General features: G+C 41.6%; 3 protein-coding genes and 1 long non-coding RNA gene across 4 annotated transcripts; 1 reads left to right on the top strand and 3 right to left on the bottom strand.

Annotated features, from left to right (window-relative positions):
- Nucleotides 1-11,743: 11,743 nt before the first annotated feature.
- LOC119161131 (uncharacterized) lies at nt 11,744-57,538 on the bottom strand. The gene is made up of 32 exons (XM_037413482.2): nt 57,316-57,538; nt 56,276-56,565; nt 51,424-51,501; nt 49,813-49,933; nt 47,102-47,178; nt 45,206-45,283; nt 42,816-42,939; nt 41,443-41,507; nt 40,590-40,667; nt 40,138-40,261; nt 39,417-39,475; nt 36,665-36,742; nt 36,106-36,223; nt 33,695-33,759; nt 32,723-32,800; nt 32,305-32,428; nt 31,736-31,800; nt 30,772-30,849; nt 29,660-29,786; nt 28,829-28,893; nt 27,337-27,414; nt 26,251-26,371; nt 25,423-25,487; nt 23,792-23,869; nt 23,381-23,501; nt 22,290-22,351; nt 20,274-20,351; nt 19,237-19,357; nt 17,149-17,210; nt 15,068-15,145; nt 13,875-13,989; nt 11,744-11,933 (listed from the first exon to the last, which is right to left on the bottom strand). The coding sequence occupies exons 1-32, from the start codon at nt 57,362-57,364 to the stop codon at nt 11,926-11,928; spliced, it is 2,928 nt and encodes a 975-aa protein (XP_037269379.2). The 5' UTR covers nt 57,365-57,538; the 3' UTR covers nt 11,744-11,925.
- LOC142803773 (uncharacterized) lies at nt 43,739-64,564 on the top strand. The gene is made up of 3 exons (XR_012894277.1): nt 43,739-43,849; nt 59,963-60,018; nt 63,869-64,564. It is a non-coding gene; the product is annotated as an uncharacterized LOC142803773 (long non-coding RNA).
- LOC142803771 (uncharacterized) lies at nt 59,934-67,259 on the bottom strand. Its single transcript, XM_075889732.1, has 3 exons — nt 65,834-67,259; nt 61,025-61,126; nt 59,934-60,008 (listed from the first exon to the last, which is right to left on the bottom strand). Exons 1-3 carry the CDS (start codon nt 66,863-66,865, stop codon nt 59,958-59,960), a joined length of 1,185 nt encoding a protein of 394 aa, XP_075745847.1. The 5' UTR covers nt 66,866-67,259; the 3' UTR covers nt 59,934-59,957.
- Nucleotides 67,260-88,262: 21,003 nt separating this feature from the next.
- On the bottom strand, nt 88,263-98,730 carry LOC142803772 (uncharacterized). The gene is made up of 5 exons (XM_075889733.1): nt 98,580-98,730; nt 94,731-94,911; nt 93,583-93,812; nt 92,470-92,571; nt 88,263-88,401 (listed from the first exon to the last, which is right to left on the bottom strand). Exons 2-5 carry the CDS (start codon nt 94,783-94,785, stop codon nt 88,282-88,284), a joined length of 507 nt encoding a protein of 168 aa, XP_075745848.1. The 5' UTR covers nt 94,786-94,911; nt 98,580-98,730; the 3' UTR covers nt 88,263-88,281.
- Between the last annotated feature and the right edge of the window lie 24,456 nt (nt 98,731-123,186).

Genomic DNA, 123,186 nt, shown 5'->3' with positions numbered 1-123,186 from the left:
TAAGCCCCACATATAAATCAATCAATCAATCAATCAATCAATCAATCAATCAATCAATCAATCAATGGAAACATACGGAATCAACAGAGCAGCATACGAAACGTTTCAAGAGGGTAGTCTGGAGATGATCCGTAGCGTTCGCCTAATACGTGTGGCTAACGCTCGTAAGGAGCTATATGTTGCGCTTCGCATGAATTAACCTCAAAGTTAATGAGATCGGCGGTTTAAATTGTGCGCCTTATCGTACGTCTGTGGCTATTAAATATGATTTTTTTTTGGTTTCGCTACATATTCTAATTTACTGAACCCCTATATAATGCTCAAGCAGGCTATTACACTTACAACTACGTTAATTACAAGGCTACAGCAGAAATAAGCTACAAACTCTTCATTATATCCTACTCATAATTGTAAGCGTGCGCAGGGTTCCCCTCTCCATTAAGGTAATATATGGAGCACAATTTGTGCCACCCTACCCCTTTTAGGTAAAAGAGGGGGGGTGGGGTTGCTCGACCTGCCTTCCATACCTTAGCGCACTGTAACGCTCATGGTGATCGCCAATATGCAGATTGTAGTCCTTTTTCTGTGCATGAATAACAGACATAAAGGTAGAGAAAACGTTCGTCCAAGGATATATACGCCTATTTTTGGCAACAATGAAAAGTCAGTTGATTTATTTTATTCCTTTACAAATCGGCAAAAGCCACCACTCGCACTGAAAGCTAGAACTTGTGGAAGGCCAAGAACCATTTAGAGCTACAAAAGTTAAGCCATCGTCTCCTCGGCGTAAGAGGTGTCCTAAAAAATCATGGATAAGGTCAATGCGCTCTATGCTGTGCATATAGCTAAAGGAAATGCAGTTACAACAAAAACAAGTATCAGCCCACACAGTTATATTGCTCTCAAAATGAGCCTGAGATGGACGATATCGGTGGTCCAAGATCGATTGCGCGTTGTGCGTCACAGCTTGCCAGGATTGATATGTTAATAACGGTTAACAATTACGCCTAAAATTGGGTTACGATGTTAGTTCTACCACTTCGGGCAACGGCAGGCGAACTTTAAAAAGCTGCAGGAGATGCGTCTGATGCAACCATGCATTCAACAGTAATATGTGAATGTGCTTACATAACATTTCTCGCCCTTTTGTAATACTATTATTTCGTCACCTTCACAGATAAATGTACAGGCCGAGTAAACGTAGTTCTGAAAAAAGAAACAAAACGCAATCTGTAGTGCAAATATAATCTCTATGTACTAAGCAATGTGCTACACGTACTTTCTATTGGTGATATTGGCAGCAAGCATAGACTGAACGATGTAAAACAATTCTGAAAATTGATATCTTTGACGTGCTGGGTCATAAAAGTTATATCATATTTTATCGTTTGTCACCACAGGATTTCCCGTCGGCGCGTTACTATGCCTAATATTTGTCGCTGTATACTGCCATCTTCGTTCACATTGCGCCGTTCCGTGTCCTCTGAAGAAGGCACCGTAATAGAATGAGCTTATTTCCAGTGCGAAGTCTTCTACTCATGCGTGCACAGCACACTGCAGCCGTTGGAAAGTAACAATCACCTCCGACGGACAGCGAACAATAAAAAACAACTGAACCGATAATCTTCAACAAAGCACGGTTGTCACAGAGGCTGTTCACCGGACACGTCTTACGAAGAGCCAAAGAAGACGTAGGTTGTTTGACAGTTAGATTAGGGTGCTTCATACTGGTTTTCGCTGAAAAAATGTCATGTGTCTTTTATTGGTTTAGTGTGGCACTACAGGCGAAACGAGTGCAAATGATTACAGTGAAACACTCCCTTTGGAATGTACAGTAGAAACCAACGCAGTTTTTCTTCTGTCACTCGCATAATATATACGTAGAACTTTGTTGGAGATACTACTAAAATACTTAAAATATTTAGAGTACAGCAAAATTGCTTTGTGCAGCGTTTCATAACCCGTTGCATGACAGACACTCGTAACAAAATAATTACTAGCCGTAGGATTGTTACATGTGAAAATAAAAAAAAAGAATACACTTATACATCACAAATGTATTGTAACCGTGTTCAGTAAATACAAATCCGCCCCTATTCAAATATTCCAAATAATATGATTTGCGTAATAGGACACAGACACCACTGGTTAGTTGTTCGGTGGCTCCGCACGAATTACCATGTTTTGTTTTCTGTCAGATAGTCTAAACAGGGTAAACCTTAGAGAGGCCCGGACTCCTTTTTCTAATTTGATGGTCGAATGACATCTACAATTGAAGTTGATTGCACCACGAGTCTATTATCCCGAAAATTTCTCGAATCTGTTGAGTAAGAGCGCGGTCACAGGGCTTTGTCGCGTGTTTTGAGAGGGGCCTCGACAACCAATTAGGATCGATCATTATCTCCGTTGTAAGGGGAACGTGCTCTATTATTTCATCACTGCCGCAATGATCGCAAGCAGCACTGTCTTCCGTGTTCTCTGTCACTGCCCACGCTACATCGTACATAAACAGCCTCTAACTGCTGCGTTAGCCCGCCTTGACGACAGAGTGTTGTCAGAACAATCAGTGCTTGGAAGCCGACATGATCTGTCTCCGCAGAAAAAATCAGTGAAGGCCTCATGGAACTTTTTTACACGGTAGTGGTCTATTGAATAGGCTATATCAACCACGCTCTTTTTTTTAATTTTTCGCGCGTCTATTTTGCTCTTCGCCTTCTTTGTCCTCTTTCTTCCCCATTCCCCTTTTCTTAGTGCAGGGTAGCGAACCGGATGTCTCAATTTCTGGTTAACCTCCGTTCCTTTCCTTCATTTTATTCTTACTCTCTCTCCAATGCAAGAGTTAATTGTTGCGTTGACAAACAAGCTGGAGAGAAAGAACACTCTGGTGACCATTTTTTGTGTGCTTAGTCGTGCGTGAATTCGAAGTATTTAAGCTTTCTTCATCTCGCCATTAAACGATATGCAGCGGCTGAACTAATGTCATCGAGGCGCAGCAGCCCCATACTGAGATAGTGTGGTAAGGTGGCTGGTTTGGTAGCAGACGACGACTCTACTCAATACGGCAAAGGACGTCACAAGTCGAATGGTAAAATGGTTCTCGCTGGCGCTAGGCGGGCTAAATCTAGACTAACACGTTCTTTCACAGTAACTTTTTCCCATATGCACAGGCATATACCCAGTGTTTTCACATCTTTCGCGAAAACCACGAAATATTGGGGGACCTTGTCGAATATTAAGGGTTGTCTTTCTGCAGTTGTCCCGATGAATGCGCTGGAAGCCAAATATGGAGAGACGACACGGGGGAAAGAAACAACGTCACTGAAGGACATGACCCTGAATGCGTTTGATGAAAGGTGATTGCTCCTTCCCGTAGTAATTTTTCACGGCGCCAGTGTGGCTATACAATAAGAGACTATAGAGCACGCCATCAACCTATGCATGATGCATGGCCCCCCTTGGCAAGAAGTGCTTTTTTTTTCCTGTGCGAAAAAATTGTGTGTATAGAAAAAGTGTTGAAAGCTTTAGTGTAGGTCGTATTCTACTATGAAAAAGCAGAAATCCGTCCCAGTTACCAGGGCATTGCCATGTGGCTGACGATTCAAAGCACTATGTCTTTTCTGTGCTTAGAAAAATTTATTCTCTACTGCATTTAGAGAAAGTGGCAAATCGCACGTACCGTGAGAATCGATGATATGCGAAGCACGAATGAGGAAGGCTGATATGCCACTTTCAAATCACCACAACGTTACGTGGTGGAGGTATATTATACCGTACACGACTTCCGTGTCATGATTATCATGTTTAGATGTGTCCTTTGCCTTCGTCATATATTCACGTCACGTTATGCCAAATTTAGTATATGTGAAGCTAGTGAAGTGGCCGCGAGGACGCTATGAGCCCGGTATGTTGTCATGTTCTTACATGACGCGCGTCTCAAGATTATCATTTTTGCACCAGTCATATACCTGATTGATATGTGAGATTTCACGTCCCAAAACCACTAATAATTATGAGACATGCCGTAGTGAAGGGCTCCAGAAATTTCGACAACCTGGGCTACTTTAACGTGCACCCCACCAGTCATATAACTTCGTCATCCATTGTCGTCACGTAACACCAAATTTGGTATGTGTAGAGCTATAGCGAAACGGCTTCGAGTGCACCATAAAGGGTCCAATATACTCCAACGTAACATTGACGCACGCGCACGCTGGAGACATTAACACTACGTTGGAAAAACGCTAGAACTCTATAGTCTGACGTCAAGCGCGACTGGCGCGACCAGCATCTGTCGGTGCGGCCCGACGGCAACCGGCGCAAAATGCAACATGCTGCATTTCACGCCGATGCGTTACCCACACAACACTGCGTCTCCCTCTTTTCATGGCGGAGGGACGCCGGACGCGCTGAAACGCGCATGCATCAAAGCAACGCTGCGTGGCGTGTGCCTGCGACTATATGGCTGGACCGGCACCTGGTGTGACAACGCCGGCGTGACGCGACGAAATAAACGCTGGTGAGCACGCGCACCACTTCACGTCGAAATGTATTGGCGCCTTGACTGTGGCATGTAGTCATGTTTTCACATGACACGCATCGCATGATCATCATGTTTGCACCAGTCACAAACCTTCGTCATCTATTGACGTCACGTAATACCATATTTGGCATACGTGAAGCTAGCGGAACGGCCGTGCGCACATCATGAGCGTAGCATGTAATCATGTTACATGACACGCATTTTATGTTTGTCATGTTTGCACCAGTTTCATACCTTCATCATCCATTCACGTACCGTTATACCAAGTTTTATATATGCGAAGCTAGCGAAATGGCCACGAATGCATCATGAGCGTGGTATGTAGTCATGTTACATGACACGCATGTCATGATTTTCATGATACGGTCTGCCGCTTGTGTTCGCCATGCAATCATGTCATACCATACCAGGTTTGCAACCGTTATGTGAACGACACCATTGCGAGAGCAGCAAGCTCATGCAATGTAATTCATGACATTGGTGTCATGATTTTCATAATATGACTATTCAAATACGTTCTTCATACAGTCATATTATTGCATACTAAGTTTGGTATCAATACCATTATTGAAACGGCCAGGAAGGAAGGAAGGAAGGAAAATAGGGAGAAAAGAACGGCAGGGAGGTTAACCAGCCTATAGACAGCCGGTTTGCTACCCTGCGCATGGGAGAGGGATAGGAGAGATGAAAGATAGAGAGCAGGGAGACCAGGAGAGCTAAAAGTCGTAGGTGGCTAGATATACTGATACGCTCAAAGTCACTGAAATTCGCTAAGAAATGCTCGCATTTAAAAGTGGGCAACGATTCCGAGTACTACGTACTCTACTGTGGAAGAGCACTAAGTGCCGTCCCTCGAGGTTTACTACTGCCACCTGATCTGTACATTTTTACGCTATATCATGCCCCTTTTTTCTAGAAAGTTTCGTAGTGACCTAGATGAGTGCGTTCGTGAAGCATCTGTTTTTCTTCAAGAAAAAAGCTTGACTTTCTTTGTTAGATAGAGGTTTTGCTGAAGCAATGTACTTTCATCTCGTGGTAATTATGACCACGTGGTAATTATTTTAGTGAGCACGCTCATTTTTCTGAGGAGGCGAAATTGAGGCATTCAAATAAACCATCCGTTTTCCCACACTCCTCCTGTCTGCTTCTGCTCTGGTATCTCGTTTCAAGCGCAAGGTATTTCTAGTAGACTTTTCAACCTACAAACTTACATTGTAAACTCTACGTTTCTTGCCATGTTTTGCGTTTAGCGTTCAGCTCATGTTTTCACGGAAGCTCATGTTCACATGTTCACCGAAAAGTCTACCAAGCGGTACCCTTTTCTGACCACGTTCATAAAGTGTTTCAGGCCCCTTTGAGGCAATATGGATTTGGTTGCTTTTGTGCAGTAGACTACAAACGTTCAAGGAGAGTATATAATTCGAGCGAATTTAGACTTCCCTGCCATATTAAGGCAGCGTATACAAAATCTTCATGCTTGAGACACCGACAAATGGCAACTGCACATGCAAACACAATACTAAAAATATAGTGGAATATCAGGCTGCTGATGCGTTTGACATTTTTTTTTGCCACGTTTTGCACTTCGTAAACATGTGCAGTTATCTGTGGTGTAACTGTGCGTCATATCGGTGAAAAATAAAACAGTCCCCTTGGCATTGTATTAGCATATATATGCTGTATAAGATGGAGGGCAGCCACTTTAGAAATTTTTAATTGACTCACTGGCGTAGCCATAGCCCCGCTACGTCTTTGATCGCAGCCTATAAAATCCACCTCTTATACTTTAGTTGTCTCGACGAATGGACTTTCGGTGCTTCCGAAAGCTGTATATCTGAACGATCCAGTCCTTGGACCGATCCAGTTCTTGGTGGGAGGCACGAGCGGAAGCTCGTGCCCCCCGCCAGACACGACCGAATGTGCGGGATGTTGCCACCATGACCGACGCGCGAACGTACGACGTGCCCACTCCGCTTATGGCAGAGCGCATCACTCACTTCACGCCTGCCACAGAGGCAGCCATCTGCCACGTCGGCCTGTACATGAGCCCTCGTGCACCGACTACCGAAGGGGCTTTTACGACTCCTGGGACACCGACAGACCCTCCTCCAGAATGCGCGTTTGCTCGGTCACGTGATATGCCTCCGGGCATGATCTCGACGAGGGACGCGAACCAGCAAGCGTGTAACTGGAATGCACGCATTCCCTTTGACACGTATCAAGCGTCGTCCACCTCGGCCTGACGCGCTGACCGATCACGTGCCCTCCTTTAGATGGCCCTTCGACCACGGCGTTTCCACGCCCGTCGACTCGGTCATTCGCGCCGGCATGTCAGCCACACTGCAACGCTCAGGTCGGTGTTCCAGCGACCTGAGTGTTGGCTACGTTCTGGCGACGGCTACGTCCGTGCCAAAACTAAAAGCCCACTGCTCCTTGCCAACAGCCATGTCGGCGCCACCGCGCCCTTTAAATTTTAGTACTTGGTCGTCCTGGTTCCGCGTCAATGCATAGCACCACCTGGCCAAGTCTATAGCGTGGCGCTACAGATAACATTGAGAATTTATGATTTATGGGAAATTTAGTTCATTAGGACCTCATATCAGTGCATCCGGACATTGTAGATCAACAAGAAATTTGGTCAATCAATACAGATTTGCCGTAAAGAAGGGGAGCCAACGTAGACACAACGCAGGGGAAACTTACCAACCAGCTCAATTTTGTAGACGTCCTATGCTTATCGATAGTGTATTATGTACCTATATTTCACTCCAACGACACATGTAAACATTCCTTCAAATTGAAGTTTTGTAAATGCGTTACGGATGGGTAGAATACTGGCCATGGCCCCACCACGACGGTCTGGTGGCTAAGGTACTCGGCTGCTTAACCACAAGTCGTGCGATCAAATCCCGGCTGCAGCGGCTGAATTTTCGATGGGGGTGAAAATGCTATAGGCCCGTGTGCTCAGATTTGAATGCATGTTAAAGAACCCCATATTGTCGAAATTTCTGGAGCCCTCTTTACGGTGTCTCTCATAATCATATGGTGGTTTTGAGACGTTAAACCCGACATATCAATTAATTGGAATTTTGACCATCCCGTCGGAAGCTTGGTATGATGTCCTTCTAATAGAAGTTGACATATTGGGTTGCTTTTTATATCATTGACATGTCATGATCTAATAATTTCTGCTAAACTAGACGTTGATTGTTGGCGACAACTTGAGATTTATACAGAATACCCAGGAGCAAGAGAAAAAAAAGCAAAAGAAAGGCATAGTGGTTAACCAAGTGGAACTCGGTTTGCTACGCTGCGTGGCGGAAGGGGGGAAAGGAAGGAAAAGAATAGAGAACAGAAAAGAGGTAAAGTAATACGCTTGCACTCACAGCACTGGGTACCGCGCATGCTCAGAAAGTCATAAAGCTGTGAACAGTCACAAAGTAAATGGGTCGACTTGGGTGGTCTTAGATTAAGTATCACAGAATTTTGTCACGGGAATTTGTCCCATCGCTTCTTTCGTGTGAGTTTCTGCACATCTTACTTTCTTTTCAATTACACGTCGTGAACTTACTACCGTAAGTGTTCAATATGCTTCACAGCTTCCAATGCCCCAAAGTACCGCCGCGTTGTGAAAGCTAGACCACTGTGCGCAGAACCACAACTAGTAGCAGTATATTTCAGCCACCGTAAATGCCCGACGACTGCGTCAGCTGCTTGCTATTGCTCTTATTAAACGAAACTCAACAACAAAGGGTATACTTACGGCATCTTCTAGTTTTTTGCAGTTTGGATCGCTACTTTCCGGAACCCCTTGCAGGTTAACAGTGCCTGCCAATGCCAGAGACAAGTGCTTCGTCATAGCAAGAAGCGTGTCAGCGGTTCGGCCCTTCAAATGTAACCACGAATTGTGCCTTTCTACCAATACTTTTTCTAGATGTAATTTTAGTGTTCGTGAGACACTTCAGTTATAGCTCTCACAATCATTTTATTTCAACACGTCAGCCCTTGATCCAGCGCTGCGACTACTGTATGAACTAAATAAAACAAAATATTCGCTGTTTTGTGCCTAGGTACGAGCGGTACTAATGTGTAGAATATATTATTTCATCATTTGCTGGGCTGAGCGAGCTGATGTGAAAAAACATTTTTAACCGTCCGTGCCCGCAACATAGATTTTTATGGGCAACATGGTTTCAGGATAATGCTTTCTGCAAAGTTTACATAATTCTTGCGGCATTTCGCTTAACTAGACAGATATGACGGCATGGTGAATGTAAAGTAAATGAAGAATTCAGGAAATTGAGACGTGGCGACGGATTCTTGTCTGGACATAAAAACTTATTGACACTTCGAAAATGTTTGCAACAACTGGCATTTCTTCAGCTGAGACACGTATTGATAAGTTTCTGACGACGTTCGCCTCCATAATTTTGATCTCGCGGAATGTGCCGGCGATAAGTTTTGTTGAGACATCTCGCACAACAATTTTTAAGGTAACAAAACTTTGCAGAGAGATCCCTCATACTTACATATAGCAAAGGTGGCGAATACAAACGTGAGTATCACAACCGAGCGCATTTTGCAATGCTTCCAGAAACTCGTTTGTGGGCCCTGTGCCGTACGAGCATCTTGTGAAGCAGAATTACGGCAGCGGAATAAATAACCTCCGGAATAAGAGCACAAATCACGTGATTGTCAGAAAAAAAGAATTGTTGAAGAAGCACAAAGAAAGTGTGTTTACGCATGATTAACACCTTGTCGGGGCTCGGCATCACTACTATTCAAAACATTTCAGACCTCTAAGCAACGAGGCCGAACCATTTGCAGCGCGTGTAAACGCAACAGCATGGCATTTAAAGCTAAAGGGTGGACACTTTACTCTACGTAAGACGCTATTCTTTGGAGATTTTTTCAGCGCAAAAAATAAAAGTGAGCCTGAGCCAGAACAAACAAAACCGTATTGCACAAATGAATTTAGAAAGAAGTGGTCGAAGGGTCCCCCTCTCCCATTCACTCTATTTCTTTGCAAACAACAGCTATAATGTGGCATATTTGTAGAACTTGAACCTATCAGTCCAACAACGTGCACTTTTGAGCCTGTACAAATGGCACTTATCCGAGGAATCTATGATAATGTATTCCTTCGGCTTGTTTTTGTTGTTGTTGCTGTCATGGCTATTTTGTACGCATCATGATGAATAGAAGAATTTTGTAATATGTGCATGACAATAAATACAAGGTATCTATCTACGTCCATGAAATATTATTTTTCTCATTACCCATCCCCCCCCCCCCCTCCTGTATCCCGCTGCCAGTACACACGCTGCGTGTTTTTGCTCTTGGCGGTCTCTGTCTAGTTTAATCGTGTATATTTTTGACTACTACATACTAAGTAATACCTTATGAGTGTAGAAGTATTACACGTTATTTTACGTCCTTATCGCACCACCGCGATAAACTCGACATTCCATCTTTATTGTGAATAATGCTACAAGAAGGGACAAGGGCCGGCACGATATCGCATCTTGAAAGGCCTGTCTTGCCTCTATGATGGTTCGGCCTGCCATTTCACCGTGGAATTGCCTCGTACATCATCTAGTGTTGATGTTTTCCTTAACTGGCAGCTGACCAATAGTCCCTCGTATACAGTAGCCATGGCGGTGAGTGTGGCAGACTTTTTATGAGCCTGTGTGGCATCACGTAACACGTGAACGTATTACGAGAGACCATCTCGTAATACGTTCACGTGCTACGTGATGCCACACAGGCTCATGAAGAGTGTGCCACACTCGCCGCCATGGCTACTGAGGGCGCTGACTGACACTCCCACGTTTAAATTCACATATATATCCTTGAAAGTGACTGAGAGTATAGCCGCCGTGGTAGCTCAGTGGTAGAGCATCGAACGCATTATTCAAAGGTTGCAGATTCGGTTCCTGCCTTTGGCAAGTTATCTTTTCACCCACTTTCTTTTCTTTCTTCAGAAGATTTACATCACAATCCAGCTTAATAACTTCCCATATATATATATATATATATATATATATATATATATATATATATATATATATATATATATATATATATATATATATATATATATATATATATATATATATATATATATATATATATATATATATATAAGGAAAAAAGTGTATACTTAAGGGCTCCTTTTTACGTGTTTTTACACAATGTGAATGAGATCTAACAGACAATAAAGCCAAGGAAAGTATAGGGGGAGATATTAGACCAAATTGTAATGTAAATATGAAGAAAAGTGGGTGAACAGATAACTTTCCGAGGGCAGGTTATCTATTATATATATATATATGTGTGTGTGTGTGTGTGTGTGTGTGTGTGTGTGTGTGTGTGTGTGTGTGTGTGCGTTTTCGTGTTTCGTGGGATGCAAACATAGATAAGGCAACATCGTTTATTCTCCAAAGTGTCAGATTCATTGAACGATTAGAAACTTTTTTTTTTTAGCGGGAAATCTTTATTAGCCAGCCACACCATCTTCTGGTTACCTATAGGCTCTGCCAAGAAGCACATGAGGAGACATTGCTGCTGCTAAGGTAAAAAAAACGATCAGCTGGCTATACTGAAGTGTGACTCGGGTTTGGTAAAATCTATGCACTATCTTGTCTACATGGTTTTCGCTCTGAATGCGTGTGACGAGGGGGATAGTCGTCGTTAACCTAGTTTCAGTTTGCCTGCAGCAAGCGACATTTTTGTTCGATATCACTGCGTGTGGCATCCTATGCCTGCTCGTAATATATATTTATTAAGGCCTTTTCGTCATTTTTTCAATTAAACTGATTGCACGAAGTATTTTGTGAAATAGGTTCAGAAAATTTACAGCACCACTGCTACTGTCGATGTTTGCCATGTGTCGTAGATACGAAATGATCATCACCGGGGAACGTCAGCTCTCATTCAATACCCAAGAACTCGGTACAGGTGGTTAATAAGAGAAGCTGCAAGATGGGGCCCCTATAAGTGTTGAAGATTGGGAGAGTTGGTTTGTCGTATGTAGTTGAATTGGTATAGTACTAACGGTAAAGAAGAAATGGCCGAGCAAACTGACACAAGAGGACAAAAAAAATTTACTTGCAAACGACGCTTGATATTTTTGTTGAATATCTAGTAGTAAATATCTAAGAAGTAAATGTCAAGTGTCTGGCTGTAAGGTAAAGAATTACATTATTGTAGACAGGCTACAAATTATTTATTACATGAAAGGTACAAAGACAGATATTTTCTTCTATGTATCCTATTGAATCGTTTTCGTTGTATGGTTGTTAGCAAAACAGTTTCCCGGTACGGAGACTCTTGTAGGCAGCTCTTGCTGAGAGGGAGCGAGAACAGATGCTTTAACTTGGGCATTAGGAAGCTGCAAGGAAAAAAGAGATATTTGAACTGTTATGTCTTCAAGCTCATTCATAGTTATAATTAATGTTTGGTCAAAACATTAGCCTAATCATGCAACTCAAACTTATAACGCGCACTACAAAAATGTTAAGGACATTAGCACAAGTGGCGTCATTTATTTTGTTACGTTAGTTTGTACGCAGATTGTTATGATGCAGGTACAATTGACATGTTGGCTGCGCGCTTTCTAATACTTAGGTTGGATTCAGAAAACTCTTGCTACTAGGCTAACGAAGATAAAGGCTACAATTAGTGAATACTTAAAAGAAGACAATGAGCAGGTCACTATTTTTAATTCACTTTGCTTTCTAATCGATGCAACAGCTGTGCTCCTGTTGTTGGATTTTCTGCGTGCGAGAATTCATAATACCGACTATTCATAATTTCTAACTATTCATAATGGCGAGTGCTTATCGTGAGATAAGACATGCCTCTTATCAGATGTAAAATACGAAACTAATGGAAGAACATGTATGATATATGCATAATAACAATCGGACTGTAAGCAAAAAATCGTGTTTTCGTTTTTGTAACTTTGGGTTTTCACAGATTTTTTTGAATTGAATTGAATTGAAGTTTACTTCTTTCTGATACAGAAAGAGGAGTAAGAGCTAAAGGCCGTATTGCCTGACAGAGGCTCCTACTCCCATGCGCATTCGGCATGCGTGTACATGTTTGCATGCGATGCAAGTATACAAACAATAGAGCAACCAGAAAAATCAAAACATGCATGTACATAATTGTCACTGCAAATAAAGCATTACAGATAGACATCATACATGAAAACTCTTTATGAAAACAAACATATCATACAGGCACTCCAAGATTATATACCTATACGCATTAGATTGTGAACTTTCAAATTGTAGCACAAACTGTATATGCGGTACACGTAGAAAATTAGACAGATATATTTTATTGATAAGTTATCGTGGAATGTAACAGAAAGTTCTTTTCTGTATTTGCCCATAAGCGTGCGAAAAGGACCTTTCGCAAATGATTCGCTCAGTGTCAACGTGTGTCAACGTGATATAGGGGGAAAGCTTATTGAGTAGCACTAATTACTTTAGTGGGTTTTGGGCAAGGCTGTCTCTGGCTTCTCGGCTAGGTATAATTGGATGCTTTCGTATCAGCAAGCTTTCGAACCAAGCTGACTAAAATACTTGGAAGGAACAGATGGTTGCGCACAAACTACGCAAGGACTCAGAAGACACGGATCAATGTATACGCATTTACCCACGTAGTAGCCACAATAATCGCATTGTCAAGGTCGGCAAATTACAACATTTCACGCAGGTACCTCATTTTACAGTCCAATGAAGAAGTGGATGTTTGGCTAACACAGGTGTCTCCTATTGGCAAAATATAAAATGCCTCCTTCAGTTTCCGAGCCTGTGATACTAACTCCACCACTTTACAAAATGCCCACACCCCAATGTCGTTAACTATTGCAAGATGGTGTGTGTAAAACCAGGAGGGAACAGCTGGACATATTTTAGAAAAAATACATATTATAATCTTTTAGAGAATTCAAGCCTCTATTAGTGTGATGCAATTTCTATTACTGCGATGGGAACATTGCCACGAACAAAATAACAGAGACAGCCACGAATCGAGGTCTTGCCCGCACCCAGACCAGGAAGCAATGTCCTCTTCTTTCTCCACTTCCAAGCAATTTCACGCTACAGTTGATGGGTCATACCCATTTACCTGTGACAATATATTTAGTAGTTAGGGGCTGTAGTACTTATTATACATGCTAGGGATTGTCTAGCCTTCTTTGAAGATAATGCATTGCTTTCACGTGCTTTCGGCGATTCCCTGTACTATTTGGTAATGTTTAGCCTTAACAAAACACAGACACAACAATACGTAAAAAGTAGGTACTTGTAGTCATTCACACCTTTATACGGTGACACTTTCTTGTTTCTAACAACACATACTCCATTTTCGCAGATTCCTTTTTTGCGAGTGCGTCTATTCTTCTTTGCGGAATTCGTTGTCTGCCCCTTAGGAAGCTGTAATTCATTAATAAAAAATAATAAATGTAATGCCGCGGTTGCAACAAAGTGTACAATGGTATGAACGCGATAACTGCACTTCTGTAAAATGGTGTTCGAGGGTTAAACATTTATCACTTATTTACGAGGTTGCCAATGTTCGCATTGCACCATCTTTCTATAAGCGCAACCCGCGTCAACAAAGCAGAAATTACAAAAAACGTACTTTAGAACAAAGCACCTCATCGAATTCGACACTAACATTGCATAAAACTCATAACCAAGAAAATAAGGAGGTAAATTTCTCATATCAAGCCCCAATGTGCGTTCTAAGACGTTTGGTTATTTCGAGACATTACGCAACGCTATTATGACTTGATCTGTTTACACATGCCTGGGAAACCTACGCAACGTGTGACAGGTTTCAAAATTTCTTTCAGAATAATAAAGTAAGGTTCTAGTACATGTACAGATAAGTCACTTTCGATCGCTAAGTTTGTTCATCAGGTAATATTTCATTGCTTATTGTCAAATGATTTGCGCGTTCATGAACGGCCACTGCCAAGAGAGGTTGTTCTGAACAGCAGTGCCAAAATGCTGCTTTTTAGACAAGCTGACGCTTGTTATAGCCCGACAATAATTTCTGAACTGCGCTATAACAAGGTATGAGAAAGTTTTGGGTCAATCGATTCGTGAGAAAAAAGAACTCCGATACTGAAGTCGTTTGGTGCTTACTTGGGAATTTAGTTCATTATCCTTCAACTAACACTTGCGACATAGCTCGGCCTGCTTTGCGATAACACACTTGTACTAGATGAGCTAAAGCAATGGATATTATGTTTGTTTATTTGACCCCACAGACAACAACGGCAACATCTTCATAACCCACCGTGACCTACTACACTAATCTTGGCTGTATACAGCATTTTTATGAGCAGAGCCCCAGTCACATAAGAGAACCCAGTTAAAAGTATTTTGACATTTCGCCAAAAAAAGGCTTCTGAAGTACGAAAAAGCTTGACTCTTTATGGCACATTAAGCAATATATCATAATCGTACAGAAGTAAAAAAGAAACATGCCGCCTCATTTACTCACCATGCACTTTTCACCTCCCTTTAAGTACACCATTTCATCACCTTCGCAAGAAAACGTACATTTCCGATACCAGTAATTCTGAAATAAAAATTTGACCGCTTAACGAATTTTTACCGAAGTTACAAATCAGAGAAGTCAGAGAAGTCAGAGAAGAGGTAAAGTCAGAGAAGACTTTACCTTTGCGTATTTTTTCACTTGTCTGAAACGCTAGGGTAGTAATGAATATTTGGTTTCAAACGAAATCACGTGCATTTCATTTACGTGCGGAATGTCTTACAGTCAAGATGTATTTTCAGCGGGAATATATGGTGTTTATTTTCGGTAGGCTTTTACTTCTGCAATAAGCTCTCATACTAAAAAAATGTGGTCAAACGAGGTCTTGTGAAGTAACCTGAATCCAACGGACAACCCTTAGCTCACTGACCCATTTACTGCTAACCCTGCAATAAATATTGCTACAATTCATAATGTAGAACAAGTTCCAGTCCTACTTTCCTCGGTGACTCAAGGATATAGGGCTTCTGCTGCCTAGCCCAGATGAAGTCACCGATATAATTGCTATTTGCAGTGCATCCTTTCAGACAAAATAGTTAACTTTATCAAACGAAGGTAGTGGGCTTTCATGCAATCAAATGCATGCATGCATGCATTCAGAAGTTTCAATTCTTTCTATTCATATTAAGGAAATTATATTGAATTGCATGGTCACCTTCTGCAATCATCATTACACACAGGTAACTTTTTTGCGAGTCATTATTATTAGGTGTATCATGCGCGTACACTGGACGAATTATTTGAAAGTTATACGACATGAAGTATCGATTTTTGCCTTCTGATAGATATATAATTATCTTTGTTGGTTACTTTATTTACTACTGAAGCCTAGCAAGTGAAATTATGTGCATTCTGCTCTTTTGCGCGCACCTAAGACATTCCCACTTGTTCCTAATTTGAGTTAAATCATTAGAAAATTCCAACAAAAGTCAAATATTCACTAATGTATTCGCAACATACATGCGCGCCCAACTTGAGTTGAAGATCTGTCGCAAGCAAACCAAATACTTTACTACAAGCTACGTTTGTACATACAAAAATAACAAACTATACCCTATGTTTGATTCTTCTCGGTGTGTTCAGTATTCTCTCCGTAGACCTGGCTCAAGAACACCGAGAACTAGGATCACCTATGGTCAGCAACATACTATCAAATACCCAGTCTCCTCGACAAACTTGAAAATGTTGTTGACCTAAATGAAAAAAAAATTCCAAAAATACCTTCAAGGAAATTCTCTATCATAACTGCTTTGAATATGTTCAATATACTATTTCAATTAGATATTATTTTTTGTGTACTAAATGTTACCTGTATAGTTTCTATGCCATTGTTTGCTTTTGGAATGTATATGCCTGCAAATGTGTTTATGATCTCACCTATTTTACATATTGCGATAATGATGTTCTTCTTTATTGGTATTTTGTCATTTGTTATGCATGTTGTTCTCTTCTTTTTCACATTGTAGCGTTTATTTGTCTGAATATAATTTGCTGATTGTTAGTCTTTGTGTAAAAAGTTGTTTTTTATTTGCATCTAAGTTGTGTACCACACTGTATTTCGGAGCGAAAGCCTCCATCAGGCTTTACAGCCTTTTGCTTTTGCTTCGTTTTTTCCTACGTACAGGAAAAAGAAATAAACCTGAAACGTCACTCTCAATATTTGCTGTATCCCCCGTCAGGCAGCAATGCACATTCACAGCTAGTTTAGTATATATTTTTTTCTTTTGAGTTAATAATGACATCGGTATGAAAATGGTAAAATTGGACTGGATTGTTGTAACTAGAAAAGTGAAGAATTTGCGAAATCGCATGTGGCTTATAGCTAAGGCAAAATAGCTTATCGATTGGCAGAGAGCCTAATAAATGCTGAAGCACCTTTAATTATTCACACGAGAGGTACAGGCTATGCAATTCATACTTTGTATTATTCCTACTCTGATGCGAAAACCCCTCGTTGGAACTTTTGAAATATTATAAACAGGTATATAAATAAATAAGAAGCTGTTGACGTGCCCATAAACACATACCACACGCCGATTCCTCCAAGCTTGACAGTCACGAGTTCTTCGGGGTGGTTTTGGCCCTCCCTCTAGTTGTTTTAAAAAATGAAACATAAAAAGTGCATTTTATTTATTTATTTATTTATTTATTTATTTATTTATTTATTTATTTATTTATTCAAAATACCTTGCAGACCTAACAGGGCATTGGGCAAAAGGAGCATAAAAAATAGATACACGGATTTACATAACGTTCATACAAACAATAACTTCAAAAAACTGTCGACGATTATACAACTCCTAACATCGACATTGATGAAAAAAATAAGTTGAATAAGAATAAAAAGGCAATGAAAAGCAGATAATTATACATGTGAGATAATGACGTAAAACAAGTTATAAAAAAGTAAAACAAAATTTGTGAGATACTTTCCATTTTGCAAAATAAAATATTGTTCAAGATTACACAACTGAATTGAATGGCATGTTAGCTTTCAATCAATCTAAAAAAATTAAATAAGGAAATAAATGATAGAAGAAACGAAAATAACATGAGAAACTTGCAGTCAATAAACGCATAGGTTCCAAACGAAATATGAATAAACCAAGCACTTATTTTAGAAATGGGTCATTAGAAGGTGCCGGAATTTTTCTAGATTGCGTTCATGTACCATTTCATCTGCAAGGCCACTCCACATGCGGATGACGTGGGAGAGTACAGATAAGCTAAAAATTTTGTTTTACCGTAGACGCGTGTAAATTAAAGTTGATTATTCTGTCTCTTTCATGTGAATGTAGATGTTTGCAATGTCATAGGTAATGACCTTTATTCGTGTAAGTATTGATGAAATAATGAAAGGAGGTTCACATCACGATGGCTGCTCAAAAAAAAAGTGATAAGTTCTTTTTAATTTTTGTTATGCTTGCGCTATGATCGTAGTTTTCGGAAGTGAATCTTGCGGCTCTATTCTCGATTGACTCTAGCCTGTTAGTTACATAAGTTAAAATAAAAGTTCGCTTGTCTAATTTATTATAAAATAGCTCTTAGATATTTTTACGGGGAGTATTTATTTACGGGTCGTGCGTCTGTAGGAGAGCGGGATCACAGTGCATAGGGTGCACAGAATCTCAAACAACAGGGTAACTCAGGACTAGCCCCACAACACCAATGCCGTCGTCTTCTTACACTAGAGGTCATTTCAGCTGCTCCACAATATATTTCCACACCCGTGGCAATATATTGGAAGGCTCTACTGGAAGATAAGCACGTTAAAAAGCACGACGTAAATACACGTAACTGTAATTCAGCGGATATAATACCATTTAAGAATAATATTAATAATTATATGTGGCGTTTTACATTCCAAAACCTAAGGGGAATGTTAACAAAAATAGAGATACTCTAGACGCCATCTCATAAAAGCCCCAGTGCCATTATTATCTGCTGCTTGAGCAGGTGGTGACAGTAGACGTACAGCACCTCTCTTTGTCATAAACTTCCTATAAAGGGGTAAATACAAAATTTATACATCGGAAATACGTTGCTTATTCAAGTTACTTTCAAATTGTGATGTTTGCGTGTGAATTATTATGCTATGGAGGTCCTAATATATGCCGAAGAGCCACGCGAACGTGGTGTGAAGGAAACTGTAAGAAAATACCGACAGAGGTATCCCTAATCTTCAATAGAAACGTGAGAGAACCCAATAAATTTGATAAGTGGTCAGTATTGAAGAGCGAAAGTACATCCAGCAATATTTGTTAGAATGGTTATTGATTTCAGGAAGCAAACTACAGTGTGTGCAATGGCCTACAAAAGATCGTTTCATGTCGCAAAGAGCAACCAGATTATCACTCCACATGCGACATGTTGCAATAGGTATTCATAAAGGCAAAGAGAATCAACTGTATCGTCTATGCGGGCGACATAAGAAGGCATGGTTCGGTTCATTTTGAGAACTCCACGCATTGATATTGTTAGGTAAATATCGAGAAACTTTCATTTCCTTTAGCATACTCAATAGCTAACTTGTTTTATTTCAATGGTTTAGCCGGCAAAAACTGGTATATGTTTCATCTGCTTTCAGAAGCAAGACAAATTGTAGTTCAACTTACGGTTTGGAGGTAGAACCGCATCTTTGGAAACGCACTGTCCCTCTTTGCAGACTCCCGTAGCAAAGGCAGCCGACATTGTTTGTGACGAAGTTGGAATGGTGACTTGAGATTGTCCTTGAAGCTTTGAGCACGAAAACAGAAAAATGTGCCGCAGGTTTAAATTTTTATTGTGAACACAAATGTGTGCGAGAAAAATGAAAAGAATCTTAACGGAGGAGGAGGAAGGAGAGGCAGGAAGGTTAACCAAACGAGCGTCTGGTTCGTTATCCTACACTGGGGGAGGAGATAGAGGGATGAAAAGAGAGAGATAGAAAGAAGAGAACAAGAAAAACAACAACAGGTTAGTCTAAACTAGACTGCTTCGTTTGATAGTAGTGGACGCGGGACTTCAGGCATATCACGTTACTTTGTAGGTACTGGATCTTATACGTCAAGTGCTTGCAAGCATTCAGTAGGCACGATGAACTAAAGAATGCCACATTTTACAGCCTTCTTATGGGATAAGGTATAGTGAAAGAACAAAGGCAGTCAATAAATAGTCGGGTTTCGGCACCGAATTTGTAAAATATGTGGCCAACTGAACAGCTGACATGGACTTAAGAACTCCGACAGACGTTTATTAGCGTCCGCATGCGCCCAGAAAGTAAAACATTACTTCTCGTCGTCGTCTGCCAAAGCTCACGAGCTCTCCGGCATGTTGGCGCCAAGCTCGTCGTTTTCTTCTTTCGTGCTGAACGCGGGAAATTTAACAACGGCACTTGGTGTAGAGATCGCACAAACGGCACAAATAGAAAAACTATAAGAAAGTTCGTCTGCTACAATAAAGTACGTGACGTCGCTTTTTTTTTGTCGCTAGCTTAGTTTCTTGTTTAGCTGATCCAGTTGATGCAGCCTGCCATCAAACGAAATTTATTCAATGCTTGTTAAAATGATAGCAGTCGGCGTGGTTGCATTCCAGAAATTATCAGGAAATAAGGACCTTCACAATAACATGGTCGCAAATATACCTGAGTTCACCGGAACTTCAGCATACTTACAACGCATTTCTCCATGTTGTTCAGGTAGGATTCTTGATCTTCTTCACACACAAACGTGCAGTTCTGGTAAACATATTCCTGCAAACAATATACAGGCATCACCTTAATATTGAGCTTGGTAGGTCTTGAAGGAAAATGTGGAAAAACAAAGGAGGAGCTGCTGTGGATTACTGTTTCTCTAAGTAATCTCAACAAACCAATAACTTTTGATTTCTTTTGAAAAGAAACTTAGTTTAGCTGTTTGTCTAGGCAATAAACCAGGAAGACGTGGGCTCGAATTATGTTAGGAAGGCGGAATGACATACATTGAGGTCGAGGGTCCTTCGGGAATCGACTTCAAAAAAGTTGTTTCTATCACGGTAGAGAAATAAACATATCAGCTTTTGAATCCTTGTGTGTCGTTAGAAACAGACCTTAGGGTTTCTCATCTTCTAAGTGATTTCCATCATATGAAGCAACTGTCGGATGACTAAGGATTTATGCATTACTCCTTTGAAGGTGTCATTAATGTTATCGCCAATATTAGTGACTGTTTCTAGCATGCTGTACAATCAACAAGATTTACAATGCTAAAAATCAAATTCTAAATATTTAAACGAGAATTGAAAAAAATGGATATGTAAAACCGTGAAACTATTCTTCCATTCACAGTGTGCGCGGTTAGGGAAGTAAAAACCAGCCGTGCTTTACAAGTGTTCGCGAAATTTTTCAGTGTGTAACCGCAGTACCCGTGTAAAACACTACCGGATTTGAGAAGTGCTTTACATGCAGAAGCCGATTAGGGTTGCGTCATTCAAGTTAAGTAACGTCTAGATTTATTTAGATAATGGGGGGTTGCTATTACCCCATGTAAAGCCATGTGCACCTGCTGGTGCACGCGCGTCTCACTGATAAATCACCGTTGGATTTAACAGCCGTCGAGCGTAAGGCGGTGTGGTAGTCGCGTGGTGGAGGGTTAGGTCGGAGGCGCCAGAAGCACCACCTGGCGACGATGTTAGCTAGCCGCACAGAAAACGGCAGCGAGCTTTATAAGCTTATTTGGCGTTTGCAGCTTGCGTGGATGAACCTCTCCTAAGGTGAGTCCATGAGAAGGAAGAGGAAAGGTTGAGGAAAGGAAGAGACCCTAGCTCTAAGCATGGCTCAGTGCCTGTAGGGAAATTATGAGAGAACATTAAAGGTGTGGATAAGAGAGGAGAAGAGAAAGGGCGTCCATGACCGAGAACGTGGCCGGCGGCTTTTACTGCTTGTTGCCCAGTTCAGGGTCCTCAAGGAAGCGAAGAACCGCCTTGAAGACCTGGGTGCGCTGTCGTATAGAGAAAAGGAGGTAACTCTGTGTAGCCGCGTGTACACTCTCGCAACGGAGTGTGGAGGGCATGGGCACAACACCGTGGGCCATTCCCCATGGACTACTCGTGGTGAATGGAACGTAGGCGACGCCGTATTCGCGGTGCCTTGCATATGCGTTATGCTGTTCTTGTAGGGTACGTTGTTGTTGTATAGTATTGACACGTTATACAATATTACTCAGCGTCTCACCAGCGGCGTATTAGATTCGGCTGGCGAGCTGGCCGGGATGTGAGAGCAGATTTATAAATGTACACGTCTTCAATGTTTGATGGCGAGATTGTCTACTTTCGTTTCGCGGGCATGGCGTTCTTCTGAGTCCCCAAAATATTTTACATGCAAGTGTTCAAAACAGTCCCGGCAGGGAAGCTGTAAGCAATCAACTTTTCGAGGCCAGGGGGCCATCACAAGACAACATTAATGCACACAGCTGCAGTGCAAGCACCAGTACTTTCGTAATGACAGCTTCGCTAATACAACGCGTGATATAATTGTTAACTTTATGTGTTGAGGCACTCGATGATGACCGCTACATTTGCTCCCTGAAGATCTGTGCCATAAGCTTGTGGAGAAAACCTATTGTGAATGCCTTTTAAGTGTGAGCTAGCAATGTCTGAAAATACGTGAAATATTCGATGAGTTGAAAAAGAATAAGTGTAAATTGTAACTTACACCAATGTCATCATCCATGTGATTACAGTCAGGGTTATTCTCAATTGGTGGACCAGGTAATGCTAAAAAACAAAACAGTGAAAAAATAAAAAAGGACATTAGGCTTGGGAAAGGATTGTATGAGGGAATTAGCTGCATTTACAAGGCATATATAGACTTCCCTTGACAAGGGTTTTGTTTATAGACATCGGCACCTGGAGCGATAACATTTGAGTTCTCTCCAGTGAGGACGAATTATTGCGTCTTCCCCCTACGGTCTTTTTTTTTTTGTAGACCAACAGAATTCGTAATGTAAGAAATTACAACATACAGCTTCATGCAAACACTGACTACAAATTACAAAGTACCGAAATTATGAGCTATAATTTTCCTAATATCCCGCAATGTTTTGTTTGGCATTTTGAACAGTCTATTGCCTGTGTTGCGTGTCTGTGTGCTCGTGAATGAATCGCAATATTTGAACGTTCATATTCAAATCGTGTAACAGAAATTACCGCCCAAAACATGAAACTATATGCCGAATGAAGGTCGCCTATATCGTCTTTAAGGCACCATCAATAATTCTGCCTTTATTAAAATCTTAGTTGAACTAAAATGAAGAATGATTACTTGATGATTAGTTTAAGGTTCTTAGCGACATAAGTATCAGTTTAATTCTTGAATATTGTTTTCTGGGAAAGGCGCACGACAGTATACTTACAATATTGTGGGTATGTTTGCGCTATTTACCTAATGACATTGGTGTATGTGATGCATATTAGCTTTTACGACTATTATGAAGTGTTAACGTTTGCGATTTCAATATTTCTGTTTATATGGAATTGATCTTTCGCACAGGTTTCTAGATTTGTAGCAGTGCTATCTACCACTTCTATCGTAACAAAGGAAAGAAGCTTGAAAAACATAAAAGTGGGAATGACACAAAATATGTCACTCTGTGGTAAATGATGTTTCGAACCTTTCTAACAACTGAGTTGCACTTGACCTATGCGTCCAATTAAGAGACAAACGAGGTTACAAAGTGCAGTTTACGCTGTTTATTGATTGTGTAAAGTGTTATGGGGTACAATAACTAGATGAATGAAGCTTACGTTTTTGCGGTGGTATCTTGCTGTCCCGTGGAACACATTTTCCATTATCACAGACTCCTATCTTCACAGAAGGTGAAATTCCTTCGACTTGGTTTTTAGTAGAACCAAAGGCCGGCGGAAGCTGAAAGTTACAATTAAGATGTGGAAAATTTTGAAAGGATGTAAGTGTGACATATTCGCGGTTCAAACAGTAAAAGTTATATTTTCGATGTAAAAAATGTTTGTCTCATATTTAAGGTGGTCATTCAATGTCATGCAAGTGTACTTAAGTCTGCAACACAAATGAAAGTTCATGTAATGGGATAGTCTTTGCTTCGATACACGATGATTTCCTCAAGTGGTCGAGACAGCTACTCATACAATAGATGTGACATAACATTCAACAAGGAACAACGCTTAAGCCATACTTACCACGCAAGACTCATTATTGCGCAAAGCAACTCTTTCGTCTGCTTCGCATGTGAATATGCAATTGTGAAAAATATTGTCCTGGAAATGACAAAGAAAAAATATGCGGATGAAACACCTCAAATAACGAGAAAAATTGCTCTTTGTGAATGCATAACATATATAAACGAAAAATTAAAATTGCAGAAACCATCGTGCTATCGCTTCAGGCGAGTCGAAGGATCACATAATTTTCTTTTTCTTCTTTGTCCTTCCGCGCCCTCTTCAGAAATATTCGTGCACCAAACGTGCTTTTTCCCTGCTACCGAAATTGGGACAGACCCACGGCGTGTCTCCGCGTCAACGTGCCACACCACATCCCACCACCCGCCGCAGTTCTTGGAACGATGCCAAGTAGGTCAAGCCGCAGCTGCGCGTTGACATCACTCGCTCATCCGCAGCAGCTGCCAGCTCTTTCCAACACACCTGAGGTGTGTCTCCTCCGCCCGCTCTTAACGCAGTTTTTTCGCTCTCGCTTTACCCTCTCCAACTGCCACAATGCTAAATAGAAACACTATTTCGGCTTGTTTATATGCGATGAAACCTACACAAATCCCAACCCGCGTCTTGTTGCTTTGCGCTTCAAAGAGTCGTTTACTCAGTAAAGCAAACACCGACTTTCACTTCTAACCGTTCTTCGAGCACCCATGTCGACGCCCGTTTCAGCCGGGTCAACGACGTGCGCACGACGGCTGCTTCGCATCCCATCGTGGTTCCCTTCGGGGAGACGGTCCACAATTTTCACGCAATCAATTCTTCGTGTTGACCTTTAGGGCAATGGTAATGTATGCTTCCTTGAGTTATGGCACTTGAGTTGTGATACAAGAAAGAATACAATGGCGGAATACAGTTACATTTGTTACTGGTTCGTGTCTGCTGTTCGGAGTTATTGAATGAACCTGGTGAGGTAACTTGAATGAATGAATGAATTAATTTTATTGTCCTGAGAAACGCAACTACTGTAAGTTTGCACATTTGTGTAGCAATCGTAGAAATGTGCGACTGACAAGAAATGTGCGAGGTGATTCATGATAATGACCACCTTATGAAGTGTATTGCACACTACAATGCTATACGTTCCACATGTTTCGCTGGTAACTCTTTGTCACCGGGAAACTCTGTCGGAAATCATTCTTGCCAATTCGGCTCAAGTTTTGTTTGCGACAACTAGTAAAACCAAAACCTAGGCCGATGCGGAAAATGTATATATGCCAATGACAGTTACCCAGAGATGCTGCCGCTCGAACTGGCTAAAGAATTGGACCATGTGACTAATGTTGATATGAATGGCGACTTCATGGCGAAGTGTAACAAACGCAGGCCACCAGCACCAAAGAGAACTGATGAGGCTTTTATGATTGCTTCTGGCTCCAAACCTCTTTTGTTTAGTAATATTTAGAGCCTTCAATAAGTTAAACACTACCATTCTACTGGCGTGACTGTACATGCGATTCTACTAGGTGAAGTACTTGGTAGCTAGCCCACCTTACGACAACAGGCAGCATCGTAAAACCCCGAGCAAATAGACCAAGGAGATCAGTATTCTTAAGGACAGAGAGAACAGTGCAAAAGAGAGGAATGCAGAAAATACTCACTGTGCGATTCGTCATCCAAGCAGTACAATCGGGATTAGTTTCCTTTGGAGGTCGTGGCTGTTTAGCTGCACGGGGAATGCATGGAAAGTCAGCGTCAGACAGTTTCAACGTTTCAGGTGCTGAGAGAAGCCGCTACCGAAGTGAGGGTTCTTGTCTTTTGTCATATCGTAACAAAGAAAGGCTCACAGATATTCCGTCACATACATTAGCCAGTCAATTATTAAACATTTCCAGGTAACAATTTTTCTATCTCTCTATTCGACGAGTTTGCTTTGTGCAGGCAGAAACATCGCATTAATGGTGGGAATCACGAAGACATTTTCTTTTGCCTTGTATCTTTCGCTTTGTTTTTCTTTCTTCCAGCGCTAAAATTTTGCTTTGAGGGAAATGTGCTTAAGAAATCAGTTCGGCTGTTGCTTCAGTTACAATTGAACTAGAAAATAAAATTAGCTACGTTAAAGTTGTGCAAGAAAACTACCAGATTTAAAACAAATGCTGTATAGCATAATAATACAGATAGTCATGCTTGTATCGGCCTATTCGACGTGATAGTGAGTCCCTGTTTATTTTTCAATCTTCAGTTATTTATTTATTTATCCTCCAAGTTGAGAGGGCACTGAAAGCACTAGTGGTAAACACAAACTGAAGTACGTCCACACGATGGTAGTAAGCTAAATTAGGAGACTAGTACAACACACGAGCAGTTTAGTACATCTTTGTGCCATGCTACCTGACACTTCACTCAATTGTCTGATAGTGATAAAGTATAGAGAAAATCTAATTTGTGAGAGAGGACCTTAATCTAAAACTTATGTGAAGTGATCCTACACGTTGGGGTGTTGCTGTTCAGCGGAACACATTTGCCATCCACGCATTGTCCCATGTCTACAGTTCCCAGGTCTTTTTCTCTGCCTGGATGTTTTGAAGGTGACCCAGGCGAAGGTTGACGCTGAAATGTCCCATTAGATTGTTAAAGAAATGCGCAACTAATGTAGTAAAGCAATGGGCATTCAAAGTATGAAACGCAATAAAAATTGTATCACCAGTTCTTTCAACCAGAATTAAATCCCGTAATTTCTGTTTGTCTCACGTAGAATCCTATCTATCTATCTATCTATCTATCTATCTATCTATCTATCTATCTATCTATCTATCTATCTATCTATCTATCTATCTATCTATCTATCTATCTATCTATCTATCTATCTATCTATCTATCTATCTATCTATCTATCTATCTATCTATCTATCTATCTATCTATCTATCTATCTATCTATCTATCTATCTATCTATCTATCTATCTATCTATCTATCTATCTATCTATCTATCTATCTATCTATTTATCTATCAATCTATCTATCTATCTATCTATCTATCTATCTATCTATCTATCTATCTATCTATCTATCTATCTATCTATCTATATGGGAAAGAAATGTATACTTAAAAGCTCGGATTCTCGTGTTTGGACACAATAATAATAAAATCACAGACAATAATGCCAAGGAAAGTATAGGGGAAGTTATTAGACCGAATTGTAATGTAAATGTGAAGAAAAAAAGGTAGGTGAAAATAGATTGATAGATAGATAGATAGATAGATAGATAGATAGATAGATAGATAGATAGATAGATAGATAGATAGATAGATCCTCAGTAATGTCATAAGTGGCGTGGCAAAGTGCATTGACATTGATACAGTACCATCAAATATTGGAGATTTATTGTTGGTGACTGCCTTACTTGCAGATCAAATTATCTACGTGGGGCGCTCAAGCTCATCAAAACCATATAAAATAATTGAGGCTGTTCGACTTTCCAGTGCTGCATTTACAAGGGAGTGAGGGGTCTAAAATGTTAGGGTATGGCTACATGGAAATTAAAAAAAAAAACACATAAGTGCGCATACTTACAACACAAGATTCCTTATTTTGCAAAGCCACTCTTTCATCTCCTTCGCAAGTGAATGTGCAGGTGTGATAGAGATTATCCTGGAAGAGGAAAAATGAGAAAAACGTTTTGATGAAACACTTCGAGTAACAATGATATGTGGGGTTTAACGTCCGAACACCACCATATGATTATGAAAGACGCCGTATAGTGGAGGGCTCCGGAAATTTCGACCACCCGGGGTTCTTTAACGTCACCCAAATCTGAGCACACGGGCCTACAACATTTCCGCTTCCATCGGAAATGCAGCCGCCGCAGCCGGGGTTCGATCCCGCAACCTGCGGGTCAGCAGCTGAGTACCTTAACCACTAGCCTATCGCGGCGGGGCGAGAGGCTACATGATGTGAACTGGATAACGTATGGGTCTGTGCAGGCTTCCGACCCATGACAAAAGGCTCAGCCATAATTATTCATTGCCATGAGCCACTTCATCAGCAAAGTGATCATACAATTTTACAGGTATGTAGTGGTTACTTCACTCTAGCCAAAAAGGATGAACACTGACACGGGATTTCCCTACATCGCAAAAAGTAGAACTCGTGGCTTAGTGGGCACCCTGCTAGTGTACCTGAGTAGTTACCCAGAGGTGTTGACGACCGGCTCTAGAATTGCCGCTATTCCAGCATTTCCAGTGACTGTGCTGCGTGTATCCTATAGCTTTGGTATTTTTAAGTTAAGCTAACGTTAAAAAAGTGTTACATAAAACGGCACTCGCCTCTTCTCAGGAAGCTTATTTTCAAGAGAGGACTATATAGTTACAATTCCTGAAGGTTCGTGCTTGCTGTTTCGAGTTAGTCAATTAGACAAGTAATTTATTCACTAATGTAGGTCTACAGATTCATTTACACAATTAAAGAAACGTGTGAGGTGATTGATAACTTGTAACCACAATACGAAGCATGTAACATATATTCCAGAGTACACGGCATAGTATTTTTTTCCCGAACTTTATGTTCGGGAAAAACATATATGGGCAAATATACGTTCTTGTACGTTCTTGCTTCCCTCAAGTCGACAAGCGGTAGAGGGAAGCCCGGAGTGCTGTGTAAAATATGTTTATGAAACAACTGCAATTTCACACGGACGCTATCGCGCAAATTGCCCCTAGAATCGGACAGTGCTTCAAACGATCATATCTGCGGTGGCCGCACAGACAACTTTAGTCAATATAGATGTTCAGCTCCAAAGAAATGTTATGATGAAGCTTGTTACTAGTGTTTTATTTCGCTAAAAGGGTCTACTTGAGTTAAATTTATTGCCTTGGAAGGGTAAGTCAAGTATTTTCATTCAAATTATATGATAATAATACATGCTTTTCTACTATGCAAAGTACCATGTAGGTAGAGCGCACAGTACAAACGCCGGTATCATCATAAAATCTTAAGCCTACAGTTTCCAGAATTGATTTACGTAAAGACAAACAGGACACTTGAAAAGAGAATGCACAATGCTCACAGTTCGATTTGTCCTCCAAGCAGTACAATCTGGATTAGTGTCACGTGGGGGTCGTGGCTGTTTCGCTACACGGGAAATGAAGGCAAGGTAGCGTCACACAGTTTTGAATATTTCAGACGCTTGAAGGCGCTACTATACGAAAATGATACATCTTGTCTTTTGGAATGTGATAAAAAAGGCTCATATCAAACAAAGGCGCAGAAATCTTTGACATGCCGTTTCAGTGTACCAGATATCTGTAACTCTTCGTTCAGCGAGTTTTTATTTATGTGAGCATGTCACAATGAGGGAATGTAACACGCCGTATAAGGGCCAGCATACAATCACTTTTTCCACCATACTTTTTTTTCTTCCAGTGCTTGTTTTTAACGTGTTAACATGCCGTAAGTGATTGATTTATGCGTAACTTAAAACTGAATAATGAAGTGAATGTGTCAAGTTTGTGCACGCCATCAGGTGCTGATGCAATTAAGATCTTTTGTACACATTGACAACACCTGCATATGCCCGGTGAAAGTGATTAGCATTTGAATACTTATTTTATTTCATTTTTTAAGCTTCTTTAAAAGCCCGAGGGCATCACGCAGGGCGAAGGGGGCAAGAAGGTTAGTAATAAACGGTATAACAGTTTTGGTATACCCAACCCTACTGTATCTCGAAAGACAGGAAGTGCGAAACATGATAAAGAAGATAATATGATATATCGTAAGGACAGTACATCAGACGTAAGCTAATTCAGGTGGCAAAAAAAAAATGAAAAAGTAGATCATTCCTATTTTATGCATTTTCTGATTTCGTTACTGTATTCTAGTGAGTGTGAAGGTGTCTTACTTGTTATTATAGGTGCCTTGCTGTTCGGGCGAACACATTTGCCATCCACGCAGTGTCCAATGTCAGCTGTTCCCAGCTCTCCACCTCCGCTTGCGTAATTTGAAGAAGATGCAGATGCAGGCTTAAGCTGAAATGTTTGATTAGATATCAATAGCAAGTTGGAGTATTCAAGCAGCTCAGGCTTTAACTATCGGAGCATAAAATCTTATATATGCTGCCAATGCACTCAGTATAAGATCTCTAAGTTGCTGTCCGCCATGTAAACTTCCCTACTCTCTGGGTTTCACAGGTTACAAAACCATAGTAAAATGTAATAATATGATGGTCTATATAGTCAAGAGTCCGATGGAATCCCGTCTGGTCGGGGACAAACATAGTGCAAAATAACAAAAAACAAAAACGCCGACCAAGGTGAAATACACAAAACTTAAAAGGACATTTCTGCTCCCCACACGGGAGCCTTGTTCACAGTCAACAAGGTCCCGTGTAGGGAGCCGAAACGTCTTTTTAAGTTTTGTGTATTTCACCTTGGTCGGCGTTTTTGTTTTTGTTATTTTGCACAATATGATGGCCGCCAAACAAATACAAATGTATAAACGTCATAACATTTCAGGCAAGCTATAGGCAAGTGCAGTTGTTTAAGCGTTAGAAATAAAGGAAAAATGTAGGCTACTGCGTACTATCGGCGGCATATGAAACCCAAGCAGCGACAAGCTTCCGTGATGGTTATCGGCCGCACCATCCAGCGATCATCATGGAAAAGCGCGCATACATGTGCAGTGCTACAAAACCGGATGCGCGTGCCTGTGAATGTTGATGACTGTAGGGTGCGCTCCACACTGCACCGAACACTTGCCGATGTTCGGGTTTCATTTGACGCCGATAATACACAACTACGAGATGCCACTGAAGCAAACATATCACACTCAACATTCCTGAAAGCACACTTAAACGCTAGGCAATGGCATTTTATGTTTGTTTTGCAGAAAACAAAGCTAACTTTTTAGGGAACTAGGCACACTACTATGGGACAGCTGGATGCAGTGTTTCCTGAACTAAGTTTCCCCATGGACGAGGTGTGTTACAAAACATATGCTTAAAACTGTACTTACGACACAAGATTGCCCATTGTTTAATGGCACCTCTTCATCCAGTTGGCAAACAAATGTACAACTGTGGTATAGGTAATTCTGAAACAAAACAAATTGGGAGAAAAATAGTATTATTCGGTAAACACACAGAATGATATACTTCATTGCAATGATAGGTGTTCTACATGTGAACTAAAATTGTACATAGCAGGAACGAAACTGGGTGCATAATTCATTGTCTTTTTTTTTCTCTCGTAAGAGACTTCTTTATACATCGTCACGACTCCACTAATAGTATGCTGGGAAAGAAGATCAGCTAAAATTTTCGTACGTACGACAGTGGTATCTTAAGAGGATTTTGTACAAACAAGTGCGGATGTAATTTCTATACCGCACGTTCGGCGAAATAACCTAATATCTGGTGTTTCACGCGACAAAGCCACGCCATTATTACAATACAAAAGGGGTGCACTCCTGCCCAATGTGCGCAATTTTTTTCAACGCCTGGTCGGTCTTCATAGTGCGCACATGAGTATAAGTAAACAAGTGTTTTTGCATTTCGCTCTATCGAGGTGCCGCCACCACGGCCGGTATTCGAAGTGCGCACTTAAGCTTTACATGTCAAGCTGATACGGCCTGTAGTTTAATTGCTATCTTTATAGCGCTGTTAATTTCCGCCTGTACTGGTGGAAATTAGCAGCGCTATAAAGATAGCAATTACACGTTTTTTTCCATTTCTGAAAACAGTCACGCGAATATAGAAGGACAGTACTCAGCAGCTATCTAGGAACTAAAGCTCATGGAGCGCACTTATGTGATTATCGCTGGAACACATATACACTCGGGTTATACTGCATCAACAATCTAATCCTCTACATTCCGAACGTCGACAAGCAAAGGAAGCCCAGCAAGCAAATGAACTAGGTCTGCATAAGCAAAGATGTTTACGACCAACACGATAGAGAACGTGATGTGTGATACTCACAGTTTGATTCTTCTCCCAAGCGTAACAATCTGGGTTCTTGTCCTTGGGAGGTTGTGGCTTTATAGCTACATATAAAAAAGAAAAAGAGGAGTGACGTCGAAGTGTCCTTACGCTTCAGGAGCTTAAAAATTACGGTGTTCTTTGTGAATGCAAATGTCTTGTTATGAATAAAAAAACGTGAAATCGTGATTGAAACAGGTAACGTCACATTTTTCGGATGTTTCATTAGGTAATGAATACTGGTTAACAAGTATCACAGCTTTTTTCAACAAGATCTTTTTTTTAGTTCTCGAGAAATACGGGAAAAGCCACACGGCGGAATTTATTTAGAAATTTCTATTGTCCCTATAAGGAGTCCTAAGCGGAGTGTAAAAATGTATATATTAGTATTTTGTTCATCGGTTGCTCATCACTGTATCATCAATGGTTTTGTGGCCTCATGGCACCCTTGCCTGTCTTCTGCGAGGCACACGTTGCGATTATTTCGATTGTGCCTTTGTGCGCCTTAGTTGATTTTAAATTTTTAGACAATTTTTATTAATAGAGGAAGTACAAGTTGGAAATCTTACTAGTAATAGGTGCCTTGTTGTCCAAGGGAACACATTTGCCGTCTTTGCAGTATCCCATCTCTACGGTGCCTAACTCTCCCCCGTTTACTTGATTTTTTGTATCCTGTTCAGATGTCGAGTTGAGCTGAAAATTTCAGTTAGAAAGTTAAAAAAATGTATCGGTTTGTCGTATTGCAGTATCCCTGTTTCTCACTGCAAAATTGAAACTTAAAGGGCTCACACAGCTTTTGCTTGTTTAATATTCAATGCGCTAACACTCTTGCTCGATCAGGATACTGTATTCCTGGATAAATTTTATGCCCTATAAAAGTTTACTCATAGGTATTTATTACCTTGTTATACTCATGTGCGTTAAGCCATCGTAAATGGGAAGCTATCTATTATTTGATAATCAATACTTTCAATAAACCGTACTTACGACGCAAGATTGTTTATTGCTCAAAGGCACTTCTTCATCTCCTTCGCATACAAACATGCACTTGCGATAAAGGTAATTCTGAAATGAAAAAATAAAGCGAGGAAGCTCTAACTAAACATGCGACTCAATTCATACTAATTGTTTGCAATAGCTCCGCGTCCAACGTGCTCAAAAAGGCATGTATGCATCTTGTACAAAAATAAATGCCGATGCAATCACTTTTATGCACAATGCGTATCTCTAACTACGTTAAAATTATTGACAATCAATTATTTGTTTCTAATTGCTCGTACCTAAAAGACACACGGGAAAAATGGCGGGAGGGTGTAGGGGATGTCTGAATAACCATCTCAACCCACTGTACCAGTAAATTACTGCAGACGAAGAGCTAAAACGTGTGCGACGTTGAGTTAGCACACGAGTGAAAGTAGGTTGAGGGAAGCCGGTGTTTGAAGCCCTTGGATGATACGAGAAAATGACGAGTGGTCGTATGTCGCTATCGCTCAAGACTGAAGAGAGTCCGATACTAAAAAGGCTTGCTCCCTATTTTATCGACTTATATAACCTAGAGGCGTATATCTCGGCTCACTTTACTATCTCCGCTCTGGGTTATAACACCTATTATTTGATCATAGAATCATCTAGTACAAATCAGCTCTTTAAAACGACCAAACGTACTACTAAAGCTATACAATAAGGTTCTAAATGATGTTCTTAACGTGCGAAAGAAACAGAATTGGCCGCCGATAGACAATAATGTATCTACACTGCAAGTAGAACATGAGATGCAGGATAAGTCTTTATACCGGTGGTTTAAAAACAGCTGAGTTGTACAAAAAGATAACAAGACGCAATGAGATTTCGCGTGGCAGTACTGTGGCGGGAGTCAACGTGGTCTATAGCATCTCGTGCGTGGGAGGTGTGTATATAAAGACAATGAGCTCTAGTGACACAGGTACGTCCGGTGCTTACCGTTAGATTTTTCCTCCAAGCATTACAATCTGGATTCGTGTCACGTGGGGGTCCTGGCTTTCTAGCTACATCAAAAAATAAGGAAGAATCACATTCTGCACAATTTATGAAAGGAGCAGATATTTAAGCGCATGGTCTTTTGTTACACACAATTTGAATGAGCTCTAACAGACATCAATTCACAAAGAATCAGACGCGTTATCCAAAAGTAGCAGGTTCGGTCCTTGCCAGCGGCAAGCCATCTTTCCGTCCTCCTTTGTTTCTTAACAACCACATTAAAATGAAGAAACTCTATAAATTTTCTTGCCATCAATCTGTGTTAGTTCTTAATATTTTAGCACGATTTAGCTTTAGAATATGCGATGGCATGGGCGTTGACAGAGTGGTGTGCAAATGAATTACTTGTCCCCCCCCACCTCAGGCCATACCAACACATACTCCCTCCCCCACACACAAACCATCGCCACCTTCTGCTCCCACCGTTATGCAATACGGGTTAGCCCCTCCCCCTGAAAAAAAAAAAACAGTCCTGCCGACGCCTTTGGGAGACAAATATTTCTTTGTTCGTTCTTTCATAATTGACCCACAGTGTGATTACGCTGATAACGCGGAGAGTAAACTAACGTAAAAGTAATTATGTGTTTGCTGTTTGTATATCGAAGTTCTTGTATTGTTTTACGCGTATAACAGTGGTTAGTATCCCCATGGCATACATTTCTATGAAATTCACCATTTAAAATGCGAAGGATTTCTTAGTGAACTTTGAGCGTATCTATCTATCTATCTATCTATCTATCTATCTATCTATCTATCTATCTATCTATCTATCTATCTATCTATCTATCTATCTATCTATCTATCTATCTATCTATCTATCTATCTATCTATCTATCTATCTATCTATCAAGCCACTTACGTGCGCATGCTCTCGCGGTCACCCCCTTAACTTGGCGTGAAGCAAATTTAGCATGGGAAGGTAAGATTGTTTGACAAAAATGACGCGGTAGTCAAGACGTGAATAATGTCACAATCCCATCGCGTACGTCGTCATACACTTCCCGCCAGACTGTAGCACAAACCCACGGGCGGGTATGAGCCACTGTTATGCAGGTATGTGCCACAGGTGATTGGTACTGTATTCACCCAGTAACGGCGAGAACACACATGGGCAATTTTAACACGTTAAAGCGATACTCGACATGGTAGCGTCGACCCAACGAAGGCATGGAATAAAGTCGGTGTTAAGAAAAACCTCACATAAGCAGCGCTGACCTCCGAAAAATGCAAATAATAAATAGCAGGGTCGCAGCAGGAATTGAACCCAAAGCATTCTGCGTAGCAGTCAAGCATTGTACTACAGGGCTACGCCACGTCTCGGAACTACTTTTCTAATAGACGCTAATCTTCGTGAAACGCCAGTAGTGGTTGCAGTGCTGCCTACCCAATTTTATAAACATTGTATATGTACTGCTTTGATAAAGCTGTCTTCCCCGCCATGGTGGTCTAGTGGCTAAGGTACTCGGCTGCTGACCCGCAGGTCGCGAGTTTGAATCCCGGCTGTGGCGGCTGCATTTCCGATGAAGGCGGAAATGTTGTAGGCCCCTGTGCTCAGATTTGGGTGCACGTTAAAAACCCCTGGTAGTCAAAATTTCCGGAGCCCTCCACTACGGCGTCTCTCATAATCATATGGTGGTTTTGGGACGTTAAACTGCACATATCAATCAATATATAAAGCCATCATGTCGGGCTCATGTCAATCATGGATAATTGCCATGCGCTAAAGTTCTAATATGTATCAGTGCCTAGGGTCAGCACCTTCGCGAGCATCAGCGCTTTATATCAGCTTCTGGTGTTTCTGATACGCATGTTTCAGTGGACATTGTTGTGCTAGGGCAAACAACTGGTTATATGAACATCTGCAAATCTGCGTGTGCAACACTTGTACATATATTTAGCGTCATTTCATACCGCGTCACTCAATAAAGAACTTGCAACAAGGTCACTTTCCCTCCGCATGCTTCGCATAACCTTGATGCACAGGTACCGGGGATCTGCCGAATTTTTTTCAGTGTGTGCTGACTCCATATTTACTTAAAATTTTGACATTGCATGCCTTGAAAAGCCAACGGGCATGAAGAAAAGAGTTTTCTCGACAGTGTTTAAAGAGAGAGAGAAGGAATAAAAGTAATGGAGAGAGGTAAACTAGACAACGGCCATTTTGCTACCCCACACGTGGGAAGAGGAGAATGAAGGAGGAAAAGAGAAAAAGAGAAAGAGAGAAGGAAATGCACATCGCAGACCATCACACAGTGCCGGGTTTCACAGGCAGTCGCTCAGTGATGTTCTCTTCATTAACTGTACCTTTCTGCTATTATGGGCACGTCAGCGAAAAACACGTGAATTTATCTTACTTGTTTCCGGCGTCTGGATATTGTTTGGAATACATCTGCCACCTACGCAGACTCCTAAGTCGGCAGTGTCCTGGTCGCCACCATTAACATGAGTTTTCGTAGGGGCTTGAGGTTTCAGCTGCAAATTTGCATTCTTATCTTACAAAAAGCTTCAAATGAAGGATTCAAGCGATGTGTTCTTGCTATATATTCAAGAAAAAACCCTAAAACATTATGCATGTACCTGCTTGTTGCATGTGACGGAAGCGCAAACGATATCGCTCATAGAAAACACTGTATTTTTAGCCTTGGAGATAAACATTGTGTTACGGACAGGACCATCATATAGGATGGCCTCATGATTGTCTGGACAAAAAACAACCCCAACGTCCAGCCATTATTGTGTAGACTGAATATTATGACTAATCACTTCTCCTGCCTGAAAACAAGATGGTCGCTAACATTATATGCAAGGTCATGCAAATGTTATCATTATTTGAAATGGTGAATCCTTAGACATAATATTTTATTAAGAAAATGGGTGCTCGAATAACATAATGCTATCCACCCACATACTTACAACACAAAATTGCCTACTGTTGAGCAACACATCTTCATCCCCTTCGCATATAAATGTACAGTTGTTGTAAGGATAATCCTGAAATATAATACAAATATGGACAGCAAGTCTTATTACTACAAACAGAAAAGATGCAACAAAATTACATACATAAAAAAGGAACTCAATACTAGTACAACATCGTATACTATGCGTATTTAGAAAGATACATGTGAAAGCTTGCTGAGAAATCACTGAACAGGTAGTGTCTGAAGTCAACGTTTCGCCAAAAAAAATTGTTATTGTGAAAGCAGCAACAGTTGTTGCGTTGGCAAAGACAATTATGCTAGTCGGAACATTGACGCCAGCAACATTGGCTTTTGAGTGATTTTTCGTTGCAACAGTTTTATTCTTTGAATTCAATTTAAAAATTGTAAATATATAGATTATTTAAGCAATAACGATACAATATTTCTGTATTAACCTTACCACTGGAGAATGCATGAAAGGATTGCTTGTTTTACTAATTATATTTTCATCCCGCGCAAGCACCCCCCCCCCCCCAAATTGGTGAAAAATTATGGAACAAAATTTGAAGGAGGGAGCTTTGCATGGTTCTGGTGCAAACCAAAGCTGGCGCGCGGAACTAAAAAATGCATACCTGTTTCGTCTGAAAAACGTACGCATGCACTTGGAGATTTTTCTTAACCGAAAAGAATCCTGAAGTGAAATGTACTCTGTTATGGCCAGATAGGAAAGACGTTTTTGTTTTCAACTACTTTAACTATTTGCGAGAACTCAGAATACGTCAGGAAGGCGCCAAATATTAAACTACTAAGAAGTCATGCAAATATCTAGGGCCTCTCAGAACTTGAATTCACATGCCGTTTGATTTATTTATTTATTTATTTATTTATTTATTTACTTATTTATTTATTTATTTATTACTGCTAGCCTGTTTACCAGGTCTTAAGCAGAAATGGGCATACAAAACTATTTACAGCAAACGCATAATTAACGATTAAATGTCTGCCGAAAGCGGGCAGAGTGTGCTTTCTTCAGACGAAACGCTTGCTGGGGCTTTAAGTTGTGCAAAAAAATTGAAAATGGAACAACGAACTAATGGCCTAATGAGTGATATGGTTGGCGGCATATAAAGATTCTGGATGTTTGGGCCAGGATTCAGAAGTCCTTTCGCCAATAAAAAGTGACGCTTTAAAGTTCTATAGTGTTGTGCAATATTGTTAAGTTTGAAAAAAGAGATCTTACTTGACAATCCCTAGAAAAGATATAAATATGTACTAACACCAAACAAGGTTAAGATAAACCCGAATGATAGCACAAGCAATTATGTCATTACTATGTGCCATGTTAGAATTTTACTGTCGTACTTCACGATCAAATAAATTTCTCTATTTTGCATGAAATAAAGATAATTTCACTGCACTATCAAGAATGAGTAGCGTCATAGTTTCATCTATCCGGGAAAGTTAGAAGCCCTCCAGATGACCAGAATAATATACTTCAGCAGCGTGAACTGCGCTGCTCTCTTGGTTTAATAATGCAGTTGCATAATTTACGAAGAAGCTTGAAAATTATTGTACCTCAAGTAACCCTGTTGAAGTAACTGAAGTATGCCACGTTCTGTACTTGTAGGAAAATTTTCAAACTCCCTCATCCTCTGTCCCCAGGGTAGCGTATATACGTAGCATGCTGGTCATGCTACACTGGTTAACACTCCTGTTTTTCCTTTCCCTCATGTGCCTACCTTCAACTGCCGCTTTTACCAGCTGCGATATTATTTCATGAGGGGAAAGTTATCTTAAATAACACAAAACACACTATTACATTTCGGCTGTCTTGTGAAGCTAGTCTTTGTTAATGTTAACAATTGAAGTAATCAGAATGTCCTTAAACTAGTATACATAAAGCACAGAGAGCGTGCAAGAGGATATATAATACCAATGCGGAATAACCAAGTTACTTCGAAAACATGGGCAACAAAACGCGTGTTTTCATTCGTTTTTGTCACGTGATTAGTGCTGCGAAGAGGCACGGGCACGCAAGAACCGACACGCACAAGCTGGCTCCCCGGACAAAACTGGGTTCCCCGCCTTTGTTAGGACCGACACATATAGACATACACAGAAGGTACAAGGGGCGCCATGCTCCGGTGCCAGCCCAATGAAAGCACTGAAAGGTGGCGATCTCTAGAGGTTATTTCGGAACTCCACCCAGTATCTAACCGCCCAACCCCTACATGACATCTCTATATGACTGTTGGCGCAGAGCGTTAAGGGAAGACAGGAGCACGGGTAGAAACCGCAAAAGTGTGTGCTTTGTATATCTGCTACCCTGCCGAAATCACGCTGCCAATACACATTTACACTGCTAGCCAGTAACCCTAGGCATACATGGGGCTATCCCGATGTGATTCTTTGAAAAATAGTGATCAGCCCCGTCGCGGTAGTCTAGTGGCTAAGGTACTCGGCTGCTGACCCGTTGGTGGCGGGATCGAATCCCGGCTGCGGCGGCTGCATTTTCGATGGACGCGAAAATGCTGTAAGCCCGTGTGATCATATTTGAGCGCAGGTTAAAGAACCCCACGTGGTCAAAATTTCCGGAGTCCTCCACTTCGGCGTCTCTCATAATCATATGGGGGTGTTGGGGCGTTAAAGCCCACATATCAATCAAAAATAGTGATCAAGCTTAAGTAGCATGGGTGAACATACAATGACAAAATGTAGCAGAGAATAAAGTGAGTGGTGCTTACAGCTTTCTTCTTTTTCCAAGCTGCACAATCCGGGTTTGTGTCACGGGGGGGCTTTCCATCTACAATATATGTAACGCCAAAGTTGACACCAACGCACCATTCAAGTTCTTTAAAATTGGCGATGGAGGCTCTAGCGATTCATGGGCCTTTCTATACTTTAATATATTCGGATGTGTAAATAAATCATCTAACGTTCATATTCTTTCCAAGCCACTGAACCTAATGTTTTACGATAGCATATGTGAATACTATACTTAACAAACTTGTTTTATTCAAATGAGGCAGTCAAACTGAAAGCATCCTGTTAGTTCGTTATCTAATTGTCTACTGCACACAATTAGCTGGACACGATTTTTAAATATTTTTCTTGAGGTAATAATAATCAAACCTGGCTCTCACCTAACCATATGTAACTTCCTCATCATCCTTTAGGTGATAAATAGAATAAACACATCCGCTTAGCAGCAACACCAGAAAATTAGATCCTGTATTGTCCTTGCTACCAAACAAGTACACCAGCTCTCATTTTAGTAACTCCGTATACTTTACCTGTAGTTTAAAATTTGTCATTGTGAACGTCCTTCAGTGATTCTCTACTCTATATTTGATGATCTATGTCTTGTGACGTGCACGAACTTACGCAGGATAGATGGTGCTTCAGGGCGTATGTCATAAACTGCTATTGGTTTTCTCTAGAAAAAAAATACGTAATTTATCTTACTTGATGGGGGCCCCTGGCTGCCCGGTGGAACACATTGGCCTTCCACGCAGAATCCCATTTCCACAGCAATCTCACCTCCTATTTTAACTTGATTTTTCGCACCACCAGGGGATAGCTGCTTGAGCTGAAATTTCGTGCGTTAAAATACTAAAGAACAGTTTGAATAAAGAATGCAACTTCCGTTGCGATTATTGACTGCTAAAATATTTGGTATATCTAGCTTCGCAATTTCTATTTTTTTAACACTTCACACAAAAATGTCAGCGAGCTCAGCATTACTCTAGCTAGCACAACTATTTTCATTGGAAATCGCACAAGAAATACCGTACCTCCACTTGAAACTTAACATATACTGGAGGAATGTGCTGTGTGATTTAGAAACATTGGTCTAAGAAACAGTGGTGCGTGCCGTGCTCTTGGAAAACGAAAATTGTTCATTCGGAAATACTTACTACACAGGATTCTTTATTGACCAATGCTACTTCTTCATCGCCTTCGCAGGCAAATGTACAGTTCTGGTAAAGATAAGTCTGAAAAAAAAATGTTATAGTAATAAGGATCACTAATTTGATCAATAATATTAACTGTTCATTTATTATCATTTTTTTTTAAAAAAGAAACTCATTCCTAGGCTACCGTGAAATAAATCCTTGCATATGGGGCAAAAGAGCATGCTTTCATTTCAATCTGTGTACTTGAAGCTTTACTATATCTCCAATCATAGGGCATGAGGCTGATTGCCAATGTCATGTTTCACAATATGTCAATAGTTTCCTGAGAAGTTTACATGAATTGATCTAATCAGTCACGAGATAGTGACCTCACAGAAGGCGAGCAACTTATTTTTCGTGTCCGTGCTGCATCATGTTTGATACCACAAATAACCCAAAATAGCTTCTGTAATCCTCATAATGCCCCTTTGTGCATGTGCTCGAGTTCGGGAGAGTTAGCCTCTAGAAGAACGTCACCGAAAGGTCTATACCGGCAAACTATGAATGGGCAGCTGAAAGTCACTCATATGAATTGGTGGATGGGCAAAAGTAGGAAGACAGTTAAGCGGAATCATTCTCGATGCGTACTCCTCGTTTGGTAAATTACTGAAAGTAAAGCACAGCGAAAGTCGGCAAAACGACATAGTTAGTCACAAACCTGTGGAAAGACAGCGATGAAGACTGAAGTTTTCACTCAGTCTTGGGCCACTCGCACAAAAGACTAAGCGATAAACTGCTATTAGTTTTAGAACCCCTGAAGATGTAATCATAATATTGAACCAGCAATCTCGAAAAAGGAATCTGTGGTACTCACAGAATTCTTCTTCTTGCTGGCAGCACAATCCGGATTAGTTTCTGTTGGAGGCGTTGGAATTGTTGCTACATGAAAGGTAAAAAAAAACTTATTGGTTACCGTCGAAATCCATAATGTTGTATCTGCCAATGAATTGCTGATGACACATGCGTGGATTTGAACTTCCAGCAACAATTTTGCTAAGGCAGATCGAAATAAAGGAACATAAAAGGTGAATTCCCTGTAATTGCTGGAATGAGCTATATTCAGAGGAAGAAAATGTGTAAATCTTGCATTATTGCTAGCTTCTCCATCCAGTCGAAGCAAAATGGGAGAGGTGCAGCGCAGATGCTTCTAATTACAGTGCCATAGCAACACTTTAAACATTCGTACTTCTACTTAGTACCCATAATCAGAACTGCGCAAAAATGTGCTTTCTTACTTAAAAGCGCCAATCAGGTACACAAAAAGAGAACACCAGAAAGGCTGCCACATGGTAAGGTATAAGTTAGTAGCCATAACATGGAAACCGAGCCTTCAACTCACTTAAATACTGTTTCTAAGATGATCGGCGTATTTAGAACTGCGTCTCGCTCATGAAAATGCATCCTTATTTTGTTTCTCTCCTGTTGCTAATTAGTGAAAGTGGAGGTATTCTCGTCTGCAATAACAAACTTTTACCACTCCGACTGCTTGCTCGGGCCGGCATGTGTGCCTCCGCACTAAACTAGCTTGCCTTTTTTTTTTCAATTTATGCTAGCCAAATATAAATGATAGAGGAAATCCTTCCCAACAGCTAGTGCAGATTTCATATTTTTGTTTGCGGGAGGCATTTTCCTTGGTTTTCTTTTTTCGAAGTTGTCAATTCCCAATTCATCATACTTTACCAAGAAAGTGTACTTATCATCTTGAAAAAACGCTTCAATTCGTAAAAATCGCAAATTCACTCTTTTTCAGAGTGAAGTATGCACTAAAGGAAACGCATTTGCGCATTTTTCCCGCATTTTTGTTGATTTTTTCTTGACAGAACGTTATGTTTTTATGGAGAAACTACATAGAAAATAATGTTTGAACACCACTAAGCATACATTCTAACTGGTAGGTTCAGAAAAGAACGTTGTTGACGTAAAAGTACTTAAAAAGTATTGCTCATAATGCAACCCTTTATGACTGTTCGTATAAAAGAATGTGGTATGAGTCAGCTATTTAGCGCACGTTTTGATTGTGTTTATCATTTTTTTCTCATTATAGATCGTTATCTATAATCACACTATCGAAGCGGTGGCTGAGCGGGCTGCATTGCGAGACGTACTTCGAGAAAGCATTACCTCATTTTGTCCAATACCAGTGTCTTTAATGTCAATACGCGAAAATTGTGAGTGAACACGACTTACGTTTTTGCGGTGGAACCAAGGTGTCGTTAAGTACACATTTTCCGCCAACGCAGATTCCCGTAACGAATGCAGTCGCACTTGCCGTTACTAGAGATGTCCCGCGGGTTGGAGTTTGCCCTGGCAGCTGAAACGTTTCACGTTGAAAATAAAGCCACTATTGCTGTCATTGTGGTACTCTCAATATATACATTCTAAAAAGATAACCCTTTGTCTTTTTTTCCCCGGAGAGTTCTGGCTTATGACGTATAAGGATATCTTTAAACAGGCATGTCAACTTTCTTGCTTGGTCACTAAACCAGTATACTCTCTTTGGAAAGTCATGCCACCGACGAGAGAGTCTACGTGTCTTTTAAAAAAATATGCGTAGCATGTCAGGATAATCCGAAAGGAGTGACACGTGAGCAGCGTGTGTTGGGTGGCTAGTTGTTAAGATACACTGCGTAAACTGAAGGAACAAGTCGCCAGAGTAGACGCATACAGAACATCCTGCCTGCGTCTGCCGTGGTATCACGTGCCATTTATAACTTTACAGAATAAACAAAAGATAGTTAGTTTGGTGGCTCCCTTTGTTTTTAGACACAATAATGATGGAACTAACAGACCACTATGCTAAGGAAAGTATAGGGGACGTTATTGTAAGTACTTGTACTATAGACAACTTGCTTTTACACATTTCTTTGCATCGTTCTGTGTTAGTTCTCATCATTAATGTGTCTAAAAAAACAACCTGCAAGTTTTACACTCCTTTCCGTCATTTATTGCGAGGGTGGCAATATGGCAGGCTTGATGCCCTCAGGTTGTATACAAGGGATTAGTAGTCTGCTGCCAGCTTGTAGTAATATCACGTACGAGGCAGCGTATAGAGCCAAAAAAAAGTTCTACGCTCGTTGTAACGGCTACTGACGGCGCTGACTGGTTCTCCTAGGTATAAATGCACATATATACCAAGTAAAGTGGACGGAGCGATGACCCGCACCGTAGCTCATAATATCGGAGGAGTTATTCGAAAGTCGCCTGTTTGGTTCCTTCCGCAGGTAAGTTGTCTTTCCGTCCACTTTTCATTCTTCACATTTACATTGCCGTTACTCTAATAGCATCGTTTACACTTTCCTTTGCATTATTGTCTGTTTTTCATTTGAAAAACAGGTTACACGTACTCTTTCCTTTTTCATAGTGTAAGGCTTCGCTCGACCAAAAGTGATAGCTTGTCGTTTCAAATATAAGGACCAACTTTGAACATCGACTAAGAGGAGCTAGCCGGTGCGTAATTGACGATTTTCCAGGGTTACCCAGCAGCATTTTAGAAACCTCTTTACGACGTAAGTAGCTGACAGCGGCTTCATTAAGTTGAATATCTGACCTTCGCGATAACGTTGAAGATCACTGCCTCGTTGTACAACCCGCTCTTGCATGTGCACATCAATATTTCATGTGGTGTTTTGTTCGTTTTTATCACAGTCTTCTATGTCCAAACTATATTAGGAGTTGCACTGATGATAAGCCCGCAAAATTACACAGGGAACAATACAAAAAGCTTCAAAATAAATAAAAAAGCTGTAGTGAAATTAAAAAAAAAACTGTCATTGCCATTAACTTTTTTGCAATTGCTTTATCTTTTTTTTTGGAAGGAAAAGACAACATAATTGCTACGCCTACATCAAGGCTAAGCTGCCATGGTCGTTCTGAGTGTTTAAGATAATATTCTTGTGTCTGCATAAATTTAAAATAAGACATAACTTTCGTCCTCTACGCCCAACCTGAACTTTCTCACGTAACATTCGCAATTTATTGCACTCTAGTCACTCGTTATGATGGCTGATTACGGGATCATATGAAAAGAGGTGCTCTAAGAGAAGAGTTTACACCTCACACAAAGAGCGTTGTAATGGCACACTTTGGCAAATTTAATGTCGGTACGCTACCCTTCAAACACGCTTACCCAAAATCAACTAGTCATAACTCCTACTGATCACTAGAAATTAAACATTTTGTTAACTTGCTTGCGCCTATTTTTTAGAAGTCTTGATTTAAATACTCAATAAGATGAGGTAATCACCGAGTGTACAATACCACAGAAGCAAAAAAGTTCTACGTGTGTTATAAATTGATTTTCACATATAGAATAAAATTCAGACAATGCTTAGAACGTAAATATGTGTGACAAAAAGTTATGTCTTTGTGTATAGTGCAGGTGGTGAATTCCTTGTATTTTTTTATTATTTACGCCTCCTAAGTGTTCATTTTCCTGAAGTATTAGTGTGTTAGCACTTTCAAGACTTCGTGCAGTAAAGCACCATAGTCAACAAGAGCAGTATGTTTAAGAATTAACCACAAAACGTCACCGTGCATCAGACAGTGAAAATTAAAAGTCGTGTTTCATGGACACTCACTATGCACCGTTGGCGACTTCGCAAGGTGAAGAGTTCGTCTACTTGACAAATAAAGCTGCACTTCCGATAAACGTAATCCTGAAATAAAAAAAAAATTAGTCAGTCAGCCACATGGGACAGTTCTCACTACATAAATTGAACCTACTCGTGTTGTTTCTTTTTGCATGTCAACAGTGCATAATAATGAAGTTCATGCTTTAGTTCAGCATTCCGCCCGTGAAAGCGGATTACCTGACGAGGCGGACATTACTGTCATAACTTCAATTGAGGAGTATCCAAACCGATGAATTCCCCGTCTTCGACGTGCTGATTGATGATCTTAGAACATACGTTAAAAGTGATCAACAAGCACCTAAATAGAAGCGTAACAGTCGTTTTTCTCTGTTATAAGTTGTGAGAGTGACACACCCGTTCGATACATCTGTGCGTGACATTATATTTATGCAAACAGGCGTCCCCACGCATAAAAAGATGCTCAGTAGCATCGATGACGTTTCAGTTGGCAGCTTCAGAATGGTATTATTTCAGCATTAGGTAACTATTTTCCTGAAATGCCGATACATTATTGCCGAAGCTACATAGTCCAAGCAAGACCTGTTCATAGGATTCTTCTTAGAGCCAAAAAGATACAAAGGGGATCAAGGCAGCGTCAGATGACACGTGGCCGTTCTTACCATCAGTGCGCGTCTACTGGGAGATGACAAAAGATTACACTAACAATCTCCGCAACGATGACCTTCGTGTCATCGCTGTTTTGAGGTCACTGATAAGCCCAATGTGCTAACTCCTCACCGGATTGAAAACAGCATCAGCTTGAAGCGCACTGCGAGTTCTGGGTATCTTGGAGCCAGTGCTCGCAAGCCTTCTTCAAAATCATGTATTGTAGTGCACTTGATCTAAGGCAGTCGAAGTTTATCCGTTCTCTGTGACTGTTCTCAGATATACGACCTTCTGGACACGCGTGGTACACGTGCTGCTGTGCGTGCTGTAGTATACATTCACCTCTTCTCCCTTCTTATTTATGTTCCTGCCATTTCTCTATCCCCATGTAGGGTAGCAAACCGGATTTAACCTGGTCAACCTCCCTGCCATTACGTCGTTTTTCTCTCTCTGTCTCTCTCTTTTTTTTAGAAAATTTGGCATTCAAATCTTCAAAATCGTAAAGAAGTTACACTGAATGTGACTCCACAGTGTTCCTGATCGAAATCAATTTTGCTAGCATAGAAACTGTTATGTAATCAATTATGAACGTACACATTACATTAAAAAAATTCTTATTGCAACATATCAACTGCCCATACATGTCAGTAAGGTATCTCGGGAAAAAACTGATCCAAAACTCTGGTTTCAAATGTAGCCTTTGTATGCGCGGCATGATAAGCAAATTTAATTTTCCTGGTCCACCACTATATGATATGAACATTACTATGGTTTCAACAGCGCTCTGGCTTGGGTTTTTTTTCCTTCTTTAAAATCATGTTACTAACAACGTGGAAAGAATATCTGATGCATGTGAAAGCTCTAAATCAGCGTGAAATTTCACTTTTTTCGTAAGGTGTGATGACATATACTGGAAGAGAATAGCTGCCAAAAACGCGAACTCTTATATCCCTCTAGCTGACCACTTACAAGTCTAAAACAGTAAACATGCATTTGTAAATACACCTCCATTAGCCTGTTTTGTATGATAATGACTGCATGCACTATCGCATCTTTTAGGGATGCACATTTTCAGCAAACACAAAAGGGCGTAGTAGATACATCAAAGCAGAGAACTCGCAATACCTTATAAGGCCAGCTTATGTTTTTCTTCAGAAACCTCAACACATCAAAAGCTCAGCCCGCATTCTTCACGATGTAAAAAATAAACACAATCAAATGTGTTCTTAAACTTACCGTTGTGTTGAGGTTGTAACAATCAGGGTTGGTGTCGGAAGGTGGCCTCGGCTTTCGAGATCCCTTTGGAGGTTTAGCTAACAAAAATAATAATAAAATGAAAAAAATATCTTCTCCTATTGTTGCAAAAAGTCATGAAAGGCTATGCGCTGAGTTTTAGAAGTCAATATGACAATACGTTCAATTACATTGTCGAGGAATCGTGCTGTACACTCTACTTTGTGGTCATGGTTCAAAGCTCCGTATCAATTTCACTCACATAAAAACTATCAGCTCATGATGTTTCTTATGGTTGGAACCGGAAAGCAAGCGTTGAATGAAAGGTATTGAAATGCAAGACTGAATTGAAAAACCTACTGACGTAAAGCGTTTTGCATTTTCCAATGTAGAGTACGCACTCTGTACGGCTTTCTTGCGCTAATGCATGCTGTGTTTATTATGTGAAGGCGTTTTATCCTTCTTTTTTGCGTGTGTAAATATTACGGGTCCTTAGCCATAAGTCAGCGTGGCTACAGATATATAATAAATCATACAGGAAGAAATAAACCAAGACACGGTACACATCCCATGCATTGCCATCGGGAAACACTGATCCGCGTTCACGACTACCGCACGAAGCCTGCAATGATTAGATCACGCCTCCCCTGTCGACTCTTCCCACATGAAAATTCTCTGCAACACTATGCTTCTTGTCTTCATTCCAATGGCAGGCAAAACTTACAAGAAAAACATATGTACTTTTTGTTTGAGGCACCTGGTGCGTTGGTGCTTGACTCTGGTTGCGCCACAATCCTCCAACACCAGCTCATGTTGGTTCATTGCTACTCGCTAATGCTTCCTTATAACTTTCTGTCAAATGAACTTTATTCCTTGAAATTCCTGCTGAACACCTGATTAAAAGCGTGTCTTTTTTATACGAGATAATATTCGGGGAGGGAATGTGAGCGTACACAGTTTCTTTATATTACATTGTATTGACCCTTCTATAGTTCATCTTGCAATGGCCAATAGAAAACCACTGATACTCTCGGCTTAACGCCTAAGAACACTAATGCGAAATTTTGAGAACTTGACTCAAAACCAGTTGTGACGCTTCCTCTGTATTTTACTGCCTTTCCGGCATCAATGCAACTAAACCAGCTCTTAAATCAATCGTGCTTATGGTAATGTTTAGCTCTAATATATTTTCTTTTTAAGCATGTCCATATGCTGAAAAATAAAGCTTAATGACTTGTTTCAGTTGTTTCAGCTGCAGAAATGTGTGCGGCCTTTACAGGGTCGAACGGTTTCGTGAGCCAGCTCTTACCCCGTTGAGCACTTCGCTACTGCTACCACAACATACGTCATCCATGGTTATGTTTTCACTCGCGTAATAGAGTTTACTCTGCGGTGCAAAATCTTCCATTTGTAGCTCATCTTATGGCACATGCGACACTACCGATAAGAGCTCAACATCGCTGGAATTGTCAAATTAAATTTTTCTTCAAGATAATTTCGCTTTGTTGTGGATATGTAAAGTAAACTTGTCTCTGCCGTCGATGCATTAACAGTAACAATAAGGGACATGTGACCTCCGGCTGAAAATGAAAACATGATACCAGCGAACACCAACCGCAGATAGACGCCATCTAACTGTCTAAAGCTACGTTTGTTCAGTGAGCGGTGTCTGCGTTAATTACTTGTTTTCTGTGAACTACTTTTTATTAACAGAAATATTTGCAAGTAACCTCTATGTGTGATTATGTGAGTCATCGATACGCAATTGTTTGCATTTGGCATTCTTCCTCTTGTTTATAAACTAAAAGGTTGTCCGTCTTGCGTTGGTGATAAATTTCTTACACTGAGGGTATTTCCTTATGCTAGCCTAACGATAAAATTACTCACTCACTTCTATATGGATCCTTTAATCATATGTAGAAAACAACCACGATATTGTCTTTTATGTAATTTTGTCACGATATTTTTGTTAACAAACATTTTCCAGCTAATAAATGTGTTTCAATGTTATGTCCATGTGGATGGTTGGAATGTCCTTTATTTTGTATTCGTTTTTGTTGCGTTTAGCATGATGGATGCCTCAACTCGATGCAGTGGCTTCATGCATGGTATAGCTGATCCATTGTATAACGTTAAATAATATTGTATCATTCACTGCGTAACATTTATGTGAAACTCATGCCGAAACATCTACTAGAACTACCAAAGTGAAGTACGGCTATCGTTTGTTGCATCGACTGTTCAAACACCTTCAGCCCACTATCTTCAGTATACAGTATTTGCTGTACACCAGAATAAAAACTTTTGAATTTAGGACTCGAATTTGAATTTGAACATGTGCACATGCTGTTGTGTCTTGCTCAACTTCTCCGATAGAGATTACCATCTTTTGTGTTTATAATTTATGGCGCTCTCCAGGACAACTGCTCCCACGTATCAATATCCCCAGTACTATCTTATACCGCAAAAGCTGATAGATTATGCTTTATCTTTGCTACGTACTATTTCTAAAATCAATAACACTGAGACATGTTCGTGGAATTTAATTGAGCTGAGATTTTTTCAGTAAATTGCTTCATAAGTTAAAATAGCAACTGTATTGCCAACCCAATAACAGCCTCAAAGGACTAGTGGTACTTTAAATAAAATACATAAATTATTACACAAACTTCACGTAATCCTGGTTATCCGTATTTCTTAAGAAATGTCCTTACGGTTTTTCGGTGGTGTTCCACTCCCTGGGATGACGCACTGTCCATCTATACAGACACCCTCGTCTCCAGTGACAGTTCTTACACCATTTTTGACAGGCATCTCTTCTATTGGGTCTTGAGCCTCACACATTCGAAAAACAAGAAAAAAATAAATTAAAAATGACCAGTTATGAAAACTAATTGACCTATGTGGCAAATATGTCACATTCAAAGAATTTCTGACACATTCAAAGAATTTCTGAGGCAACACAGGATGCTTATCTAGGATTACCAAATGCATGCCCACAAGAAAACTTTCCATGTGCATATGCCTAGATATCTCATACACCACTAACGAACATGGCCAACAATTAGGCGACGGAGAACATAAGGGACATTATTGGTGGTTTCTTAACTGTAGTGTAAAAACTGGTGCTTCAACTGAAGGAAATTGTAAGTGCACAAAAAATCGCCCTTTCTTTCAGTGACTTCTGAACCCGTAGCTTTCTAATTACGCTTCCGATGCTTTACCAGTTCAGCTACATCAGAGGCCGCTCCTTTAGCCACTTTCTTGAAGGTTACGCATTTGTGCGAAATCTATGGGTTTACATCTCGCTGAACAAAAGTGAATTTTTGTTAATTTTTATGCTTTCCGAATAAAGCGAGAACCTAAATACTACTGTCAAGAACGCACAAACAATGATCCACCTAAGCTTTCCTCGGTTTGATGGTTTCTCCGTTTCATTAGTTGCGCATAATACCAAAATATGAGCCTCTCGGACAATTTATTTTCTGTACTTTTATAACGCGGGCTTCATCCCGGCAAACTTGATGCCTTTTTTTCTAGCAGAAACGTGTTCCGTACATGTCACCTCTACTGCAAGTGGAGCTGGCCAACACTCCAGGGTATTTAAAACACTTAGATACCCTACAAAAAAAAAACGGTCGAGGAAGTACCCTCCGTTGTGGCTAAATTCGTAGAACACCAGACGAGTGCTTCGAAGAATGCTGGTTCATATCCCGCTGGCGGAAAGAGTGAATATTTCTTCAGTTTCAGTTTGTAGCAATATAAGCGGGAATTTTCACGGTATACAGCTGAACAACCACAAATAATTCACTGATGCTTTCGTTACTTTAATTGTCTGTCGGTTTCAATAGCATAAGGTAAATAAGCCCCTCAAACAATTCCCATTCTTGACTACATGTCCACTTACATTTGCTAGCAGCTCACAGGTAGGCAAGTATACTGCTGTCTGATTCACCTCCCTGCCTTATCCCTATTATAATTCTTCGTAAGTTACTGGACGTATCCTTCCCTACAGTACTTTCAGGGGTCCCCATGAGTTGTCAATGCTGCCTTACGTCTGTGACACACCAGCCTAATTATTAATAACGAGAGGGTAACAAGTCTTTCTTTTTTTGTTTGCTGCTCAGCTGCGGCATCTAACATGTGCTCTGTTTTCCAACTTTAATGATGCTACAATTCATCGTTAGTTGTTAAGTAATGATTATTTTCTGGAAGATTGATGCTATAATATTAAGGCACTTAGATTAATTTACTTCATTGTAAAATAAATTACATTGCAAAATGCAATAAAAGTGAAACCTGAATTTCAGCCGATCTATACTTACAAAGCATGTTTCGCGGTTGCCCAAAGTAAATTCTTCATCTTGTTCACAAATAAACGTACAGTTGTTGAACAGATGTCTCTGTGGAAAAGGGAGAAAAATTCACTGATTATTACTAAGCAACGCCAACGGTGTTTATGACTTTTCAGCATCGTAGTATTGCAACATTCGTTAGAAAGTACCACAAAAATTTCCAGTACTCAACTGCTGCTCATTCACTCTCTTTTGTCAGCATTCGCTCAATCCGTTACGCCAACAGCAACGCTGCTGAACGCCGGAACGGGTGATTAAGCGCTGCGCTTTAAAACGTGGCTAATCCCTCTTTCATGCGAATTGATATAACGCGAAAGTGAAACTTGCTTTTGCTGAACTAAACTGTTTTTTTGTGCATTGATAGATGAGAGCTTAAAAATGTCAATTGTTGTTTGGTAGATATGGCAGCGTTGACGTCGATGCACTCAAGCTGGCTCCTAGTGGCGCATCTTCATCGCCACGGCTGACGCCTATGATCATAATTAAGCCTTTGTGCTAGCTGGAGTTAACACATAGCTGGACAGAGAGTATAGTGATGCCCGTGCAAAGATAGCATCAACAAGAACACAACGGATACTGGTACTCGGTATATGGCTCAAAGTGTCGTGTATGATAAAGAGAGAAACAGAATAGTGTGGGCTGACGACTTATAAGGTAAGCTAGGCCTGTGCGCATCCATACGGCGCTTCCAGAAGCGCAGTTCTTAGCTTGAGCCGTGAACGCGTGAATACGTACAGTTTCATGCTGGTTTTTGTCTCCCTTCCCCAGCACACGACATTCCCCAGCCGACATTACTGCCCTTCAATGGCGCTTAATGCAGCAGTTTTGTTATCGTCGCGATCACACTCGATGCAGCATAGGTGACGAAAAAATGGCAGCATATCCACGGAGTGAATGCTGTAGAGTGGGGCGAAGCATTCGTTCGTCCATGCGTTCGTTCATCCATCCGCCCTGCGTCCGTTCATGCGTCCATCCATGCATCTATCTGTGTGTCTGTTCGTCCATCTGTTCAACACTCCAAGTCCCACCATCTAGCATCTTTTTATCATATATTCCCCATATAGAAGCACCGCCATTCAGTGGACATTCCTAGGACCTAACGTGAGGTGGCACACGCACTTTTCTTACGGCTTGCGCTTTGGGTCTACTTCCCACCTTCAACCACCTTGAGTTCATGGTATATACTAGTTCACTGTATTGATGGCACTGCGGCCCAATGCTCGCTAAACCTTTCTAAAACCAAGGAGGTTACGCCCAGCGAGTATAACGTAGCAACCTTTTCCTGTCAGATAGTGCTCAATGTACATGCCAGTGGCTGCTAATGTGAAATGAGAGACAGGAGGATTCAGCTTTTAATTTCTTACGGCTTGCGCTTTGTATCTGCTTCCCCCTTTAACCATCTCGAATTCATTCATGGTATATACTAGCTCATTGTATTCATGGCCCTGCGGCTCAACGCTCGCTAAACCTTTCTAAAACTGAGGAGGTTACACCCAGCGAGTATGATGTAGCAACCCTTTCTTGTTTGATAGTGCTCAATGTGCATGCCAATGGCTGCTATCGGGGATCGCAGCGTGCGCGTTTACTAAAAGCCGAATGCTCCTGTCTCTCATTCCCCATTAGCAGCCATTGGCATGTACATTGAGCACTATTTTTTATTGTTTAACAACGCACAGAAGAAATCTCTCTTCGGCACCGCCTTGGAGGTCAAATGTTACACCTATTTCGGGTATGTGCCACTGGTGGTTACGTACTACGAGGGACGCTCAAGCCACGTCATAGGGAGCTTCGCCCCTAAAAACAGAATTGGTGCATCTTTAGCCTACACAACTCAGACAACGGGCTGTCACGCGCTAACACGAAGCGATAGGCAAACAGCACAGCTGCGTCTACGGCTATTTCTCGCTGTTGGTAAGTAATGCTGGTGCGGCAAGCGTTCTCGCTCGGCAGTCAAGACGCTCTAACTTGCGTTGTCGCCAAATCGCTCCCTATCAGCGGTTGTTGGTGCCATGACGCGGTACTTCAAAGCTCACAGACGGTTGTACTATTCCGCCTTGCCCACAAGTCGAGAGCACCACGCGAGAGAGAATGTGTGAGATATAAGGTATACGTTTGTCGAGTCTCGTGCATCAGCACCAGTAGCGTGTTTGATAGAACACCGTGTGCCTATCGTCTTGGACCGAGAAACCAAAGGTTCACTTCCCAGCAATGAAATGATTTCTTCTAGTTCTGTTTTTAGGGGCAAAGCTCCTTATAGCAGCACCCGTTCGTCCCCCGTAGTATGTAACAAGTATAACATTTTGACCTCCAAGGTGGTGCCGGTGAGAGACTTCATCTGTGCGTTGTTGAACAATAAAAAAATAGTGCTCAATGTACATGTCAATGGCTGCTAATGAGGAATGAGAGACAGGAGCATGTGGCTTTTAGTTAACGCGCAGGCGGCGATCACCATTAGCAGCCATTGGCATGTACACTGAGCACTATCTGACAAGAAAGGGTTGCTACGTTATACTCACTGGGTGTAACCTCCTTAGCTTTAGAAAGGTTTAGCGAGCGTTGCACCGCAATGCCATGAATACAATGAACTTGTATATACCATGAATGAACTCGAGGTGGTTAAAAATGGGAAGTAGATACGAAGCGCAAGCCGTAGGAAAGTAAAAGCCGAATTCTCTGCCTCTCATTTCCCATTAGCAGTCATTGGCATGTACATTGAGCACTATCTGACTGAAAAAGTTTGCTACGTCATACTCGCTGGGCGTAACCTCCTTGGCTTTCGAAAGGTTTAGCGAGAGTTCGGCAGCAGTGCCACGAATACAGTGAACTAGTATATACCATGAACTCGAGGTGATTAAATTGTGGGAAGTAGGCCCGAAGCGCAAGCCGTAAGAAAGTGTGCGTGTGCTACCTCTCGTTTAGTCCTTTGAATGTCCACTGGATGGCGGTGCTTCTATATGGCTAATATATGATGAAAAGATGCGAGATGGTGGTACTTTGAGTGTTGAATAGATAGACGAATGGACATACGGACAGATGCATGGATGGACGCATGAACGGATGCAGGGGCGGCTGCATGGACGAACGCAGAGACGGACGCACGAACAGATGCATGTATGGACGGGCTGATGGACGCATGGACGGTCACACTGACGGACGCATGGATGGACGGAAGCAAGAACGAATGGACGGACGAATTCTTCGCCCCACTCTCCATCATTCACTCCGTGGATATGCTGCCATGTTTTCTCTCATCTATTCGCATGCATTTGACCAACGTCATATCCGTGGAGCGAATACGTCAGTAAACACTCCGTGTACCCCGGCATAAAGCACTTTCTTATTAGGAAAAACTTATGACAAACCTCACTAAAACAAGAACGAAAAATATTATGTCATGAAGAAGTGCACTTCGAAGTTTGGAAGGGAACTTAAGAGTGGTACGGCCGTAATTAGGGCGTCGTGCGAGATAACTAGCTTCTATTTTACGTTCTCGTGTTTTCCTATTAATATGACGACAAAAGTAAAAACGCAAAGAACGAAGAAAGATCAACCCATACTTTATATGAAACCTCAAGAAAAACCTTTCTTTTGAGGCACTATAGATGTAAGTGTGCCATATTTTAGTCATTTATAAGTTTTTTTTCTTTCCAGCTAAGGCTAAGATTTAGGTTCTTATATACCACTACCAATGGATTACCGTGTGTTTAGAAAAAAAAGTGTTTAACGTCTTGGAGTAGTTGATGTAGTCTACTATAGAGGAGCGGCAAAATATACCAGTATTTATTAAAAACGCCGTGTTTTGCATATGATGTGTGTTTTGAGCAAATCTTCGAGGGTTTAAAATACAAAGTACTCGGCTCTGGGTAACCTGTACTGACGCAATTACTGCCATTTGTTTAGAAAAAGTGTTTAACGATTTTGACTAATCGAACTCAACCATGGGAGATCAGTGAGATCTGGTACAGACACCTTCGCATTTATTAACTGTGAAGGAAGCATTTCATGTTGGTAAATACAACGGTTGTTTCGTATAATAGGCAAAAGAAGACATTACAAGTATCGCACGTTTGTAGATAAAGTCGTAGGGCTTTACCCGAGGTCAAGTTTCTCATATATACATAGCAAAGCATCGCATCTTCAAGGCAAAATACTGCTGCGACGCCCCTATTTTCAAATTTAGTCACTTCACTGTCACGGGACTTTCCAGTCTTGAGCAATAGAGCAGCCACGTTTCCAGGGTACTGGACGAGCTTAGTGCCCATATCGACGTTTAAATGAGATAAAATATATCTCAAGTGTGTACTTGAGTAATTTCTAAAAAAGTACCATGTCATAAAGTGTGAAGGCTTAAAATTTTCGCATCTAAACAGGGACCCTCATGTTAACAATAAAAATGACAATGAAGTGCCCTTCTCTTGATACGTTCACTCACTGTCACTTTAGCTACAGCAAGCTTTTTGCGCCTCGATGTACAGTTCATGTGCGAAGGCGACAGGAGCCTTGCCGTTCTGGTACTTTCATTTAAAAACTTGTAATATATAAAAATACACTGTATGTGCACACCTGGTGTTGTGTTCTATCTAAAAACCGTAACATTCCTAAACAATATGGTAGAGTGTTTCAAAATAAGAGAGAGGGGCCGTTACCTGACATGCACGTTTTGCGTTATGAACGAATTAAGAAGGCATTTTTTAAAGACATATTTCACAATTGAAATCTCACCCGAAGTCGCACAAATTTTCGAAGAAGTCACCATAGCCTCGGACAATACAGGAGTACGAGCCAAATCAACTTGAAGCTGGTAATTCTTCGTTATACTTACTGGCATATTATTCTTCACTGCATAGCAATCCGGGTTGCTGTCCATAGGAGGCTTCGGTGCTTTAGATGGCGTTTGTGGTAGTTTCGGCGGCACTGATGTTGCAGGTGGTGACGAGGGCATTGGAGGTTTCGGAGTTGAAGCTGGGGGAGCAGGAGGTTTCGAGGGTACGGGGGGCGTTTTGTTTGGAGGTGGTACTTTTTGTTGTGGTATGGGCGGTACGTGAGTGACCTGTTGGCCAGGTGGTGGCGTGGGTACTGGGTGTGGAGCGAGTCCTGGTACCTCAAGTTGAGCTAGCCGAAAAAAAAAGTACGAAATTATTTCCCAAACCTAAACGGTGGTTCCATATTTCATATTATTTTTTACAAATCTCTTTATTGGTTATTTTGCAAGACTCTTGCTGACTTCGCGCTGATGTCTTCGCACTTCATGTACTATGGACAATATAAATATACAGGTAATATCTGCAATATCAACCTGCATGTTAAAAAACGGGTTTGATTTATTTTTGTGTTAGCATATAATAGAGGCTACGCACGTTAGTGCAAAACAAAGCGAAAACCGCTTCACAATACGAAACACAAGCTTAGTTGGGAACACTGCGTACCTCAAGGTCATTTGCGTTGCCCGAATACGCTAAGTCTCAAAAGAGAGAGAAATGGAGAGGAAAGGTAGGGAGGTTAACCAAGCTTGGCTTGGTTCGCAACCCTAAACTTGGGTGGGGGGGGGGGGAGCGAAGAATAATATAAAGTAAACAGATAGAGAAAAAAGCACTGTAGTAAATGCAATGTGGTAGCTATGATGGAAGAATTAAATCTTCTTACAGGCGAAATTTCGGGTAAATGGCCCACATTACGGAATATATTTCAGCATTTCTCACTCATTGAAATATGTAATCTGGATGAATCCAGCCTTTCCGAAAAGTAAGGGTCTTTTATGATGCCTTGCTTATGGTTATTTAATAATTATATTTCGTTATACAAAATAATTTATCCTCGATTCACAATCATTCCTATACCAACACATGTACCTTTACAACGTACCTGATGCCAAAATGGCCAAGCTTTCATATATAATCATGTACACAAACATTGCGTCGATGTTTCCAAGGCAAAGACGTTGGCTAAATACTCTTCGCCAAGTATCCACTGGCTCGCGCGTTTTGTTACACGCTCTAGCGTATGGACGAATAAATACGGTTACCACAAGAAGCAAAGGTTTTCTGCTTCTAATGCGACTGCGCGTGCATTATTGGCTGGTTCCTCCATCACGTGTACCTGACGTGTTTCTCTGGTAACGGCTGTCAGCATATAAAAGGATCAGGGAACACAAAGGCTAAACCACCATGTTTTCAAATGTATGGGCGTCAAAGAATCGTACTATTGTTGAGGGAATAAATGGGTCAAGTTGATATTGTGTGCCAGGTTTTCTTACGCAGTGATTTTTTGGCACACATCCATCAAAAGAAAGATTTTAATCGTGAAGAATGGAAGTCTGACCTTGGTCCAGGTCTGTCTAAGCACAAGCGGGTGGCCCGCGGCCTTTATTACAATTCATTTCATAGAACAGGTGCAACAATACAAAAGCTTGCAAGATTTCTTGCCATATAGGAGCGTTCGTGCTGAGATACAGTTTCACGGAATTATTTCACTTATTGAGATTGTTGTCTTTCTAAAATTAAGTGATTATTGAAAATGCCTGAAAACAACACCGTCATTCATACGATGATCAATGGGTAGTTCTGGACATGGTGTAAAATGAGGTAGGTGCTTACACTGGCCGCCTGGCTTAAGGAGAAGGATTGGGAAGATGGTGTTCACCGATGGCCTTGAGCCACGAGTAGTTTTCACCCTGCGAATCGAGATGGCGCTGCAGTATGAGGAAACAGGGGTTCGCGCGGCACTCATTGTGTTATTCGCTCTCGAAGGAAGGCCTTCCTGAAAGATCTGTGTGCATGTCATCCTGTGGTTTAGAAACACTTTGCCTTGCGTCTGTGAGCCCTGTCAGTGCATTTGTTTGTGCTGATTCGGATTTGTGGTTCAGTTCACGTATAGCTTGACGCTGCATGCATATGACTTCAAATACGCGTTAGTGACCTCGGCTGCACTTCTAAATGGCCAAACGGTGTTTCGTCCCGAATCACAGGTCAGGTTATAGATCTTGTACGGAGCATGAGTCGCTTTCTAAGGCTCCGCGTGAACCAGAGCGCTTATATAAGTAGCGATGGGTGATCGTGAGAGCGGAGTTTTGGAGCTTACTGACCATGTGTGCATGAAACATTTCCTAGAAGAAGCGATTTCTGCGATATATCATGCTGAATACAAGAGAAACGTCCTGTTGCACACATGAAAGAAACCTAGAATCTCTTTGTGCTCTATGCCTAGGATTTTCCCAGGCTGCCGAAAATATACGACTGAGCCGCAAAAACGCAAATAAACGTTTTTTTTTTTGCTGCAAAATGACAGGGTGTTATGTATTGTGCGGTAAAGTATATAGTATACCACGTGTTATCTTTGTATCTTGTCACATATCTTCACGATAGAATAAAGCACACGTTCAGCCATTGTTTCAGCACATCATACTTCATACCCATTAGGCAAGTGTAAAATGACAGCATAGCCCACCACACTTGTTTATTAGAGAAAACTCTTTTCTATAATAGTTCATTTTTGTTATCTTGAAATGACAGGATAGGGTATAATATTCACGAATTAGATTTCAGCCTGCGATATATAAACAAACATCAGCGGCGTGCATATCTCGGTTCAATGAATGGTTCAGGATTTTTTTTTTACTGAACATAGGATGCCACTATTATTTGGCTAGTCAAATTACCCCAAATAAAGGTGACTTTGAATTGTTCATGAAGGCTGTGGTGTTGCATTTTCAATAGTGGGGAAAATATTTGAGGCCCGTGTACTTTGAATTCGGTTTATGTAAAAGAGCCCCCGGTGGTCGAAATTTTCGGAGCCTTCCACTACAGCGTCTCTCAATATCATATTGTAGTTTTGGAACGTTAAACCTATGATCGTGTTATGGTTGCCTCGAGAAAGTGCACAAGTAGGAGTGAAAAAAAGAGGAAGGAAAGGCAGAAAGGTCAACAGAACACGCGTCGGGTGGGCTATCCCACGGTAGGGGAAGGGGATTAAGGGATGAAAACGTAGAGAGAATAAAGCGAACATAAAATAGGCATATCACGTTCTACTGTAGATTCTCTAATCATTGTGCCTACTAAAGGCTTGTAAGCACTTGACGTAGAACATTTAGTACACCTATTGTACGGCATCTGCGTGTGATGAATTTAGCCTGCCGATGAACACTCGCAGTGTGTAACAGTGATTGAAGAACGATTAGGATTGATTTGTCTTGTGCTGGAAACTTATCAGCCGGAAACTCGAGGTTCACTTTTGCCAATCGTGCCAAAGTGCACAATGAGCATGAGTGACATAGTAGTGGTGAACTCGGGTTTATTGGCCAGTTAGTTAGGTCATTTATTGTTCACCACATTTTATTGCGTGATCAAATTGAAACCACGGCTTCATACAGCTGCTGCCACCGAGGCATGCCATCAAACTTCGGCCTATTCATGGTTAGTAGTACGCCATACATAAGCCACAAAACCACCAAAGAGCAAATATGTTACGATAAAGAGTTTTCAATATAAAAATGTATGTGCTCATTTATTTCAAGCTTGCTGGCACCGTCCATTCAGGCAGACGCCGATTAAGGTCTTCACCTGCAAAGAAGTGAGTAAAGCTTTTTCAATCCATCTTTCTACACGATCCTTTTGTATGAGTCATAGCAAAAACATTCATACATAGGAAGGTTACTCATACGAAACTTTTTGCTTGTTATTAAGGTCAACTAAAAGCGAGGCAGCTTAATCTTACTAATATTGGCAACTAAAAGGCAACTGTCGAATGGAAAAAAAAGCAGAAATGACTGCGTCGTTATGCTGCATACATATACAATATTTACGAACTGTCGGACTGGAAAACATGAGATCTGTCCCCGATGTTATGCTGCACACAACACTTTATGTTTTGAAGAAACGAAAGACTTGCATGCCTTATCAAACGTGAAAATTGAAAGTTGGCGCTGCGTGGCACCGCATCAACACGAGTGCTGCGACCAATGACCACCACGTCATTACGTCCCCATGTGACACCAACGTGACATCACAATAACCCAACTTGTGAGGTCGTTAAGAGGTCACATGGGGGCGTTGTTGTACAAAAACATCTCTTGGGCAAACGTAGGCTCATGACGGAGGTATAGTGTAAAAACCGACTGAGAAGCAGAAAGCTCGTGATGTTATCGATTTTGAATGTACTGCAAAACTAAGTGCAGAAAACTCTTCGAAGAGGGAGGGGATGATCCATGCATCGAATGAGAACGACAAGAAGGCAGCTTTCACCTTGGAGTCGTCTTAGGCGAAAGTATAAAAGACGCTGGCAGTTTTTTTTTTTTTTTAGGATGAAAGCTGTTGGTTTTTCTGTTTAGAAGTCGCTCTGGGAGGTTATTTACGGGCTTGCACTTTCGAACGCAACCAATTCCCTCAGTTGTGAAAGACAATTGTGCTGTGCAGTCACAGTAGCAGCTGTGAATGAAGAAAATCCATGAATAAGAGGTTGTAAGAAGTTGGAGACGACAATTTTCAGGGGGGGGGGGGCGGGCGAGGGTACCTTATGGTGTATACAAGCTACCTTAACAAATATGTCTTTCAGTACTGAATGAGCACTTATAGCTTACCCTCATGTGCAAATGGCACGGTGTTCCGTCTTTCTCCTTTTCATACCGTTGATCGTGTTCTTGGTTGTCACATTTGTACCTGCAATTTAGGACGGGTGGCAACTACAAAAAAAAAGGAGGGAAACTAAGTTGTAGTATACACGAACGTTAAATAGGCGCACATAAATTGTATGGTCACGCGTGACATAGCAAGCAATGGCGTCCTGTGAACACCGCAGTGGAACTGGTATTTTGCATAAGCAGACATTAAAATGGGTGCGTTTGGGTTACGGTAATTGCAAAACAAACAGAAAACATGTAGTTGAATACCTCTGCAAACCATATTTTCCGAATTTCAACACATGCCGGTTCTAATAAGCATCCCATATGCATGACCCAGAAAGAAAAATGCTGCAAGCCCCAATTCTCTCGCACACCTGATTACCTGCTTTGAAAAAAAAAACAGAAAAAAAGAAGACTAACCAAACTTTCATCCCGCTTCTTACCTGCAGTCTATTTATACTAACGAACAAAGCGTGCAAACATTTTTTTCCTTCGCATAGATCAACTGCAATACCTGTGAATATCACCCCCTGCAGACCACGGTGATCATTACATCAAGGCTTGCACTCGAAGATCTACTGTATCAGTTTTCGCCAGTGGCGAACTCAGGTTTCTGGCACGACAACCGGCAGCAATGCTGTAGCCGGTCTGTTCCGCATACAATGACTTTGCGTTTTAAGTATTCCAGTGGAATGACGCAACTCCTCTTGGTGGCTGGTGCATCAATTATTGTACAACATTGTAGCTTACATATCGCACTTCGCACAATCACAGCTCTGGGCCGATAGCGAATGCTCCTGTGATAGAGACAGCTACAAGAAAACGTATACCATGGTTAGCGACAACTCAACAGCGATAACAGCATATAATGGTGATGACGTAGGGCAACCATGGGGAAGTTCAGTTTTTTTCCCCACATCTGACGCGCATGTGACTTTAAGGCCTTTTTTTTCCCGAAAAGATGGTGCGTTGCACGCAAGCAGTCGGACTCACTAACCAACCCATAAAAAAACTTGCTTGTAGACGTTTTCAAATGCTTCCGCGGAGGTGCTTGTAACTTGCTCTTGGGGTGTAACGGGCTGTAGCCAGTGTTTAACGATTCGTGGTGCTTGGTACTCTACTTTGGGAGCAGAAAGCTGTCCAAGTAGTCACAATTAGGCTACCATTGCTTACACCATATTTCCTAATGTTCGTCGCACGTCGTTCAGATAACTGATGTATACATACAAACGCATGTGTGTGTCACTGGCCTTAAGTGGGAAAACTTGAGCGTAACGTCCTCACGAATTTCATCCAAATTTATGATATCGACGTTTAGCAAAAAGTAATACTTTGAGTAGGAATGAGGAACCTTTAGTATTCCGTCAGCCTCGTATTCCGATTAGCGCAGAAATATACTTGGGAGTGCGAAAGGAATTCAGATGGCACAACCGAAACAAGTGAATTACACTGGTGCTGCGGTTTAGCAAATGGAGTTTCCAATTATTTATGGGTATTAACCAGCTGCATGTAACGCTTAGTAGCATGTTATTGCACACAATCTCCCTAATCACTCTAACGGATATTACGAAAGGATCGAAAGATTGCGAATATTTCTATGCATACATAGGACGAGCCTCTCAATTAGGTATATGGTACTAAACGCGCATTAAGTTTACGACATGTAAGCTAAAGCACTTGCTCGTCATCACCATCATTATCATCATCATCCTGACTACGCCCACTGCAGGGCAAAAGGCTCTCCTGTGATCTGCTAATCATCCCGGTATTGTGCTTTTTGCTGGCACGTAATAGCTGTGAACTTATTATTCTCATCAGCGCATCTAAATTTCTCTCTCCCTTTCGCGCGTTTGCCTTCTCTGGTGAACCAGTCAGTTACCCCTAATGACCAGCGGTTATACTGCCTATGTGCTACGTGCACGGCCCATGTCTATTTATTTTTCTTGATTTCAAATATGATGCCCTTAACCCCGGTTTGTTCCCCGACCCACTCTGCTCTCCTCTTGTCTCTTAAGGTTACACCTACCATTTTCCTTTCCACTGCTGGCTGCATCGTCCTGAGTTTAAGCTTAACCCTCTTTGTAAGTGTCGATGTTTCTGCTCCGGAGGTAAGTACCGGCAAGACGCAGCTGTTATATACCATACTCTTGAGAGTTAGTGGCAGGTTACTATCCGTGATTTGCGAATGCTTGTCGAGCGGAATTCACCCCATTCTTAATTTTCTAGTCATTTTCCTATTATGGTTCGGCGCAGAGGTTACTATGGAACCGCGAAATATAGATATTGCTGATTACATAATACTAAGTAGACATATTGCTTTACAACTTCCAGCGTCTCTCCACTTATCGAAAAGCGCAGTTTTCTGTCGTAACTGTTGCTCATTACTTCTGTTTTGTGCATATTATTTTGAAACCTACTCTGCTGCTTTCTGCGTCCATTTATTATTCATGAGCTGTAATTCGTCCTCTGAGTTACTCATCAAGGCAATGGCATTAGCGAACTGCAGTTTACTAAAATACTCTCCATTACCTCTTATCTCCATCTCTTCCCAATCTAGAGCCCTGAGAACATCCTGTGAACACGAAGTGAATAGCATTGGAGAGATCGTGTCTTCCTGCCTTACACCCTTCTTTATTGGGATTCTGTCGATTTCTTTACGGAGAACTATGGTAGCTATCAATCCACTGTAGATTTCCGCCAGTTCGTTTATGTAGGAGTTGTCAATGCGCTGATTGTGTAGTACCTGCATTACTGCTGATGTCTCGATGTCACAAACGATTCCAATTTTCGGAGCATCCGCAGGCCCCATCTTCCAAGGAAGGGCGTTTTTGTGTTGGGAGACGACATCCGGCGACTATAACGACCCAGCGTGGCGCCGGCTCGTCTTCCCTGCCCCTGACCGGAAGGGGAACCGGTGGTCTCAACAAGGAAAATTACTCCCAGATGAGATGGGAGCACGTGGACGCCCCTGAGGAGGTTTGAACTGCATCGGAAGAGCAGTTGACGTACAGCCAGCAACAAGTGCGGTCGTCGGTGTCGCGAGTCTCGCGTAGGCGGCGAGCATGAAGTGACCCGCGCAACGTATTGAGACGGCTGCGATTCCGGGCACCCTCGTCGTCTACCAAGCCGGCGAGACCTTCAGCGGCACCCGTCAACTCCCCTACGTGCACCAAGAGCTCGCCTGGTCCGTATGGAACTTTTTATTGTGACTTTTTTCTTAAACTGTTAAATTATTTTAACCAGCCTTTTTTTTAAATATGTGTAGTTGTGTGCGCTGCGACGCACATAGAAATTCAAGAACGCGACCAATGATCAATCTGTAATTATTTCCTTGTAATCCTTTTTTACGATTTCCATCTTGTTGTTATTTTATTAATGTTCCGCATATTTGTCTTTAGCCTGTATCTGTTGTAGTGTTTTTAGCACATTTTATTATATAGTCGTTCTTCCCATCGCGTATCAGTGTTATTCTTCCTCTGTTATTTTTGTAATCTCCTGCCTTTGCCCTTGTTTCAATTAAATGTTTGTTTATGTGTAATCAAACTCCGTGTGTGCTCTATGAGTGCGTCGGTCAGGCCCACACATCACCACACGTGCAACCCCGCACGGGTCGACCAACCCGCAAATAAATTCGAAATGTGCCACTTCGAGGCCTTTCAGGCGTCGCAGGCCGAAGCGTAAAGTGGAAGCCTGCGAGTCTGCCGCACGTCGATGTTGGATCGGCAGGGCCTCACCAGAAGTGTGTGACACTCGAATATCAGAAATTTACTTGATAGTAGGCACTAGTAGCTTCTGAATCTTTTTCCATTTAGCTTACTGAGGTCAGCAAAGGAGGCAACTTATACTTTTAATATTGTCCCAAATCATTTTTCATGCGCTTCGACAATTTATAGAAATTATAGAATCGTCATCATATGCCTCGTGAATTTTGTTTTGTCATTATTTTGAAAGGATTATTGCCCCACAATCCATAATCACGCACCAAGAAGTATAGAATGTACATATGAATAGCGTCACTCTTTTCGCTAACTCTTTCACAGAAGATTTGGGTGCACGTTAAAGAACCCCAGGTGGTCGAAATTTCCGGAGCCCTCCACTACGGCGTCTCTCATAATCATCAGTGGTTTTGGGACGCTAAACCCCACATATCAATCAACTCTTTCACAGATATTCAGATATGGCAACATATAGGTTCAATTGCTTATCACTTTTCCTTCCCCCGAATAACACAATTTATCTATGCGCTTTTATATCGAGGTCACCTGCCTATACTTTAACACACCGTGCTTTCTTGCTCATGAGTTATGTAGCTGCAATACTGGGTATGAGCTCGAGTGTAGGATCGTGCCAGAGTCGCATTTCAATGAATGCGACATCAAAAAGGATCGTGCTTATTCTTTAGAGTTCACTTTCAAGAGGCCCAAGCCACCTGATACAGTACCACTTGTACTAATTTTGGCATTTCTCATAAATAGGTTGTGGTTCGGACCCCTAAATCCTAGAGTTTATGTTGATTTTACCTTTTGCCTTTAAAACGAAAGCTTGCTCAACCCAGGAGTGCCATACGGGTATAAGACATTGCAAAAATATATTACTTGAGACGAAACGCACGGCATCGAAATCGTTTCAGGTTCTCATGCCAAGTAGTAATTTTGTAGATTTATGTTTCTCAAAGAATATTATCTTCCCTACGCACACTTATTTATGTTCGATTCTCGGCCCGAACGAGTCAGCCCAAAGATATTTTTTTTTATCTTTATTACTCACCAGTGGCTGTTCCCTGCAAGGTTTTCCTTTCGTTTGAACCCGTGACGACGATCGTTCACGTTCAGCTTCTGGTTGGCCACTCGCATGATGGTGTGCTGCAAGCTTGTGGGTATTTTTGACCATAAACGGCTTTGAGAGACCTCCGTTCTGTGTCATAGTTGCTGAAATCTTAGTGGATTTGAGTACGTTGAAGGACGAGCTCGGATCCGTAATATTGACGGGCCCGCCTTCGATAGGTTTTATAAGAGTTGTTGTTGTGGATGTGGCAGTTCTCAGCTGTAACAACGGTTTTACACCCATGGAAGTCTCTCGGGAGTCCTTTCTGTTTTCTGCACGTGAATATGCCTCGTATTTCTTACTTTTAACGGAAGTGGGTCCAGTGGCCACAGCAGTAGTATTTCTGGTTAAAGAAGCAAGAATATTTCTGAATGTATCTGTGGTATGGCTATTCTCTTGAGCTCCAGCTAGGCTTTTCAGTAGGAAGTTTTGTGTTAATGCAGTTAAAAAAGTATCACTAGGTACACTTGAGTAAACACGACTCGAGGACTTGCCAATGCCAGATCCTATAGGGATATGTATGGTTTGGTTTTCAACTGTCGTGGTTGTTATACGAAGCGAGCGGCCGCTTTCGTTGCGAGGCATCGTTTGTGAGACCGTTATGTAGCGCGTTCTTGTCGCATTGAGCATTACAGACTCTACGTGTTCCGCATTCAATGTGGTGCTACGATTAACGGCACCACTGCATGGTTCGCCAATATTTGTTGTCCCTGCATTTGGCTCTCCCAGCTGCTTTGGTATAGAAGAAGCTGAAGGAGGATAGGATGGAGGCTGCGCTGTTGTTGTTCTTCCAGCAAAACGCCCCTTGCCTGTTGTCTTTGTAGCATTACTGTGAGTCGTAACTCTATTTACGCTCGTACTTGTATTCGCGGAGAAAGTACCCTCTTTTCTGGACGCAGTGTGTTTTCCGGAGGGTGCCTTTTTCTGTGGTAGATTCCGTGGCTGCTTCGACCCTGTTGACCCTTTCGAATTCATTCCTTTGGGCACTATAGTTTTATTCGTCAATATGGTTTCTTTTGAAACGGCACTTTTCTGTGTACCTGTCGATTGTCGTCCAGTCAGTACACTTGTCTGCTGGAATTTCGGCTTCTCTTTTGGCACCGGCTTATGTGAAATGGTCGTTTTTCCTACAGTTTTTGTGGTGTTTATTGTAATCTTGCTTACTTGAACTGCTTGCGGACTTCCTATTTGGGGTTTTGTTGTTGTTATTTTGGTAAAAGGCACCTTGCCTGTTGTCTTTGTTACATTGATGTGAGTCGTAACTGTTGTTACACTCGTACTTGTATTCGAAGAGAAAGTCCTCTCTTTTTTGAACGTGGTGTGTTCTCCGGAGGGTGCCTGTTTCTGTGGTAGATTGCGTGGCTGCTTCGACCCTATTGACCCTTTCGAATTGATTCCTTTGGGCAATAAAGTTTTATTCGTCAATATGGTTTCTTTTGAAACGGCACCTTTCTGTGTACCTGTCGTTTGTGGTCCAGGCAGTACACTTGTCTGCTGGGATTTTGGATTCTTTTTTGGCACCAGCTTGTGTGAAATGGTTGTTTTTCCTACAGTTTTTGTGGTGTTTATTTTTCTCTTGCTTACTTGAACTACTTGCTGATTTCCTATTTGTGGTTTTGTTGTTCTTTCAGTCAAGCGCGCCTTGCCTGGTGTCTTTGTCACATTGCTGTGAGTCGTAACTGTTGTTACACTCGTACTTGTATTCGAAGAGAAAGTCCTCTCTTTTTTGGACGTGGTGTGTTCTCCGGAGGGTGCCTGTTTCTGTGGTAGATTGCGTGGCTGCTTCGACCCTGTTGACCCTTTCGAATTGATTCCTTTGGGCAATATAGTTTTATTCGTCAATATGGTTTCTTTTGAAACTGCACTTTTCTGTGTACCTGTCGTTTGTGGTCCAGGATGTACACTTGTTTGCTGGAATTTCGGCTTCTCTTTTGGTACCGGCTTATGTGAAATGGTCGTTTTTCCTACAGTTTTTGTGGTGTTCATTGTTCTCTTGCTTACTTGAACTGCTTGCTGATTTCCTATTTGTGGTTTTGTTGCTGTTCTTTCAGTCAAAGGCGCCTTGCCTGTTGTCTTTGTCACATTGCTGTGAGTCGTAACTGTTGTTACACTCGTACGCGTATTTGCAGAGACAGTCCCCTCTTTTCTGGACGCAGTGTGTTTTCCGGAGGGTGCCTTTTTCTGTGGTAGATTCCGTGGCTGCTTCGATCCTGTTGATCCTTTCGAATTGATTCCTTTGGGCACTATAGTTTTATTCGTCAATATGGTTTCTTTTGAAACGGCACTTTTCTGTGTACCTCTCGTTTGTGGCCCAGGCAGTACACTTGTCTGCTGGGATTTCGGATTCTCTTTTGGCACCGGCTTGTGTGAAATGGTTGTTTTTCCTACAGTTTTTGTGGTGTTTATTGTTCTCTTGCTTACTTGATCTGCTTGCTGATTTCCTATTTGTGGTTTTGTTGCTGTTCTTTCAGTGAAAGGCGCCTTGCCTGTTGTCTTTGTCACATTGCTGTGAGTCGTAACTGTTGTTACACTCGTACGCGTATTTGCAGAGACAGTCCCCTCTTTTCTGGACGCAGTGTGTTTTCCGGAGGGTGCCTTTTTCTGTGGTAGATTCCGTGGCTGCTTCGACCCTGTTGACCCTTTCGAATTGATTCTTTTGGGCACTATAGTTTTATTCGTCAATATGGTTTCTTTTGAAATGGCACTTTTCTGTGTACCTGTCATTTGTGGTCCAGGCAGTACACTTGTCTGCTGGGATTTCGGATTCTCTTTTGGCACCGGCTTGTGTGAAATGGTTGCTTTTCCTACAGTTTTTGTGGTGTTTATTTTTCTCTTGCTTATTTGAACTGCTTGCTGATTTCCTATTTGTGGTTTTGTTGTTGTTCTTTCAGTCAAGCGCGCCTTGCCTGGTGTCTTTGTCACATTGCTGTGAGTCGTAACTGTTGTTACACTCATACGCGTTTTTGCAGAGAGAGTCCCCTCTTTTCTGGGCGCAGTGTGTTTTCCGGAGGGTGCCTTTTTCTGTGGTAAATTCCGTGGCTGCTTCGACCCTGTTGACCCTTTCGAATTAATTCCTTTGGGCACTATAGTTTTATTCGTCAATATGGTTTCTTTTGAAACTGCACTTTTCTGTGTACCTGTCGTTTGTGGTCCAGGATGTACACTTGTCTGCTGGAATTTCGGCTTCTCTTTTGGCACCGGCTTATGTGAAATGGTCGTTTTTCCTACAGTTTTTGTGGTGTTCATTGTTCTCTTGCTTACTTGAACTGCTTGCTGAATTCCTATATGTGGTTTTGTTGTTGTTCTTTCAGTCAAGCGCGCCTTGCCTGTTGTCTTTGTCACATTGCTATGAGTCGTAACTGTTGTTACACTCGTACGCGTATTTGCAGAGAGAGTCCTCTTTTTTCTGGACGCAGTGTGTTTTTCGGAGCTGGCCTTTTTCTGTGGTAGATTCCGTGGCTGCTTCGACCCTGTTGACTCTTTCGAATTAATTCCTTTGGACACTATAGTTTTATTCGTCAATATGGTTTCTTTTGAAACTGCACTTTTCTGTGTACCTGTCGTTTGTGGTCCAGGCAGTACACTTGTCTGCTGGAATTTCGGCTTCTCTTTTGGCACCGGCTTATGTGAAATGGTCGTTTTTCCTACAGTTTTTGTGGTGTTTATTGTTCTCATGCTTACTTGAACTGCTTGCTGATTTCCTATTTGTGGTTTTGTTGTTGTTCTTTCAGTCAAGCGCGCCTTGCCTGTTGTCTTTGTCACATTGCTGTGAGTCGTAACTGTTGTTACACTCGTACGCGTATTTGCAGAGAGAGTCCCCTCTTTTCTGGACGCAGTGTGTTTTCCGGAGGGTGCCTTTTTCTGTGGTAAATTCCGTGGCTGCTTCGACCCTGTTGATCCTTTCGAATTATTTCCTTTGGGCACTATAGTTTTATTCGTCAATATGGTTTCTTTTGAAACTGCACTTTTCTGTGTACCTGTCGTTTGTGGTCCAGGCAGTGTACTTGTCTGCTGGAATTTCGGCTTCTCTTTTGGCACCGGCTTATGTGAAATGGTCGTTTTTCCTGCAGTTTTTGTGGTGTTTATTGTTCTCATGCTTACTTGAACTGCTTGCTGATTTCCTATTTGTGGTTTTGTTGTTGTTCTTTCAGTCAAAGGCGCCTTGCCTGTTGTCTTTGTCACATTGCTGTGAGTCGTAACTGTTGTTACACTCGTACGCGTATTTGCAGAGAGAGTCCCCTCTTTTCTGGACGCAGTGTGTTTTCCGGAGGGTGCCTTTTTCTGTGGTAGATTCCGTGGCTGCTTCGACCCTGTTGACCCTCTCGAATTGCTTCCTTTGGGCACTATAGTTTTATTCGTCAATATGGTTTCTTTTGAAACGGCACTTTTCTGTGTACCTGTCGTTTGTGGTCCAGGCAGTACACTTGTCTGCTGGGATTTCGGATTCTCTTTTGGCACCGGCTTGTGTGAAATGGTTGTTTTTCCTACAGTTTTTGTGGTGTCTATTGTTCCCTTGCTCACTTGAACGGCTTGCTGATTTCCTATTTGTGGTTTTGTTGTTGTTCTTTCAGTCAAAGGCGCCTTGCCTGTTGTCTTTGTCACATTGCTGTGAGTCGTAACTGTTGTTACACTCGTACGCGTATTTGCAGAGAGAGTCCCCTCTTTTTTGGACGCAGTGTGTTTTCCGGAGGGTGCCTTTTTCTGTGGTAGATTCCGCGGCTGCTTCCACCCTGTTGACTCTTTCGAATTAATTCCTTTGGGCACTATAGTTTTATTCGTCAATATGGTTTCTTTTGAAACTGCACTTTTCTGTGTACCTGTCCTTTGTGGTCCAGGCAGTACACTTGTCTGCTGGAATTTCGGCTTCTCTTTTGGCACCGGCTTATGTGAAATGGTCACTTTTCCTACAGTTTTTGTGGCGTTTATTGTTCTCTTGCTTACTTGAACTGCTTGCTGATTTCCTATTTGTGGTTTTGCTGTTGTTATTTCAGTCAAAGAAGCCTTGCCTTTTGTCTTTGTCACATTGCTGTGAGTCGTAACTGTTCTTACACTCGTACGCGTATTTGCGGAGAAAGTCCCCTCTTTTCTGGACGCAGTGTGTTCTCCGGAGGGTGCCTTTTTCTGTGGTAGATTCCGTGGCTGCTTCGACCCTGTTGACTCTTTCGAATTAATTCCTTTGGACACTATAGTTTTATTCGTCAATATGGTTTCTTTTGAAACTGCACTTTTCTGTGTACCTGTCGTTTGTGGTCCAGGATGTACACTTGTCTGCTGGAAGTTCGGCTTCTCTTTTCGCACTGGCTTATGTGAAATGGTGACTTTTCCTACGGTTTTTGTGGCGTTTATTGTTCTCTTGCTTACTTGAACTGCTTGCTGATTTCCTATTTGTGGTTTTGTTGTTGTTCTTTCAGTCAAGCGCGCCTTGCCTGTTGTCTTTGTCACATTGCTGTGAGTCGTAACTGTTGTTACACTCGTACGCGTATTTGCAAAGAGAGTCCCCTTTTTTCTGGACGCAGTGTGTTTTTCGGAGGGTGCCTTTTTCTGTGGTAGATTCCGCGGCTGCTTCCACCCTGTTGACTCTTTCGAATTAATTCCTTTGGGCACTATAGTTTTATTCGTCAATATGGTTTCTTTTGAAACTGCACTTTTCTGTGTACCTGTCCTTTGTGGTCCAGGCAGTACACTTGTCTGCTGGAATTTCGGCTTCTCTTTTGGCACCGGCTTATGTGAAATGGTCACTTTTCCTACAGTTTTTGTGGCGTTTATTGTTCTCTTGCTTACTTGAACTGCTTGCTGATTTCCTATTTGTGGTTTTGCTGTTGTTATTTCAGTCAAAGAAGCCTTGCCTTTTGTCTTTGTCACATTGCTGTGAGTCGTAACTGTTGTTACACTCGTACGCGTATTTGCGGAGAAAGTCCCCTCTTTTCTGGACGCAGTGTGTTTTCCGGAGGGTTCCTGTTTCTGTGGTAGATTGCGCGGCTGCTTCGACCCTGTTGACCCTTTCGAAATAATTCCTTTGGGCACTATAGTTTTATTCGTCAATATGGTTTCTTTTGAAACTGCACTTTTCTCTGTACCTGTTGATTGTGGTTGAGTCAGTACACTTGTCTGCTGGAATTTCGGCTTCGCTTTTGGCACCGGCGCATGTGAAATGGTCGTTTTTCCTACAGTTTTTGTGGTATTTATTGTTCTCTTGCTTACTTGAGCTGCTTGCTGATTTCCTATTTGTGGTTTTGTTGTTGTTCTTTCAGTCAAAGGCACCTTGCCTGTGGTCTTTATCACATTGCTGTGAGTCGTAACTGTTGTTACACTCGTGCGCGTATTTGCAGAGAAAGTCCCTTTTTTTCTGGATGCAGTGTGTTTTCCGGAGGGTGCCTGTTTCTGTGGTAGATTCCGTGGCTGCTTCAACCCTGTTGACCCTTTCGAAATGATTCCTTTGAGCACTGTAGCTTTATTTGTAGTTATGGTTTCTTTACTTTGTGAAATTGAACTTTTTGGCGCAGCTGTTGATTGTATTTCAGGCAGTATGCTTTGCCGATGGTAATTCGCCTTCGTTTTTGGCAATGGTGCATGCAGAATAGTTGTTTTTCCGGCGGTTGTCGTAGTTTTTGTTGCTGTTTTCCGTACTTGGACCGCTTGCTGATTTCCTGTTCGTGGTTTTACTGATGTTCTTTCTGTCAATGGTACCTTGCCTGTTGTCTTTGTTGCATTGCTGTTTGTTGTAACACTTATTACACTCGTACTTGTAATCACAGGGAACAACGTCCTTTGTGTTCTGGACGCAGATTGTTCTGTGGAGGTTGCTTGTTTGCCTTTAAGATTGCCAGGCTGTTTCGGGGGCAATGGCACACGTGATTTTTCTGCTTGTCTAACGCTAGGTGCTGTGCTTGTCGCAGTTTTGTTTGCTTGAACTGATTTTGTGATATCAGAATATGATTTCAAAGAGTTTGATTGGCTCACTGGCCTCTCTGTTGTTTTATTTTGCGCAGTTTTTTTAATTGTATTCGTAAGGTTTCTTTTACTGCTACGCCAAGTTTTGATTGTTGAGGTTCTTGCAGTTTTTGCTTCGTTCGGCAAATTTGGTGAATGTAGTACTTGGGTGCATGGCAGTCTTTGTGCTTGATTTGTTTGTATATTTAGATGTGAACTAGGTTCATCTACTTTCGTAGACTTTGAACTATCGAATATCTTTGTCTGAGCTTCGGCTGTTGGATTAGATTTTCGTGCTGGCGCCTTGGCTTCTGATTTTGATGTTTTCATTTTAATTTTCAAACTACTGGCCACATCCGCTGCTTTATAAGGATGCGCACCAGAAGTTGCTGAGTTCTTATCCACTATCTGCACATGAGCTGGAACAGTGTGTGCCAATGTCGTTCTCCTTTCTTGTTGATATTGTTGTTCGGGGAATGTCGCTAATCTCGTTGCTGGTGTCCTACCAACATTAATTGGTTGTGCTTGTATTGTGCCTGTTAGTTGTTTTCCTGGCGCTTGCTGAAATTGTGTCGCTTGATAAGGCACGGGAGGGACTACTTCGCCTAGTATTTCACGTTGTAGCCCTTTTGCTGCTTGCGGTGGTTCTGCAGTATGGGCCCCTGTTCGTGGTAAAGCTTGCATGAGTGGACGCCCTGATAATGTTGTGGCAGTTTCATCATTTAGATTACTTTCAGCCATACTCCTGGATGTTCCTGCACCAACTTGATATGGTGGAAGCGCTGCAGACCGTTTAAGATCTTTGATTATTGCTGGGTCTTGTGGCAGTTTAAGCCCTTCAACATACCTCGTTGTTGTCTCAGGGGATTTGGCGGAGTTCTGTGTAGGTGGTTTCACATAAAGTTGCGCGTTTGCTCCATTTGTTTGAAATACTGCAGTGTTTCGTGAAGGTATACTTATGCCGTCTGGTATTCTAACACTTTCAGCCTTCAATCTGTTTGGCAATTGCTGTGAGGTCTGGGCACGATAATCTCGTTGAGCAGAGATTTCCTTGAGCATACTTTTTTGATGCGCACCTTGATGGACCCCCCGTAACACATGTCCACGAGTAACAGTTGCCGTTTGCGGGTATGATTGGGAGGCAATTACGTAGTTGCTGCTCGGTGCTGTAATTGATGGCTGGTTTCGCAGGTATGGGCGGCGAGGAACCACTTTATATGTCTGGCCAGTGAACGATGTTCGAGGTGGTGCGTTCTCCTTTCTAATTTGTTTTGAATAAAGCGATGAGCTAGCCTTGTTGCCTTCAGTTCTTTCCACAGGGGATGAAATTTGTTGCACTACTGTATAATATGGCTCTGTAGGCCGCTGCTCAACGGGCGCTACCTGTAGTCGGGCGCTGCCTGTAGCCGCTCTGGCATGGTTAGGCCGTGTTATAGGCATTGCGTTGCGTGCAGGAGTGATCCCTTTTTGTAGACCAGTAAATGCCGCCAATTCGTTATGAGATAGCCTGGTCGATGTCATTGTTGGCTGCCCAGCGAGAGTTCGTGGATTCACGTTCTTATTTGCAATCGGCAGTCCCAACACTGTTGTTTCTTTCACAGGTGGCCAACCTGTAGATGATGGTGTATTACGAGATACCATGCGCCCGTTCATCATTCGCGTTTTCTCGGCAGTGCCAACAACGTTAGCTGAGCTCGGTGTCTGTCTTTCAAAAGGAATGAATGTTTGTTTGCTCAGTATTGTAGTAGCGTCCAGCAATGTGGGCCGCCTATATAATATTTGGGGATTAGACCCTGGCTTCTCTATGTGCGTATTCTGCCTTCGCAATCTTTGAGTAGTCTGTGGCAAACCTGTGGACGTGGATGTCGTCTGTGCAGTGGTCTGGGTGGAAATAAATTGTTCTTCTCTTGCAGGGCTGCTTGGATAAGGCTGCATTATAGTTGTACTGTTCTCTGGTGGATGTCCTTGCAACGCTGGTGGATACCCACTATTTGCTCTTGGTCCAACTGGTAAAGCAGTATTTTGTGTATAAATTGGTCCCACATCGGTGTTTCTTGAAATTGAAGGCGCTGGTAAGGCTGCATGTGGTTCTGAACTTTCTTGGCTTCCTATTAAAGGTGCCTTATAAGGTGCATTGCTACTGAACTGTTCTGAAGATATCCTTTGTGGACCTACGACATGAATGGCTGATGGGCCTGCACGTTGCATAAATGCACCAGATCTCACTTCCTGGGGTCGCTGTTCAAGTACTGGTGAAAAATACGGCTTTGTGGGTGTGCTGCCGGGACGCAATGCTTGTGGTTGTCCGTTTGTTTGCGTTTGGTGAGCGTGGTACAAGGAAGGCACGCTGCGTACTCGATTTGTTGCATGTCTTGGGCCGAAGACAGACGCTAATTTTCGATGCACAGACGCTGGGGAACTCGCACCATAGGCTTCTAGCTGTCTCAGCGTTTGTGGGGCAGCGCCGAGCTGGTTTACACTCGTAGCACCGTTAGGGCCTAAAGGGTACCGCTGATTATCAGTGCTGGCACTCTTACGCTGTCGTTCCTCGTGAACTGGTCCATAAGGTATTTGCATAGGCGCTTCGCTTGGCACAGATGCGAGCGGAATGTTTCCTTGAAGGCTCACGCGGGTCTGTGATAGTGGTGCTATTGCGGGAGTTACTGTATTGGGCATTGCCAGCGTTCGTGAAATTCCGGCTGTTGTTCCTACTGACGTTATTTGAGTTGGCAGCTGAGAGTTCCTGCGTTGCCCGATAATTCCAATATTTGGCGTGTCGAGTAATGGGCCACGAGCAAGGACTTGTCGGCTTTTACGCTCTTCAGCAGCTTTATAAGGCAGAAAGAATTGTTGTTCGTATGGCTCTAATCCACTCGTTTGCCTTAATGGTCCTGCAAACGCCTTTGCAGCCTGTCCTGCTAAATTACGTGACTGCTGAATCAGAAATTCATTTTCTCGCACCCCTGCATTGACATTTCTAAGGCTTCTTTCTGAATTCCGCGAGATAATAAGGGCAGGCGTATTGGCCATTCCTCTTGCTCCAACAAATGGACGTTGCGCTGCGCTTGCCCAAGAGGATTTGGTAGGTTTTCGCGATCGCGGGTCAATGTATTTCACGCTTTCCATTCTTTGGAAAAGCGCTGGTGGGCTTGCTCCTGTCGCCCGGGAATCATATGTTTGCATTTCACTAAGCTTTTTAATTCCTTGTTCAAGAAACTGGGGCGTTATTTTTCCAATACCCTGTTGTGTGCTGTGATAAACCTGGCTGCGCATTGCATTGTTTATTTGCGACCCTCCTCTCAAACTGTGCCTAGAAGTCAAGCTTTCTGATGCGCTCTTCACCGTCGCTTTTTTAGTTGACTCGCTAAGAACATGACCTAGCATTGGCTTCGCAAAACCAGTTGTTGTTGACGAAGTTTTCGCGGGCAAAGGCTCCTTTCCGTTTGCTTTGTCTTGCCGTTTTTTCCCGGTCTTTGTCACTGGATATTTTCCCGCTGTTTCCTTGACAGTCATTCGGAGTCTAGAACTTTCGTTCGACACACTCCTTCTTTCATTGGCTAATCTAGCAGGATTGGGTGCTGAGAGTGATTTGTTGTTGCCTTGTTCATACTTATAGTACTTTAGCGGCGTGGTCAGCGATTTCGAGCTTGTCAATTTCGTGGTAACTTTTACACTTTTGCTTTCTTTTTGACGTAGCACTGCTCTTTTGCCCTCAAAAGGCGTTGAATCCGTAGCAGCGTTCCTTTCCGTATGGTTCCATTTGCTGCTTGACTTCGCGACAAGCGGTATCTCGGAAATCGATGGCGCAATCCGCGGTGACTGTTGACTCGAGACATTCTGCTTTGATTGATTTTGCCCTGGACTAATAGTTTTCGACAGTGGCAACTTTCCATTGAGTTTGGATACAACAGTGGCGTTGGAAGAAGTGCTCACGTTGACACCAATATTGCGTTTCACTTCACTTAGCGTTTGATTTCCTCCGACGGTTGCGTTAGTTACACTCTCGTAGCCCCGAGAAAGCTCCACATCACGCCGATTCGGATGTTCTGGCTCGCTGTTGAGAAACTCTAACCCAAATATTGTTTCTTGTTGTCCTTCCTTTACTATACCGGCACTGCTTTTTAGGTCAGGTGAAGAGCTTTTTGCGGAAGACCCGATCACCTGAAATATGTCAGAAACACTCTTTAGACGGGGTTTATATCAAACAGGCAGTATTCAGGTTAGTATGCAGGGTGAGAAAAATGAAAAATCTCCAAGCACAGGAGGTCTTTGGGACAACGTTTAAACTCTCGCTGCCTTGAAGAAAGCGAAACCACTTGTCGAAACGCTCACTTTAACGACATTCTCTGTTGGTAAACTTTTCATGCCGTATACACAATCGTTTAATATGCATGAGCAGTGAGCGTATCACCTGCGGCACTGGAGGGCCATGTTGTGGTAATGAATCCTGTGATGCCTTGTTTTCCGGCGAGCCGCCGATCCTAGGTAGCAGTGCTGAAAAACAGCATAAGCATATTGAGCATGATGACAATGATGCGGATGTGGTTTCAAGACTTAGACAGTGTTGGCACAGGCAGATATGCGCTGTCCGTGTTCGGGCTCATGTTTTCTCGCGTAATCAAACAACACCCACATTTTCATCATGCGGTATTTCAATGATTCCGATAAGGAAATACTGTTGAGACAGTACCTATCAGTTTTTCACTAGGGTACTAATCAGCACTTCATGGTTACGAAGTTTAACCAAAGTTTAGCTCAGATGTTATTGCGTTCTTATGAATGAAATGCAACTTGAACCCTTGTCAGTGCGTACGTTTATATAGTAAAGTATAATGATTAGTACAGCGAATTTGTGTAATCAGAAGCCATTCGTTTTGCGAAATTTCAGCCGACACTATACACACGTCCAATAATCGAAATTAATTCAAGACTTGCCTTGATGATTGTCTTGTAATTATTTACTGCGACGAGCAGTATAGTTTAAAGGACGTTATTGACCATGAACTTATTAGGCTGTAAGTGAAGGGGTGGTCAAATATTCGGACGCTGTCCTACCAATGATTACAGAGATACCGGCTTTGAAACTTTTCACCACTACTTTCTGCTTGTCAGTAAGCTTTGGCACCATACTTTAACATTTTGTTTATATTTTTTACTAATGTAGCATTTCTTTTGGCATTTATATCAGTATCTACGTATCTATCTATGTATCTATCTATCTAGCCACCTACGTCTTGGTGCTCTACTAATCACCCGCTTAACTTGGGGTAAACTAAATTTAGTATAGAAGCATAAGATGGTTTGACGAATACGACTTGCTGTTCATGACATGAATAATGTCACAATCTCGTCATATATGTCATCACTTCCCGCAAGACAATAGCACATGCCCGCTGGTGTGTAAGTTCCACTGGTATGCGGGTATGTGCCACTGGCTATTGACACTTCATATCTACCCCCGAAGGGTGACAACACACATGGATAATTTCATCGCGTAAGTGTTAAGAAAAAGATAACATCAGCTGCGTTAATCTGACAAATGTAAAGAAAAATTGCTTGGCTCCTAGCGAGAATCGAACCCCAGCATTCGGCATGACAACCAAGTATTCTACGGCAAAGACACTCCGCAAGTCTCGCAACTGCGTTTCAAATAGAGCATCATGTTGGTGAACTGTCAATTGGTCAGGCGGTGATGGCTATGCTGTTTCATAAACATCTTAATAAACATTACATATGTACTCCTATGATACAGCCGTCTCATAGGGTCAAGATCAACTGTAATTAAGCGCAGTGCGCTGAAGGTGATTGACAGTTTATATCAATCACGGAACTGCGTGAACAGACATCAATAATATTAATTTTAGAGCGCTAAGAAAAGTTAGTGCCTATCCACGAAGTGAATTACGAAGAGTGGGTGAAGCCATGTATCCTAAGTTCTTAGTGTCCATAGTAGACACTAGGACCACTAAAATCTATAGTGCTTGCGTTGAAGGGACTGACTGATAAAGCACGCACAGATGGAAGAACAGACGCGCGGACGGATGAACAGGTGGACGTACGCAAGAACGATTGGCCGCATGGATGAACGGAGAGAAGGAAAGACGGACAGATGGATAGACGGATGAATGGACGCACGGACAGAAGGATGCATGGACAGATGCATCTACGAATAGACAGATGGATGGTACGGATGATAGCATATTGCGCTGTCTTATAGTTGATTAAACACAAAGTCGGTAGTTTACACGTGTGTTCTCAAATTTTGTTGTGCAGGTGTTGTTTCGGTTTGGGTTTTGTGGGGCATGATGAATACCTATTAGGTCAGCTCCTTAAGAGCCTCACCGCTAAAGTCTGAGATCGGCATCGTCGTCCCAATGAATGCATAAAATAAATATCTTATTCCAAGGAGGAAGTAAACGCCAGCATTCTGCGTGGCGATCAAATATATACCACAAGGTCGCCCCAGGTTTCGGAATCGTTGTTGAAGTAAACCTTAATGTTCATGAAATGTCAATTGTAGTTGCGGTGCTGGCTATCCAATCCTATGAACAGTACATACGTACTCCTATCATACCGCAGTGAGTCGGGCTACCGACAACCGTAGTAAACCCCCATCCACTGAAGCTCATTTATCTAGCAGTGTCTACAGCTGCCATCCTCGCTGGTACAAGCGCTACATGTGTTGCTAATACCAATGTTGCTGTTGGTATCTTTTCGTAACAGTGAACACGCGACCATTTGACATATGTCTGTGCGTAAAACATTTGTACATATTTTTATCATCATTTCGTAACGTTTCGGTCCATAAAAACTTACTACACAGTAACCTTTCCTCCGCATGCTTCCTATTACATCAATTCCCAAGGTTCGTTGAATCTGCCAAATTCTTTTTTATATATATTATGGTTTGAGCGAGAAGCCATGTGGTTCCAATGGAGCAGTTTGCTTACTAGCTTCATTTCTGCATAGCTGTTTATGTACTTAATTCGTTGACTTTCGAACATTCATTTCCCCATCATTTTGTTGTGATATGTGCGTGTGTGTCTTTGCATGTATGTGCCCTAGTGTTCTATTTTACATGCACTGTTCTGTATGCTTTACTTTAAGACACGCGTTCAAGTTTCACTCAAGGGCTAGGGAGTAGCCGGCGCCGTAATTGTGCGCCAGCATCTCCTCATATATCATATCAATAAAAAAATTGTGCGCAACAGTGCACGAGTGCAAGCTCATACAGCTTCCTGAACACACTACACAAACCAACGCAAATTCTTGTCAGATATAAATAAAACATTACTGAAATGTTGTGAACATGGGAAGCGTAATAACACGCACCAGTTTGTAATGTGCTTGTCTCAGCATATGATGAGGTGATAACTCAATAATGTCAAGGACAATAGATGAAATGTCACACTGCCCCAGGGGAGAGTGAGAGTGGTTTCTGACGGCGTCAAGAACAATAAATAAAAAAGGACCGCAATAAACACGTGGTTTATCCCGCCAGCATTTCTGCGTTTATTTGTCATTGCGAATGAAGCACATCAGATGTACCGAGAGCGAGATAATCTGGCTTGCTACCGCACACCTGAAGTGAGAGAGAGGAGAAGGGCGAAAGGTGCTGGAAAAGTATGAGGGATACACAAAAATAATACATATGCACACAATCGCTTATCTTTTGTGTTCATGGCAACGCTTGGCATTATTCGGTTGTTTTTTGGCCGGCTTCTTCTTACTAAAAATGCCCTGATTCATTTATATGGCTTTTACTGTGACATCTGGGTGGATCGCATTATAATTTTTTCGCCACGTTAAACAACAACCTCGAATGCTATCAGGTTGGCTAGACTGTTGACTTACTTGTTTCGTTTAAGGAACTTGTTCTACTGAGATATATTCTTTGGAACTAGGATCCTAACTACGCTGTTTTAAATAACTCGTGTTCATTCGTTATGTTTGTGTTTTTCGTGATCATATACCCTTCTTTGCATTAATCAATTTTTCCCCTGCAGGTAATTGTACCGCTCTTGTGCAAAGCCCATTGATGATAAGGGATAATAAATTATGAAGCGTGTATTGCTTTATTAGGGTCGCTGTTGTTCATGTGACCATGTGGCCTTTATTACAAGCATGGCTTCTCAGATGAACGTTTTTCAGTATTCATTGTCAAATAATGAAGATTTCCTTTACAATATTTTTTAAACTCTGGCCTACTGTTCATAGCGTGCCTAGTTGAAGAGGTGATTAAGGCATAAGTTGGTGATTTTGGAGCTACAAAAAACGTACACATCGGAGAAGCAGACGAGCGTGCATCTGTCGTCTGTCTCTAACATGTGTACGACTTTTGTAGCGCTAAAATCACTATGGTATATAATCGCCTACTCGCCCAACGAGAAGTTCGTATGAAGGCATGACTAACACGCGAACGAGAAAAAAACAGAAGTGTTGCAACATTTCACGATGAACATATATAACCACATAAACTAAGTAAAACTACTTATGAAGAAAACGGATTCAAGTTTCAACGCACACCACTAGGAAACGAAAAAAGGATTGATTGATTGATTGATATGTGGGGTTTAGCGTCCCAAAACCACTATATGATTATGAGAGACGCTGTAGTGGAGGGCTCCGGAAATTTAGACCACCTGGGGTTCTTTAACGTGCACCCAAATCTGAGGAAACGAAAAAAGGAAGTGAATATTTGTATACTTTGGTAAAGTAGAGCTGCTTCGGTTCTGCGAAATGAAATTGTGTAAAATACCATGAATTCTCAATGACCATTCATGCAAACTTCCTGACAGGAAATATTCACATATAATAAATGCTAGGTGAAATTCGAGTAGCCGGGTAAAGTGCCTCCTTATGAAAAACAAGAGCCCTCTAGGCACAAAAATAGTTTGACAAAATTTGCAACCAAAGCGGCTGAACTTCAAAGAAAGAAAGCAAAATATAATTGATAGATTGACACTATCGACGTTTCCAAGAAATCAATATCGTCATTCGCGTTTCACCAACTCATGCTAAACATGGCTGATTCCCATTCGCTAAGTCAACGTATATTTTTTCGTCTATTTGGGCGTGCCATCTTTCAATGTCACGTGACGTGTATGTGCAAATGGTCAACCACACTTAAAAAAATAAAAAAAAATTGCCTGAGTGATCAGTATCTTCATGAAGTACCGTATGGAACACGTTTTTTCAGTGACGTAGATTAAATGTTCAAGTCAAAGCCGTTGAAATATCAATCTAGCGTTTTCTGTAGACGCAGACGACCGTGTCCCCTGCACTGACCAACCGCGCAGTGTGGCCATTTGGAGACGTCACTGACATTCACCGCCGTTTCCTCTCAGCAATGAACTCCCTGTCTTTTTTCTTTTTTTCTCATCGTTTCTTTCGGCAGAGGTGATCACTTAAGTCAGCTCTGACCTATATTCGGCAGCCACACAGGATTTGTGCGTGTTGATGCGGAGTATTAAGGACAGTTATTTTTTGAGTCATTTGTCTTCCTCACTGTCACGGCTGCGTGATCTTAACAGTTTGAGCTCGGCCGTCCGAACTCTTCTGCGTCAACCTTCAGCATAACCTGAGTCCACTGCCTCAAGAAAACAAACCGTGACGACATTTGGAGCGACCGATGAAAGGCGACACTGACCCGTCGACGCCTTTTGTGCGTTGGCGGCGGATTGTAGTTGCTGGCTGAAAACGTACGGTGAAGGAAATATCACACGTCTGCGCAGATGGCTTGGACGAAGGCGACGTGGCGAAAACTTGCACCGTGCGAAGCATGGAGCTTTCAAAGCTGACGTGTCAGATTTAAAGGAAACTTAGGAAAATGAATGCTGCCATACAAAACGGAAGTAAAAGCAGTGTGATCAAAGTGCTTGAAATATTTAACAGACTGTGTACACGCACGGCGAAAATTGTACACACCTTCGTTACACGCTTGCTGACACCTCTGTTATACGAGTTACCCAAAGTGTAAGCATACGTAAAAATTAGCGAGCAATAGATGTATTCAAATTCAGTGCATTGTGGTGTATGCGGCGAATTTTGCGTTTCATGGACCGAGAAGAGCCTTCGGTTCAAAAGTAAAGCCTTTGCACATATCCAGAAGACATGGCGTATAAAAACAGGACAACGTGATAACTTTATTGCTTAAAACTTTGCAACATTCCTCTCTTAATTCGCATGAGTTGTTATCTTTTTTGTTACGCTGCAGAAGTTGACATACAGAGTTCATTTAAAGAAATTGTTAACAATTTATAGGGTGATATTCTATTTTGGCAGATTTGCAAGCATTCCCAACGAAGTAATTGCTTTGCTACGCATTAGAAATTTTCTGTGGTGTGAACGTGTGCGTATGTCGTTTTTCCTTCATCTTTATCTCTATATGTGTTTTATATTTCGCCTCCCTCACCTTACAATACCTCCATTATAGGGTAGCAATACGGATGCTCATTTTGGTTGAACTCCCTGCCCTTGCTTTCATCATCCCTTTACCTGCGTGTAAACCTACACCATTTTACATGGCAAAGATAAACAGAAATCGTCGCCTAAAAGTGTGACTGTCTGTATATAAAAATTGAAACGACTCCATATACGTATTCGACGTACATACATACATAATAAGCAACACTGAGCTCTGTTTTTTTTATTTCATTGCTGAGGCGCTCATGAATAAGCCCCCAATCATACTACAGGAACATTCCAACTGGAATGAATATTGAAGGTAATTTATAGATGGAAGTGGCTCTTAGATGCCAAGAACGGAAATGGTACTCGTAATACTTGTAACTGTGGAAATATATCAGCAAAACATAAAATTTATTCCAAAGAGATAAGCGTACTGTATGAAGTGTGCAGCTTAAACACCTGATATTAAGATTATGATACAGTAGTGTTTTCAAATAAGGCGTAAGCTATTGCATTTGAGAGCCACAGAGCAAAGGGCAATTAATAATTTTTTACTCTACTGATATCCTTTTTTTTTTACTTTCGGAACACTTCATGGAGCATAAACGTCTACTCGTCATCGTAACTTTTAGTAGTTGAAACTTGTGCCTAAACTGCACAATCCAGCGCAAGACTTTGTGACTCGATGCTGTCCCTTCATCTGTTAATGCGTTTCTTATAGTAGCCGCCATTTTTTAACTTATACACGTAACAATATTACTATATTTATGCGTTGAAGAATAAATATTAGCTATGGGGCCATGAGAACTATTACACTGCTTCCTATTTGACACCTTAGATTGCTACTATGACTGTTGTCCTGCCGCAAATGCCTAAATGTTAACGGCTCATCGAATACGTGGCCCCGATAACTACCTCTCACTGCGAACAAGCGCTTCTGTTTCTTCTTTTTTTCTGAGTTGTCTCAGTTCGCATACGCTCTTTCGATGCCAAGAGGAAAGAAATTTTGAGCTCAATGCTCCCTTTTTTTGACAGCTATTTCTATGTGGGCGTTGATAATTCTTCTTTTATTTTTGTCGTGCCCTCCGTGCGCAAATGACTGACTAGAGCCTATTACAAATCACTGTTACACAAAAATAACCTATCATTATAACTTCCTTCTCATCCGAGTACCTGTCTAACGCTTTACAACAGCAACCTTTCTTTAACTGGAAAACTCTGAACAGTTGACAAATAATTATCTACGCTATTTGACTGTTCAAATTGTGACTGCTGACTGTTCTGTGAAAACGCAGTGGTAGGCTTTCGTCAAGCTGACCCTACCAATAACGGCTCTTTTTGTCTAGCACTATTTTGTCGATAACTGTAATGATGAAAAATAGAAATATTACAAATTATTATTATTATTATTATTAATATTATTATTATTAGTAGTAGTAGTAGTAGTAGTAGTAATAGTAGTAGTAGTCGTAGTAAGAGGAGGAGGAGGAGTAGCACGTCCCTTTATATCCGAGAATGGCATAGCTGTATGCCATTCAATTACATCGACTTGGTCTCTGCACTGAAAATAGGCTTCTGCAAAGCATGTGTCAGGAAAACGTTACAGATTATGAACTCTTTTTAATGGTAGTTGGGAAGACGAGGGAGAGCAAATAAATATATTGACTTTCTTGTAAAATGTGTATGATGCAACAGCCTTTGCAGGTGAGAAAACTACACCCAGTATATTAATTAGGCTACAGCGTCGACGATTATAATATTAAGACCTTATCCATGTTTGTATTGCCTCTAATTTTATACTTCTAATTGACAGAGTAGCTGACTGGAGCCCTCGATTTCGATCAATTATTGTACATACCTTCTAAGGAATTTTAGTATACATCTATGTTCAGCATGTTGCAGTTCTAGTATGGAAACTTTCTGGAATAAAGCCCTAATTAGGTTCATGTTTACGCAGTAAGAATTCCAAGTCTGTCATGATAGAGCATGATGTCTCACATGACTTCGTTTTCTGTCTGAGAACGTTACATGCTCTGTGAAATTGATACGTTACATTTAATTTACTGGATACTCAGGCTTTCTATAGTTTATTTTTTAGTAGTTAAAGAATTATGCAAGAGCGTCACCACATTGAAGCCTGCGGACCACTAAATTAGATGTTCAAATATGAAGAATTGAATTGGGTGCTCACCGGTCAGTAGGCCGAAAAGAATAGTGGCCGTTATTGCCATGCTCCGTGTGACATCCTCCGCCTAGTTTAAGGCTTTCACACCTTCGATCAGGTGAGGCTTCATCAGTTTGACGAAGATCTAAAGCATTCATCATTATTTCCTCTGACATCATTTGTCCCTTTATGGCCTCTTTGTGATTCGGCTCATTGTTCTTTTCTCGACTAAAAAAAACTGAACGCGGAATAAAAAAAAAGCATCCTACTGCAAATAAATTTTACTTTCATGCGGGAGGGTTTAAAATTGGAGAAACATATTTCCATTTCTTATGTGCGATGTACGTTTTATAGTTTGTGATTACCACAAAGGCAAGCGATCTGAAGTATCATGTGCTTCTTGTACTATGGGGAATCAGTTAGGTGTACCTCTAAAATGAACAAACGCAACACCTTTGAAATAAGACCATTTGTAAGGTTCCTCGCCCTTTTCTTGCCCCGATGTGTGCACGGACTTTCGAGTTTGGTGCCAAAAGAGAGACCACAGTTTACTTCAAGTATAGTTCCTTCGTGGTGTATTCGACATTTTTTTGTAATAATTCGCACAGCCACAAGGCTTTAATGATGTCATTCGCATTTTTCGGATAGCGGGCATTCTCTGTACTTTCAGTTCACAAAAAGTGTAGTCTAGCATTGCGCCTATATAAGTTAGTATATTTTTATTTTAAACATTCAGTTATTTGAATTTCAATTTCCTTTATCTTTGGCGAGCAGCCCGGCAAAAACATGATTGATTGATATGTGGGGTTTAACGTCCCAAAACCACTATATGATTATGAGAGACGCCGTAGTGGAGGGCTCCGGAAATTTAGACCACCTGGGGTTCTTTAACGTGCACCCAAATCTGAGCACACGGGCCTACAACATTTCCGCCTCCATCGGAAATGCAGCCGCCGCAGCCGGGATATGAACCCGCGCCCCCGGCAAAAACATGAATGAAGCTTCTAAACGCTGCACAGTACATGAATGACCGAGAACAGCACTTACGCCATCAATATGTGAATGTCTTGGGGACCTTTAAAATACATACTTTCGCTTAAATTAAATCCCAATGAAACACAAATATATTACAAAAACGCAAAAGCATTGCACATCTGCTGCAGCTGTCAAAATAATGTTGCATATTAAAAAAATGTTAGTGGCTCTTGACCAAGCGTTCTGGTGAAAATTGCAACACGAGTGAGGACGCGGGTTCAAATCTTTAAAATTTTTCACGCAAAGTAAGACGAAGTTTCAGCTGAAGCTATTTACAGGGTAGTTTGGTTTCTTTCAGGATCATAAAGCTTCCTAATTTATAGTATTTAGGTGAGACTTAGCTTTGACAAAACTTTTTGATTGGTCTTGCGACACAAAAATTAGTGGCACAGTGAATTGTTCCCGTTGATCTTGAGATAATAAGTAGTGTGCATTAGTAATTACTTTGTTCTCTTGAAGGATCTGGCTTATGAGGGTGCTTAATTATGTCTTCGCATCCATTTGATTTAGCACCTAATATTTATTAGGGCCTACGTTTGAAAGTTGCTGCTTACTGATTGCTCCGGCTGTTCTGTACTTGGTTCCGATGATTTAAATTTACTTTCCGGTTTTGTTTTAAAATGAAACTCTCTTCTTTTCTTCGCACTCCTTCACCCTTGCTACAAAATTTAGGCAGGTAGCCACTGTCTAGTCGAGTACACAAGGCGTCCGGCGGCTATGACTACAATTTTGAGAGAATTGTACTTAAGTCGCATTCTATTCTCCATCATAGCTAAACCTGTTTAGCATCTAGCCCAGGGTGCGGATCAGGCAGGAATGGCCGCACCTTTATTCTATGCACCAGGACCTCGTGTAAGATTTGCATGGCTTTCCTGATGTTCAAGCCTCTCTTAATTAAAACGACCATCGAATATATCAACGTTCTGTTCGATGTCTTGCCCTACTGAAGTCCTCAAAGGAAGACGCACGTAGGGCTATCCCAGAATAGTGTAAAATGTCTCTGTATTCGAAGTTTGGTTGAATCTAGTGTAAAGGCCTTTAAATAACACATGCACGCACACGTGCAGACGCACGATATTCTTTTATTGCTGTATATTGTTTGTGGTCCCTGTATTCTTCATTTAGTTCATGGCTCATTTCCGTTTTGTCTTGATATACACCATTAGAACGAAAGGTTTACAGGACTCATCAAGCGAGAAAATTGACCACCGGTGACGTCGGTGTCAGTGCGAGGGGCGCAAAAATGTATCATAACGTCATGATGTCAACATGAAATCACTATGACGTCACGTGACGTGAAGTGACAAGATGACGTCGTCACTTGACATCATTGCTTCGTTAAAGGTGGGCCTACCACGGAGGCCATGCTAAATTATTAGAGTTGTAGCACTCCTGTCATGCCTGCCATCGTGAAGGAAGTGCAAACCAACGTTCTATGAACACACACTTCGGAGGGGGGGGGGGGGTGGAGGAGAGTGCAGGATCAATATGAGTCAAAAGAAAAAAAAAGAGAAACACTACGTCTTTACGTCACACTGGACCAATGCAAAGTTAACTTGTGATTACTGTTTTTGGTCGTTGCATTCTTTGTTTGGTCCATCTCTGTGAAATTAACACTGCGACTCACTAATGTGGTCAGACTTCAAGTCGGAAAATTGTTAACAAAACGTCCACGTTGATTGCGTTTAAAAACCATCTGAAGGCATTTTGTATATATAGATCATTTTTAACGTTTTCTGGTAAGGTGTATAAGACATATTTTGGCATATATCTGCTCTACGCATGACAAAATTAAGCCACGTGTCACAAAACTGGGTTGAAAAGTTGTGAAAGTGCGTGTTGTTTCTCGTGTTTATTTCATGGAATCCTTGGGTCTCCTGCCAAATAATTTGCCAAACCACCATCTTTTTTTCATGTTGGGCTGCCTACAACGCGAATATCTGCAAGTTCCTTTCGGGTAGTTCCTGTCCACCTGCAAACATGAGAGAGATAAATGAAAATTCTTGTGTTGCGCTAGCACGCTGGTCGAAGTAACACTCTAATGTAATAAAACCTGAGAATAAGTAAAGTACTCGCCCACATTCATCGCTTTATCACCTAGAGAAAGTTTTCATAGATGTCTCATGCAATCACGCTCGTTCATTTTCCTGGCGTCAGACTCTTTTCACTCATTCCAGGTAGCTGACATTTTTATGAAGACGCATGATCGCGTGGCTTGTTTTCGTTCGAGAAGCTTCAACTTCTGGCAAATTTCAGCTAATATTCTGATATCACTTCTCCAGGAGATATGATGCTTTATGTAGAGATTGAGAACTGTTGTCTATTATTATGCATAGTGTTTATATCGACATACGTGTTTATATAAAACACGTATGGTTACAATGACAACTATCTAGCATGTTTTATACACAGATGAATGATATGCCCGTGGCCGTACCGCGGGTGCTTGCAACTGGCTATAGAATTTGTTTCTAAGTTAGTTAGTCCAGTGAATTTCTGTTTCAGACCCCGCTTTGAATGAATTTTCGACATAATGGTTTAGTACACGAAAAGAGCGAGTGCAAGTTTTTTTCTTGAATATATGGCTAAAGGCTATAACACTTGAACCTCGATGTTACACAAGCAGTATGAAAGTATCTTCTTCCTTCCCTCCTCCCTCCCCTCCCCTCTGTTTTTTATGATTCAGTAATATCACATGTCTCAGTAAAGTATCCCAAAACATTGCCAACATTTGTGAGCATGTGCCAGTGGTGCCATCTCTCGCCAGTGGCAGCGTCGTTCCGCCATAAATGAAGGCGAATAGGTGAGGGAAAAAAACATATCTGACTAGATAAGCTAGTGGCCAGAAAGCATAAAATTCACCAAAATTAACTACAGAGGACTATGGCACTGGGATCTTTCAGCGACCTTGAGAATGATGGGTAGTACACGGATTCGCGTAGTCTTCGTACTTGCGAGCAGCGAATCGCACTTGTGGCTTGATTGATTGCTGTGTTTCGGTTTTGTTTGAAAGAAAAGAATGAACCCTGTTCAACTTCGTGACCCGATTTGAAATGGCAAGCCTAAAATATATAAGGTGGTGATGCGGAACCGCTAAATATTCGCTGATTTTTGTTTCGTGAGAAAACAGCTGCAAGCCACACGAACGAACACGGAGCCGGAAGTACGAAGATTAGACAAGTTCGTGTACCACCCATCATTACCATAATCGCGCTAAAGCGCCATACGTTGCATTTGCCATAAATACTAGCGGCAGAGTTTTTTGTAGCGTATATTTACTAATCTCCATGCCAGAAAAGACACATGATCTAAACAACACAGATCTACTGAGACATTCTGGTGAGATTAGCAAGGTCGAGACACAAATCGGGAAGTTTGGCTGAACGTTTAGTACTTTACCATGCTGCCACATGTGTGGTCATTGTTAATTCATATAAACAGCATTGTCAATATCTCTGTAAACAGCATGCCATTTCTAGCGCGATATTTCAATTTCACCGAGACATTCCTGTTGGTTTTCTTTTCATGAAACAGGTAGTCGTTTTTAGTAACTAGCTTTTTTTTGTAAAATACAATTTTTTGTGCCTATTTCTCATTCAGTTTGGCCGCATGCCATTGCTGCCGCCAAAAAAGGGCGCCGCGTATAAAGGTGTCCTCTAAGTCGCCAAAATGCTTGTGATAGTAAGCCTTTGGCTTCCCTAAAATTTAGTGAAATTGTTTTTACCGCTTAGCGTATGCACACCCGAACCTATCACACTACGTTTATGACACGAACACCAAGATGGCGTCGCCAATCATTTTTTTGGGGGGCGGGGGGCGCAATGTTTGACTTACTGAGAGTATTTGGGGAAATGTGTTTTCTATCCTGCGGAGGAGTACGTAGCTTACTAACATGATTGTTATTTTTCTCGTAGTGTCCCTATAAAGCGGGTTGCATTCGGGGCCGGTATGCGGATTTGTGGAACGAATACGTTCATAAAACAACATATTAAGTTATTAAAATTACAGGTCTTCAAACTTCCGTGTTCTCGTCATGTTAAAGCTGCATACATTCGCAGGCACGAAAAACTGCCTTCTTGACAAGATGGTGGATGAATGTAGGAACTTTATTTGTAGTCCTGAGAAATGCCCTTAGTGCGCAAGTTAAGGGTGAAATCATATTTGCCTTTCGAGGTGGATTTTACTGATAAAATCACTTTTCAAAAATTTCGCCTTCGTTTGTTATTTAAGACCACTCTTTTTTAGAACTGATAATGACGCATGCATATTCAACCGATAGAGAACGCATTCCAAGCACCTTCATAGGTAAAGGAACATTTAGTGAAAAGCTAGTTTACCTAGAACTGAGAACTTATTCATCCGAAAAGGCACTTTCGTTCAACTTGCCATCAAAGGTGCGATATTAGAGAAGAAAATGTGCGTCATATTTTGTTATTTCGATCACTTGAATCTGAGTGCGACCTTACAAGTTTGAAAATATTTTGTCATGTTCCGTCCACATTGGTCAATAAAATTGTTTCTACCTTGCAAGTCTAAATATTGAGATGACTTAAAAACTACGAGGAAATCGGCTTTGGATTTGTTGCAACAACTCAGGAGGACTAATGAAGCCCAAGTGATGCCGTCTAATCGAAGGCCTCAAAATGCCATCGCCAGATGTATTTTATGCAGCAAAACACAATGGCGAACAGGTTACCTTTGAGTCATTGTTCTTAGGTGAAAACACAGTTTAACAGTACGGCATATTGAATATGAGATTTTCACACGAAAGTGTATGGTGTAAAATACACACTAGCAGATTACATAGAAAAAGCAGAGGTAGTTTCGCTAATTTGGATGACCTTGGAGACAAAGCTGCAACCTCTCTGTTCGCAATGATGGAATGATGTATGCCGGATGATCCAACCACTGTGCTACCAACGCGCGTATACGAGGCTTTCTAAACGCCTCTTGTATTTCTCGCGCCCTTCCAATCTCCCTTCACTCGGTTGGTGTAGAGTGGCGACGCTATCTGGGAGAGGTAAAAGAAATGACTGTATTTTAAGCCTCACGAGCGCAGACAGGGACCACCTCGGTCTGTGTTTTCACATAATTAGTGCTTTCGCTCATAACATGGCTTTCACTGATGACACTACTGCGAAAATTCAAATAATATTGTAGTTTGGTTGAGTAATACACAAGAGCAAAGAATGCAGGCGACAACCATGGCTGGATGATACATGTAATCAGTCATCAATTCATGCACAAGCAGAAACTCAAATGCTTGCTGACTTGAAGCGGCTCTAGAGCAAGTAGTGCATCACGGTCATTTCAAGCTCAAATTATTATTTTAAGTACAACCTCTTAGTCTCTATTTATATTACCAGCACAGCTGGCTGCCCTAGTATCTCACAATAAGCGTCAAAATTCTCAACATCTGATATTCTGGAAAAAAATATGGTAACAACGCCACACCATGTGTATGTTCTGGTAAACAAGTAAGTAAGAACTAATTTTCTCTGTTATCTCAACAAATGACTTTGCTGCCGCACCATTTCGTGGACAATGGCTGAGTAATTTTTTAATTATGTTTATCGTGCAACAGCATCTCAATAAGGTGGGTAGCTTTCTCACAATGTGCGTATAGCAGAATTTCAGGAGCCCTTCTTGGAAACAATGGAGGCTACGTATACTTACAAAACCTCTGAAGACTGCATTTTCATTGGTAATTTTTTTCGAATGCTTAACCCAGGCACTGTGGAAAAGGGTGTCAAGTATACATGAATAAAGTCATTGATGTCTAGTTGTCGTAGTAACAATATTTAAGTCGGTGTGTGCAGCGTTCGAAGTTGGGTGGTCGGCCAGGATGCAGGCTGATCGTATGGAAGATCTGAACACGGTGTAAAAGAATCCTGGGCTAGTACACAGAAAATGGGTCGTTGTCACATATCGTAACGTGGCGTAACAAAATGGGCATGGTGTATCACAGCGGCCGCTGTAGGTTGCGGTCAGTGAGCCTAACACCGACACCAAATGTTCGCAACGTAAAAACAGACTTTACCCAGCATGGTGTTCCGTTGGCCTCTGGTAACCGGTAGATTCGATACAAGGATTCGTCGAAACAGTAGAACCAGCATCTCGGATTTGGTGCGGCACTTGTCGACTGGTGAATCAAAGGGAAAAATGAATACGGAGGTCAGGCTACAAAAGTACTTGTGGCAGGTTTTTTTTTTTTTTTTGCGAAGACTCGTTTACCTGACGAAAGGAACCAATCGTTACACAAAAGGCTGGACTTTAGCCTTCAACTATGTGCACTAAACCTAGGTTTTAGTCTGGTAGAAGATTTGTTTCATGTGCCGGTGCTGAATGACGCAATAGCCACCACCTGATACTAATTTGTTTTTACATTGGCGTTCTGTAAATATAAATAAAGGGGGATCGTTCAGTTAGCTGAAATTGTGAATTAGAAGGTCAAGCTTTCCTGTGAGAACTTTGTTCAACTGCCTCTGAGCGCCTAAATAAAATCACCTATATTTCACACCAATCACATTTGTTTACTCGTCATCTTTACGCTCAACACTCTTACCAGATTACAAATGTAATGCCGGTGTTACATGGCCACTTTTGATCACGACCAGGTGCAATCGGAATATAAATTTAACCAAGTGAACACTGGATTTCGTTTGCACCATCTTCAATCAGCCACCTGAACAAATTGATCAATTAACCCGAAATATGTACCTTCTCTACATTTAAGATTTGTAATAGAATAACACTTGTTAAACGCGATGCTTTACAAAGAGATGCAATAAATTGAAAGGGTGAAGAGCCTTCAACAACTAAATAGACAGTGCCAGCGTTTAGTCATCTACATTTTCCTACGCCAATACAACTAATAGCGGCCATCGATTACGTGAGCAAATACTCGAAAGTCAATGCAATGGAGAGAGAACGTGGTGTTTTGTGCTTATAAAAAAGAATTTCTGGTAGAAAGAAATAAATATAGGCTGTAGCCAGAGTCCCATACTGTCCGGGATAGTGTGTGAGTAGGTTATTTGTATAGCTATTATTCTAAGTGAATGTCAACGCGCACTAAAAAAAACACACATGCATGGATCCAGACATACGTCTTTCTGCTGTAAAATGCACCAATGGTAACAGCTGATGCACTCACAAGTTTGCCTAGTCTATGACATTTCCACCTTCTTTCAATACTGGACGAATTGCCGAGGGTGGCACTTGAAATCCCTGGCGCATAGCCTGTGGTGGTACCCGAATGTAAGCCCGGATTGATGCCTTGATGGATGCCAGGGTTGATGCCCTGGTTGATGCCTGGATTGCTAACCGAGTTGATGCCTAATGCTTTGATGTTGGCATCCCCAACATTGCCTAGTACCACTGCTCCTGAGGATAAACAAACGAAACAAGTTAGAACGTAATTGCAATAAACTATTTAAAGGTTCACAAATTTTCAAACAGACGATGAAATCGAAGCTTACGTTGTCTCGGCGTACACTACTAGACTCATCAGTTAAAAAATTATTCAGATATTACAGTTATTTAGAACATGCTTTCGCAGCCGCACCTGTCAATAAATCCTTAAACTTAAGTTTATCTATGATAAATCACATGCCAAGACATCTCATTGTGAACAAGCATGTAACTGCCAAAATATTAATATTACGTCTTTATCGCATTATAAATCATGATCACAGTCTCTGACAGCATCGTGAATTACCACTAACCTATATAAAACTGTATTCATTAGTAGATGTTGACTTAATAAATGAAAGCAATACGCGCCCCTCTTTTCTGAAGAAAGCTCGGTGCATTTTTAGGACCAGGTGTTTATAGCATGCTATAAAATAGCTACAAAAGACATAACCTGGTTTATTCCAGAAAAAAATTTCCAGCAGTGTCATATCAGTTAAGATAACTTTAGAAATGCGTAATACACAAGATCGCCTATAATCTACGCGTTGTAGAATGATGGACAATTGACTTTCTTTACAAATATTACGCAACGTATTGGCATGGATTGAGTTGGCACTGTTATTCGCGCAGCAGATATGATGTTTTGAATCATTTTGCGTTTAGAAGACGATAACTCGTCGAACAGACAATGGCGTTAAGGACAGCGTCTTGACGTCACCTAGTCAAAACATTTGCCTCTACGAACCTTGAAATGTTCGGGCTTACCCAGGACGTATCCCTTGCTATGATAGAACACCTCAATGTGAACAACCAAAACCATATTACTATCTCAGCAGCAAAACTAACAGTTAGCTGAAAGCTAGCAAGCGATGGATACTGTTCACTTACCTAGTAGTAGTGGTAGGGACAGCAACCAATACCAGACCATTCTGATTCTCTTCATCCTTATAGTCGAGTCAATAAATGTATTTGTTCGCAGGTGGTTCCTTTGGCTGAGGTAGAGTTCCTAAGAAAACTAAAGCCCGGAACGTGGTCCTTGCGAGACTGCTTTTGTGAGCATTGAGACGGACTGGAAAGAAAGACGTTGACAGAGTGGAGTGGCCTTGAGCGGACTAATAATAAACTGTCGCACTCCGTCTGGGAATGCCCGTAGATATTCATATGGAAACGAACGCGCTCGAATGCAGCCGAATAGTTCAGCTTCTTGGAGAAATCTTATTGCCCCTTGAGGCCGACCATATAAGACAATATTTTAAGGTAAAGTCTGAGTGTGTGTGTGTGTGTGTGTGTGTGTGTGTGTCTGTGTGTGTGTCTGTGTGTGTGTTTGTGTGTGTGTGTGTGTGTGAGAGAGAGACAGAGAGAGAGGGAGAGAGAGAAGTCACAGAAAAAAAGGACCCCATTTTCAATCATGTCACACGCCGAGGTCTTACATGAACATAGACATTATAACAAAAGCACCATATGGCGTCCTTCTTTATGTGTTGTGTGGAAGCGTAGGACTTTCATGTGTGCATAAACAAGTAAGCAGGTCATCTGTGTCATATGGCTTCATGGTTCATATGAGATATGGCACCATATAGCATGGTAAGAAATTCCTGACGCGAAGTTGATCACGCTTTTTTCATATCAGTAGCAGCTGTATGAAACAGTGAGACGAGAACAACAAGTTTTCCGATAGCAATGCCAAGATGTGTTTTCCGTACTCAAATATTTGTGTCATAGAAGGTTTGACTGATGGTGTATACTTTGTGGTTCACAAGGGAGACATCAGCTAGAGGATTCCCCTGGAAGCCTGATTAGATAGCGATCAATTCTGCTCAGGCAACATCGGCTAGCTGATTTTTTAGCTAACCAGTATGGTGGTACCACGTTCAAGTCACTGTCCAGAAAAGTTGTGAACTACGGACCCTCCTTTTCATTTTCGAACAACCCTATGCGCACCTTGAATGTAGCCAGAACACTGGGTGAAAACTTTTTTGTCTTCATAATCATTACGGTGGCCGTTTTCCCCAGAAGATGCTTCATGAGACAAACTATTATATCGCTAGCATAGAGAAATCTTCAATACCATTATCCTTAGAAATATAATTGCATGATTCTAATGAGTACTAACTTTGCGTTCCTTAACAATGTCTAGCTGTTAGTTGAAGAATATCTCTGAAACGGTGGCCTCGTGAACCTAATTCAAGAAAAAAATAAGGGCCCCCCTACATAAACATGGTACAGACATGGTCTCAGTCATGAAAACTGACGAATCACCTTAACAATCATTAGCACCTAACAAACAAAAGAGAGATGTTTCAGAAAAAAGACGATTCTTCGTCATAGAAGTGGTAAGTGCCCTGACTACGTGAATCCTCCTTATCTGTACACTGACCTCACTGTAGCTTTTTACTAGTTCGGAGTATCGATCACTTCATCATCATCAGCAGCAGCAGCAGCCTGACTACGCCCACTGAAAGGCAAGGGTCTATCATGATCCACCAAGCAATCGGGTCTTGTGCTTTCCTTTGCCACGTTATACCCGCGAACTTTTGATCTCATCGGCCCACCTCACTTTCTGTCTCCCCTTCGTGTATTGACCTCATCTGGTTCAGTTACCCTTAATTACCAGCGGTTATCCTGCCTACGTGCTACGTGCCTGGCCCCTGTCCACTTCTTCTTAATTTCAACTATAATATTCCTAAGCCCGGTTTGTTCGCTGACCCACTCTGCTCTCTTCTTGTTTTTTAAGGTTGCATGACACCAATCACTTTCCTTCTCCATCGCTCGCTGCGTCGTCCTCAATTTAAGTTGAATCGTTTTTGTAATCCTCGAGATTTCTACTTCATATGGTAAGTACCGGCAGGATGCAGCTGTCTTTTGGGGGTGAGGGGCAAATTACCATTCATGATTTGAGAATGCTTTCCGGATGTTATCCACCCCATCCTTATTCTTCTAGTTATTTCATTCTCATGGTTCGGCTCCGCGGTTTCTACCTGTCCTAAGCAGACATATTTCTTTACCTGTTTATATTTCTCTACCTGTGCTAAGTAGACATATTCCTTTAGTGACCAATTTACTTTAAGAAAGCTGTTTCAGTCTGGTCTTCGATAAGGTACGACAGTTTACAACACCACCCTGTACAGGGGGCGTGCACATAAAGAGGGGAAAATTAGGAGGTCCCACACATTGTCAATGAAGGAGATTGGTACGGCCTTCAAATAAAACTGAAAAGTGTCTTATTCTTGCTAGTTTTTGCGACTACGGCGGGGAACTCTGAGAAGACGTGACGTTTGGTTCCACTTCCAGGTACGATATCGGTGCCCTAGTTATTCACTGCCTATGACTATGAGAGAAATAAGGTTTTCAACAATTCTGTGCCGTCACTGGTCATCACAGCACACAAGCCATGTCAAAAGCACCTATGTCACAACGCTGTTATTTCGCCGTTTTGCGAGACAAAGGGTACCGACAAAGAAGTTTCAGCAGCTGTGCTGCTGTTGACGTATTGTTCTCGAAAACAATGCACTGACTCGCAGATCCTGCAAGCTACCAGCTGGAAGAAAAATGTCTGCTTTTGGACTTGCTTGCTCGACAAAAACCCTGGCGACTAAACCCAGATACAACGCTACAGATTCAGTTCGATAGCTTCGCAAGTTTTTCACACTACTATCGCTAAATATACTAAATATAAGAGCGTCGTTCCGTAGATATGGTGCACTAAACGCAGATTATTATTGGAACGTTTACAATTTTTTTTAGCATATAGTGTTTGCTTCGAAATAAGATAGGGTGATTATTAGCATGCTCAAAACTGGTATCAAAACTGAGCATGCTGAAAAGAAAAGGACAAGTGCTTTCCCTTCGCTCCGAAATACCACAAATTATCCCGTCAATTACCGAATACTCAACTGTCCTAGCTCCTCACTGTTGGCTCTTTTTAACACCTTTAGGCATAGATATAAACATAAAACACATAGACATAGGCCGATGATTTGGCATTATGTCCTTATAAGAAATACAAATGTGAGGTCTAGAGCAAAAGTGGCCTTCTAGCAGCTTGATATGGGCGTTGGCCCTGGTTAAATTTGCTGACCGATTCTTTATAGCATAAGAAATTATTATCGCAGTAGGAATGGGTCTTCGACTTTCAATTAGGTTGGTTTTTCATTTTTCCTTACATTTTATTTCTCAGTCAGTTTCACTGCAGACTAATTTCTAAGCCTCATCGATTTTGAATGGCAGTAAAAGTATTTATATGGTTTGTTACAATATCAAAAATATCACTATTTTTATAACCAACATTCTCTCGTTCAACTTAAGCGTCCCATTGAAGTGACGTACTAAGGATCTAACACTCGTACGACCTGACCCAAGTCAGCTCCTATGTCTCAAAAACAAATTAACAAGAATGTGCTTGATGGTGAATTAAGCATTAAAATGCGGTAATCGCAGATCACACGTGCTAAGTGTTGACCCCATAATACGAGTGGTGGCGTGCATATTACGAAAATGAAGTGTGTTAAGAACAAACGTTCGACGATTTAGAGTACGCCGTACTTTGTTCTGGGAGTGCAATAAGCCATCTCTGCACAATAAATGCATTGCATACTTGTATTTAAGACAAATATCATCATAGATGTGGTTGCGTACGTATTACGAAAAGCAACTTTCCCATAAGGACAGCACAAGGACATCCCTTTTATATGTATTCAATGCTTCTCGCGTACTGCTACAAAATGTTAGAACACTCACCTTTGCCCAAAGTGAGGTAAAGGGTCTTTCTTGCCCCTGCAATGGCAGGAGCAAAAATACTCCACACGCTCACACGTGCCGCGCACTGTTGAGGTTTCAATTGGATCTATTCACCTGCCGCAGGTATACATTGCAGTTTCGCTCGAGCGACAATAGTCGCTGCTTTCTTCTTACACAGTTGCAACGCTCTAACCCAGTTTGTGAAAGGATGCATGACTCTCGATACGTTTCCATTTTTTTCCCTATCTCCACTGAAAAAGATGTTTGAACTCTCGCATCCATAACGTCATGAGCGCTTCACTTGCTCACCCTGCGGAGAAAATACAAACTTTTGTAGCATATGAAAAACAACACAAAATACCAGGACAAGAAAGGTACACATACGACCACGCCTCGCTCTAACTGGCAACTCGTTGGGTTGCATGTGTACCTTTTCTGTCCTGGTATTTCGTGATGTCTCTCTTACGTTATCATTAACCAACTAGCCGACAAGTTCATCTTTCAAGATTACAATTTCTCTTTTGTGCTTCTCGGCATACCGCTGTACATGCAGCATTTAGGAAATTACAATATCGCCCCGGAAGGTTGCATCTCTTGTCTTTACTACATGGCCGTCACCAGAACACTTTACAAAATAGCGAACATCATGAATGCCTTAAAACCTGATATAATATCGTCCTCGCGACTGGCTTTAGCGCTAACCTAATCAGGAGACGCTGCAAGAAGAGAAGAAAAAGAGATGAGGAAGACAGGGGGTTAGCTAGAAGATAGTATCTGGTATGCTACCCTGCACTGAGGTTGTAAAAAGGGTACTGAAAGAGAGACAAAGAGATTACATAAAATATCGCAACCACACATATATACACACTTGAGAGCGTTCCACTCAAAGTCGTTCCAATAAGCCAGTAGCTGGCAAGAAGCTATGAGCGCTTGTGATGCCTTCTTACGCAATCTTAGGTATTCACAATGGTGTAACAGTCTTTCTGCAGATAGTGGTTGGCCGTCTAACTTGAAAGCCTCACAAAGGGATCAAAATTAGACTTTATTAGTGATCACCAACCTGTCTTCACAAGCACTCGAATAAAAATTAGTTTTGACACTTTTATGACTTCCGAGTTGCCCCATATGATTCCATTTAGACAGGTGAACTCTCTCTAGAGGTTTTATGATATTTCTAAAATAGTTAACTTGTCCCTTTAAAGAAATGACAATTAAGTCGGGACCCCCTCCCAAAAAGTTACGTATTCTTTATTTAAGGTGCTTCCTCCTTTTGGTGGTACAATGTTTCTTGCCCATCCCACCGTGTACGCTAGTTTTTAGTGATCTCACTAAAGGCGCAGATGTGCCCACCGTTCATTTCAAGAGTGTGCCCTAGGGGGAGTGCGGCCGCTCAGGTCCCAGTCTCGGCGTGCGCTCTGGATTGATAAGCGACCGCTAGAAGGCTGCGCGTATGTACAACACTCCCTCTTCGCACGCTTCCTTTCTCTTTTACCAGACCTGACTCAGGGCGCTTCGATACTGCTACTCAGCTTCCACCATGAACACCGGAGAAGCCAAGGCAGCGGCGCAGAAGGCTCGAAATTCGGCTGCAGCGCGGGCTCGCCATCACGACTGTGCGTTGAAAGCTCACGAGATCGAAGCGAGATGTCAGCGCCGTCAGCAATCACGACCCAACACAAGCACTGAGGCGGCCACAACGGCGAGGGCTCGCGCAGCCGAAGCAGCACGGCCTTGTGAACCCGTGTCGCGTCTTTATATGCTGATCAAGTTGATGTACGTTGCATTCAATGTTTACCGGATCGAACCTTTAGAGCAGGCTTCTTCAACATCGTTCATTTCGTGGATAGGGTGTATTCTTTTAGAGAGTGTGTCATAATAACGTGAAAGTGAGCATAGTAATTGAACAATTTAGAATCAGAACCTCCCACCAGTGTGTACAAGTGTCTGGGTCCCCCTTGAATACAGGTTCACTAGTAAATAAAATTAGTGAACTCTACCTATCCACAACAGAGGTGGGAGTACCAATAAGTCTGAACGTGATTGTATAATATTATACTAGCAAATATATAGCCTGAAGATCTTCCAAGTTCACAACCGATAAACTCGATACCTCAGTTGTATGACACTTTGCATTCGCAATTGATGGGTTTAAGACACCATTTAGATTAAAAAATTGTCATCCTAAACAAATACCCTTTCCCTTAATTGGGCATTCATGAAAACGGTACGAGTTCTCTGTGCACCCTCATCAGTGTGAATGAATATTGCAAATAATGATGTGGAATCTGTGCATTACAGTGGAACTGGTAACTGAATGAATGAAGTGTACGCTTCCGCACATCAAAGAAATAAATGTGAAGGAATGATAATAATCTTTTACAATGTTTAGAGCTGGGTGATTGAAAATTCTCGTATTCATGGGAATTGCTAGAAATATCAACTGGTTCTGTGGCCTACGTCTAGAAATTAGAAAGCAGGCAAAGTAAAAAAAAACATAATAACGATGGGGAGAACGCGCAGAATGTTCAAGTGAATCAGAGAAGAAACACATTGGTGCAAATATTTTAGTGAGAAGTTTACGGGGATTAAGATCAGTAGGTTTTCAGATCATGAGCAGTGCATCAGTAGACTTCTCAAGAAAACTTGACAGAAGGAAATCTAGAAAAGTAGATCTTTATTCAATAGATTTGTTACCCTATATTGGACTCGACTTAATTGAGAAAGATAGACCGATATGAAGGGAGTGATCTGTGTTCGCCTTGCCCATGCACTCGTAAAGACGCCTCTGTACAAAGGTTCCAGCTGTCTAATGCGAGGCCTCGTGTTGGGGATGGTGGTCATGTGAATGGGGCCTATATTTTATAATGTAATCACACTTTCTCAGCTACACGGCTGGGAACATATTGTAACGTCGTTTTTTTTTTTTTTGCAGCAGGAAGGTTGATAGCAAAATGACGCACTGAAACAGGGCGTCAGTGGTTCGCTTGTGCTCCTGCTATGCTTGCAGGAAGAACAAACTACTGAAAATTCATCTAAACTACCATTCCGACAACAAAAGAGGGGGGTAGGTGCATCGCAAGGCCTCTTTTTATCACGAATACAGTAACAAGGACCCTCGAGGAGCATTTTGTCATTGCCGTCGTTGTCATGTTCTGGATAAAGTCCACATCGATAACACCGCTTAGTGATGCCAGCGGAAGCTTGCGAATGCTACAGACGAGTGCAGCTTAAGCAGAGATGCAACACGCCGGTCAGATTGCGAAGGGGTGTACAGGAAGAGGGGGGGGGGAGGGGGCTGTGTGGCTCGGGCAACAACTACGATCATTAATCAAATTTGCAAGGTAGCGCGTTCTGTCTACGTAGGTATTAGTAGACGGCTTCTATCCTTTCTTTTTGTTGCTTCCTCCTCCTCCCCTTCTATCCTCGTAGCCGTTTGCTTCGCGTTGAGGTTACAAAAAGTACTGAAACTACTTCGTTAATAAGAGAAGCCGTATTGCTTACACCGCTGTTGTGTGAAGTTACGCGAGATAAAGTCTTAACTAAGTCAGCTGCTGGCCTTACTTCATATAACAATCAAATTTGTTCCTATCGTATTCCTTTCATAACTTCTGTTGCGAAACTGGTACTGTAGATAGATAAGGAAGCTATGAATTACACAGCACAATTGTCAATGGATACTGAAGTTATTTTCTGATCACTTATGTTTATTTATTATTACCAAGAGACGGATGGTAGATTTTTTGTTGCGAAAACCCAGAGATGATTTGCCGTCACCTTTATGTCTCTCTCTCAATCTCTCTCTCTCTCTCTCTCTCTCTCTATATATATATATATATATATATATATATATATATATATATTTATATATATATATATGTGTGTGTGTGTGTGTGTGGGGGTGTGTGTGTGTGTGTGTGTGTATGTGTGTGTGTGTGTGTGTGTGTGTGTGTGTGTGTGTGTGTGTGTGTGTGTGTGTGTGTGTGTTATAAATTAAAACCAGTCACCTCTCGCTCTGCAGCCCAGTGCACTAGCCGACACAACAACGCGCCGTGCTTGTGCCGTTGATACAACAGCGAGCTATTCATATGCACAATTTAACGCTCACGATACGCAGGTATCCGAACAGCTTGAGCATATTTTCTATTCGAAATATTTACATTTCATTTCAAGTTAAAAACTGCCCATTATACGAGCAAAAATAAGTGGCCCCCTTCTGTTCGCGAGGCACACTAGGTGTCAGACGCCACCACGTGGCAGACGACGCAGAGAGGTCACTTCACGTGCCGCAGTTTAAAAGAAAAAACTAAAAGTGTTGGATTCTGCATTGTAGACATTTTCAGCGCGTTCCTCAAGTACTCACGCGTAACAAGTATGCTAGTTTATAGTTCACACTTGTCCAGTGAACACCTATGTTTTCTTTCCCAGTGTCCTTCTCTGTGCTGTAGGCAAGTTGGGAAATTATCAAGCCACTTAACGTTCTTTCTGTGATATTTTTAATTTCTTGCTATCGCATTCATTGCTTCTCCTTAGTGGCGAACTTGGGACTTCTTATTCTGATTGCATGGAGGGAGAGATTATTTAGATATTTCATGAAGATTATCGACTACTCTTTAAGAAACTATAGTATTGCTTCCCAACTGTCTTTTTGCATCTTAGTACGCGTAGATAAACACCGGCAAGCAGAGTGATTATTTTTTATATAAAAGATGTAATACAGTCTATTACAATTCGTCCAAGGCGTTGTTGACACATGCTTTAGTGAAGCGTTGATGAAATGCTCAAGGTATCATGTGCCAGCTAAGAGAACGCTTGTCCCACATGGCGCCGGCACGGACGCTAGAAGGGCCGAGGAACAATAATTGAAAAAAAGTGAAACTGGTGAGTGGGTGCACTGCAATGCCACACAAAATGCTGCAATGTTTCTAGGCAAGTTTGAACAGAAATAAACAACCATAGTAATAACACGTGAACATTCGGCTTTTCGTTTTGTTTCGTATCCATTTCCGTTGCGCTCTTTGGGACGTTCTCGTCTTTTAGCGCAAAAATACAGCAAGGTTTCAAGCTGACAATCTCATCTGCGTGGGGGTTATTGCTTTCACGGCTGTCTGTAGTAACGACTATCGTGCATAAAAGCACAAAGTGTCGTGAAAACTTCGAGGTTGTTTGTGCATCGCCTGGAACAGCAGAATGCGCTAGCCTAAGCAGACCCCACGAGCATTGCCTTTCCGACTCATCGTCTGGATTCAGTTTTCAGTTCATGCCTCCACTTTGCCACAAGGAATCAAACGTCTCTGCGCGTAAAAGCAGCTGTTTCAAGCTATCCTTCAAAGTACTCGGAGTCCATCCGTGCCCTGTTTCTATTTACTTTTTGTCTGTCTCTCTCTTTCAAGCCCTTATTCCCCAACCACAACGCCGAGTAGCATACCGAATCCTAGGATATCGTTAAAGAAACTGTCTACCACTCGGAAAAAAATTTTCTGATTGTGACGCCAGTGAAAAGATCGTTCATCACAATGGCGGCAGCAAGCATTATTTCGTGCCAGAAAAAAAATAAATCATAGTTTTAACTTGATGTTGACAGTCGATAAAAAGTGACCACTAGCGTCACCCAACAGCGAATGGGGTCAATCTTGACAATCTATTGGTAGGACAAGAAGTCCTTGCAGGTAGACATATTTTGTTTAAAAACAAAGACGTTTAACTTGAATTTGTATTTTATGCACTTGAGGCACGTTTGTATTGCGCCAGAGACCTTTTTTTTCTTTTTTTTTCTCTCACGCGTTCAAATAGGCACCCGGTGGTGCTGCCGGCGGTGTGTTCACAGCTGTTTCGGGCTGCGAACACACAAAATGAAGGACGGAAAAAAGTCCCTTTAACGGCCTTTTTCCTTTCTCTCTCTCTCTCTCTCTCCAACACAGGACGCCCCGCCATATTATCAACATTTTAATGTGTTCGAAAAAATCACGGTGATTTGTTACATTAAAAGCAGTTTGAGAGCATTCCAACGGTTGAATATTTCGGAGAGAAAACAAGTTTGGTCACGTGGGCACCTTCTGAATTACGCAGAATTTTGTTGGAGTTTGGTCCTTCAGGAAAATTATTTTGAGTGTATTTAGTGCTTCCCTACCAAATTGTACTCAGATAATATGTAGAGGGGTTTGCCTGAAGTGTTCAAAGATCTATAATAATACATGTTTTTGTCATATATGCTTCTCGAAAACTTGCAAAAATGTTCAATGTTTGCATTTTTTTGCTAATAATTGTCGGGTAGTTATCTGTAGTTCTGTCTACATTCATATAAGTGTTTTCGTTTCACGCTAACTTCTGCTATTATGTACCACTAAAACAAATTTTATTTTCTCGCGCAGTTGTTCACTTTCTTTTACGCCATTAATGGGAACATTTGTACGATGTCGGTTCCTTGCTATCGTTGACCGTGTACGAAATGCTGGCTTCCGAGTGCAATAATCAGCACTTAGTTTATGTGGTACCGGCACTGCTCATGTGTTACTTATACTGGCCTTATGCCACTAGTTACGTACAACTGAGAGTGTGCCACTCAGTATGTGCGATATGTTATGTAGCAATTCTTATGTACAAACATGTACTCGTGCCATATTTCTGTCAGTGTCCTGACACCTACTTGAATCAAGGAAGAGGCACTACTGGGCATGTTCAGCTGTTCTTGGTACTCATCAGACCATGTAGTCGCAGTAATTATTATATGTATTCCGACCAATTCATACTTGCTTAAATGCCATAACAACACTATTCATTATCAGGTCTCGTATGAAATGGTACTTTTGTAAAAGCATAGTGTTCATGTTATTCTTCGGGGCTTTAGCGATCTTTACATCTTGTGTTTTCAAATATGATCACAGTAGTGTCCATTAGAACACTAAAGAGAGACTCTGCGTCACTCGTGTCTCTACGTCATCAAAAAGCGGTTCACAAATCAGTATTTTTTTTTTGCTCTTTTCAGACACACTAAGGCCGGTTCTCCACTTTGCGTTGCATAATGCCTAACGTGCAAGTTTGTTCCCAAGAACAAGTGTCGTCAACCATAACGGAAACTTAGCAATATGTTTTCCTTCTTTTATTTCACTGAATACTGAAAGTTTGCCCAAGCAAAAAATGACAGTTTGTAAAACACCATTGTTTTGTGGAAAGCTCGGGAAGTGAGCTGGCAACCAAAATGTCAGTCAATAATACGGTACAAACGCAAAGGCGCTATTGCTACGACGTCTTGTGCACGTCACCTTTCTTACAAGGTGGTTAGTACTGTCATGACACAAGTTCCGAGTTGAACGAGTCTTTAAAGACTTTGCTTTTGCGTGTACGTTCTCACCTTTCAGAACAAACATTATCCGAGCCACTGTGTATGACATCTTCCCAAAAAGAGATAACCTAAGCAGGGTCCGGTCAGTGGACGTTCTTTTTCTTCTACGTCTCATCTTGTTCCTCTCACGAATTAACAATTGTAGGCCTCGTAAAGAAGTGGCCAGAAGTCTGACCGGTGTTTGAGGAGTACAGGAAAAAAAAAGACATTCGGCTACGTTGACATTAAAGAAATGACAAAACTAATAACCAACAAAGTACTTCCACTTCTATTCATATGAGTGTATTATTGTCATCGCTTTGTATAATATAGACTGTACTTGTCGATGAATGACTGCTCATGCATGGATGTTTTCTATTGGTGATTCGTTTTCGAGAGAGAAAGTATTACCTTCAAGTACCTGATGTAAAAAGTTGATCATGTTCTTATGCACGCCATTTATATTTGTGACCCAAACCATGCCAGATCCAGTGGGCACGACCAGGCTACAGTATTTTATACACACTGAACTCTGCACAATCTTGATTCAGCAGCCTATCGCATACAGCGTATGGTGTCGATTTTTAATGACCATATTGACATGCCATGCCGCATTCAGAGTAGTTGATGCTAGTACATGACCAATGGTGTTTCAGCACAGCAACCTGAAACAACCGCCCCCATGCTATATTTCTTGTGATGCGGAACGATAGCTGAAGAGTGTGCCACCATTGCGACATTTTCTTATGTTAACTTCAATCAGGTGCGTGATATGGTGCATCTGTAGGTTCCTCAGCCATGAATGCCTCATTTATCCCTAACAATGGTATCAATCTTGTGATTATGTTGCGCAATTTGTTTCTATTACCACACATGTATACCAGATTCTCCCTGTTGCAATCACCAGAAGAAATAAAACAAACTTTTCATATCACATAGGGCGCGCTGCATAACACATGCCTGAGACCCCTATTCTAGGGATCCATGGACCTTTGCCATCATCTCCGTCTCTGGGACAAGCCAAAGCTGATCCCCAAAAACCGAGCAGGATGGCAGAGCCTCCCATTGTTCCTTTGTATTGTTCATCGTGTAGTGTTCTTCATTGCGTAGTGTACACTTTAAAAGAGTAAATACGTAAGCTTCTTGGCACAAATAACAGCAAAAAACGTCACAGCGCATGTATAAGAGGAGGACAAGAACAACAAGAGAGAAGGCAGGCAGGTTAATCAGGCACGGAAGAAAGACAACAGGACCGAGCTCTGGCAACAGGACAAAGAGAGGCAAATGCTTCCATTAGCAAGAGGTAACATGCTACGATATTTGTTCAGTGAAGGACTGAAGCCGTCTACGAGATACCGACATCTTGTGGTGGTCGGCACGTTGGTCAAACAGGTCGCCGAGTCAACGACTGGCTCTGAGGGCACAAGGACAATCTCAAGGACAAAACTAAAAGTAATCTGTATATTCATTGTGCCGAGCATGAATGCACTCAGAGTTTTGAACAGACGTGCATCTTGCGTAGATATCTAGATTTTCAAGCCTAGGAGCCCTATGAAGCTTTCAAGAATAATTCCATTTGGCCATCATGTATGAGCACACTGTTCATCGTACTAAGCGACAAGGCGTTTAACTATCTTCGTGATTGAACTTTGCACTTTCTTCTACTATTCGAGACAGATGAGGAATGCGTCCGTTTTCTTGATTCTCCTTCTTTTCACCCTTCCTTTTTTCTTTTTCTGCCTCTATACTTTTTCTGCCTTTATACTTTGGCCAGTAGGGGTGTGGCCATATGATATGGTTTGGAGGTTGAGAAGATGGATAGAAAGTCTTCGAGAAAAAAATACAAGCTTCAGAACATTTCCTAAGAGTTCCACACGTCTTGCTTGAGGTAATCATAAAACTGATAGCTTTCTGACATTGTAATCAATAGTTTGAAAATGAAAAATAAGGTTTAAAATTGACCATGCTGAATAATTCAATACAGAAGCTACATTAAGGAACTTTTTGGTGCCTGCGCCGGAGGGAAGCAGTAACCTCTTCGCGGAAATACCTATGCGTCCCTCGCCGCCTGGCTCTAAGTAACGAGCCGCAGCCGATCTGCCAGGACGGGGCTGGAAAGTAAAATATTCTGTCACTCTCTACAGCACTGCTAGAAAATAATTATTCAAGAAGAGACAACATAATCTAACCTAACCTAACCTAACCCATGAGTTAAAGCAGAGATAAAGCAGAGTTAATGTTTCACAGAACAAGCCGCACATGCTCCATGCTTCATTGCTACATAGACCATCAAGTGGAAAGTACAGTGAATCATAGTAGACTTCAGCGACACAAAGTTGAACAAAAATTGCGCAGATATATGTGTAGTATAATATATCTTATGCGCACAATGTAAGTGGTCATGTGCCTTACAAGCTTGCTCAGTGTCAGACAGAGCTTTGCACAGTGTGCTTATCCTATGCACACCGCATTCTGAACTACCATGATAATATGAACTTGAACGTGTTGCATAATGGCAATTTCCTTGTTTCAACCACATTCATTTTTTGCCTCTGGGTGTTTGTGGTTCTAGTATACTTGCCTACGTCTTGTGTATGTCCGAACAAAAATCTGATTTTCTGCTTCCCAGAAAATAGCTTGTCGGGTGCAGCGGATATCTGCTCCGTGCAGCCATTTTAGATGCGCAAAAATTCAAAAGAAATTTCAACCGAAGGAAATGAGTTTATAAGGCTAGGTTTCGTTTAAAAGCGTCCACAGAAAAATTACCTGTAGAAAATCATTTTATGCACGTGTGTGTACCACTAATCAAGCGTTCTTGCTTAGTTAACTGCAAAAGAGACCACAAAACGTCGAAATCAAAAAAGCAGAGCATCAGAAACAGAGACAGAGAGCAGAGATGTGACACTAACAACTGACGTTTATTTCGGAGAATAATTTCAACCTTTTTACAGCTTTTTCATATGTGAAAGTTTTGTGGCTTCTTTTGTAGTTAACTGAGTATGTACCAACATGCCGAACAAGCAACTCTCCTGACAGCGTTCTTGCGTTGAAAGAAATGAACATTGTGTAAACCAAATATCATAAATCACAAGCTAGCTGAGATGGCTGAATGACATTATTAATTTGAAATGAAAGCCACACCATTTGCACGAAATTAGGACGTCATGGCTTTTCTATTTTCAGTTTCAAAGCAATGGGGTTTCTCATTATTAGTTTACACTTTCAAGTTGAAACTACCGTTGACCGCCGTTGATGAGATAATATGCGTTGATGAGATAATATGCGCCATCGATGAGATAATACGCGTATCAGCCAATATTGATAATATATAAGTTCACTACATCTAGTTAAATTGACAGTACCATCCGATAAGCTTTAACGCTTCGCTGGTTTCTATCTTCACAACAGTGGACTCGGAATTTCCGTCTTACTATTACACTGCGATCATCGACAAAAATTTTACTTGTTATTTACGTTCATCCGGTATTGCACATTCTCAAAAATACAAATTGACTTTCAAGCACTTTTTTAGGCATCGCCTAATTATCACTGAGTTACGCATCACGGAGCTGCAAACATAGAAACGAGGCATTTACACTCAGAACACATGGTACGGCAACAACCACTGTGTGATTTTTTTTTTTTTTGAAAACGGTGACGCCTTGGGCAACGTGCTCGCACAGCCCACCTACCAACACCGAACGCAATGGCATCACCCTTAACAGCGTGCTTGACTATTTCATACCCAATTCTATTCAATAAGCTCGGTGCTTCGTAGTTTCAAATGCGAAGAATTTCCTTGCGAGCTGCAAGCACTCGGAACATCTATCTATCTATCTATCTATCTATCTATCTATCTATCTATCTATCTATCTATCTATCTATCTATCTATCTATCTATCTATCTATCTATCTATCTATCTATCTATCTATCTATCTATCTATCTATCTATCTATCTATCTATCTATCTATCTATCTATCTATCTATCTATCTATCTATCGAGCTATCTATCTATCAGTTTACAATTTTATGAGAGGGTAAAACGTTAGTATAGGAAATACGTCAGTATGGGAGGGTAAAATTTTCATGAGCACGACACACTGGTCGTGGCATATGGTCACTTTTCAAAAAGAAATAGTGACACATACTCCATGGCGCGTATATGCCATGTGTATGCGAATATATGCCACAAGTGTTAAACAGTTTGCACTCAGGAACGGCGAGAACACACATGGGTAATTTTAACGCTTGATCATTATGAAAATGCGCACATCGGCAGCGTTGACGGCATGAATGCAGAGAATGAATTTCATTTTTCCAGTAGGAATGGAACCTTAGCATTCGGCGCGTCAATGAAGTATTCTACCACAGAGCCACTGCAGGTCGCGGAACTACCTTTCAAATAGAGTCTAATGTTCGTGAAACGCCAATTGTGGTTGTAGCGCTGGCTTTCCAATTTCATAAACATAACTTGTATACTCCTACGAAACAGCCGTCACGTCGGGTTAACATAACTTGTAGTCAGGTGTCATTCGCTTGAATTTCTCCAAGCATCAGTGTCTACGGCTGCGATCCTCGTGAGCAGCAGCGCTTTGTATCAGCTTACCACTTCTCGTGTTGCTAATATCCATGTTTCCGTTGGCATCGCTATGCAACTGTAAATATCTCGTGATATAAAACATATGCGACTGTTTAACGTATGTTTCGCTCAATAAAAAATTACAACAGGGTCAGCTTGCATGCGCAAGTTTCGCATAACATCAGTTTCTATAGGTACGTGGGATCTGCCAAACTATTCAATGCCTCACTCTGATGGCGTCAGAAAGAAACTCAGAATGAGGCATTCAGTGACATAAAAGATTGAGTTCAGAATTACGGTCATTTTTTTTTGTAGTATAAAATTTCTGCATCAAACAAGTTGTATGCCTTGAGGCGTTAGCCATACTCACTCCTTCCAGAATAAACAATGGCAGCCTTTAAGGAAAAGTTCGGGGTCCCTAAATGACATTTCGGAATATTCGACATCAGGCGATCTATCTGCCTGTTAGTATTTAGAATATAGAACAAAACAAAAATTGTTGCGTACCTAATTTTTCTACTAGTTGTACTTTATTGTGCACCAAAATATGATTTTAATGTGGTCGGAATTATTACCTGTGCTGGCATCGCACGTAATCTGTGCAATTGATAATCAAGCCTTGGTAAGCCTTGTGCAGCCAGTAATCAAGTTCTCTTTTGAGTGAAGATGTTACAGACCTTCGCAGACCCTCTCAGGCCTATATTTTTTTTTGTTTCTTGTTTATTCGCGGTCAATGGACTATCACCGAGGCTCTGCTACTGTTGGAAGACTGAAGCTCAGGCTTTTTGTCGCTTGTCCAAAATGACGCGCTAGTGTGACCTTCCATGTTTTTCCACAGGCGTCAAGTCCCTTCACTACGACCTTCCCGTTCGCACTTGACCTCTTGAAAACTCGAGGCTGATGTAAATATCTGACTAAGCACCTGCAAAACTTGCTTACAAATAGTGATCCAGAAAAACAGGCTTTGTGAAAGCTCATGCACAGCAGTGACAGCTCCGTAAAACTGCAGTGCAGAGCAGTCAGATGGCTATATATTACTAGTGTTGAATAAACATCCGGTGTGGGAAAAAAATGATGAAATAACACCACTGTACTTCGGTGCATCATCGTTGCATAAAAATAGCAGCTTTTGAACCACCACTTTTATTTTTATTTTTCGGAGGGTCTACTGTATCGTGACTTCATGATCTCTGCTTTCACGAGAAAGCTGATAAAGCAGCGATATTTGAGAGCCAAGCTGCTCTTATGACGAGAAACCGGAGTGAAAGACAGGACGAGCGCTTTAGTGCTCTGAGAGCTGCCTCCTAGATGTCATCTTATGGGTCATGACATCAAGACGCAAATGAAACCAAAACTGGGCGCGAAAAAAATCTGTTATGTTGCATTTATGAGGGCCCTTGGAGGATGGGAGGTATTTAACTTTAGAAAAAAATATGGCTGATCGCTCCATTTTAGGAATCACTATAACAAGAAAGTAAAACAGTCTCCTTATGGTGTCCTTACAGACGTATAGTGGAAGTTTCTTTGTACATTGATATAAATAGCTTGCACATTGTCTTTTGGTATCTGACAGCAAAAGTACCATTTGACGCGGATGCAACCGAGTTGTTGCCTTTACTGGTACATCTCCATCCTGACAACTAACGTCCATGATCATAGATTGAACAAACTCTGGTAGTAGCAGTCGCACTTAGCAGAGAAAGCGGAATCGGAGAAAGTGCTCTGACAGCCAGAAGAGCGTCGCTGATTGGATGCGAAACTCTGGCTAAAGCTGCCTACTCATTGCATATTAAGGAGATATTGAACACTATATGCGGCCCAACTTGACGGAAATGCAATGTGTGTCGCGCCACCCCCGTTTGCCAGCTGCGATTTTTACCTGAGCGAGCGTAAACGGGAAACGTGGTGTTATATTCATGGGATGTAAGCCTGTGTGGCAGAGCATTTTTGGCAGTGTTGTTAAGTTTTCTTTGGCAGGGTGCTTCTGTCAGGGTGTTCTGTTTTCTTTGGCAGGGTGCTTGGCAGGTTTTCTTAGACAGGGTGCTTCTGTAAAGTCGCCAATTATAGCTAAAAGTTGCTAAACAAAGCCGATGATGACAATGATGATATTTTTTTCAGAGTCTTTAGTTATTGATGGGATAAAGCAGTCGAGGCAATATTTTTCATTTAAAGAATATTTAAACTAATTGTTTTTGTGGCCAATCAAGTTTCACTGCGCCACATTGCACGCTAAAGCTCCCAGGGCCACAAGCAGCTTGATCCTGTATGCTTTGGCCTTATTTATTGTAGCTTGGTCCGAGCATCCCACTGTTCTCACAGTATCCTAATATTCTGTGTCTGTTTCAAAACACTGCCTCAAATCTTGAAAGTCCCCCCCCCCCAAAAAAAAATTGCTAATACTCCAAAAAAAGAGAATTGTCGCTGCCACTACTAAAAAGATGCTAAATTCAGTGACTTTCTTGCTAAGTTAACACCCCTGATTTTCGGAATGGATGAATGCTATGATTAAGGCGGCCACTTCCGCTGAGGTTGCCACCTGACGTCGTGAAAAGGCATCGACAACGTTGCGGCTATCCTACAGTGAAACACGCAGGTGGGTCGGACGCGTGGGAATGCCGCGTTGAAATAGATACTCGCCGAGGTCAAGGTAATGATTCATTGTTCCAATTTACCTCTCCCGGAGGGCGACACAGCCACGCCGACCAAGGGCACTGCAAGAGGGCAGTGTTCCGTATAAAAGGTGCATTCGTAATGCCTTCTGAGTCTGTGACCGTGGCACAGTGGGTAACGTGCCCGGCATTCGTTGTCACGGACCAACAGCAAGGGGATTCAACTCCCGTTGTCGGAACTTACATTGTTGCACTATTATCGTGTGCATTTTCATATGTGATTTCTATGAAGGAAGTAAAGCAATAAAGTCCAATTGAGACCTCGCATAAGATATTTTTGTGTTTGAATGAAAAACACTTAAGGATACGTACTGTGCGTATTACTACGGATTGACAGTAAACTGCTCCTGAAAGCACAGAACATACGCGAAAGTGTAAGGGCTCTGAACTTGCTTTTTTTTAAAGAGTTGGTGATATTCAGCAGTAGAACGGTGAGTAAGTCTATTGTACTACGATGCGTACTACGCACACTATGTAGAAGAGTGGCAAACCATTCACTCCCACCGTTCAGCACCCCTCCTAAAAAGGCAGATATGCACTACTAGAAAATATCCTGTATAAAAGAACTACGAAAATTGTTTAAAATAATCTAAGAATACGGATATAAAAGCCACAGTTGCAACTTTTGAGGATCTGTTGCTGGACTTCCTGCTTATCTGCTGTTGCGGCAGCAGCTTTATGAATAGCCCTTTCCTTCCGATAGTGGTAACGACGAGAGGCATTTGGAGTTTTTTCAGCCTCTTGCGCCGGAGCGTATTGTTTCTGTTTTCTCTAACCACGACTACGCGCTGGTCACAGAATATTTGCTGGACTTCCTGCTTATCTGCTGTTGCGGCAGCAGCTTTATGAATAGCCCTTTCCTTCCGATAGTGGTAACGACGAGAGGCATTTGGAGTTTTTTCAGCCTCTTGCGCCGGAGCGTATTGTTTCTGTTTTCTCTAACCACGACTACGAGCTGGTCACAGAATATTTGCCGTACTTCCTAGGGGCTAAGCTTCTCTTAGTCTAACCTTGTCACGCGTCACGCATCACGCGTAACTAGCAGTATCTCCCGAATAGTCTCATTTATTTTCTCATCTCATTTCCTAGATGGCGTTACTATGCCGCTGCTCTCCGAAGTGCTCAACTCTACAATTGGCTGCTGCGCGCACTTTGCCTGAGTGCGCAGGAAACGAGTGCCTCTCTAAGTTTCTAGATCGTTGCTCTACGTGTCGGATCGTTGGTGCGGCATGGACAAAACGAAGCAGCGGGCGCGAAGGGCTCCAAGTGCCACAACTCTCCGAATAGCTGCTGCGTGTGCTCTGCCAGAGTGCGCGAGGAACGAGTGCCTGTCCCAGTCTCTGGATTGTCGCCGTACGTGGCGAACCGTTCGTGGGGCATGGACGTAGCAGAGCGGCGGGTGCGTTGAAGACGCTTGAGCTCGGCTTCTTTGGCTCGCGTCTCGTCAGTGTTACCTGCGCGCCGTCTGCATTCCCGAACGCGATAGAACGCATGGACGCATGCACATGCAGACAGAAGCATGGATGGACGTACAGACACTTCGCCCCACTAATCATCATTCACTCTGCGGATATGCTGTGATTTTTTATTGTTTTACTTATCGATATGCCGCAAAGACGAGTTGTAGGTACAGCAGACACGGCATACTTTCAGAACCCCACATGGCATTCAAACACGCATATCTAGGGATTTCTCCTCAGATGTCTATCTTCTAAGTGATACGTCTATTATAGTCGTCTCTCATCGAAGCTCCGGCTGTGATACCTAGCTTTCATTAACTGTATAACAATTTTCGCAGTTTTACTACGACCCCAGCTCCCGTTCAAGCTCAATGGCACTAATCATTTTAATGTGCAGACAATATATGACAGTCTGCTAACCTCCTTAGCATACATAAGGGTATTCTTCAGTTCCACCCAACAGGTTGAAATACATACCCATCACACTGCAATTCGACCATATATTCTAAATATAGACACACTACACCCACCAGAACATCAAATTTGACAAAAAAACGGCAGTGTGGGCAGTTTTAAAGGCTCGGACGAGTTCGAGGGAAGCACGAACGAAATAAAAAAAGGAAAATAATTTTACAGAATTCCTTAGGTTATTACATGAATTAGATATGTAATATGTCGAACAGAAGATATTTTTTGGTGATATAGCTCCGGCTAATCTCGTGTTTCGCCAATCGAGGCCTCTAAGCTTCATTGTCTACATGACGTGTTGGCGAGTGATAACGGTGTCTGGCTGCTGAACCAGAACAATCTGGTTTTGTCCCGTGCATTTCCGACGGAGGCGGAAATGTAGGCCCGTGTACTCAGATTTGGGTGCACGTTAAAGAACCCCAGCTGGTCAAATTTGCGGAGCCCTCCACTACGGCGTCTCTCATAATCATATGGTGGTTTTGGGACGTTAAACACCACAAATCAATCAATGATTTTGTCCCGGGCTCATCAATTGAATTTCAATGGATGGAAATTACTGGAAGCCTAAACTGCTTATTTGGACCTGTTGGTACATGTTCAAGCAAACGAGAAACAGCGTGAACCACAGGACAACGAACTGAGATGGTGTCCAAGTCAGCTCATGGTCCATCTCCGTTCTTTGCGCCATAGTTCAAGCTGTTTGTCGTTTCTTTGCTAGAATCACGTGATGTTTACATGTGAGTGCATATTGAAGAACACCATGTTGCCTAAATTTTTTGGAGCGCTCGCTTCATGCGGTGTCTCTCGTGTAGTCTGAGCGATTGGTTTAAACCTACTTGAGCCTCAGTCACCTCGGGGCTTTAACCCCATAAATCACCGGAGTGTCTGCGTCAACGTGGCGTGGTCACTGTTCGAAAGTTTTCTTAGCATTCACATTTATCGTGGCTTTTACATCACCGTGGAATGACGATATATCTGCGCAGTAGTTTCATTTGTATGATCATGACATTTTATCAACCTGCCTACATCCATTTGCTTTGTTTTAGTTGTCATGTCAGGATAAGTCCCAACTTTGTGGCATGTCTGTACCTATACGAACGATCATTCATTGAGCGACAGTCGCTAGACACCCGCTCGGCCTCTCGCTACAGCCTCAGTTGTGTTAGAGTGTTCCCGAACCTTAGTTGCGTGTTCCGTCGATTGTCTCCGCGTCGACCAAGTTGTCGCGCAGTGCATGTACGCACAAACGACTTCCCACCTGATTCACAGCCCTGTGGCGCAGTGGCAACAAAGGTTATTTCGAAGAAATACAACTTGTAGTTTGACGTTAAGATGAATCTAGATGAAATGGTTCATGATGTAAGTTGTTTTTCTTCCGCAGTGACGCAGTCCGCCATATAGGTTGTTGCGTCAAGGTTCTGAGGATGAATCGAAAGAATTGGTGGTTCGTGTGATCTGACCCAGGCCCATAGCCAGGATTTTGTTTTTCAGGGAAGATCCACTTGCTGAATACCTTGTCGATTTGAAAAATCACCTATTTTCACAACCCTGTTCATCAGAACTTCGGATGAGGAGCGAAGGGCGAGGCTATTTTTAATCTGACCTCACCCACCCCCTCCCTTTTTTTATAAATGTGTCAGCTAAGTATGGGTGCTGACGCCCCATGCTTAGCTGTCGGCATCAACTTGGAGTATCACAAGCATACCTTACTCGGTGTTTCGTTCCACATTGTTTATTTCTATAACTATGTTTTATTTAAAAGCTGGTGACAATGTACTAGTTTGCATACTTTAGTAGCTGAAGTATTTCAGCCTACACTAAGACAATATCTCGAAGGCTACATTCACTGCTATATACTTACAAGATCCTGAGATAATCATGGTATTTTTTTTGATTAAAGTTAACGGTAACGTTGCATTTCAATGTCTGTAAACGTTAGTTTTGAATAAAACGTTGCAGAATTTTAGGCCCGTTTTGATATTTGGGCAATATTTAAAAAAATTTATTAGAATCCTGTTTTGATCACATTCGTATTCATTTATATTACAAAATTCGTCATTTTCCCCCATATGTAAGGCCGACGTGAACCGCAAATGCTTATAGCCACAACCTCTGAAGCGTTGGCCAACATTTTCAGTTCAAAATAGGAGAAATCACAAGCGTGAGAACAGCTGCGGCTTGTTATTCGCCCTCCCTTTATAGCTTGCCCGTCATGCTCAATGACATTTGATTCTGGTCAGGCTACAAAACGCAATGCCCTTATGTTAACCTTTTGCCTGTTTTGTCTCAGCGCTCAGCCTGTGCGCGCCCTCTCTTAGCCAACTTTGGCGGCAAACGTGGAAGTGGATAATTTTTTTTCTGCAATCGTAGGCATGCAGCTGTTTAAGCAAATCGTCAACGAACTTTCTTGTAGGATTTAAGGGCTGGCAAAGAGGATAGTTCACTGCTGAGTTATAAAAAGCTAAGTATGCTATAGTTCTCGCAACAGCGCTGACAGGTTGTTTCATCGGTCGCAACAGCAGAGCTCAGCTACATACTCATGGAGACGTTGATGTTCGGGATATTAACAACTATGCCCCGTTGAACTTCACAGATCTTAGTTGCGCATGCATGGGTGTTTGTCGACTCACGCCCAATCCTCAAGCAGAAAAAGATCGTAAGCAACTAAGCTGGATTGTGGTGGACCGAAGATAATGGTGGTTTTCTAACAGCTAATAACAAGAAGAAATATTAAGCGCTATATAACTAGGAATTCGTGTTTTAGGAGTTTGTGTGTCTTGAAACTCGAAGGTTGTTTTGTTTTCGTAGTTTATTCTTTCAGGTTTTTCTCGTAAATCTCCAGTTCTCCGAAAGTCGGTGTTTATTTTGGATCGTAAACTGTTCCTATCTCTTATTACTTTTCTAATTATTATGTTTTCGATTGTACTGATAATCTTGTTTATCCATTTGTAACACTTCTCACTTCCATTAATTTGACTCATTATTAAAGCTGTTGATTAACACTGCTGCAAACTCGCAAAAGTGTGCTTATTTTTTAGGAGGGGAAGAGGGGGTTATCAAGTTGCATCTCAGCTTTGTTTAGCAGCTTCACTTATTTCCTTGACGAGAAATAAAATACTTATTTCCCTAATTATTCTCAATAGTGCCCATTTTCACAAAACATGATATCTGAACATGAAAACATGAAAACACAATAAGAGTATTTATTCTACATGTATGTAAGGTTTGACCACATAAGCACATATACGTACAAGCACAGATACTTGAATGCTAAACGCCTACCTTTGTTCGTCTTACGACCTTTAAGCATGTTGTTTTAGACGCAAGGAAAACTTACGAGCTTACTGCCACTAATTGTGGAGAGCTCTTTCGGATTATTGATTCTCAGATTTGAAAATTTTCTTTGAACGTTGAAAACGCCCTCTTAAAATTCGGGGTTTATTGAGTATATTCCAATCGTCAGATGTTCTCCCGGCGAGTCTTTATCAATATTTTTTCTGATTTATCTGAAAGCACAGTGCCCCAAATATAGCCAATCATTTCGCCTTGTTGACGCTGTACGAACCAGTCAGTATTCGCTGATATACCATCGTGTTTCAAATTACTCATTGACCAATACTAAGTAGTGCTGGTAGTGTGCCAATAAAATACGGTACTTCGATTCGCTCACATGTGTTCATGTTACCTCCTCGATGGAGAGATGATCGTACAGAAAACGCAAGCGGAAGAGCTATTTGCCGTCGTTTTGTTATTAATCTGGATATGAGGGACACGAATACGTGGCAGCAGTGTGTGACTCATTTTCGGTGTTTTATTTGTTCGCAGCATTCACTTCTGGTCATTTTTTTTAAAAACACCATGAAGGGCATACGATGACTGACATCGAGTGTCTTTTTCCCCCGAAGTGATCAATCCGACCTTTGAGCACGTGCACGCATATGCCCAACTTTCGCGGAAAGCTTGTTGAGAAGGGCGAAAAAAAAAGGAGCAAATATATACCACGTCTTTATCAAAAATTGAAGAATACTCTGCATAAATCAGAAAATGTTCAATCTGTGACAATTGGGGAACGCTTTTATTTTTTTGTATGGTACCGATAACATTTGCACAGTGTTCAGGAAGCGTTATGCAGCGAAGTGCGAGTGTCTTCAATGCCTCCTGCATATCAGTTCTGTTATATCAATGTTTGCAATAAGCGGTTACTGTACAGTAACTATTGAGTTAGTGCAGTGGTGTTCGTGGCATGGGCTATGCTTGAATTGAGTGTAGCTGCAACATAACCAACTATTTGATTTTTTTATTTATTTACAAATACCCCATAGGCTTCAAGTAAAAGTATTTTGTGAGGGGGGCTATATAATACTTTTTCATCAAGGAATATGGAACAAACAAAATAAATTCAAAAGCCAAATGTACAAATAATACGTATAAAGAGAAACATGCACAAATAATATGAAACTTTGTGTTATAAATAAATAAATGCGATGACATGTAAATGTACAAAGAATGAACGCCGATAAGAAAGATGTGTTTAGGAAACACAATCGTAAATTGTGCTTTATTCCTAAATGCCCCGTGATTGCGAATGCACACAACATCATCAGAAATATCATTCCAATGAGCAATGCATGCACCTTTAATGCATGCTAGCGTGGATGCATTAAAAGCTTGGGTTCGGCCAGAAAGACGAGAAAAACTATGCTGATTGTGAAGCCTGTGAGATGTGCGATGAGGTTTTGATAGTGGCAAGGTATTCACGTTTGTACTATAGATGGCTTTATGTAATAAACACACACTGGCTATCTTCTAGCGCAATGCCGGAGATGATAAGAACAACGAAGTCTTAATGTAAGTTAAACTGGCATAGCGTTTGTGGTTACGCGCAATAAAACTTGCAGTGTGGTTTCGAACGGATCACAGTAAGTCAATCAGATAGGCTTGATGAGGTAACAAGACGGATGATGCATACTGTAGTTGTGGGTGAACAAATGTTTGATATGGTAGTTTACGTGTAATGGATGGCGCCATATGAAGGTTACGTTTCAGGTATCTGAGCGTGCGTGATGCTGAGGCAGTAATTTTTTTCAATGTGTGTTGACCAGGATAGATTCGGAGTGAAATTAATGCCGCCAATATAGGTTTATTGTTAAGATGTATACATCGAGTTTGACTGCTTTCGGCTGAACGTCATTAGTTTGCGTTTTCCAGTGTTAACTATGATCTGCCACCTTGAGCACCAAATGGTGATGAAGTTGAGATCCTGTTGTAGTGCCAGGTGATCTGCGGTAGTTTTAATTTTGCGGTATATGATGCAATCATCGGTGAACAGTCTAATGTTTGATGTGATATGAGATGGGAGGTCATTATAGTCGATGAGGAATAATAATGGACCCAGGACACTGACCTGGGGAACTCCATAATTAACGCCAGATAGTAACACCAAATTTCGTCAGATAGCAACGTCCAGAAGTAACGTCAGATTTAGTCTGTGGCTTACTTGTGACGTATTTCCAGCTTTAAAATGTGCATAACGTTTTGATATATGGCTGCAAATCATAGACATTACCTTGAGTGAAGTTGCCGTTCTGGCAATAGTTCAGCTTGTCTCCTTACTGATGTGTGCGATGTAAACATTTCGCTTTATTTGCCTGATGGTTTTATTAATACTTGCATTTTTCAACGTTTATCTCGTCAACATACAGAAGCAGAGCAAAAACTGATTCCTAACAGAACAACATGCTGCATCAGAAAAAAAAAACATGTTGATGTGTCCAAACAAAGAACTCCATAGAATAGACCTATTTGTATTCCAGCACACTATGCTGACCCACTGTTGCAAGACGGCGTCATTTTCATCACTGGGCTCGCAGCAGAAAATGACTGGCTCTTTCGTTGTCTTGCTACACTCCGATTACAGCCGTGCTATGTATAATGAAGTTTTTTCGACATGTTGAGAACACGAACCCAATTTAACGATCTTGTTATCCTACTATAAGCGACGTGGCTTTCACTCGAGAGCATCACCTTACACGACCTGACCTTCTTTTGCAAAATGCTGGCTCGACACGAGGCAGCTGCACTTTCAGTAGGTTGCTTCACCGCCACAGACAACGAGGAGAACAGACGTAGGCGTGGGCTGTGACCGCGGTCCTTGCCAGAAATAGCAGGTCTTGCAAAATGTCTTGGATATGCATGTGCCATGCACGTGACACAATAGATAACTTCTGCGCAAAGCTTATTGTCATGAGATTATTTAGAGCGTTCTCTGATCTATATTTTCTTCTTAGAAGCCTGTGTAAGAAGATAGTGAACACAAAAGCAAAATAAATAGCAAATAATTCTTCGAAAGGAACGTAATGCACGTTGCGAGTGTTTCGCGACATACCTGATTGTCAATACGTTCTTTCAAAGGGCCTTGGAACACCATTCTGAGTTAGGATAGAATAATCTCACTGTTGGCAATGGCCCTTCACAAATCACACACCACAGGACATTTCAGAATTGGTGAAGTACGAACGTGATTACAGCTATTTGTCGAAGGCCTCACGAGCTTTCTTTCTCTTTCAGTGCCAGCGAGAGCGCTGAAAGCTACGTAGTGAGGGGTTTGACAGGGGTGCAAGAAGATTCGTCCCCTCAACAGTGCACTTCATGACCTTCAGCACTTACTTTTGTTTTTCTTCGAACGGGCGGCTTACTTTCAGCGTGACCTTGAGCGCAGGTGTGTGGCGACATCCCGCGGAGACCACGGTAACTACTCTACAAATCCACGAAATGTCGGGGACGTGGGCATATGGCGCAAAAATTTGTGTCGATGGAATCATTGTAGATAGAAGAGAGAAAGATTTCTGGTTGGCTTTTACTATTGTTGCAAATTATAGGCCGCGCGCCATACTGCAATCATTGGCTCGCGTATTCTCAGAAGCCTCGGCTACTGACCGGCAACGTTTTCTAACCATTCTGGAGAAGTGTTCCAGCGCCCCTTTAAGGCGAAGTGTTCCACTTTTTTTATTGATATAAACAACCGTGCTTACCAAAGTAGGATGTGACGGACACATAAAGCGCTGATAGGTTGAGCTGTCTTTTAAGTTAAATCGTTGTGGCTAATAATTTATTTTTGCACGCAAAGGAAAAGCTGCGAATTCGAGTGGTCATGGTCTTTTTAAACAATTGAGAACGTCTGAAGTGTGAATATGTTTATTGTGAATTGTGGGATAATAGAAAGGTTTGTTATAAAAACCACGTCTTATAAAAACTGTTATAAAAGCCACGTCGTGTGCCTAGCCGAGCACAAGCTGCTTAACCAACACGGGCATCGCATTCAACAAACGGTATCAATCTACGACTGTATGAACACAGTGCACTAGATTACTGCGATACAGGAAGATTAAAAGCTGACACAAGAATTGTTAGAAACGTTGTACTGCATATATATATATATATATATATATATATATATATATATATATATATATATATATATATACATATATATATATATATATATATATATATATATATATATTATATATATATATATATATATATATATATATATATATATATATATATATATATATATATATATATATATATATATATATTTATATATATATATATATATGAGACCATGCTTTCTTCTGATTTACTCGTACGCGTACACTGTCCTTCCTTGTTTTTTTGTTTTTCTTTTTTTTTCTTTCCTTTTTTTCTTCTCTTTTTTCTTTTTCCCACATGCACACACAAAGTGTTTACGTTCGCCTACCACTTGATGACCATTGAAGGGAAACCGACGAAGATTAACGGTGAAGAGCCGACCGACCCATTCAGGGGAAACCCTTTCTTTACGCACGCCGCACGCCGACCGACCCATTAAGGGGAAACCCTTTCTTTACGCACGCTGTCACGGACCCTCCCGCCACCGTGGCGACAATCTTAGGTGGCCCTACACATGTCTAGAACTGAACAGCACGTGATAAGAACCGTATGTGGACGTACACGGACAGTTGGTTTCGTTCTCGGTGTTGACAGTAGTTCTTCCTCTTTTTTATTTTCTTTCTTTTCTTTCTTTTCCTTTTTTTCGTCTTCATTCTTCCCCTTTTTTCTTTCTTTCC

The sequence above is a fragment of the Rhipicephalus microplus genome, chromosome 3, assembly GCF_043290135.1.
Source record: "Rhipicephalus microplus isolate Deutch F79 chromosome 3, USDA_Rmic, whole genome shotgun sequence".
In the NCBI taxonomy this organism is placed as follows: domain Eukaryota; kingdom Metazoa; phylum Arthropoda; class Arachnida; order Ixodida; family Ixodidae; genus Rhipicephalus; species Rhipicephalus microplus.
The sequence above is the reverse complement of the archived record's forward strand: the minus strand, read 5'-3'. Positions and strand labels throughout refer to the sequence as shown.

What these genes read in the sequence shown, in the direction of transcription:
- LOC119161131 (XM_037413482.2), bottom strand. Translation starts at nt 57,364, where the DNA reads ATGTTTGTGTACATGATTATATATGAAAGCTTGGCCATTTTGGCATCA. An exon ending in CTTGGTTCCACCGCAAAAAC is followed by an intron (nt 41,508 to 42,815) that starts GTAAGTCGTGTT and finishes CCTTTCATGTAG; the next exon opens with CAACAATTCCAACGCCTCCA. An exon ending in GCAATAATGAGTCTTGCGTG is followed by an intron (nt 23,502 to 23,791) that starts GTAAGTATGGCT and finishes TGTAACTTTCAG; the next exon opens with CTTCCGCCGGCCTTTGGTTC.
- LOC142803771 (XM_075889732.1), bottom strand. Translation starts at nt 66,865, where the DNA reads ATGAATTCGAAAGGGTCAACAGGGTCGAAGCAGCCACGGAATCTACCA. An exon ending in CTTGCAGGGAACAGCCACTG is followed by an intron (nt 61,127 to 65,833) that starts GTGAGTAATAAA and finishes TTTTTTTTGTAG; the next exon opens with TTGCCACCCGTCCTAAATTG. An exon ending in CGTGCCATTTGCACATGAGG is followed by an intron (nt 60,009 to 61,024) that starts GTAAGCTATAAG and finishes ACTTCTTTGCAG; the next exon opens with GTGAAGACCTTAATCGGCGT.
- LOC142803772 (XM_075889733.1), bottom strand. Translation starts at nt 94,785, where the DNA reads ATGAAGAGAATCAGAATGGTCTGGTATTGGTTGCTGTCCCTACCACTA. An exon ending in GTCATAGACTAGGCAAACTT is followed by an intron (nt 92,572 to 93,582) that starts GTGAGTGCATCA and finishes TTGATTCACCAG; the next exon opens with TCGACAAGTGCCGCACCAAA. An exon ending in CCAACGGAACACCATGCTGG is followed by an intron (nt 88,402 to 92,469) that starts GTAAAGTCTGTT and finishes TCATGTTTGCAG; the next exon opens with GTGGACAGGAACTACCCGAA.